The 144,179-nt window shown below is 38.2% G+C and overlaps 3 protein-coding genes, 1 long non-coding RNA gene and 1 pseudogene across 6 annotated transcripts; 2 read left to right on the top strand and 3 right to left on the bottom strand.

Moving 5' to 3' along the window:
- Nucleotides 1–14,456: 14,456 nt before the first annotated feature.
- Nucleotides 14,457–15,422, bottom strand: LOC137712191 (uncharacterized). Its single transcript, XM_068451310.1, has 2 exons — nt 15,265–15,422; nt 14,457–15,141 (listed from the first exon to the last, which is right to left on the bottom strand). The coding sequence occupies exons 1-2, from the start codon at nt 15,420–15,422 to the stop codon at nt 14,457–14,459; spliced, it is 843 nt and encodes a 280-aa protein (XP_068307411.1).
- A 59,478-nt stretch (nt 15,423–74,900) lies between these two features.
- LOC137712190 (18.1 kDa class I heat shock protein-like) lies at nt 74,901–86,360 on the bottom strand (annotated as a pseudogene).
- Nucleotides 86,361–107,525: 21,165 nt separating this feature from the next.
- LOC137712189 (uncharacterized) lies at nt 107,526–108,575 on the top strand. Its single transcript, XM_068451309.1, has 2 exons — nt 107,526–107,799; nt 107,875–108,575. The coding sequence occupies exons 1-2, from the start codon at nt 107,526–107,528 to the stop codon at nt 108,573–108,575; spliced, it is 975 nt and encodes a 324-aa protein (XP_068307410.1).
- Nucleotides 108,576–116,007: 7,432 nt separating this feature from the next.
- Nucleotides 116,008–119,956, bottom strand: LOC137713745 (uncharacterized). Of its 3 annotated transcripts, XR_011065331.1 has the most exons (7): nt 119,285–119,956; nt 118,667–118,761; nt 118,376–118,480; nt 117,326–117,443; nt 116,836–116,951; nt 116,352–116,412; nt 116,008–116,243 (listed from the first exon to the last, which is right to left on the bottom strand). It is a non-coding gene; the product is annotated as an uncharacterized lncRNA (long non-coding RNA). The 3 variants fall into 3 exon arrangements; XR_011065330.1 differs by lacking the exon at nt 116,836–116,951 and having other exon boundaries at nt 119,285–119,785; XR_011065329.1 differs by lacking the exons at nt 116,008–116,243; nt 116,352–116,412; nt 116,836–116,951; nt 117,326–117,443 and adding an exon at nt 118,072–118,205 and having other exon boundaries at nt 119,285–119,750.
- Nucleotides 119,957–136,297: 16,341 nt separating this feature from the next.
- Nucleotides 136,298–142,704, top strand: LOC137713271 (microtubule-associated protein 70-2-like). Its single transcript, XM_068452559.1, has 12 exons — nt 136,298–136,355; nt 136,442–136,727; nt 137,015–137,100; nt 139,075–139,140; nt 139,241–139,411; nt 139,656–139,826; nt 139,946–140,101; nt 140,203–140,349; nt 141,164–141,235; nt 141,331–141,867; nt 141,947–142,134; nt 142,338–142,704. Exons 2-12 carry the CDS (start codon nt 136,511–136,513, stop codon nt 142,354–142,356), a joined length of 1,830 nt encoding a protein of 609 aa, XP_068308660.1. The 5' UTR covers nt 136,298–136,355; nt 136,442–136,510; the 3' UTR covers nt 142,357–142,704.
- The last annotated feature ends 1,475 nt before the right edge of the window (nt 142,705–144,179 follow it).

The raw sequence follows: 144,179 nt of genomic DNA, 5'->3' as shown, positions 1-144,179 counted from the left end.
CTTACAAACTTTTTTTCAATATCATCAAAACATAAAATTTTCAATTTCTACAACTTTTACGTTACGATGTTCCATATTTTGTAGAACTAGATACCATAACACGAAAACATTTGGTAAAAATAGTTTCAACGAATTTGTTTTCCCCTTTCATTAAGTATAATGCAAATTTCTATGAATAAAAACTCAACCTCACAATTTACAACTCTACAAACTATTAAACAATACTGAAAATATAAAAAAGTTTACATAATATCTCCCAATCCTCTGATTCTTGAACCACTCAGAAATACTCAATCTTGGCCACTCAGATACGCTTTGATTCTTGCCTACACAGAAATCTTGCCCACTCAGAGACGCTCTAATTCTTGACCAAGCAGAAATGTTGTGAGTCTTGGCCAATCAAATACGCCTCTGATTCTACCTAAGCTTCACAAACAGGGCTGAGCCTTTTTTCTTAAACGGCCCAGCCTTGCTCTTTAGGGTGTTTTGCCCATTACGATAGTATCTTTTCCATGTTCTTCCACATGCAAAACATCCAAGTAACTTTTGGTCACCACCGTCTTCGACCGTGTTCACCTCCGTCTTTGACTGTGTTCACCACTGCCTTCAACATTATAGTGGTATCTTCTCTATGTTCTTGCATATTATGGTGGTATCATCTTCATGAACTCTCTAGATCACTAACCATAACAGACATGCGTTTGCTAATAAGGCTTTTTTTAAAACTTGTGTTGAGGGTTTAGGATGGGAGAAGAATCAGGAGATGGTAGAGGAAAATGAATGTGTGAAATATGGATGAGAAAAATGAAGGGAGGCAAGGACTTATAAATTGCAACTAAAGGTTTAACCGATGAACAACTCCATCAGGTAAACCTAGACACGCGTCGGCTAATATTTTGGTCGGTGGACATTTTTGACATGTGGCAAATGAAGTTTGACCACCACGGGAAAAGTTTCTTGAAAAATACCTCCGTCGGGTAAATTTATTTATCACAACAAGATACATCTCCACCGGCTAAATCATTTCCTGTTTGGTGCCAAATTTTTTATCTGACGAATGCTCTCATTGCCTACAAACTGTGTTCGTCGTGTAAGACCTTTTAGTCAACCAATGTTGTTGACTTATTTTGCCTTACCACTGACAATGTCTGTCGTGTAAGTGAAGGTCGCTCGACGAAATTTTGTCCGTCGCCTAAAAATTCGTAGGGCAACCTCAAATTTCTGATAATGTATCCAATTGGCTCTCTAACACCATATTCCAATATATTTAGACTCTACACATAGCCTTAGTGTTCAACGATCGCTTACAACTTCGACACAAAATCTTACGATCTCTTGGTTTTAAACATATCTGATAGACTGAGTGCATATTCCATTATTCCCGTGATGCTAGAACTTCAATTACTCAGATCTTGAACCTACACATTACTGATTTCAGAGATTTGGATGACATACAAGCCCAAACAAGTGCATTTCATTCTCATCCTCTCTGATTTACAAGCCCAAGCAAGTGCATTTGATTCTCCTCCTTTTTGGGTCAATTTTATCAATTCAAAAGTAGAATAAAAGTGAAAAATGAAATGATCACTTGTTAGTTTTTTCATTATCAGCTCATAATTTGATGGTGTTTCATGTGAATGAGGATTTTAGCGTGTGTAAATCTTACATCCTTGTTAGTTCCATGTTGAAAGACTTATTTGACAGAAACTTGTATCAAGGATAGGATGTTATCACAACTACATGCCATTAAAGTGACATTAATTTGCAATCTCAAGTATAAACATAAATATTATATTTGTAGACCAGTGGGAGAATGTTTGATTTATTCCAATTTAAATCAACCTTAAATGGTCTACAATATATAATAGGAATGTAATTTTGGAGATTAATATAGATACTGTGATTTGATCTCCTAAAGATATCAATCTTATATTAGGTGTCTTGTAATACAAGTAAGATTGACAAAGTCCTTGATTTTATGTGATTATGATACCTAACTGATAGTCTAAAAAAGTGGGATTTGGGATTCCTTTATGGACAAAACCTTAATGCCTTAGCCAGTATAAATACTAAGGTCCCTGCAAACCCTAGATACACAGCAAACGCTTCCCATAAAGTAGTTGTATCCGGCTAGGTGCATTGTAGAAGACTTTGGTGTTGCCACATCCTACATCATCTTCGCTTGGTATCCAATGGCTATTACTTCACGATCAGGTCAGCCCACTCCTTGTTTGTGTTTTAATTATACAACGAAATAAAGTTTACAGGACAGATTATGCATGTTAATTACCTCAACAATGCAAATATATGAGCAGATAACTTCATTGGAGAAGAGTGAATAAGAGCTTTCTAACAACATAAAGAGAGATAGCAAAAAACATATACGAGCGTTACTTCAAAAAGAGGTGATTTAAATAACAGTAAGGCATTTTGTGTTCTCTTTAACGAGAAAAAGTCAAAGTGAAAGAGAATTGGATGCAGTGCTTACGAACCCCAAATTCTCAAAGGACAGTAAATGGTTCGAGCCGTCCTCACTCCCTCATGGCATCATGTTATTTTATGGTACGCACGTTACAATTAGAATTGGTTACTCTTTTTATTATTGTCTAAAGATATCTCTAAAAAAATTATTCATTTTGACATAATTTAATCATGCAAATTGAATGATTTTGTTTTAAAATATCTTCAAATAAAGCACAGAAGCTGCAGAGTAGATTCAATACATCAAATTAACAACGCAGAAGTCAGAATTTTACATATCTCAATAACATTCACCACGTAGGTGCATTATACTTTATAATTGTTCTAGTAAGTAATCAAGAGGCCTTTATATTCAAGTAGGTACTTAATTTAGTCTGCATAAATAATTTACCTACTATATTTATATGTGAAATACAGGTAAAATAAATTATATATACTAAAACTTAGTTTTGGATTGGCACTGTTGATCTATAGTGTGCGGGCGGAAATGCCCTTGGCTTCTTCTCTGTTCCCCATTCTCTTGCCTCGTTGGTATAGCGAAATGACAGTTTTGTCCATCTTGACAATGCGTCTATTATCATTGAAGCCTCTGCTTCGACAGCATCTTCTCGATTTTTCTTTCGGTTTCCACTTCTCTCTCTCTCACAAAAATCTCTGCTTATGTCCCTTTTGAACAAGCCCTCCTTCGCTCTCAATTTCCTCCCCCTCATCGATCATCTAAAACCAATGATACTCAGAGTTCCCCATCATCGAATTCCATTCGAAAACCTTCTGGAGCTACTTCTCCTCATAAAACAGCCATCGTGCTCCAGATCTTTCCAGTTGAAATTCCTCTCCTTCACCCTTTGCATGTTGAATTTCACATCAACATTGGATTCGAATTTTCTGACGATTCCGACGACGCCCACCATTAAGGTTAGTCGAAAACTAAAAGGATTCATATCTTACTGCTTATGCTTCTTCTTTTTCCACTATTTGAGAATCAGTTGACTTAGATCAGTAGCTTTTACTCCGACAGATGTCTCCCAACCAGGTGTAAAAATAGAGACACATCTGTTTGGGATCTTATCAATATGCAGTTCCTTCTTTATTTTTTGTGGGTATTCTTGTAAATATCCTGAGAACGAAAACAAATAATTTTTTTTAATTACCATAGCACATGTATAGCGCATTAAGATAATCAAAATTGAAACTCATAATCTGACCAAAATTTAAAAACCGTGCAATGAAGATTTCAAAGGAAGAAGTTAAAAAAACTAAAATTGACTTAGAAATACTAAATACAAACTCATATATACATCCTCAAAGCTGCAGCATAGCACATCAAATTCATCACCTAAAAGATAAACCGTAAAAAAAAAACCTAAAAACTGAAAAGGTAAATTTAGATTGAGATTACCCAAAGTTACTCAAACCTTTGAACTTTGGAGCCTAATAGAATCGTCTTGACCCTATAACAAAAAGGAGAGAGAAAGAATAAGAAAATTGAAATAAAAAGCACGAAGATTTCACAGAAGATGGATGTGAATGGTTGGCAAAAGCCTTTTGAGTCAAGAATCTCACCAAATTAATTCAAACAACATCACATGTGAAGAAGGCAAAGCAAAATGATGGGGAGAATAAGATTCGGCCACATAATCGGAGGAGATGGGGAGTACATATAATAATATTGTAGCCAAAACAGAAAAAATGGGAATGTACATGGGAATTGGGAAGTTACTGCTTGGTAGTGGGAGAACTTCATAGTTTTTTTTTTAAACTGATACAACCTCTACCCTTTTTCTCCCACGTTCTTTCTTATTTTATGTTTTTATAAATAATTATGTTATATATTAATATCTCCTCCTAAAATGGAGGAGATACGTTCATGTTCCTTTCTTTTTTTTTCTTTTTTCCAATAAAACAAATTTTAATAATCGGAGGAGATGGGGAGTACATATAATAATATTGTAGCCAAAACAGAAAAAATGGGAATGTACATGGGAATTGGGAAGTTACTGCTTGGTAGTGGGAGAACTTCATAGTTTTTTTTTTAAACTGATACAACCTCTACCCTTTTTCTCCCACGTTCTTTCTTATTTTATGTTTTTATAAATAATTATGTTATATATTAATATCTCCTCCTAAAATGGAGGAGATACGTTCATGTTCCTTTCTTTTTTTTTTCTTTTTTCCAATAAAACAAATTTTAATTCTCCGTTTAATATATCTGTTTGGACCCGATTTTACACTATCGGCCCGAGTAATCTAGGTTGTTGAATGAGCAAAATTCTGGACCGTCGGATGACTAAGAATATTAAGAGGCCATGATTTTGTACGCACTCAGCCCAAATACTTTAAGTCGTTGGATGAAGGAGGACATAATTGATATTACCATTTTATTAGGAATTTATTAAAATGAGAATTATCTTACAGTTGCGACGTGAGGGTCAAATAAATGAAAGAAGTAACAATTGTACAAGGACTCCATGTGGTTACGCATTGTGCAGCTTGGTTGGTTCACATCCTGATCAACATGGAAAAGTGCTACTTATCAGAATCTAAAGATAAAACAGCATGCAGAAATGGGAGATGTGATCTGGTTGAATTTTTTGATAATGCATGGTTTGCATTTAATTGGAAAGAAAGATGGGATAAAACAAGTAAATATTGATGTAATTAAATTGCAAGTTGCGTTGCATGCATGGATGCTTCTGAGCAAAAATAAAGGAGATGCCGCACTCTTCAGTTTGCTAGCAATGGCATATTCCTGTTTAAGTTGGAATAATCATGATGATGATCTGGTGAGTTGGTGATAGGATATGGCACGTGGTGCATGGAAATTTGAAGTTAACAACAACTCGAAATACGAGCCTTATCAAGTGGCTAGTGTATCTAGTTTGAATATCAAGATGATGGCAAGGGATTTCGTGATAATTATCTCAGGAAAAGTGTTATGCTTTCGACTGGAATTACACGGGTTGGCTACTAAACACACAGACACTATAAATGCAAGAGGTCGTGCAACATGAAAAGCTCTCTCCAATCCAACACATAAATTGCCCTGTTCAAACCTCTCAAACATCTTGAGATTTTTTTATTTTTTTTTTCCGCCAACAGACTTTCAGTTTGGATAAACAGCACTGTGAAGGCAACTGGTGACATCTTTAGTTTGGATAAACAGCACTGTTACCGTAGAATCAGCCGTTCCTGGAGCACTTTCAGTTTCGATAAACAGCACTGCGTCGAGGCCAACTGGATATATATCCAAGTCTCGGTCTAGAAGGATTTTCAAATCCTTATTGGCAGAGGTCATCTCATTAGCCATCTCGACGAAGTGAGGTGTTACAGCTTACTACATTCAGTACATTGAAAGCCAAATTTGATATTGAACTTCACAGGACTAGCAGCCTTGTCTTCAGGCTCTAGAACTCGAAGGCCGAGGTGTGTTCCTTCCTCAGCCGCAGTCGCAAGATCAAGAAGTCAGCAGCGTTCTCAATGCAACGTCAACACATTTTACTCATTGGCCGAGCTCGGCCGACAAGTTGGCACGCCCCGCATACAATTAAAGGATGTAGTTAGCTTATTAATTACTCGGCATGCGCGCCACGTAGGCTTGGTAGTTTTTAAGGTCAACAATATCTCTCTTAAAATGAAGGGCCATTACGTTGTTTTTGTTTCATATAAATTTCTTAGATATAATTTTGCCCTGAAATTTCCGGCTTTATTATATTTTCATTTGGCGTTCTATCGATTTGGCTTGGCTTTACTCCAATAGCATTCTATGTGCAGCAGCGCATAGGCTCTTTAATTTTCTTTCCTTTCTCCACAAATCAAAGGCTTCCAACGTTTCATACAAGTTCCTAATATTTATGAAGTTTTAACTTCATTTTCTCTAAAAAAAAGTTCATTTTATTTAATATAATTTTGTTAGATATTAATATCTCCTCCTAAAATGGAGGAGATACATTCATGTTCTTTTTTTTTTTTTCCTTTTTTTTTCTTCCAATGAAACAATTTTAATTCTGTGTTTAATTCTTTCCTTTCTCCATGAATCAAAGGCCTTCAACTTTTCATGCAAATTCCTAATATTTATGAAGTTTTAACTTCATTTTCTCTCAAAAAATTCATTTCTTATTTTCTTTAATATAATTTTGTTACATATTAATATCTCCTCCTAAAATGGACGAGATACGTTCATGTTCTTTTTTTTTTTTTTCCTCCAATAAAACAAATTTTAATTCTCTGTTCAATATCTCTCTCCTAAAATGACACACCCCGACCGAGATTAGGGCGTGCTGGCCGTCACACGAATGTGACGTAGCCATGTGCACGTGCGGAAGCTAATAGAACAGTAATATATAAAAATACGAATAATTAAAAACTAGCATACAAAGTACTAAACAAGTGCTAGCATAGTGAGATACAAATTCAGAGCAAGACTACAGCAGTCCAAAAGAAAAGTTGAGACAAAAGTACACCCGAAGGTGACCCTACGCTGGTGAGTATCTGTCAGAAAAACCGGAAGAACCCTCTGGGAGACCACCGAAACTACTAAGCAACTAGAACCTGCAGGGGCGCAAAACAAAAGCGTTAGTGGGCAAAAACAAATCTTTCTAAAACCATTTAGCAAAATACTTTCTAACCCCTCTCCGTAAAACCTGTATACTTCCCAGAAAAATAAACATATATACGTATGTATAGATATGCCAAACATGCTCAAGGGTATGCCAATCATGCTCAATAATATGCCATGTCGGAACCTCATAATGAAATGCAAGTGCTCAGGTATAAATCACATCAATAGCATAACATCTGGCAGCCGGAGTCACCTAACGTGACCTGTACGGCTGCATATAGAGCTCAAATCTCAACTCAATAACTGAACCTGCCCACGAGTCAGAACCACCTATAGTGGTCTGTACGACAGGCCTGGGTGTAATACATATGTACGCTCTAGTGCTACGATCACGTGAAGACTGTGCGAATAATCGCGGGTCACCTACGAGTCGGAACCACCTAAAGTGGTCTGTACGACAGGACTGTGCACCTAACTTGGATCCAAGCTGAGCGTGTGGTGCGGGAGGTGAACATCACGTGAAGGACTGTGCCCTACTCTGGGTGGGAGCACTGACACCGGGGGTGCAGGTTATGAGCTCTCTAAGCATCTCAATCCACTACTGAATATAAACATGTATACCACTTACCTGGCACTTACCTGTGCGTCCACAGCACCAAATATGCATAATTATATGTATGCCACTACTAATGAATGCAATGATGCATAAACGATAATAATATGGTGCATGGCATAAGTCAAATAATCCTTTTTAATCAATTTCTGGGAATATAATTGTATATAGGTATATACGGAAAACAAAAGCCCACTCACTGGTATGTGGAAGGGTCGTAGCCCCCCTGCCTCGAGTGACCACGCTCGTCCTCGGGGTACGTGTCACCTATATGCGAAACAACTATAAAAACATTAACTTTAAAGCACAAAACCAACTTCTCGTAATAACTTCTCATACATTGCTCAAAATGGACAAATGAATATACCAACATGCTCTACTCAACCTCAGGATCACAACCATATTTTTAGAAAAAATTTCCTCCGCCGCACGCGCCGGCCACGCGCAGGCACGTGCGGTGCACACGGACGGCGTCAACTGACGCCGTTAGGAATATTCCGTTATTTCTAACGAATTCCGTCAACGGCGTCAGGAATATTCCGTCAACTCTAACGGAATATTCCGTCACCTTCTCTGTTCAATCTCCGGTGCCGTCACCGGCGCCGGAAAACTGGGAAACCTGCAACTCGAGTGTTCTCACTCGTTTCTCAGCCGTTTTTCGTGATTTTTAAACCAAAATGAAGCCCTAGACTAGTAGAACACATCCATACAAGTTTTGAGGGCTAAAACTCACGGGATCATACCTGTGCAAACTATCCAAAACCGGCCAACTTCGAACAGAACGATGTATTTCTCACCTGAAAATGGTATGGTTGCATTCGCACGAGCTTCACGAGTTCAACTATGCCCTTGGTTTCCTCGATCTGCAAAGGTTTGAGGAGTTGTGTGTGTGTCCGTACGTATTAAGGTGAACGGGAAGGGAGAGGGAGATGAGAGATAGAGACAGAGAAAGGGCAGAGAGAGATAGTGAGTGTGAATGTGTGTGTGTGTGGCCCAGCACATGCCACAACACACAAAACAACCAATAATGTCAAAGAAACGAACTAGGGGTAAAGTTGACAATTCACACGTGCGTTTCGATATTTCCGGGACAGGATGTCACAACCTACCCACCTTAATAGAATTTCGTCTCGAAATTCAAAATAACCAAGCAGCAACCCCTAGTGGTCAAAGAACAATCTAGGATACAAATCCCTCATCCGATCTTCTGTCTCCCATGTAGCTTCCTCGACTGAATGATTCCTCCACAAAACTTTCACTAAGTTCACTGTCTTATTCCTCAGAACCTTCTCTTTCCAATCGATGATCGTTACCGGTTCCTCGTCATACGTCAAATCTGGATTAATCTCTAACGGTTGAGGAGGTATCACATGAGATGGATCAGCAACATAATGTCGGAGCATAGACACGTGAAAAACGTTATGCACTCTAGCTAACTCCGAAGGCAACTTCAACCTGTAAGCTACCTCACCAACTCGTTCTGTGACCATGTATGGTCCGATGTACCTGGGGCTCAACTTCCCATTCTTTCCAAACCGCACAACACCTCTCCATGGTGAAAGCTTCAGAAATACCCAGTCTCCGACCTCATACACTCTGTCCGTAGCATGCTGATCCGCTAAACTCTTCTGCCTGTCCTGAGCTGCTTTCACGTTAGACTTAATTACCTGAACATTCTGAGTAGTCTCCTCAACAATCTCTGGACCCACTAAAACTCTCTCACCAACCTCTGACCAACACAATGGTGTGCGACAAGCTGTACCATACAATGCCTCAAATGGCGCCATGCCGATGCTCGAATGGAAATTGTTGTTGTAGGCAAATTCCATCAAATCTAACCGCCGGTGCCAAGCATCACCAAACTGCAACACCGAAGCTCGTAACATATCCTCCAAAGTCTGAATAGTTCTCTCTGACTGTCCGTCTGTCTGTGGATGATACACCGTACTGTAAAGTAGTCTCGTGCCCAAAGCTTCCTGAAAAGCCACCCAGAACTTCGATGTAAATCGTGGATCACGATCCGAGACAATACTCATTGGGACACCATGATACTTCACAACCTTCAAGATAAACAACTCCGCTAAACGGCTCAAAGAATACTTCTCTCTCACTGGAATAAAATGTGCTGATTTAGTGAGCCGATCAACGATCACCCAAATGCCGTCAAAGCCATTTTGTGTATGCGGCAACTTGTACACAAAATCCATAGTAATATTTTCCCATTTCCACTCTGGAACGGGAAGCGGCTGCAACAACCCAAACGGCTTCTTCCTTTTTGCTTTAACCTGCTGACAAACAGCACACCTGCTCACATACTCGGCTATCTCCCTCTTCATACCCGGCCAATAATAAAATGGTCGAATGGTATGATACATTTTAGTAGTTCCTGGATGCATGGCGTAAGTCGAGATATGTGCTTCATCGAGAATTTCTTTCTTCAAATCCACAATATTAGGCACGAACATCCTACCCTCTTGCATCAACATGTCATCCGAATCACGAACTCTGAGGTATCGCCTCCTTCCTTGATCTCGAGCTTGAATTAGTTCTTGAGTCTCCTGGTCAGCTACCTGAGCCTCAAGCACCCGATCAACAAGTATCGGCCTAACTTGGAAATTAGCAAGTAACGCCACTTCTCGATCTTCTGCTTCTAACCTCACTCCCGTAGCACGCAAGTCCACCAAAAGAGGAATACGACTAGCGTACAACGCATTAATACGGCCCTATGACTTCCTGCTAAGTGGATCAGCCACTACGTTTGCACGACCAGGATGATAATCAATCGTGCAATCGTAATCGCTGAGCAACTCCAACCACCTCCGTTAACGAAGATTAAGTTCCTTCTGAGTAAAGAGATATTGGAGACTCTTGTGATCTGTAAAGATCCTACATTTCTCCCCGTAAAGGTAGTGTCTCCACAACTTCAACGCAAAGATAATAGCAGCCAACTCCAAATCATGTGTAGGGTAATTCAACTCATGGGGTTTCAACTGCCGCGAAGCATAAGCAATCACCCTACCATGCTGCATCAACACACATCCCAGACCATTCAAGGAAGCATCGCTATAAACCTCGAAATCACCACTATCGTCTGGGAGTGCCAAAACAGGTGCATGAGTGAGACAATGCTTCAACTACTGGAAACTCTATTCACACCTATCATCCCACTCAAATTTAACATCCTTCCTCGTTAATCTTGTCAGTGGCAAGGCAATCATCGAAAAATCCTTAACGAATCTCCGATAATACCCCGCCAAACCAAGGAAACTTCTCACCTCGGTGACGGTTCGCGGTTGCTCCCAACTCTCCACAGCTGCGACCTTCTGAGGGTCTACCAAAATACCCTGAGCAGAAATGATGTGCCCCAAGAACGCAACTTGATCTAACCAGAACTGGCACTTGCTAAACTTAGCATATAATTGGTGTTCCCTCAACCTCTTCAACACCAAAGTAAGATGTCGAACATGCTCTGCCTTCGACTTAGAATACACCAGAATATCGTCGATGAAGACAATAACAAATCTATCCAAGTAAGGTTGGAACACCCGATTCATTAAATCCATGAAGGCGGCTGGTGCATTCGTCAACCCAAATGGCATAACCAGAAACTCGTAATGACCATAACGAGTCCTGAACGCCGTCTTAGGGACATCATCCCTACTGATCTTCAGCTGATAGTACCCAGACCTCAAGTCTATCTTAGAGAACACACAAGCACCTCTCAGCTGGTCAAACAAATCATCGATACGAGGCAATGGATAACGGTTTTTAATCATCACCCGATTCAATTGCCTGTAGTCGATACACAGCCTCAAAGTTCCATCCTTCTTCCTCACAAACAAAACTGGAACGCCCCAAGGCGAAGTACTAAGTTGAATGAATCCCTTATCCATTAACTCCTGCAACTGAACTTTCAATTCCCTTAACTCCGCGGGAGCCATATGATAAGGAGTTAAAGAAATAGGATTAGTACCTGGAAGCAACTCAATAGTGAACTCCACGTCTCGATCTAGGGGTAGACCAGGTAAATCCTCGGGGAAAACATCAGGAAAGTGTCTGACCACTCTCACGTCCTCAACTCTGTTAGGAACAGCCTCATCTAGCACCACATGAGCTAGATACCCCTGACAACCCTTAGACAACAACTTTTTCGCTCGCAACGCCGAAATAACGTCGTGTCTCACCCCACTCTGCTCACCCACAAAAGTAACCACAGGTAGTCCAGGTCGGTGAAACGTAACTACTTTCCCGTAACAATCGATGTTGGCATGATAGAAATGTAACCAATCCGTGCCCAGAATCACATCAAAGTCAACAATATCTAACGGGATAAGATCGGCTGACAAAGCAACACCCTCTACAATCACTGGACATCCTGGGTACACACAATCTACGACATGTCTCTCTCCTCTAGGCATAGCGAACTCTAAATCGTACCCTAGAGGTGTGGGGCGAGGTTGCGTCACTTGAGCAAATGTATGAGAAATCACGGAATGTGTAGCTCCACAATCAATTAAGACTCTAGCAAAACAACCAAGAATGTTTAACGTACCCATAATCAAGTCTGGGTTGTTATGAGCGTCCTGCAGGGAAATATTGTGAAGACGCCCCTGGCCCTGCTGACGTCCACCGCAGCCTCTGCTCGCCTGAACACCGCGTCCCTAAGCACCACGCCCCTGACTGGGCTGACCCGACTGTCTCGAAGACCCTGCACTGCTAGTGGCAATCTCACCCTGCTGATACTGTCCTCCCTGATACCACTGAGAGCCACCTACTGGAGCTGGAGGATACGGCATATAGCCGCCCGAATACTGAGGATAGCCACCCTGGGAATAGGGATCCTGGGGATACTGATACTGCCCCGGAGCATAAGGGACAGCATCACCCTGATAGTGGTAAGCACCACCTCGACCAGTCTGGCCGTAGCTAGTCGGACCCTGGATCTGCTGGAGCGGTGCAGGTGGTGGCATAAAAGTCTTGAAGGGAAATCTATGAGATTCATGTGGGATTTCTAGTGACTAGCATGCATATACAATTCAAAATTTATATACGAAAGCAACGGAAGCATGTCATACATTTTATCAAAGCTATAGTCATGCAAATCCCCTTCAAGATGCATAGGTTTATATAAGATGCATCAAAACAAAATTTAGAAGAAGAACAAACTAGAGGTTTAGTTTTATACCTCTTGATCTAGATCTTAGACCAAGGATGGACCACCTTCAAGCTCTTTGCTCCTCAAACTCCTTGAGCCTAGCCTCCCTCCTTGCTTCCTCCACTTTGTAAAGTAAGTGCTCCTAGGTTCTCTTCAAGTTTCCAAAGATATGAAAACCTCTAAAGATCCTCACCCACTTTGTAATGAGAAAGATGAAGGAATAACCAAAAGGGTGTATAGATGATTAGTTAAATCACCCCCTTGGTGGCCGACCCTTTGTGTTCAAGAGAGAGAGCTTTTCTTTTCTCTTTTGTTGTTTTTAGAACACATAAAACCCTAATGAACTTTGTGTTATAAAGTTCCTTTTATAGACAAAAGAAACAAGTCAACATTTTGACCTATCTCTCCCTTGGTGGCCGGCCATATGTGTTTGGTTTGGGCTTTGGGCTTTTAATTATTTCAAGTCATCCAATGCTTGAATAAAAGCCCAATGGGTTTTGGCCCAATGGGCCTAATTAAACCCGAACGTTTCTTTAAGCCCAAAACGATCTTTATCGCTTTTATGATTTCTTTAGACTTTCTAAATTAATCAAAACACTTAATTAATCCAATTAATTATTTCCTTCATCCATTAGTTACTCACTACAAGAGTGTATTGGTGAACAATCTTTTAGGTTCTAATTAGCAAGGCAGTGAGGTGATTGGCACCAATCCAATTGATTATCCAATCACTTAGTGAATTAAAACTTACTTTTAATTCACCTTCCTTTTGATGACTACATTTAATCATCTAGAAGAACTCACAAGCCATGAGTGACATCTAACCATATATCATGGCTACCCAAGCTAATGTAAAAGTTATTCGGAGAACCTATTCAGTTGGAATTACAATGTAATTCGATCATTCTCTAAAACAATACTCTCAATCACATTACTAGGGTATGGATTTATAATGTCAAACCCCTAATGTGATTATTCCTTCTTATATGATTCATTTGAGACGTATAGGAACGCTTTCCTTTATTACGCTCGATACTTCGGCCGAAGATTCCCGAATCATATCTTAGAGTATTCATCCTCTCTTATCGAGGATTAGAGATTCCTTGTTGCGCATTCACTTGCCTTCATGGCTAAGTGGCTTAACCCCAACGATGCCTTAGACACTCGCGAACGGAATGACTTTAACATAATCAAAGATTAAGTACTTAACCACAAGACAACGACGATGCCTCAGGTCAAAGGATTACTTACATTATTCCAACCATTAGAGTTACTTGCTTGACATGTGAGTAGACCTCCATGCAAGTACTCTTGTTCGATTGTGTTCAGTGAACTCATTCCCTTAATGAGCACCTACATACTTGTCTTAGTGTCACTACACGAATGGGATGAGACTTTCCATCCTTCCAATTGAAGTGGACATAGTATGTACCGGTCTATGGATTGTCAGTATCCCTCCGACAATCCTATGACCAGAAACCTTTTTGGACATGATGGTTATGAGAAGAAGGTCTCTGTAATCTAACATCATTAGGTTACTTCTTCCATCGATCCATTGTCCATGGATTCACTATTTAGGACATATTTCGTTTATTGAGATAGTCCTAATTAGTATCTTTGCCTTCCGATGTAAAAGAATCATCTATACATCAATTCATTGTCCTGAAAGGTTTCTTCCAAAGATTGACTTTCAGGGCATATTTCCAACAAGTCTGCTGCGGTTTCTGCGGCTGACCCTGGGGACAATTCCCAGCTCTATGTCCCACCTGTCCACACGTGAAGCACCCACTGCTGCCACGCCTACACTCGCCGAAATGCTGATTGTTACACCTGCGGCAAACAGGGGCTCTGCCTCGACCACCATCGCCCTGCCTCTGGCCTCTAGCACCACCAGAAAATCTACCTCCACGACCCTGCCCAGTGGCACTGAAACCACCACTAGAAGAACTCGAACTAGCACCACCCCTCTTGAAGTTCTGAGTCTGACGGGGCCTGAGCGACGCTTGACCCTTACCCTTATCATCTTTCTTCTGATTGCCGTCCTTCTCTTCATCGCTGTCGCTCGACATATTCTCTAAGTCCTTAATCCTCAACAAAATCTCGTAGAAATCCTGGTAGGACTCGCAGTGTGTAGTAGTCGCCATAGAACGCCACCTCTTCCTGGTGCCCAAACGGAAACGACGGAGCATCTCCGCTGGATTACCAGCAACATCAGGATGGTAGCGGGACAGATCAGTAAACTTGCGGTAGTACTCATTAGCCGACATCTTCCGCTGTTTCAGCTTAGTGAACTCCTGCTTCTTCCGATCAATGTACTCAGGGGGCACATACCTCCTCTTGAACAAATCCGTAAAAACATTCCAATCAGTCCTCTAAGCTGGAGTCAACCTACGAAGCTCCTGCTCCCACCAGGCAGCAGACTCCGTATCCAGAAACCATGAGGTCGTCTCGACCCACCTCTCCATAGGAAGGTTCCCCTGATTATGCAACACACGGAAAGTCTTTTCAATGTGTTCTAACCACCGCTCTGCGCCCTCGTGGCCCTCACTACCTTTGAACTTATCCAACTTCAGATTGTACATAGTCTCCAGAGGAGTCCTCTGGGGAGGGCGCATCACAGACTGAAGGGCTGTAGCAATAACTTCCACCAACTGAGCAACATCGGGGAAGCTAGACTCAGAAGAACGACGTGGTTCCCGACGAGGCGGCATATTTCTGACAGAAGACACCAAAACCATTAGAATACTCACAAGGACACAGGACTGCCAAACCTAAGCTCTGATACCAATTTGTCACATCCCGGCCCGGGGTGGATCACTTCCCGGGCCCGTTCCACCACCGTAGCACGATATTGTCCGATTTGGGCTTACCATTCCCTCACGGTTTTGTTTTTGGGAACTCACGAGCAACTTCCCAGTGGGTCACCCATCATGGGATTGCTCTAGCCCCCTTCTCGCTTAACTTTGGAGTTCCTACGGAACCCGAAGCCAGTGAGCTCCCAAAAGGCCTCGTGCTAGGTAGGGATTGGAATATACATTTAAGGATCACTCCCCTGGGCGATGTGGGATGTCACAATGTTGTGACATCCCTCCCGGAAATATCGAAACGCACGTGTGAATTGTCAACTTTACCCCTAGTTCGTTTCTTTGACATTATTGGTTGTTTTGTGTGTTGTGGCATGTGCTGGGCCACACACACACACATTCACACTCACTGTCTCTCTCTGCCCTTTCTCTGTCTCTGTCTCTCATCTCCCTCTCCCTTCCCGTTCACCTTAATACGTACGGACACACACACAACTCCTCAAACCTTTGCAGATCGAGGAAACCAAGGGCACAGTTGAACTCGTGAAGCTCGTGCGAGTGCAACCATACCATTTTCAGGTGAGAAATACATCGTTTTCACGTCGATTCGACAATGGCAGTTTTGTGTACTGTTCATGCAAACATTAATCTAGCATGTTTTTGGAATTTTGAAGCTCGTAGGTGTCTTAGTGAGGTCCCAAGGAGCCTCGGAGTGCTTCGTTGGACGAATTTGGACGTCGGGATCGTTCTGTTCGAAGTTGGCCGGTTTTGGATAGTTTGCACAGGTATGATCCCGTGAGTTTTAGCCCTCAAAACTTGTATGGATGTGTTCTACTAGTCTAGGGCTTCATTTTGGTTTAAAAATCACGAAAAACGGCTGAGAAACGAGTGAGAAAACTCGAGTTGTAGGTTTTCCTGTTTTCCGGCACCGGCGACGGCACCGGAGATTGAACGGAGAAGGTGACGGAATATTCCGTCAAAGTTGACGGAATATTCCTGACGCCGTTGACGGAATCCGTTAGAAATAACGGAATATTCCTAACGGCGTCAGTTGACGCCGTCCGTGTGCACCGCACGTGCCTGCGTATGTGGCCGTGCCTTGGCCGGCGCGTGGGGGCGCGTGCGGCGGAGGAACAATTTTCTAAAAATATGGTTGTGATCCTGAGGTTGAGTAGAGCATGTTGGTATATTCATTTGTCCATTTTGAGCAATGTATGAGAAGTTATTACGAGAAGTTGGTTTTGTGCTTTAAAGTTAATGTTTTTATAGTTGTTTCGCATATAGGTGACACGTACCCCGAGGACGAGCATGGTCACTCGAGGCAGGGGGGGCTACGACCCTTCCACATACCAGTGAGTGGACTTTTGTTTTCCGTATATATCTATATACAATTATATTCCCAGAAATTGATTAAAAAGGATTATTTGACTTATGCCATGCACCATATTATTATCGTTTATGCATCATTGCATTCATTAGTAGTGGCATACATATAATTATGCATATTTGGTGCTGTGGATGCACAGGTAAATGCCAGGTAAGTGGTATACATGTTTATATTCAGTAGTGGATTGAGATGCTTAGAGAGCTCATAACCTGCACCCCCGGTGTTAGTGCTCCCGCCCAGAGTAGGGCACAGCCCTTCACGTGATGTTCACCTCCCGCACCACACGCTCAGCTTGGATCCAAGTTAGGTGCACAGTCCTGTCGTACAGACCACTTTAGGTGGTTCCGACTTGTAGGTGACCCGCGATTATTCGCACAGTCTTCACGTGATCGTAGCACTAAAGCGTACATATGTATTACACCGAGGCCTGTCGTACAGACCACTATAGGTGGTTCCGACTCGTGGGCAGGTTTAGTTATTGAGTTGAGATTTGAGCTCTATATGCAGCCGTACAGGTCACGTTAGGTGACTCCGGCTGCCAGATGTTATGCTATTGATGTGATTTATACCTGAGCACTTGCATTTCATTATGAGGTTCCGACATGGCATATTATTGAGCATGATTGGCATACCCTTGAGCATGTTTGGCATATCTATACATACGTATATATGTTTATTTTTCTGGGAAGTATACAGGTTTTACGGAGAGGGGTTAGAAAGTATTTTGCTAAATGGTTTTAGAAAGATTTGTTTTTGCCCACTCACGCTTTTGTTTTGCGCCCCTCCAGGTTCTAGTTGCTTAGCAGTTTCGGTGGTCTCCCAGAGGGTTCTTCCGGTTTTTCTGACAGATACTCACCAGCGTAGGGTCACCTTCGGGTGTACTTTTGTCGCAACTTTTCTTTTGGACTGCTGTAGTCTTGCTCTGAATTTGTATCTCACTATGCTAGCACTTGTTTAGTACTTTGTATGCTAGTTTTTAATTATTCGTATTTTTATATATTACTGTTCTATTAGCTTCCGCACGTGCACATGGCTATGTCACATTCGTGTGACGGTCAGCACGCCCTGATCTCGGTCGGGGTGTGTCAGTTTGGTATCAGAGCCAATCCCTGGCCGGAAATGTGCCGACAAGGACGTCGGGCCCCTAAGGGGGGTGGAATGTGACATCCCACATCGCCCAGGGGAGTGATCCTTAAATGTATATTCCAATCCCTACCTAGCACGAGGCCTTTTGGGAGCTCACTGGCTTCGGGTTCCGTAGGAATTCCGAAGTTAAGCGAGAAGGGGGCTAGAGCAATCCCATGATAGGTGACCCACTGGGAAGTTGCTCGTGAGTTCCCAAAAACAAAACCGTGAGGGAATGGTAAGCCCAAATCGGACAATATCGTGCTACGGTGTTGGAACGGGTCCGGAAAGTGATCCGCCCCGGGCCGGGATGTGACATAAAATGGAGAGCAATTACGTTGTTCTTATTTAATATAAATTTCTTAGATATTTTTTTAATATAATTTTGTTAGATTAATATTTCCTCTTAAAATGGAGGAGAAGTTATTCCGTTCTTTTTGTTTTAATTTGTTTTAATTTGTTTAATTTGTTTTAGTTGCCTTTATCATTTATCTCTCTCTCCTCTCCATAACTGCTAATTTTTAGAGGATAATTTTCTTGATTTTTTTATATTTTAATTACCCTGTTTTGGGGCTCTCATTCCATACACACACACACACACGCATAAATGACGAAATCGAAAACCCTATCCCTCAATTGCTCCACAATAATACGATCGTCTGCAAGCTAAAACTTTAAACAAAAAGCTAAAAGTTGATCATAAAAGAAATTAGAAATTTAAAACTTAAAGAAGTTGAGGGAGAATATTTATGGAAGGATATATTGGCAGTTCAATTTGAAGAAACTGCTTTATTTTGAACGTGTTGTGGTTTATCCAGTATCCACATTCTAATTTTTTTTGAGGGGTTCAGCACGTTCCCTGTTTTTTTTTTTTTTTTTTTTTTCAATAAAACAAATTTTAAGTTTCGGTTTTTTTTTAACAATATTGCTATAGATATTGGTCCCTTTCTCTCCGAAAATGGATGAGGAGTGGAGTTGGTCACGTCCCCTTTTTTATATCTTTTTTGTTTCTAATAAAATGAAATATAAATTTCTGTTTCTGACAGAATTACCCTTGGGGTTTTTATATGTACTTTTTCGCTCAGTTTTGAATTTTTTTGTTTAGGGGGCTTTTTATTCCAAAATTTTTTGGTGAAACTTTGAGACACCAAACTCTCCTTCTAGCTTTCTAATATTAAAGTCGGAGGAGATGGGGAGTACATATAATAATATTGTAGCCAAAACAGAGAAAATCGAAATGTGCATGGGAACTGGGAAGGTACTGCTTGGTAGTGGGAGAACTTCACCGTTTTTTTTAAACTGACAACAACCTCTACCCTTTTTCTCCCACTTTGTTTCTTTATATATATATTTGTATAATTTTGTTAGATATTAATATCTCCTCCTAAAATGGAGGAGATACGTTCATGTTCTTGTTTTTTTTTCCCTTTTTTCTTTTTCCCTTTTTTCCAATAAAACAAATGTTAATTCTTTGTTTAATATATCTCTCTTAAAATGGAGTGTAATTCTCACATCCCGGCCCGGGGCGGATCACTTCCCTGGCCCGCTTCACCACAGTAGCACGATATTGTCCGCTTTGGGCTTACCATTCCCTCACGGTTTTGTTTTTGGGAACTCACGAGCAACTTCCCAGTGGGTCACCCATCATGGGATTGCTCTAGCCCCCCTCTCGCTTAACTTCGGAGTTCCCATGGAACCCGAAGCCAGTGAGCTCCCAAAAAGCCTCGTGCTAGGTAGGGATGGGAATATACATTTAAGGATCACTCCCCTAGGCAATGTGGGATGTCATAGCAATTACATTGTTTTTGTTTGATATAAATTTCTTAGATATTTTTTTAATATATTTTTGCCCTGAAATTTCTGGCTTTATTATATTTTCATTTGGCGTTCTATCGATTTGGCATGGCTTTACTCCAATAGCATTCTATCTGCAGCAGTGAATAGTCTCCTTAATTTTCTTTCCTTTCTCCACGAATCAAAGGCTTTCAACGTAGTTCAGGGAGAATATTGATGGAATGATATATTGGCAATTCAGTTTGAAGAAACTGCTTTATTTTGAACGCGTTGCAGTTTATCCAGATTCCACTTCTAATTTATTTTGAGGGGTTCAGCACGTTGCTTTTTTTTTTTTCTTTTTTCAATAAAACAAATTTTAAGTTTTGTTTTTTTTTAACAATATTTCTATGAGATATTAGTCCCTCTCTCTCTCTCTCTGAAAATGGAGGAGTGGAGTTGGTCACGTCCTCTTTTTTATCTCCTTTTTTCTAATAAAATGAAATATGAATTTCTGTTTCTGACATAATTACCCTTGGCGTTTTTATATGTATTTTTTCCCTCAGTTTTGATTTTTTTTTGTTTGGGGGGCTTTTTAGTCCAAAACTTTTTGGTGAAGCCTTAAGACACCAAACTCTCCTTCTGCCTTTCTAATATTGAAGATTAAAGATATATAGATTATTGAGTGAAAACTGATTTGCATCAAAAGTAGTGGAATTTGTCTCTTCCACGTTTGTATTTCCATAAGGTACAATATTACTGTTTTATCCCTATTTTATTGGTTAGTTGTTAATTATTTTTTCTATCAAAGTCAGGACATAATTGAAATATTGAAAGCTTCACCTATTTGAGCTTCTCACTTTATATATATAGAAGATATATAAATATATAGGCCATTTAAGGAAAGACATCCCCATTTTATTCAAAAAAATGGAATTAGATGTGGGACCCATCCCACATTGAACTTCAATGATCTGAACCTTCTAGTTTGTAAGATAATGATATAAGCTTATCTTAGCTTTTATTGATATTCACAAGGTTGATTGAGGATCAGAAGGATACAGGTAAATAGCCTATTTGCGAAGGACGCTCTGCTTACCTGCGAGTGGACCCCTTCGAAAAACTAAAATGTTTTTATGATACATACATGCTTATATATGCTAAATATGTGGATGCATATTACTATGTTAGTCTTGGATGATACTTGTGAAGATATTGAGAATATCTTTAGATCATTTGTGGTCTATTTTCACCGCATAGTCATTATGTGATGAGTTGTATAGCTATCTTCGGCCATAGATTTGTTTGTAGGTTATATTTGTTCCAGTGGATGCTAGGGTTGATGATTATTACTGGTATTGAGTTGAACTAGTTGATGCTAGTATATTTCCTGCTTGTTATACTTATGTTAATGGATGTTAGCATGATTGATTGACTGATAACTCATATATTTCATACATTTATACCATCCATTCCTAGTTCCTTTGTGATATTTTTGAGTTAAACTAGTTGCATTTACCCTCCTTTGTGTTAGTGTGCAGCTAATCGTATTTTGGAGCTTAGTTGAGGATAAATAAGGCAAAATGGTGCTAAAAGTGGAGAATTGAATAAGGATGCTGATGTAGACAAAGAATTAACAGTGGAAACTGAATATGGTGATGAATATGGCTCTTTATAAGACCCATAACAACAAAAAATGTGGGAATTAAATGCCCAATTACTGGGATGTATTGGCAATCTGTAACAGCCTCTTTAACGTTATAAAACTGAGAGTTTTAGCCACTTTTACAAAAGCTTCCCCTTGTGGATGCCCATAGCTCTTTCTCTCTTCTCTTTCTTTAGCCTTTCTACCAGAAACAAAACACTATTTCCCTTCACAATCCGCTGCCACCGAAGAAACCACGCAACCGCACTGTTCTTGGAGAAGTTCAACATCAAAATTGCTTCAAGGGGGTTTCTTCTATGAACTTTAATTTCACTCATGTTGTTCTTGATATTTATATATTTTGTAATCATGTTGTGTGATTAAGTTCATAACTAGGGAATTCGATGTAGCCTTGCAAACCTACTCTATGTTATTAAGTTAAAGTATGCAATTCATCAATCTGTTTTCTTGTTTCATTCACTAATTTTATAGTTCAATTTGTTTCTTTATCTTAATGTTTGATCACCATTAGGGCTACTTACAAATTATTTGATCAAGGTTATAGTACACATCATGCTTAATCTTGGTAGACATGTTGATGCGAGAATTATACGCACACAAATTAAACCCTCTTTTTGTCAAATTGTAGTAAGTATGTAAGTAGGGATCATTCTTAACCGGGGATTAGGAGGGATTGCAAATCACTTGGAAACTGACTCTAAAACGTAAAATAAAGTTTAAAACACTAAACTAGACTCAAAGAATGCGAAACTAAACGCTTAAAACACTAAAACAAACCAAAAGACTCAAACATCACCCAAAACACTCAAAACTGCCTTAAAAACACTTTCTGGGCAGTTTTGAGCACTTTGGTGAATTTGGACGAATTTGTGTAATAAATTGAATCAAAACACTTTAAAACATAAACTAAACAGATTCTAAGCACTAAAGAACAAGAAAGTAAAGGGGGGGTTTTGATTTGACGAAAATTGAAATAACGAAACAAGTTAATAAACTAGGCAGAATGTAAATATGAATTTGTGATAGAATTGAATGGATGGATGCTAGCCAAGGGGTTCATCTCCACACATGTTATACTTGCATATAAAACAATTTCCAATTGCTTTTCAATAAACCATGAATTCTCAACGCCCCAGATTAACCGTGAATTGCACTAATTAACCCTCAGATTTTCCTAACGTTATTGAATTGGATGATTGCATACGACAACCCAAAGCATTCCCCACAAGTTCCCTATATGAACTGCATAATAGAGATACAAGCAAGAATCATTAAGTTCTTTGAAAACCATAAGCATTGATGAAGCACTCGTTACTATGAACTGCATGAAACTTATGCCAAAAATTTACTTAACACAATTGAGATCATCAACTTTTACTACTTGTGAATATCAGTTTGTAACGATTAGGTGAAACTCACTTATATTCTAGCGTCATATTCATGCATGAAAATTAAGCGTGCACTCTCAATAAACATACATAAATAAGTGTAATTCACATAGATAAGTAAATTGAATTCACAACTTATGAAACGCAATTAGAAGTAATCAAATCATATTGCAAGCATAAACATGTATTTCGAATCCCCCCCTAGCCAAGGGGGTTTTAGTTCCTCATACGTACAAAACAAAGAGAATTGAAATTAAACATTGAAATCAAAGGAAAAGAAACACCTAAACATTCCAACAACTCAAACTTGAATTGTATGAACGTTTAGGCCCTCTTCTCTTCCTCTTTGTTGCTGCACAAGGTCTAAGGTGAGTTTTGGGGATTATGGATGATGTAGAATGATAGGTTTTATGTATGAATGGATGGGGAGTGGTGGAATGGCTGAATGGATTGATGGGGAAGGCACGTCACAAAGTGGATTGTGTGAATGGTGTGTGTATGAATGGATGAATTTCTGAATGGATTCCCCCCTTGTGGCTGCAATGGATGTTTATTTATAGGTGGATAAATGATTAAAAGAGGGAATATGACAGCTAGGAAGGTGGTGGAAAGCTGGAAATGCAAAGGGGAATGCATGTGGCTGCAAGGTGTGAATGATTATGGGTGCATGTGGCTGAAATAATTAAAGAGTGAGGGGATGCACGGCTCAAAGGGATGTTTGGTGCTGGAAATGAATGTGAAAGCATGTGAATTAAAGCTAGGGTGAATGATGATGAATGCATGTGGATTAAAGAGTGAATGGTGGCTGCAATAATGAAATGGAATGCTGGAAATGGGATGGGAGTGTGCACGGCAAGGGAGAATGAATATGTGGCTGCATGTTTGAATGATTAAAGGGTGCATGTGGGTGAATTGGTGGTGCAATGATGAAATAATGAAGGGAATGCATGTGCAAAACAGCTAGGAAAAGTTGTGGAAAGCTGGAAATGGGATGGGAGTGTGCACAGCAAGGGAGAATGATTGAATGTGCATGTGGTTTGGCTGAAATGAAAGGGAATGCACGGCAAAAGGAGTGGAATGACAGCTAGGTTATGATGATGAATGCATGTGGATTAGGTTGGAAATGCAAGGGAATGTGCTGAAATGATAGAATGGGGCTGCAAGGTTAAAGGGTTAGGGTTTAAGTGCATAGAATGGGCCTAAAATAGGGTGGTTTGCATGGCAATGGAAGGGGAGAAGGGATAAGCCACGGCAAGGTTATGTAATTGGGCTAGGGCCATTGTTTTGTGTCCTAAAGTGTCTCAATTTCGTCCAACACCTTGCCTCCAAACATAAGCTATCCATCCTTAGCCCAAAAATGCTCCAAAAGGCTCCAAAATGCACTTCTTTGCTCCTTAAGCCCTTAGAACCTGAAAACACACAAAAGAAGCATAAAGGACTAAAATAACTAAAGAAACATAACGTAAATGCACGAGAACAAGCCATTTAAGTCGCATGAATATGCTCCTATCACATGTGAATGAATGAAGAAACTACTATGCATACATCCTGCCATGTGATTTCTTTGGTTCTTTGAAGTTTTCTTGTTCTTAATGGATTCTTAATTGGTAATCTAAGTTGAACATCACAGGTTGCAGATTAGGAGTACTTGATCACAACCACATATCAAATGGATGATCATAAATAAGTAAAATGAACCCTAGTTGTAGATTGGTGAGTTGAATGTGTTTTGACTTAATTTTCATGGAATTGGCTTGTAATGGTAAAATCGGTATCCCTAGTTCATTTCCCATCATTTCTAAATCATTCTATTATTCATATTTACATTATCTTGCATTTTAAGTTACTTTAATTTTCAAATCAAAATTCAAACACAATTTGTTAGTTTCATTGTTTAGTTAGGGTTCACATAAAGCTAGTAATTTGTAGGGGTCTAATTAGTCCCAGTGGTTCGACACCTTTACTTGTGCCATTATACTATCCATATATTTACACTTGAAAGGAACACAACATTGACAGAAGGTATGATTTCTGGACTTGACATGATGGTTTTTCTTTGACATTGATGAATGAGACTTCACTATTACGGTAGTACTATATTATATAGTTTTTTGCTATATATGTTTTCTAAACAAGGGTTATAATGTTTAAATGATGATTTTATAATTGTGATAAAACTGGTCCACTCACTTTTTGTTTTGTTTGTCTATTTTGTAAGTCTCAATTTGTAGATCATCAGATGAAGAACTTCAACAATCCACACCATTTATTTTGTAAGTCTCAATTAGTAGATCATCGTTACAAAAATTCAATTCAATCGAAACCATTTGCCTATTCAATTATCATGATGAAATTTAAATGTCTTTCTTAGAACAAGTGTTCGTCAATTTCTTTGAACTCAATTAGATGTCTCAAATACTTTCTATTTGGCTAATATTTTGCAAGGATGATATATGAGGTGCAACTTGAAATTCGATGTGGTGTGGGCCCCACAACTAGTCACCATTTTTATGAAACAATGGGGATCCCTTCATTAAGCCTTATATATATGTATATTGTGATTCCAATCCATAATCATGATGCAAATTTCTTCGTCCTTAATCTTGGACAAAATTGCACCGACAAAACAAATTACACCTTTGGTCAAGGCCAAGAGTCTCACGTGCCCACGATGAATTTGGGGGGGAAGGGGGGTAGGGTGAGGGAGAGCTTTGGCCGAAGAACCTCCGGTGCCAAAGTTAGAATTTTGAGAGAAAAGTGTTTGGGGAATTTTTGAGTGTTTAGCAAGAGTCAAGACCTAGGTTTTTAGAGGAAATGAGGTTGAATATATAGTGCATGGCCAGCCCCCTTTGGGAGAGAAGGTGACCGGCCTCTTGGGAGTTTTTTTAGTGTAATTGGTAGTTTAATTGACAATGAATAGATTAATTAGGTAATAAATCTATTAATTGACCAATTAACATAATTTTAAATGGAATGTTTTAGGGGTTACCTTGTGGAGAAGATATGATGAGGATGGATGAAATAGGTTTGAAAATAAATACCTATTTGGGCATTTTTGACTTGATTGAAGAATGATTATCCACTGCTCACGTGTAGGAATTCCGGTGTGCTTTGAGGGTAATTTTGTTATTTTCACTCAACAATCCACGTCTCACCTCTTGATTATTTTTGGCTCCACAAATGCCTCTACACCTGTTGGGCTGCTTGCAGAAAAAGGCAATAGGTGTAGAGATTTTCTTGCTTTAGGAAACTTAAGACTCCTTCCCTTTTTTTATTTTTTATATTTTTATGTTGATTCCCTCTTTAATAGGAAATTAGATCCTTCTAGGAAAGGGAAATAAATTTCTCTCAAAGCCTATATAAGTCCACCTTAAGTGGGTTATTAAATCAACTTTGGAGAGCGATTTATTCTACCCTACAAGAGAGAGAGAACTTAAAGGATATTTGTTCCCCTCCTCTAGCAATCTTCTACATCTTGCCCGTGCAAAGGATCGTCTTTCGTTGCTTTCTTCATCTGCTCTATGCCGCACTGAGGTAAGAAAAAATTAATTTTCCTTGTCTTTTTCTTGGATAGTGTTGTCGTGGGACAACCATCGAAATGGTGCAGCACATCAGCTGGCAGTGGCTAGGAGTCGGCTTGGCATGGGGCGAGGATGTGTTGTGGCAGGGACCACTGCTTGGGCTGCTCGGCTTAGCTAGAGCCAAGGGCAGCTTACGTGGCTGGGGCCGCGGATTGAGGCGCTGGGGTAATGATGCGGGAATTATACGCACACAAATTAAACCCTCTTTTTGTCAAATTGTAGTATGTAAGTAGGGATCGTTCTTAACCAGGGATTAGGAGGGATTGCAAATCACTTGGAAACTGACTCAAAAACGTAAAATAAAGTTTAAAACACTAAACTAGACTCAAAGAATGCAAAACTAAATGCTTGAAACAATAAAACAAACCAAAAGACTCAAACATCACCCAAAACACTCAAAACTGCCTTAAAAACACTTTTTGGGCAGTTTTGAGCACTTTGGTGAATTTGGACGAATTTGTGAAACAAATTGAATCAAAACACTTATAAACACAAACTAATACACTTTCTAACTAAATTGGACATTAAAGTAAAGGGGGATTTAGGATTTGACGAAAATTGAAATAACGAAACAAGTTAATAAACTAGACAGAATGTAAATATGAAATTGATGAAATGGAATGAATGGATGATAGAATAGCTAAGGGGTTCATCTCCATACATGTTACACTTGCATAATAAAATGATTTCCAATTGCATTTCAATAAACCATGAATTCTCAACGCTCCAAGTTATTTAGGTCCGCTTAAATTAACTTTCAAATCTTCCTAACGTTATTGAATTGGATGATTGCATACGACAACCCAAAACATTCGTTCCAAGTCCCCTACATGATTGCATAATAGAGATACAAGCAAGAATCATTACGCTCTATGAAAATTATAAGTGTTGACGAGGCATTCGTTACTATGGAATACACATGAAACTTATGCCAAGAACTCGTTTAACGCGATTGTTTATAAGCAACCTCCACTACTTGTAAATATAAGTTCGTAACTATTAGGTGAAACTCACTTATATTCTAGCGTCATATTCATGCATGAAAATTAAGCGTGCACTCTCAATAAACAAACATAAATAAGTTATCAATCAAACAGTTAAACGAATTGAATCCACAACTTATGAAACGCAATTAGAAGTAATCAAATCAAAATGCAAGCATAAACATATATTTCGAATCCCCCCCTAGCCAAGGGGGTTTAGTTTCTCATACTTTTGAAATCAAAGAAACACCTAAACATTCCAACAACTCAAACTTGAATTGTATGAACGTTTAGGCACTCTTCTCTTCCATTCCTCATACGTACAAAACAAAGAGAATTGAATTTAAACATTGAAATCAAAGAAACACCTAAACATTCCAACAACTCAAACTTGAATTGTATGAACGTTTAGGCACTCTTCTCTTCCTCGTTGTTGTAGTACAAGGTCTAAGGTGAGTTTTTGGGGATTATGGATGCAATGGATTGATGGCTGAAATATGGATGGAATGGATGGAATTATGGTGTGATGGGCACGGCCCCAAGGGACCAATTTCTGTGGTGTTTTCGAATATGGGAGAGTCTGTGAATTGTGGCTGCAATGGATGCTTATTTATAGGTGAAGAAGAGGGAACATGACAGCTAGGAGGTGGGTGGAAATCTGAAATGGTGATGGGAGATGCATGTGGCTGATTTATGCATGTGATTAAAGGGTGGGAGTGCATGTGTTTTGACAGAAATGAAAGGGATAATGCACGGCTTTGATGTTTTCTGGTGGTTGTGAGGTGGAAAGCTGGAATTTCAAAGGGGAATGCATGTGATTAAAGGGTGGAATGAATGGAATGCAATCTGAAATGGGAGATGGAATGGGATGCACGGCAATGATGGTGTTTGTGTGAATGATGGCAGATTGTGTGGATGAATGATTAGTGTCTTGTAAGGGTGGAAATGCATGTGGAGTGCATGGTTGTGTTGGTTGAATTAAAGAATGGGAATACAATCTGAAATACATGTGAATTATGTTGGAAAGAAGGGGAAGTCACGGCAAAGGAAAGTGAATGTAGATGGGTGCATGTGTTGGTGGTTTTTCATGTGAATTAAAACTAGAGTGATGATGATGAATGCATGTGCAAAGGAAGTGGATTTTCTGCAAATGCAAGGTGAATGTGCATGGCTGAAAATGCATGTGAAAGCATGTGAATTAAATGGATGTGGGTGGAAATGCATGTGAATGCATGTGTTGATGAATGAGATTGTGGAGATGCACGGCACATGTGTAGGAATGATTATGGATGCATGTGTTGAATGATTTCTTGGTGAGGGATGTGGAGTGGCTGGAATGATGAAAGAATAAAGGGTGCATGTGGGTTAATTAATTAAGTGTTTGATATGATAAGTGAATGATATGATAAGTGTATGATATGATAAGTGGTGAATGATATGTGGTGAATGATAAGTGGTGAATGATATGTGGTGAATGATATGTGGAAGTGTTTAAGTGTTTAAAATAGGAAACAAAGCCCTTCCTTGCCATGCAAGGAAGGGAGACACAAGGAAACACACGACATTGTCCTAAGGTTACAAGGAATGTTGTTTTTGTGTTCTAAAATGCGTAGGAGTCTTCAATGATAACTAGACATGAGGTCTTTTAGGATTTAACTTTCCTACTTCAAGTCTTCAATTTCGTCCATCCTCTTGGCTCCAAGCATATGAAATCCATTCCAATCTCTAATTTGCTCCAAAAGGCATCCTTTTGCATACTTTGCCCTTAGAACCTGAAAACACACAAAAGAAGCATAAAGGACTAAAATAACTAAAGAAACATAACGTAAATGCACGAGAACAAGCCATTTAAGTCGCATGAATATGCTCCTATCAGGTAAGTGCTAGGTAAGTCGTATTGCTTATGTCCTTTGGGTTCTTGGACCTGACAGGGGCTAAGTCGGTGATTGAGAGATATGTGGAGGTCACAGACTTCATGGGTTACTGGAATGCTGGGCATATAGGCCTCCTGCCTATTGGTTTGAGAGAAAAAATGAGAAAAAGCCAATATGGGTTGTTTTCCCCTATTGAGTACCGTGAATAGCATTGGCTGCTTAGTTCTTTTCGCTGGGAGAAATGTGGGTTACTCCTGAGAGAAAAGGTAAAGACGATCAAGGCGGATACTTTGACTTGTTTGATCATTGTTGTGGAGTTTACTATGAACAAAGATGGAAAGAAGAGACATTCCCCTTCTGCTCAAGAGATGCTGGTTAAGAAAAAACTGAAGACTTCCTCCCCTGCTCATGAGGGTCTGCCTGCAGTCGAGAGGCCTGTGATTGACATGACTTCTTCCAATGGGAAGAAAAATGTGATTGCTAAATCTGAGCCTGTGGCGCCTGCTATGTCAAGAATGGTTAATTTGATTGCTGATAGTATTGCTCAGTGTAGAGGTCTTATCATGCCCCAAGTGCCGAAGTTTGTGCCAAGATGTCCGTTGGGAGCTAAGTTTGGTTCTCATGCAAAAATACTTGCTATTATGAAGAGCGATAAGGTGGACTATGCTGCTAAAGTGACGTTAAGGCCCACTCCCTCTGCTGCTGAGATTGATTCTCCTGCTGGGAAGAAGGAGACTGCTCGCGTGGGCAGCTGTGAGAAATCCATTAAGACTGCTTCTGGGAAGGCTGCTGAGATCTATGTGCTCTTGAAACCATCTCTGCTTTGAAGACATGGATACTTATGCCAAGTTTGTTGATGGCGTTAAAAAGGTTTATTTACCCAAGTTCCTTTGCAAAGCATACGACCCAATATAGAAGGACTGTTTTGCTTGCTATAATGTAGATATAGCAAGACTGCCAAGGAGTAGAGGATCAAGAGGTTGGATTCTGAGCTCATTGCTTTGAAAGGGTCTAATATTTATGCCCCCACTTTTCTGCAGCTTGAGACCGTTCGCTAAGAAATCATTGACTTGAAGACTAGGCTTGATGCAATCCAAGTTAAGTATGAAAGTGCAAAGAAGGAGATTGGATGTTACATACCTCAGATTCAAGTTCTTGAGTTTGCAATTTCTAAGCTTCATTTCGCTACTTATGTAAAGGATGAAGAGTTGATTGTTGCTTATAATCAAGTGATCCACTTCAAAATAATCGTCGATAGGCTTGAACCCCAATTGTTGGAACTTTAAGGTGTACTGAAGATCAACGAAAGTCTAAAAAAGGAAGTGGATCAGCTGCAGTGCATCCGTATTGGTTTGCTCGAGGATAATGAGCAGCTGAAGGGTGAGAAAGATGGGCTTGAGGTTTCAAGACCTTCTCTATTTCTTCGGAAAACTTGTTTACTTTTACTTTTGAGGCTTCCATTGGTGAAGTAGTTGAAGACATTGGTGCCCAGGCTAAGCAGCTGGGGGTGAAGCACTGGATGAAGCCGCTCTAAGAGCATCGCAGCTGCTGAAGGTGTGGCGATCGAGTAGTCATGGAATGTCCAAGCTGCTGAAGTGCCTATGTAGCTGTAGGTGTTGGTGTAGAACTTTGCAAAGTTGTTAGCCAAGGGTTGGCAACCGAATGCCTTACTTACAGAAGCAGACAAGTCTGTGTAACCACGAGGTTGTTACCCTTAGCTTTTTCCAATTCCGTAGGTTGCGTAGCAAGTATCACAACATTTTAGGACTTGGTGTAAGTTATTCTGTGCTTGGCAAAGGTGAAGCTTATCGACCACGTATCATGTCGGCAATGGATAAAGCTTCGTATCTGCACGCTAGCTTGTTTAACATTTCTTAAGAATGTGCAGTTGTATAAGTCTAGTGTGGCTTTACTGCTCGAAGGGCAAGCAGTAAGCAGTCTTTTGGAAACTGTAGGCTAACTTAGTGCACTCGGTAGCAACTTTAGGGTTCCAGGGCAGCTGTCCATCGTATGTACTGCGTAATGTGCCCTCTCCAACTCTAGGAGAATTAGTTTACCCTCTCGCACTGGAGAGCATGGTCGGTCCCTCGGGGGGAACAATTCCTGCGATGAGTCCATAATAAGGGCGAGGTCTTCTTTTAAAGTGGAGGAGTGATCAGTTGTTGTAAGCATGCAGCCGAGCCAAGTTGTGATTACTTCTGAATTCCCCATTGAAAAACAAGTGAAACGAATGAGAACTTAGCTATAAGGTAAGAATTGCATAACAACTGGATAGTCCTCGGCTTATGAGGTGAAGCCTATCGAGCTGTTTGATTCTTCGGGCTTTGATGTAGTGGGAGGTCACACATGGTACTTCTTCAGATTGTAGGCACTCCACTACTTTTTGATTTTTTGTCGTTTCATGGTGGCAAGGGTGTAAGTACTTTTGCCGCCTACTCTGTTGATCTTGTACGGACCTTCCTAGATGAGATCCATCTTTTTTGGAGCCTTCTCTGTGGGCAGTGATAAAGCCTTCTCTGGAACTGTCGGATCTTGGCCCTTTTGTTGTAGCTGGAGAGGAGCTGCGATACGGGTGATGGTTTGCTCGTGCTTCTTCTATGCCAGATCTAAGCTTGTGGCCATCTTTTTACTGTTCTGCTCAATGCTTGGTAGTAGAGCGATGTTACTTAGCTTGATGACATTGAGATGAATGATTGCTTCTGAGCCAGATGCCAAAGAGAAATGATGTCACATCCCGGCTCGGGGCGGATCACTTCCTGGGCCTGCTCCACCACCGTAGCACGATATTGTCCGCTTTGAGCTTACCATTCCCTAACGGTTTTGTTTTTGGGAACTCACGAGCAACTTCCCAGTGGGTCACCAATCATGGGATTGCTCTAGCCCCCTTCTCACTTAACTTCGGAGTTCTTACGGAACCCGAAACCAGTGAGCTCCCAAAAGGCATCGTGCTAAGTAGAGATGTGAATATACATTTAAGGATCACTCCCCTAGGCGATGTGGGATGTTACAATTGAAGGAAGATCTGTGAAAAACAAGTTCATTTGAGCAACATCAACAACATGCAATTAACAATTAAAAGGCGGAATCATGTTTATATGCACTCAAAAACAAAACTTAACCCATGAACTTCAAAGCCTAGTAGATAGGTGAACCAAGACTCAACTCAAAATAAAGTGAGTTGAGAAATCAGTACCTTTGTGGATTCCTCTTTGCATAAGCAAAGGCTAATCACCCAAAGAGAGGGCCTTCATTCCTTGCATCTTAGATCCATGGATTTGGATGGATGAAAAGGTTTCTCCAAGTTCCCAAAATTGAGAACCTCTAGGTCTCCACACCAAGGCATATTGTAGAAGAAATGAGTGACCTAGAGGAAGTAAGATTGCTAGATGTTTTCCTCTAGGGTGGCCGGCCTCTTTGAGAGCAAAGGGAGGTTTTGTTCTCATCTTTACTCCTAAGAAAACCCTAAGGATGAAATGGCTATAAAGATGTCTTTATACCACCTCACAATGGAGTGGCAAACTTGCAATTAAGCCAAGTTCACTACCCTCCTCTAAATGGCCGGCCATATGGGATTTATTGGGCTATTTGGGCCTTTGTGAATCATTATTCATTAAGTTGTCATACAACTTAAGTCAATGGACTTGACGTTCGAAGCCCATTGGGCCTTAAGGTCCAAAACTATCCCGAGGTCTTTAACGAACTTATTCGTTCGATTAATTAACATATTAATTAATCATTGCCATAAATAATTAAACCATTTAATTATTCTTACTCATCTCCGTTGAATCTTCAATCTCTACCTTACACGGTGTACGATCCATTAGGTTCCTTTTAGCGAGGCAGTGGGCGATTCAAACTCTTTCAAATTGATTGTGAATTGAAACTTACTTTCAATTCTCCCGTTAGTGATAATACACTTTTAGGGCTTCCACAAACCATGGTTGACGCCTAGCAGCATGTCATGGTTACCCAAGCTAATCAGAAGAGTTGGAGAACCTATTCAGTTTTAGGATTACAAATGCAATACGGTCTTTCTCTAATACAATACTCTTGACCACATTGTTTGGTTTGATAGTTTATTCATGTCTACTATCCAATGTGAATCTTGTGCTTATATGATTACCTTGAATGTGATCTGGAACGCATTCCAACATCTCATTCATACTCTGGCCAGAGATTCTAAATCATATCATAGAGTATTCTCCCTCAAACAGTTTGAAGGTTAGAGATCCCTTGTTGCGCATTCACTTGCCTCCATGGCTAAGTGGCTTAACCCCAACGATGCCGTGGACACCCTCCTGATGGAGTGACTTTGACATAATCAAAGATTAAGGACCTAACCACAAGACAACTGTGATGCCTCAGGTCAAAAGACTAATTTGCATTATCCCAACCATGAGTTCTCATGTGATATGAATATGAGAACTCTTTGTTGATCGTGTTCAGTGAACTCATTCTCTATTGAGCACCTACGTACTTGTCTTGATGTCACACACACCAATGACTCGAGACTAGTCACTCTCCTTGAGAGAAGATGATAGGAGCATATTCATGCGACTTAAATGGCTTGTTCTCGTGCATTTACGTTATGCTTCTTTAGTTATTTTAGTCCTTTAAGCTATTTTCGTGTGTTTGTAGGTCCAAAGGGCTAAAGGAGCAAAAAGCTGCATTTTGGAGACTTTTGGAGCACTTTTGGGCTAAGGATGGATAGCTTATGCTTGGCGCCAAAATGTTGGACGAAATTGAAGACCTAATTGAAGACCAAAGTGTTGGAACCTTGTTCCCTTTAGTTTTAGGACACTTAAACATTTCCAATTCTCTTATGCCGTGCATCTCCACCTTTCTCCCAAAACCATACACATGCATTCATTATTCATTCCCTCACATGCTCCCATTACTTATCATCACCACATATCACTTATCATAACCACATATCACTTATCATAACCACTTATCACTTATCATAACCATACACTTATCACTTATCATCATCACATATCATATCACTTATCATAACCACTTATCATCATCACATATCATATCACCTATCTTAAACACTTCCACATATCATTCACCACTTATCATTCATAACTTATCATTCACCACTTATCATATCATTCACCACTTATCATTCATCAACATATGCATTCACATGTTTTCACAACCTAATTCACATGCACATTCATCCACTCAATGCCGTGAGTCCCATCCCATTTCCAGCTTTTCCTTTGCATTCCCCCTTTAATCAACACATGCATTCACTCACCACAAACAAGTCACATGCATTCAAACAAACATAATCATTCCATCACATGCACATTCACCTTGCATTTGCAGAAAATCCACTTCATTGCACATGCATCTTCAACAAACAAGCCACATGCATTCATATTTCCCCTTTGTGCCGTGGCTCCTCCTCCAGATTTCCAGCATTCCTTTCACATGCATCTTGGCAGATTTCACATGCACATTCACCCTAATCATTCACATAGCTTTAATTCATATGCATTTCAGATTGCATTCCCATTCTTTAATTCAACCAACACAACCATGCACTCCACATGCATTTCCACCCTTACAAGACCCTAATCATTCATCCACACAATCTGCCATCATTCACACAAACACCATCATTGCCGTGGCTTACATGCACTCCCATCCTTTACCATTTCAGCCACATGCATTCATACAAAGCTTTAATCCACATGCATTTCCACCTAGCTTTCCATCTCACAACCACCAGAAATCAACCAAAACCGTGCATTCCCTTTCATTTCTGTCAAAGCACATGCATTTCCACCCTTTAATCACATGCATAAATCAGCCACATGCATCTCCCATCACCATTCCAGATTTCCACCACCCTTCTAGCTATCATGTTCCCCCCATTTCACCTATAAATAACCCTTCATTGCAGCCACAAGGGGGGGATCCATTCACCACAGAAATAAGGCCTTTGTGCCAGAAATTCATCCATTCCAAACACTCTTCCATAAACTCATCCATTGCAGAAATGTAGACATCAAACCACCCTTGTGCCGTGCCTTCCCTATTAATCCAAACACCACTCCCCAAACCATTCACACCATCAAACTATCCTTAGACCTTGTGCTACAACAACGAGGAAGAGAAGAGTGCCTAAACGTTCATACAATTCAAGTTTGAGTTGTTGGAATGTTTAGGTGTTTCTTTGATTTCAATGTTTAAATTCAATTCTCTTTGTTTTGTACGTATGAGGAATGGAAGAGAAGAGTGCCTAAACGTTCATACAATTCAAGTTTGAGTTGTTGGAATGTTTAGGTGTTTCTTTGATTTCAAAGTTATGAGGAAATTCGAAATATATGTTTATGCTTACATTTTGATTTGATTACTTCTAATTGCGTTTCATAAGTTGTGATTCAATTTGTTTAACCGTTTGATTGATAACTTATTTATGTATGTTTATTGAGAGTGCACGCTTAATTTTCATGCATGAATATGACGCTAGAATATAAGTGAGTTTCACCTAATAGTTACGAACTTATATTCACAAGTAGTGGAGGTTGCTTATAAACAATCGCGTTAAATGAATTCTTGGCATAAGTTTCATGCAATCATAGTAACGAATGCCTCGTCAACACTTATAATTTTCATAGAGCGTAATGATTCTTGCTTGTACCTCTTCTATGCATTCATGTTGAGGACTTGTGGGGAATGTTTTGAATTGTCGCATGCATCATCCAATTCAATAACGTTAGGAAGATTTGAAGGTTAATTAGTGCATCACGGTTAACTTGGGGTGTTGAGAATTAATGGTTTATTGAAATGCAATTGGAAATCATTTTATTATGCAAGTGTAACATGTGTGGAGAAGAACCTTCTAGCTAGCATTCATCCATTCATTTTCTATCACATTCATCTTTACTATCTGTTTTTACTTACAATCTGTTCTTTTAGTTTAAATTCTTCAAAACCAATCCCCCATTTATTTTAAAGTGTTAGATTAGTTAGAAATATTTTTAGTTTGTGTTTATAAGTGTTTTGATTCATTTTGTTAAACAAATTCGTCCAAATTTGTGTTTGTGCTCAAATCTGCCCAGAAAGTGGTTTTTAGGCAGATTTGAGTGTGTTTGTGTTGTTTTGAGTCTTTTGGTTTGTTTGAGTGTTTTAAAGTTTAGTTTTGCATTCTTTGAGTCTAGTATAGTGTTTCATATTGTTATTTTCCGTTTGAATCAAGCCATAATCTTAAATTCGTCCAACATTGGGTTTAAGGTCAGAAACTGCCTAGTTAGTGTTTTTAGGCAGTTTTGAGTCTTTTGAACTTGTTTTGAGTCCTTTGAGTCTTTGTGAACGTTTTTAACTTTGTTTTTACATTTTTTTGAGTCAAATCCAAGTGATTAACAATCCCTCCTAATCCCCGGTCCAGAACGATCCCTACTTATACATATACTACAATTTGACGAAAAGAGGGTTTAATTTGTGTGCGTATAAATCACGCATCAGAAGACATAGCACGTACTGATCTTAACGGACTGTCAATGCCCAATTGACAATCCTATGATCAGGAACGTTTAGGATGTGTCAACGAAAGAATGGTCTCATGAATCTAACTTCTTTAGATCGCATTCTTCCAATCACATATTCCTTGGACTTATCGTTTAAGCATATAACATTTATACGAGACGGCTCAAACAATAATGTTTGCCCTTAATATTAAACTATATTAGTTTAACATGTGAAATGTCCATAAAGTATCATCACATGATTGGTTTTAGGGCACATTTCCAACAATCTCCCACTTGCACTAGAGCCAATCAGCTTAGTCATCAGTGATGATACCTCTTCTGTAATTCATTTCATAAATGGCTGAGTAGTAGGCCTAAACAATGGATATCTATATGTTATCCATAGAAGCGACCTTGAGAATAACGACGTCACCATTATACATGATTCTCAATCATGTGGTTCAGTCTCTCATTTGAGTTCGGACCTTGATGAAACCTTGATTCCCTGGCTTGAGCTATCGCCCCATTAGTGTCATACACTTTCTGGTTGGAACCGAATGGAGAGTTCATAAATGAACTTTCCCATCCAAACAACAATGTTGTAAGCTTCTATATGGCAATACATTTTGCATACATGATGGAACACATTAAAGTCATTACTTTTAACGTTTCCACCCAAATATCTCTTTAGTCATAATAAAGAGATATCTCATTATCACTTCATTCATAATGAAAAGATATTCTATGATGGATTAGATTCATAATCTAATACATTTACGCTTCCATTACGTTACTCTAATTCTTCCTCATTCTTGAGGAATCCATCCTTAGTATTTCTTAAATACCTAAGGATTCACTTGACAGTTGCCATGGTTCTGATCCTGGGCTTGCACTGATATCATCTTGTACCGTTCTAGGTACAACTTATATCAATGTTTTCATACAATATGAAACACATAAATCACCTTTCTGCGTATGCATAAAGGATTCTATTTACGCATTATTTCTTTGGGAGTCAAAGGGTACATTCCCTTTGAGAAGAACAACTTCCTAGTCTCACTAGAATTGTCATTCTAATTGAAGTTTATCATCATATGAGAAACTTCCTAGCATCTCTTGTCTATTTTAGGGATTGATATAATCCAATTATATCTTGAAATATATCATTATAGATTTCCATCCCATAGACTATATCTCCCATATACATTCTATCATTATAGAATGTTTAAAGTCATAACTTTAACGATGAAGAATTCCTTTCATTTTCAAAATTAATATATATCATGTATATATATTCAAATTTAGGAATATGATTAACTCCCACTAATCTTTTGTAAACCTAGTAAACAAAAGATTCATTTACATCTTTATGAGAAATCAAACGATTTGATCCTTTTTCTCATAAGATGCTTATAGCTCCCACTAAGTGTAGTCATAAGGATTTTCATTCTTATTTCTTTCGAATTAAGAGGTGTAACTCTATGACATAGTCATAAAGTTCAAACCATTCAACTGAGACGATTTATAAATCCTTCTCGACTACCTTGGAGCTTGTGGTGTAGGAACTAGGTTGTTATATTTGTTGATCATATCAAACAAATATTGCTTATTAGCACACAACCCCAAATCTTAACATGTTTAAGATTTGTCTTTCTTTCCAACTACATCTTATGGAGTTATGAAAATTTTGGAAGATCTTCTAATTGACAATCATATTGTTTTAGAAGTATATATATCCTATATATGGGTAATAGATAACATCCAACGAACTAAATTTTATTCAAGTTCGTTCTTCTCCTAATGGAGAAATTCATTATCTTATGATGCTATTTTCCTTGATATCTTTCAAGGAAACTCATCTAAAGTGTTATCTTTCCTTGGATCAAATCTAAGGAGGTAAATACTTTAGACGTCTTACTCATCTACTTACATTTCTTGAATTCTTTGAAACCTTTTGCAAAGTATTCGGACTTGTGTTTATTCAAAATAAACTATAGTCCAACCGAGAGTGATCTTCGGTGAATGTCATACAGCATGAGTAGTATTATGTTGTGGACAAGTGCCACTAATATCTAAGTGAATTAACCTCAACAACTTTGTGATTCTTTCTTCTTTCCAAAAGAATAAAGATTCGAACATTTCGCCTCTATACAATTTTAACAAGAAGGTATTGGATCCGGATCTAACGATCCAAAGCATCCATCTATGACCAACTCGTAACTTATGTTTTAGAGGTATCACAACTCAGTTGGGATTAGTCACTACCTTGCAACCTTTTGGGTTTTAAGCATCATCGTATTCTAAACAGTTAAACTACCACATCATCTCTACTATAGAGACAACCAATTAAATTACAATAATCCAATTATTGATTAATAAAGAACAATGTTTTGTCAAACAAAACATTTATCCATCTCTACTATAGTGACGGATTTAAGTTCCTTAAAATTGGAATGTAAAGACAATCTTTAGTATTTTCCAATTTCTTTGGTAGTTCATATGAGGAAGTAAGTACAATCCGCTTTCGCAGAGATCTATATTTTATTCACTTTCCGAATGTGAAGTACTTTCTCTTCTCTCATTAATCTTCTACTTTTTATTAGCACACTTTTACAACAATTGTAAAACATAGTTGCTAATATAGAATCATGTATTCAAGTAGAAGAACCAACTGTTTTGAATTATTCAAGAACATTTTACAACACCTTCGAAAGGTGTGTTCTTGACACTTGCAAGACATTTCTTGCAAATACCCCTTCCAATGTCCATCCTTTCATAAAGAAAGTTTGTTCCCTTGGAGTTATTTTGCCTTCTTCATTTGACTTCCCTTTTGACTACAATAGTCATGGTCCCTAAACTCCCACTATCTCTCTTGAAACTTATTTCAAATGTGTTATACACATCAAACGATTTGGAGAGCATGCGGTTATTGTTCACTATATAGTTTACAATAAACTTAGTGAACCATTAGGATAGGGACACAAAGGTGAAGTCCTTGCCTAGTTTCCGTCTCGTTAAGTGTTTTGACACTTCAACATTCAATGATTCAAAATCATCATAAGTCCATGTTGATGGACTATTTTTGTCAACCAACCATTATGTTCTCAACATAATTACAAACTTTCAAGAGTTGTTCAAGGCAACTCTCATTTCTTCATACAACAATTTGAAAGTGAAGAATCATGGCACATAAAGTGTCCATGCCCTTGTGCTTACTTCTCAAGTTCCTTGTTCGTGTAACAAAGAGACAAGCACTAGAGTTTGCATTGTCCTCTTCATGGTAGACTTATCTAACATGTTCTTCCATTGATACATTATCAATAGGAAGATTGTGAGGATGAGACTACTTAGGCACTTTTACAATCCATTCAAGAGAATCTATGGGATTGTGGTACCAAGTTCGGAAACTAAAGCGTTCGGTTTTTCTTTGTCAAGTTTTGGATAGCGTTTGCAAATATATTGGTAAACAAATACATAACGAATATAAATTGATTGATTTTAAGCTATTTGATCCGGGTCTTTAAATCAAAATAGCACCACCCACTATTTTTAGCAAATTCCATATCCCTCATCGGAATTCGAGAGTTTTGTTGAACTCTTAGCGGGGTATGGGAGACTCACTATTACCAAGCCCACCTCACGATGATACGATATCGGTTAGCAAAAATAATGATGAGAGAATAACACTTTACTCATTTACAACTCTTGTAATTACCCATCTAGTTTGGCCTCTAGAGAATGTGGCCTCACGATGATACGATATCGGCACCATTGCACTTAGTTAAGTTATTCCCACCATGCTTAGTTCATGAAGGGGTTCAAGAATAGCCTCACAATGATATGATATCGGCCATCCTCGTTGCCTACACTTACCTCATCATATGTTTATGGACTCCTCCTGAGTGTAAGCATGCACTTTGTACTCCCCCATGATAGGGTGAAGCCGGTGTACAAGTCACAAACGATTGGAGCCCACCACGGTGGAAGGCCACGAAGAGATATTCAAAGCATCTCTCGCTTATCAACTTAATAATGGTTTGTTGAGGGTTTTAGGTCTCATCACATATAAACATACATTTTAATCCAATTAAAACATTTTGGTCCTATTACAACTATTGGTCCATATGATTGATTTAGTAGTATATAATACTCCCACTATGCTTTTAAAACGGTTTTTAAAGCAAGACTATATGGTACTACTAACATAAGATTTGCATTCATTGATGGACTATATAGTTGCCTTAGGGCCTTAGGATGACTATGAACCTTTGATTCGATTCAACACGAGCCTAGTGTTGAATCTCGGTCTAGGGATGGTGATTGATTTTAGTTACGCGTTTAATCACATTAAGGCGTGTTGTCTTATTGGGCGTTGGACCCAACTACTCCAATTTCATGCATATCGAATAAAACAAGAAAGGAGTACTTCAAAGTAAATAAGAGCTTATGCTCTTTTACAACAATTGATCAAATCAAATTACTTTAAAGTAAAGAAGAGCTTATGCTCTTTTACAACAACTGATCATATCAAATTACAACCAAAATTTAATCTACTCATTCCCATGGTTCAAACAAATTTGAAACGGCCATTCACATAGCTCAATTATCGTAGGCTTAGGTTCATAATCACCCTTTCTTTAATTAATTAACGCTTTAACTAATTAAACTTGAATGCAACATTTTCATTTGGTTTTTGTATCCATAGAATTGATTTAAATGGAGCTAAATGAAATGAAAATCCAATTCTCATTTAAAGAGACAAAACAATTTTTGTTCTCATTTTGTTTTGGGCCAAAAACAATGACCACAACAATTTGGGTCACTATGTTAAAACAAAAACTTTTGGGGTCACTTTGTAAAAACACAAAAGTCCACTACTTCATGTAATTACAACTAGAACCCAAAAAATTTCCAAAAAGCTAAAACTTCATTAAAGGAGCAAAACAATTTGTCCTTTTAGTGATTTTGGACCTTTACGTAAAAAATGTAAACTTTTGGGTCAAACTACAAATACACAAAAGTATCAAAACTTTATGTAATTGCATAAAAGCCCCACAAGGACCCTAATTGAGTAGGGTGGCCGGCCATTGAAGCAAAGTATTAAAAAAAAAATTTCAAAGTTTTTGTAAGTGGGGTGGGTGAAATGGAATAAATCATTACACACCTACCCACTAAAATTTCTTTAATTTTTCAAAACAAATATCTAAGATATTTAAACATAAGAAATATTTCAAAACAAAAACTTTATGAAATAAATCAAAACTTTGAATCAAAACACCAAACCTTTTGTTCTTGGCAAGAACATATCAAGAACAATGAAGAACATCCATGAAAACCCATAAGAGCTCCATGAACATTCTTCACCCAAAAACATACCAAAACCACTCAAACTTTAGGGAAATAACATACAACCATACTAGGGTACATAGGGGTTCCAAAAGTCACTTTAAAACACTTTTCACAAGTCAAACAAGAACCCAAAAATCCACCCTTTGGATTTGGCCGAATTTCCCCAAAAAACATGGCACCAAAATTTAGCTCCAAAATTCATGCTCATATGAACTACATCTACAACATTTGAGATGGCAAATTTTCTAACAAAATTTACATTCAAAGAAGCAAGAATAAAGCTTGTAACAATTACAACATTCAAATCACAAACTATGAACTACAAAACCCAAAAGGATTCACCAACTACTAGACTTAGGCTCTTGATACCACTTGAAGGAAGATTTGTGAAAAACAAGTTCATTTGAGCAACATCAACAACATGCAATTAACAATTAAAAGGCGGAATCATGTTTATATGCACTCAAAAACAAAACTTAACCCATGAACTTCAAAGCCTAGTAGATAGGTGAACCAAGACTCAACTCAAAATAAAGTGAGTTGAGAAATCAATACCTTTGTAGATTCCTCTTTGCATAAGCAAAGGCTAATCACCCAAAGAGAGGGCCTTCATTCCTTGCATCTTAGATCCATGGATTTGGATGGATGAAAAGGTTTCTCCAAGTTCCCAAAATTGAGAACCTCTAAGTCTCCACACCAAGGCATATTGTAGAAGAAATGAGTGACCTAGAGGAAGTAAGATTGCTAGATGTTTTCCTCTAGGGTGGCCGGCCTCTTTGAGAGCAAAGGGAGGTTTTGTTCTCATCTTTACTCCTAAGAAAACCCTAAGGATGAAATGGCTATAAAGATGTCTTTATACCACCTCACAATGGAGTGGCAAACTTGCAATTAAGCCAAGTTCACTACCCTCCTCTAAATGGCCGGCCATATGGGATTTATTGGGCTATTTGGGCCTTTGTGAATCATTATTCATTAAGTTGTCATACAACTTAAGTCAATGGACTTGACGTTCGAAGCCCATTGGGCCTTAAGGTCCAAAACTATCCCGAGGTCTTTACCGAACTTATTCGTTCGATTAATTAACATATTAATTAATCCTTGCCATAAATAATTAAACCATTTAATTATTCTTACTCATCTCCATTGAATCTTCAATCTCTACCTTACACGGTGTACGATCCATTAGGTTCCTTTTAGCGAGGCAGTGGGCGATTCAAACTCTTTTAAATCAATTGTGAATTGAAACTTACTTTCAATTCTCCCGTTAGTGATAATACACTTTTAGGGCTTCCACAAACCATGGTTGACGCCTAGCAGCATGTCATGGTTACCCAAGCTAATCAGAAGAGGTGGAGAACCTATTCAGTTTTAGGATTACAAATGCAATACGGTCTTTCTCTAATATAATACTCTTGACCACATTGTTTGGTTTGATAGTTTATTCATGTCTACTATCCAATGTGAATCTTGTGCTTATATGATTACCTTGAATGTGATCTGGAACGCATTCCAACATCTCATTCATACTCTGGCCAGAGATTCTAAATCATATCATAGAGTATTCTCCCTCAAACAGTTTGAAGGTTAGAGATCCCTTGTTGCGCATTCACTTGCCTCCATGGCTAAGTGGCTTAACCCCAACGATGCCGTGGACACCCTCCTGATGGAGGGACTTTGACATAATCAAAGATTAAGGACCTAACCACAAGACAACTGTGATGCCTCAGGTCAAAAGACTAATTTGCATTATCCCAACCATGAGTTCTCATGTGATATGAATATGAGAACTCTTCGTTGATCGTGTTCAGTGAACTCATTCTCTATTGAGCACCTATGTACTTGTCTTGATGTCACACACACCAATGACTCGAGACTAGTCACTCTCCCTGAGAGAAGACATAGCACGTACTGATCTTAACGGACTGTCAATGCCCAATTGACAATCCTATGATCAGGAACGTTTAGGATGTGTCAACGAAAGAATGGTCTCATGAATTCAACTTCTTTAGATCGCATTCTTCCAATCACATATTCCTTGGACTTATCGTTTAAGCATATAACATTTATACGAGACGGCTCAAACAATAATGTTTGCCCTTAATATTAAACTATATTAGTTTAACATGTGAAATGTCCATAAAGTATCATCACATGATTGGTTTTAGGGCACATTTCCAACAACAATCCACCCCCCTTAAGGGCCCGACGTCCTCGTCGGCACACACGCGACCAGGGTTAGGCTCTGATACCAATTGTCACATCCCGGCCCAGGGCGGATCACTTCCCGGGCCCGCTCCACCACCGTAGCACGATATTGTCCGCTTTGTGCTTACCATTCCCTCACGGTTTTGTTTTTGGGAACTCACGAGCAACTTCCCAGTGGGTCACCCATCATGGGATTGCTCTAGCCCCCTTCTTGCTTAACTTCGGAGTTCCTACACAACCCGAAGCCAGTGAGCTCCCAAAAGGCCTCGTGCTAAGTAGAGATGTGAATATACATTTAAGGATCACTCCCTTAGGCGATGTGGGATGTTACAAAGGAGTCTCACCGGTTGCTCGTCTTTTGATGGTGCGATATGCCCATAGACATCTGAGGAGTTTGTCTGGCCATTTTCCCTTATTGTTGGTGAGGGATTTCTTGAGGCAGTAGAGGATCATCTTATTGGATGCTTCGACAAATGATGGGCTGAGGGATGCCAAATCGGCAAACGATGGGCGGGGGAGGCAGGCTTCAGCCAAAGAACCTCCGATGCTAAAGTTGGAATTTTGAGAGAAAAGTGTTTGGGGAATTTTTGAGTGTTTAGAAAGAGTCAAGACCTAGGTTTTTAAAGGAAATGAGGTTGAATATATCGTGCATGGCCGGCCCCCTTTGGGAGAGAAGGTGACCGGCCTCTTGGGAGTTTTTTGGGTGTAATTGGTAGTTTAATTGACAATTAATAGATTAATTAGGTAATAAATCTATTAATTGACCAATTAACATAATTTTAAATGGAATGTTTTGGGGGTTACCTTGTGGAGAAGATATGATGAGGATGGATGAAATAGGTTTGAAAATAAATACCTATTTTGGCATTTTTGACTTGATTGATGAATGATCGTCCACTGCTCGCGGTGTGTCTTGAGGGTAATTTTGTCATTTTAACCCAACAATCCACGGGTCGCCTCTTGATTATTTTTGGTTCCACAATAATTAAAAAGGTTAAACGATGTATAATACAAGGTAAGAAAAACAGGGTGGAAAATGTGTGGAAAACTAATGCAAATAATACGGGAAATTAGTATTATGGGATAGCCAATAAAATCTAATGTAATTTATCCTTTTTTCAAATAAAAAGAGACTATTTTATGAGAAAGTAGATTATCTATTGATTCTACAAAAGCCTTCAAATAGATTATTAAGAAATGGCCTCCACAATAGAGATAGTGGCGCCATCTAGATTAAGAGCACAAGCACAGACCGGTTGCCCCTGCTCATTCCTTAGAACAAAAGCAGCAAGCCCTTTCACCAAACAGACCAAAGCGTCAAAGTTTAATTTAATTACTAGGAGGAGAAGGATGTGATTTAATGAGTTGCGGGGTACTGATTCCATCCAAGAATTCTTTTCACAATTAACCTCGAAGTAGGACAATTGTACAATTGCTGCAATCAATATACGCTAAGCAAGGGTAGGATTTGTGCCTCCTAAACACCTTATTATTTCTATCATTCCAAATTTGCTAGCAATTAATAAGAGTTTAACTTGAGTCATTAAAGCCATTGACCTCATATGAGTTTAAAGTTTCCATCTAATCTATAACATTGTTAAATTCCATCCAATCTATAGTAGATTACAATCCAGGAAAAAAGACAATACGAGGTAAGAAAAATAGGGTGAAATATATGTGGAAAACCGATGCAAATAACACGAAAAATAAGTATTATAGGATAGCCAATAAAATCTGATGAAATTTCTCATTTTCCAATAAAAAGAGACTATTTTATAGTAAAGTAGATTATCTATTGATTTTACAGAAGCCCTCAAATAGATTATTAAAATGCAGTTGGATCCACTCTGGACGTTATTGTCCGAAGTCTAGGGATCAAGAATTTCGAGGCACACAAATTGAATATGACAATTCTCATTAACTTATTTCGTTGACTCGTCTCACACAAACCAACGATTTTAATTTCATTTCTAAAGAAATCTGTGGTCTAGATTACTTGATCCTTAAGCTCTGGACACTAAGGTCTGGAGCGGATCCAATCCTTATTAAAACTAAAAATGCTTAAACAATTTCTTCTTCCATAAATGTAAACTCCTACATTCTATTTAAAATTTACTGAGCACAGTAAATTCCTATTAAACCGAAAATGCATAAACGATTTCTTCTTGCATAAATTGACTCCTACATTCTATTTAAATTTTACAAAGCACAATAAATTCCGACAAAAATCCAATCATTTTCATCTTTGTTAGTAGTATTTATCTCGAATAGCTGAACTTCTTTTGTAGGAAAATCAGATTGTGGCTGCAACCAAGCTTGGCAAGAGAGAGGGGAATGGCAGTTTGCCCTGGCAACTGTCAGAAGGGAAGGGGTGAATGTGCGGGAAGGAGAAGAGAAGGGAGAAAGGGGAAGAATGTTTTCAAAAAACATAAAACCTTGGATGGAAACGACGTCGCACTCAAAGGAGTAGCATTTCAGCCACGGGTCTCTGAACAAAAGGGAACATCTTCCATGCCCAGCGTTATGGGCTCCGGTTCCCTTCGGCCATTTTGACCAATAAAGTCAGCCTTTTCTTCGCTTTTTTTGGTTTTTTTTTTAATGTTTTGCTGGTCCCTCTCCCCGTTCCAAACCCATTTTCACAATTCTACCCCCAAACTTCAACCAAACCTCTCCGCCAACTTCCCCCGCTATGAGTTTGCCACCACCGACGCCGTCATGGCATAAAAAACCTTCCTGATCCGTCCCTGCACTGACGCCGTCATGGCATAAAAACCCTTCCTGATCCGTCCCTGATTACATGCCTCCTCGGTTGCACGGGCCTAAAGGGCTTGCCGTTTGTGGTTTCTCAGCATGTGAATTTTGCTATCCAAAACCTGAAAGTTCCTCTTACTAATTAACAGAGCCTGACGGTAAATGTAACAAGGGGTGTAAATGTTATCTTTTGGTATGTGGAGTGTGCAAATTGTTACTTTTTAAACTATGGGGTGCAGCAAAGATACCCCACAGTTGATGGGTGCAAAAGTGTAACCTACTCTTTAGAAAAAATCCAATCTTGCTTTCAAAGTTTTGAGTTATGTTAATCCCTACTGTTATTGATTATTAATTGTAATCTTTTTGTTTTTGAAGATATAGAAAAGCTTTCACATTAGGGAAGTAAGACAAAATGGGTGGAAAATGCATAGAAAACCGATGCAAATAACATGGGAAATTAGTATTATAGGATAGACAATAAAATCTGATATAATTTCTCTTTTTACAATTAAAAGAGACTATTTTATGATAAAGTAGATTATCTACTGATTGTACAAAAGTCCTCAAGTAGATTATTAAAACGGAGTTGGATCCACGCCGAATGTTAGCGTCCAAAGCCTAGGGATTAAACAATTCGGGTCACACAAATTAAATCTGACTGTTCAAATTAATTCATTTCGCTGACCCACCTCACACAAATCAACGATTCTGATTTAATTTCCACACAAATGTGTGGCCCGGATTACTTGATCCCAAAACTCCGGACACTAAGGTATGGAACGGATCCAATCCCTATTAAAAATAAAAAAGCTTAAACGATTTCTTCTTCCATAAATGGAAGCTCCTACATTCTATTTAAAATTTACTGAGCACAATAAATTCCTTTTAAAACTAAAAATGCTTAAATGATTTCTTCTTCCATAAATTGAAACTCCGACATTCTATTTAAAATTTACTAAGCGCAACAAATTCCGGCAAAAATCCAATCATTTTCATCTTCGTTAGTAGGATTTACCTCCAATACATGAACTTCCTTTGTAGGTAAATCAGGTTGTGACTGCAACCAAGCTTGGCGAGAGAGAGGGGGGGGAGAGCAGTTTGCCCTGGCAGCTGCCAGAAGGGAAGGGGTGGATGTGCAGGAAGGAAAATACAAGGGAGAAAGTGGAAGAAAGTTTTCGAAAAACAGAAGTTTTCATAAAACATAAAATCTTGGATTGAAACGACGTTGCACTCAAAGGGCCAGCATTGCGGCCACGGGTCTCTGAACAAAAGGGCCCATCTTCCATGCCCAGCGTTATGGGCTGCAGCTCCTTTGGGCCATTTTGACCCATGAAGGCAGCCTTTCTGCATGTTTTGCTGGTCCGTCTCCCCTTTTCCCCGAAAATTCCTCTTTCTAACCCCATTTTCACAATTTCTTGACCAAACTTCAACCAAAGCTCTCCGCCAACTTCCCCCGCTAGGAGTTTGCCCCTACCAAGGTCGTCTTGGCATGAAAAACCTTCCTAATCCGTCCCAGATTACATGCCTCCTTGGTCCCACAGGCCTAAAGGGCTTGCTGTTTATGGTTGGTGTGTGAATTTTGCTATCCAAAACCTGAAAGTTCCTCTCTCTAATTAAGAGAGGTTGCAAAGTGTTATCTTTTGGTATCTGGAGGGTGCAAATTGTTACTTTTTAAACTAAGGGGTGCAACGGCAACCTGAAAGATACCTCACAGTTGATGGGTGCAAAAGTGTAATTTGCTCTTTAGAAAATCCACTCTTGCTTTCAAGGTTTTGAGTTCTGCTAATCCCTCTCGTTATCAATTATTAATTGTAATCTTTTTTTTAAGATATGATAAGTTTTCACATTAATCTTGAAACCTTCACAATTTGATTTTAATATCGTCAGAGCGCGAATTCTCCTACTACGTAATTAAATACCTAAATTATATACCAACATTCAATATAAATCCAATGCATACACAGTCCAAAAAGTCATGCTACGATTGGGTTTTTTTATTTTTTATTTTTTATTTTTAATTAAGAAAGAGATTTATTAAAACTTGAAACCTCGAATGCAACCGTTTCTCATACATTCAAATTTAAAAGGCTATACAGCCGAAATAGGCAAACAATACTCCCAGATATGTGGGTTCACTACGGCAAGGCTACAATTGGCTTTTTATTTCTTTTTCTTTTTTTTTTCTTTTTTAATTATCAAGAAAGAGATTTATTAAAATTTGAAACCTTGAATGCAACCGTTTCCCATACAAACAAATTTAAAGGGCTCTATAGCCGAAATAGGTAAGCAATACTCCCAGAAATATGGGTTCGCTATGGCAAGGCCAAAGTGAGCTAGAGCTTCAGCCACAAGGTTTGGTTCCTTGAAGATATTGTTCCACCTTATGCAAAGCAAATCAGAGGTCAACCATCTAATATCATCCACAATTGGCTTAACGTGCCAAAGAGTATGCCAAGCACCTTGCACCACCTTAATCATTGGCCTGGAGTCCCTTTCTACCATTAGGTTCTTAAAACCTTTGCATCTGGCGTACAACAGACCTTCCTTTAAAGCAATGGCCTTAAATTCGAATATTACATTCGTAGTTCTCAAACTAGGACTCTCGTGAATGTAATTCGAACATTACATTCAAAGTTCTCAAACTAGGACCCTCGAGGATTATAATTGACGGGAGTTTGACTCCTATATATAGAAATCAAGTTTCCTGAGTTTGATTCCTAGCTAAAATGGTGTGAGTTTAATCGTTGCAAGAGCCATACATTATAGGAATCAAACTTGTGAGACGCATATGTTGCACTCAAGTATTAGATTGTTGAGATTGTTACATTTTTTCAGTAATTATAATTTCACATTGAAAATCAGCTAAGAGGAGAGTGAATTTTGGTAAATTGATTAACTTGGTTCTTATGATTATTTCTAGGTACTTCTTGGGGACATGGGTATTGGGAAAACAAGTTTGGTACTGCAATTTGGGGGAGGAAAATTTTTGGAGTACCAGGTTTCACTTTGGATCAAATTTTAATTTGTTTGTACACGAATGTATAATACTAGATTGTTTGTTCTCCACAACAAAGATAGTGCCGCCATCTAGATTAAGCACACTAGCACAGATCGGTTGCCCCTCCACATCCTTAGAACAAAAGCAACAACTCCATTCTCCAAATTGACCAAACCATCAAAGTTTAATTTAATAAAACTAGGCGGAGATGGATGCCATTTAATGAGTTGCGGGGTACTGGTTCCACACCAAGATTCTGTTTACAATTAACCTTGAAGTAGGACAATCGTACATTTGTTGCAATCAATATGCTCCGAGCAGGGGTAGGATTTGTGCCGCTAAACACCTTATTATATCTATCATTCCAAATTTACCAGCAATTAAGAAGAGCTTTACTTAAGTCACTAAAACCATTGACCTCAGATGTGTTTAAAGTTTCTATCCAATCTATAACATTGTTAAATTCCATCCAATCTATAGTAAATTACAATCTACGATAAAAACTGTGACAACCCGTTTCTAATTTTACAACTAACACACCCCGACCCGGAATGTCCACTAGGACCCCGAATCAAGGCGTGCTGGTCGACACCTGAAAGGTGACGAAGCCATAAAGTGTGATATTGTATAAAATGTGAATAAATTAAAATCTAAAAGTGCCTAAGTACACGAGTGCGCGGTGAGCGGGTCTGGACACATTTCACGCGTGATACAGAGCATAGGTATAGTACAGTAAGGTAAGATAATGATTATACCATCCTAAGAAGACATATGTATTGAAAAGTGCCACGAATCCTCGTCGATACGGAACTCTGCTGCTAGAACCTGGAGGGGTGCAAAAATAGAAAATGTGAGTGAGTGAAACAAAACTTTTTAAACCAATTTCAATTACCAAAGGCAGTAGCCCCTCACTGTAACACCTGTATAATTTCCCAGAAATAATAGGTGTGACTATAACTCAAAACCATAACCAAAATAACAGTCTCACAGTTATGCCGTGTCAAATATCTCAGCAAGAATAAGTAACCCAGGTGAAATAAATCAATATGAAATGGTATGTCAACCGGATCCACCTATTATGGCCTGTACGGTTGAACCAATAGCTTATCAACATGTTAGCCAAAGTCACCTCACGTGACCTGTACGGCTGAATCAATAGCTCATCAATCGATGCTAGCACATAAGTCAAAGTCACCTATAGTGACATGTACGACTTATCCATATCTCATCAATCAATGCTAGCACATAAGTCGGAGTCACCTATAGTGACCTTTACAACTGAATCAATAGCTCATCAAATATCTCTGCACACGAGTCAGAACCACCTCTAGTGGTCTGTACAATAGGAGTGGGTGTAAATAAGTACGCTCAAGTGCTACGATCACGTGAAGACTGTGCGAATAATCGCGGGTCACCTACGAGTCGGAACCACTTATAGTGGTCTTTACGACAGGCCTGTGCACTTACCTTAGATTCAAGGTGAGCGTAAGGTGCGGGAGGTGAACATCACATGAAGGACTGTGCCTTGGCCACGGGCGGGAACACTAACACCGGGGTGCAGGTTTATGAACTATAACTGCATCTATATAACATGTACGACTCATGGGCAACCTGTACGACAGTGTTGGAGTTGCCTATCATTGCACTATATGACAAGGTCGGAGTTGCCTAAAGTATAAATATAGCCATGTCATAACCCCATCATTTCAAATAAAATGTAATCATAACCATGCATCTCACATTTCACAACATATACTCACCTGAACTTACCTGTGCATTCTGCGTTCACCTTCGCACTTCAAAGCATTCACATTAATTATGTGCTGGTAATATACATATGGATATGCCATGATGCAATCTAAAACTTACCCATACCATAGCATTTTCAAGTATAAATAAATATATATAATATGGCGTAAAATGCACAATCTATAACACTTTACTCCCGAACTATTTATTTTCGGGAATAATTATCGGTGATAAGCCCAACTAGATAATTTAATAAACCATCATTACTTATGTTTCCTTACTTCATTCCCTTGATTCCTCACACATTGATTTATGACCAACATCTAACCACCAAATCATGAGGTTAAATCTCACCCTTTCCACCAATGTCCCTCATATTGTTCAATTCCCCAAACAAGGCTATTGTCTCAATTATTATATTGCTGCATCTAACGTCTTGTTAGACTGCCTACGTACCCTAAACAGGGATTAAGCCATTCGTAGTTCACATATCCAAAATTGAAACCAAATATGAATATATTCATTTAATTCAACATGTACTACAATCATATTAATATTCAAACCACAACAGCTAGGTTTCAAAAGCATAATTAAAATAACGAAATTCACATAAAAACACAATGTCGGCTCCCTGGCCGTGCTTCGCCGCACAACTGCCGCAGGTGGCGGTCAGTCGCCCTGGCTCGCCGGAAAACTTAACTATTTCTAAAAATTCTCAAAAATTATAGGAATGAAGATCTCAATGAGTAAGGCAACTTTCATACCTGTGACCAAGGGCAATTTGGTCAGGAAAAGTCCCAATTTTGCTAAAACCCGTCGGAAACCCTATATGTGGGTGTGCTCAATTTGACCTCCAAAGTCACTCCAACACCTCAAACATTGCTTGGGCTTTGCTCCTGGGGTTGAGGGGAGCCTAAAGGTGGTGGTAATTGGTTGAGCTAGCTTCAAGATTTGCGGATTACCGCTGTACACCCACACGGACCACCGTCCGTTTTTCCTCCAAAATACCACCAAATTCTTTCTACTTTTGGGTGGAAATGGAAGAGGGAGGTCTAGGATGGTGTTTCTAGGTAGTGGTTCAACGCAATTCACCGGAAATTGGCCAGAAAATGAACGAATTTGGCCTTGATGCTTGGCCGGGTTGAGCGGGTCAAGGAGGAGACCCGATTTCCCCTCCTTCTCACCTTCCCTCCTTTCCTTCCTTTTCCCATTTCTAATTTGTTCCCCTTCTTCCTCTCTCCTCCCTTGATTCGTCCCACCTCTCTTCTCTCTCCGGTTCCCTCTTCATTTCCTTTTCCTCGTTGCCATTAGGTAGCCCCCCTTTTCCCCCCTCTTTTTTCCAACCACCCTTAATAATAAATATAATCATAATAATAATATGAAATGGAATAATAAATAACAATTCTTACCAACATACTTTTGAAATACAGTAAGGTAATAGTTCATACGCGTCATGAACTAGCGATCAACGAAAATCAATACCCTCACCACTAAGGTATTCTCGTAAATTCACATTTTAAAATTTATAAAATCATAAAATTAGGGACGAGTTGTCACAAAAACAATACGAGTTAAGAAAAATAGGTGGAAAATGTGTGGAAAGACGATGCAAATAACACGGGAAATTAGTATTATAGGATAGCCAACAAAATCTGATGCAAATGCTCTCTTTCTAATAAATAAAAAAGGCTATTTTACGATAAAGTAGATTATCTATTGATTAGTTTTGGCTGCTTTGAACTTGACAGCGTTGATTAGTTTTAGCTGGGATGCTTTACAATCCTCTTCTATGTGGGGTTAATTTGCTCGTCAACGTTTTCGTCTTGTACCTTATAAAAAACAAGATATCTATTTATGGTATTTTGTGTGGCACAGGTTAGCTTGTGATTTGCCTATTCTAAATAATAATAGCCATTGGGTTATTAGTGATGAGAAGTCAATTTCTTTTCGGTTCGACAAATGGTGGATAACCTGATTATTGGCCTTCATTGTCTTTGTTTATTTCACCTACAGTTCTTCCTTGGGTTTCAAATGTTATTGAAGCTCAAAGTTGGTTTTTGCCAGATTAATTTGTAAATTTATTCTCTTCTATAGTGCAACAAATTCTACATTATTAATTTGTAAATTTATTCTCTTCTATAGTGCAACAAATTCTACATTTACCTTTGCCTTTATATGTAGAGAATGAAAACTTAATCTGGGAGACTTATTTAATGGGATATTTTCCTTTTCTTCTGGCTATCATCTTATTCGACGAAAACATAATGATTGTGCTTGGGCTAAGTTATTTGGCGACATTTTTTACCACCTTGGCTGTCTATTTTGGCTTGGCGGCTTCTTCATGATAAACTTCCTACCGAAGGTGCACTTCAATGACATGGTATTTCTTTGGCATCCATTTGTTTTTTATGTCATAATTTTGAGGAATCTACTGTTCATCTTGTCTTCGATTGTCGGATATCTAGGCAACTTTTGAGGTGGTTAGCATGTAAATTTGGTACCTCGTTGTCTTTTTCAGATTCTTTGGTTTTTTTTTTCAGATGCCTTCATATGTAAGCCCAACAATTGCACAATCTCTAGATTTTTGTAGGTCTTTCTACTATTTTGGCTATTTGGAAAGCTTGAAATAAGTTTATTTCTTAGGATCACCCAATCTATTTTCGTTGTCTTTGCATGTCTATCAATTCTAGGATCATGATAGGAGCATATTTATGCGACTTTGTTAGCTTATTTCTTTGCATTTACTTAGTTAGTTTCTATTTATTATAGTGATTTAAGTTATTTTCGTGTGTTTGTATGTCCAATTGGCAAAGGTGATTAAAAAAAAAGGGGAAAATGGAGCAATTTGGAGCAGTTTTGGACTTGGATTGGATATCATGTGTATGGAGCATAATGGATGGGCCTTTTTGGTGACAAATGATGCTAAAAATGTGCTACAAATTTGGAATAATTAAATTAAGGCTTGGAAGACAAGTAATCAACTGAAAACAAGGAGATCTTATCCAACCTTATCCTATCTCATCCAGTCTTATCTTATCTTATCCCATATTATCTAAACATTATCCTATTTAATCCAACATTATCTAAACTCATCTCCAGCTACAAAAGGAGTCCTTATCCTATTCTAAATCCTTCCCATCTGAATTTAGAAGTCCTTATCATGTTTTAACAATGCATATCTGATTCTAGAAGTCCTGAAATCATGCAAACAATTTAACTCCTTTTCTCCTAGAATTGTGCCGTGCCCTATCCTTGTCCTCCAAGGATTGGTGCCGTGAGTTTGCATATATATAAATTACATTGTGCCGCAACTTGGAGGGGGATTTTTCAAAGAGAAAGTTTTAGAGAGAAAATACACCAGTGTGCACAGGTTTTTGAGAATTTTAGAGACTTGTGTTGTGCTTGGAAGGAAGGAAGGAGAGAAGGAGTTTAGAGCTGTGCTGCATCCAAGGATTATGCAATCTACCATTGGATTGCTGAAGCGTCTTGGGTTCTTTCTATCCTTAGTTTTAGTTTCGATGTTTATTTTAGATTGCTTTTCAACTATGACAAACATGTGTAACTAAATTTCTTTTTAACTAGAGGTGAATTTGAAGCCATGGACATATGTTTTATATGAATTGATTTCCTCCAGTTATTGTTTCAAAAAGCATGAATGTGATTTACTTATTTGTTTTATAAAGAACTTATTCTTGTATGTTTATTAAGGAGGCCTACTTAGTATGCATGCAGGGATTTGATGCTAGGATATAAGGGAATTTCACATAATCGTTATGAACTTATATTCATAAGTAGTAAAGGTCACTAGTCATGATTGCGTTAAGTAAATTCCTAGCAGGAGTATCATACTTTTAATAGTTATGAATGCCTTGTCAATGCTTATGATTTTCATAGAACTTAATGATCTTTGATTTGTATCTCTATCATGTTGTTCATATAGGGAACTTGATAAGAATAATTTGATTGCGTCGCTGAGTCCAATTCAATGAACTTAGGAAAATCTGAGAGTTAATTTGTGCAGTGCACAGTTAATTTGGAGCATTGTCATTCGTGGTTTATAGGAATAGTAACTGGAAATCGATTTGTATGCATATGTTTCATGTGTGGAGAATAATCCTTTAGATAGCCTTTCACCCAATTTTCGTACCAAACTTAATGTGTTTCTTCAATTTACTTGTTTTAAGTCAAAATTCGTCCAAAAGCCTCCCCCCCCCCCTTATTGTTTTGTGTCAGCTTAGCCTAGTTTTCAGTTTTTAAGTCTAATTTGTATTGATTAGCATCACTTCTAATCCTTAGCCTATAACGATCTCTACTTGCTCATACTACAACTATCTAATAAGGGTTTAATTTGTGTGTTAATTTCTACCACATCAGATCATTCATGGTGGGAAGTGTATTCTTGGTTATTTTCAAGGTTTTGACACTTGTACCATTTCTTCTTGGTGATGTGGTAGAAACTAACACACAAATTAAACCCTATAAATTATGCAATCGTAGTATGAGTAAGTAGGGATCATTCTATTCCGAGGATTAGAAAGGATGCTAATCAACACAAATTAAACTTATAAAAATGAAAACTAAGTTAAACTAACAACAAAACAATGACTGGGGGGATTTTGGACGAATTTAATTAAAACAAAAGTAAAGTGCAGGAAGTAAATTAAGTTGTGAATGAAATATAGATGAAATGATAGCTAATGGATTCTTCTCTACACATGAAACATATGCATACAAATTGATTTCCAGCTATTCTTCCTACAAACCATGAATGACAATGCCCCAAATTAACTGTGAATGACACTAATTAACTCTCAGATTTTCCTAAGTTCATTGAATTGGACTTAGCGACTCAGCCAAATTATTCTTCTCAAGTTCCCTAACTATGAAAAGCATGATAGAGATACATCTTGAAGATCATTAAGTTCTGTGAAAATCGTAAGCATTGACAAAGTATTCGTAACTATGAAAAGCATGATACTCCTGCCAAGAATTTACTTAACTCAATCATAACTAGTGACTTTTACTACTTATACATATAAGTTCATAATGATTAGGTGAAATTCCCTTATATACTAGCTTCAAATCCATGCATGCAAACTAGGTATGCATCCTTAATAAACATACATGAATAAGTTCTCTATAAAGCAGATAAGTAAATCACATTCATGTTTTACGAAACAATAATTGGATATAATCAATTTATATAAAACATATAATCATGGCTTCGAATTCACCTCTAGCTAAAAAGAAACTTAGTTACGTATGTTATTCATAACTGAAAAGCAATCTAAAATAAACATTAAAACTTAAAACAAAGATAGAAAGAACTCTGAAAATTCCAACAACTTCAATGGATGAATGGTAGGCATGGCACACTCTAAATGGCTGGAGGAATTTCATATATATATAGGAGGGAACGGCCGAATCCAAGGAGGACAAGGTTTAGGCATTTTGAATTATTTTAGGACTCTCAGAATCAGGTGGAGAGTGTTGGTTGATTAGGATTCCTCCTTGCAGCTGGAGATAAGATAAGATTGGATGAGATAACATAGGATAAGATAGGATAAGATAGCGTTCCTCTCCAACTAGAATTCCTCTTTCTTGTGTAATTCCTTATCTTCCCAGCCTCAACTTTAATTTCTCCAAAGTTTAGCACATGTCTAACACCATTTGAACACCAAAAATGTCCAGCCCATATGCTATCCACGCATGTTATCCAATCCAAGTCCAAAACTGCTCCAAATTGCTCCATTTGGCTTTTTATTGTCATCTTTGCCAACTAGACCTAGAATAATATGAAAATAACTTAAATTATCAAATTAAATGGAAATTAACTAAGTAAATGCAAAGAAATATGATAACAAAGTCACATAAATATGCTTCAATCACTTGGGGAATCCAACAAATCCCTCGCAAGGCGCCACCAATTCTTTTTGCTTGGTCTTCTCCTTGGTTTCTTTGAATTAAACTTGATACAGACGGTTTTTCTAAAGGAAAACCTAGTCATGCTGCTTATGGAGGAGTTTTCAAGGATTACTATGGTTAATTTCTTGGTGTTTTTTACCAAGGGATTGGTCATCGCAACTCTTTCTTTGCAGAATTATCAACAATCATTAATTGTGTAAAGTTTGCATATTAGGGGGTTGCCATTGCTTTGGTTGGAAAGTGACTCTTTTAATGTTATTTATGCTCTCCAATCGATTGATTTTGATCCTCCTTATCCGCAATGGTATATTTGTTTGGACCACATTCGGAAGATGACTTTCCATTCCTTTCACATACATCGCAAAGAAAATACTATTACGGACAATTTTGTTAACATAGGCCTGTTTTCTCCAACTTAGGTATGGCTTGATTCCAAATAATTCATATATTTCATGCATTTATACCATCCATTTCTAGTCTTGCATTTTACCTTATTTTGTGTTAGTGTGCAGGTACATGTACTTTAGGATCAATTTGAGGGCAAAAGAAGTGAAAACATGCCCTTTTTGGAGCTGATCCTTATTCAAACGTGGAGAGTAGTTTAATGGCTTGTTTGGGAGCCCAAGTAAAGTTGTTACTTGTTTTGAAGTCCAAATAAAGAATCTAAGACAAATTTGGCTTGTTAGAAGATCAGGAACATAATGGAAATGGAATTGAGATATCTAGCCTGATTTGGAGGTGCAAAACAAGGGCAAAACGTGCAAAATAATGGCTAAGTTGTTGGGATCATTTTGGAACATTTTCCAACCTTTTTAACACCATAACAACTTACCTTTTAGCCACTTTTACATGCCCTTTTTATTGTAGGCGAATTACACATTTTTTATTATCTATTTTTCCTCTCTTTTTGATTCACTCTTAAAAAAACCCTAGTCGTTCCATACACTTTCACTATTCCTCAAGACTCATCGCAGAAGGCTATTCTTAGAGAAGTTCTACATCAGAATTGCTTCAAGGGTGTCGTCGGATGAATTTATTTTCACTCATGTTGTGTATTTTCGTTTTAATTTCTGTGAACATGATGTGTAACTAAGTTCATAGCTAGGGATTTCGATGTAGCTTTGCAAAATTGATCCATCTTTTTAAGTTAAAGTATTCAGTTCATCAATCTGCTTCTTGTTTCATTCACTGAATCTATTGTTAAATTTGTTTGTTGATTTTAATGTTTGATCACCATTAGGGTTAACTATAGATCATTTAATCAAAATTATGGTAAACACCATGCTTAATCTTGGTAGACATATGAATGAATGAAGAGGATGCTATGCAAACATCCTACCATGTATTTTCTTTGGTTTCTTAATGTTTTCTTGCATGCTAAAGACTCTTAATTAGGAACTGAAGTTGAACATCCTAATTAGGTTCTAGATTAGGAGAATTTGATCAAAACCACACATCATATGGCTGATCATATATTTGTAAAACGAACTTAGGAAACAGGTTGGTAGTTGAATACGGGATAACTTTATAAACAAGGAATTGGTTTTGTAATGGTGAATTCGAATCCCTGGCCTCATCTCCATTGCTTCTACATCAATATATTATTCACTGCTACATTCTTGCATTTTAATTTAATTATGTTTACAGCACAAAAATTAGTCTCAATTGGCTACTTTCATTCTTTAGTCAAGGTGCTTTCAAAGTTAGTAATTTATAGAGGTCCAATCAGTCCCTGTGGTTCGACATCCTTACTTGTGCCATTATAATAACCATATTTTTGCACTAAGAAAGAACACAACAAAATTATGACACCGTTACCGGGGATTGATTTCAGTCCGCTATAATTGCTTGTTTTTGTTTAAAACCCTATCTATTTTCATTTAAAGTTTAGATTCCTAAAATCAGTTTTTTTTTTTTTTTTCTCAGGTAGATTATGTATCCAAATGGGTTGAAGCAATAGCTACATGAACTAATGATCACAAGGTTGTTTTGAATTTTCTCAAGGATCTGATTTTTGGTAGGTTTAGAATTCTGAGGGCAATCATTAGCGATGGTGGCAGCCACTTCTGCAACAAACCTTTCGAGGCATTGATGAAGAAGTACAACATCACACATAAGGTGGCAACTCCATATCATCCTCAAACCTCGAGCCATGTGGAGATCAGCAATAAGGAAATAAAGAACATTTTGATGAAGACCGTCAACCCTGCAAGGAAGGATTGGTCACTTAGGTTGAATGATGCACCTTGGGCTTATTGAACAGCATACAAGACCCCAATTGGAATGAGCCCTTATTGACTTGTGTTCAGAAAGGCATTTCATTAGCCAATGGAGCTTGACACCATGTATATTAGGCCATAAAAAGTTCAATTTTGATCTCAATGAAGCTGGTGTAGCAAGGAAACTCCAACTTAATGAGTTGAAGAGCTCAGAAATGAAGCACATGAGAATGCTAAGATTTACAAAGAACAAACCAAGCTCTATCATGACAAAGCTATTCTCCAAAAAGAGTTTCAACCAGGTATGAAAGTGCTTTTGTATGACTCACGTTTGCGACTTTTTCCAGGTAAATTGAAGTCTAGATGGGTTGGACCTTTCAAAGTGCTTCAAATATTTCCTCATGGAGCTGTGGAGATGGAGAACATCAAGAATGGCACCTATTTTAAGATCAATAGGCAACGTTTAAATGTCGTAGAGGAGCAGGCCTATCAAGTTGTAGATTCTCTCGAGTTTACGACAACTTAGACACACTGCCATATCTTGCCTAGACATTAAATAAAGCACTTGCTAGGAGATAACCTAGCTAGGTTTTTGTTCTTTCCTTTTATTTATGTCTTTTAGTTTTATTTTATTTCATTCCACACGCTCTGCCTATCTGCATTACATGCATTCCATTCATTTTTAAGCATTGAGGTCAATACTTAGTTTAGGTTTGGGGGTAAGGGATTGAAAATTTTTGTTTGTTTTTAGTCTTGGTTAAGTTTGCTTTTGCTTGCTAATGTGAATGTATATGACGGCTATGGTCACAAACAAAACTACAATGTTGTCATGAAAACGTTTCGTATCTTATTTTATTTAAAAAAGTTGTTACTCTTGGAATTATGATGGTTAAAGTACCATGCTCAAATTCTGGAAGAAGAATAGTGGAGACTACCCTAGTGAGTTATTTTGAGCCTATTTGCTTCTTTGAGAGGGGTTAAAGTGTTTCTGCTCCTATCTTTTTCTTTTAATTTCACTTTAAATGATCTCATTATTTCTGTTTGATTGAATGCTAAGAATTATTCTCTTTTGCAGATACCATGTGTTTGGTATCACTCATGAATGAACTCAATGAGATGATGTTAGGTTATGCATGTTTTAACCACCAAAAGGCTAAATTCCTTACCTTTATGTGTGTGCCCTTACCCCGTTTTGAAGCCAAACACTTTTAGCCTTTTTCTTTTCTCACCACTATATTTCCCTACCCTTTCATCTCAATCAGAGATACTTAGCCCATTACAACCATACCCTATAGTTTGGGGAATACCAAAGTGATGAAGACAAAGATAATGATTGAGCTCTACATCAAGAAAATGGTGTGTACCAAGGTAACATGTGCTAGAATTACAAAATAAAAGAAGTTCCAAAATAAAAAGAGAGATAGAAAGAAAAAAAAAACAGTTGATCAAAGAAAATGCAATTTCCAAATCCTTTCACTATTACACATGGGTCATGGACGCCAAGAACAAACAACTACGGTCAATTAAAGAGAGGAGCTTGCTGGTTTCACGAGGAAGACACTTTGGTATGTTCCAAGCTTTAGTATTTCCTATCCATTTTTTTTTTCATAGCCCCTCGCTTAAGCCTTACATTACAATCGTGTGAAAGACCTAGCTAATCTTTGAGGATGTATTCATGGGTGATGGTAAGTATTTGTGTTATCCATATTCTTAGTGTTCGATTCATTTCATGAGATATGTTCAGAAATTGTGCTTTTATTTCATATTTCATATGTGAGAATTTTGTTGGAAATATGCCCTGAAAGTCAATCTTTGGAAGAAACCTTTCAGGACAATGAACTGATGTATAGATGATTCTTATACATTAGAAGGCAAAGATACTAATTAGGACTATCTCAATAAACGAAATATGTCCTAAATAGTGAACCCATGGACAATGGATCGATGGAAGAAGTAACCTAATGATGTTAGATTACAGAGACCTTCTCATAACCATCATGTCCAAAAAGGTTCCTGGTCATAGGATTGTCGGAGGGATACTGACAATCCATAGACCGGTACATACTATGTCCGCTTCAATTAGAAGGATGGAAAGTCTCATCCCATTCGTGTAGTGACACTAAGACAAGTATGTAGGTGCTCATTAAGGGAATGAGTTCACTGAACACAATCGAACGAGAGTACTTGCATGGAGGTCTACTCACATGTCAAGCAAGTAACTCTAATGGTTGGAATAATGTAAGTAATCCTTTGACTTGAGGCATCGTCATTGTCTTGTGGTTAAGTACTTAATCTTTGATTATGTTAAAGTCATTCCGTTCGCGAGTGTCCAAGGCATCGTTGGGGTTAAGCCACTTAGTCATGAAGGCAAGTGAATGCGCAACAAGGAATCTCTAATCCTCGATAAGAGAGGATGAATACTCTAAGATATGATTCGGGAATCTTCGGCCGAAGTATCGAGCGTAATAAAGGAAAGCGTTCCTATATGTCTCAAATGAATCATATAAGAAGGAATAATCACATTAGGGGTTTGACATTATAAATCCATACCCTAGTAATGTGATTGAGAGTATTGTTTTAGAGAAGGATCAAATTACATTGTAATTCCAACTGAATAGGTTCTCCGAATAACTTCTACATTAGCTTGGGTAGCCATGATATATGGTTAGATGTCACTCATAGCTTGTGAGTTCTTCTAGATGATTAAATGTAGTCATCAAAAGGAAGGTGAATTAAAAGTAAGTTTTAATTCACTAAGTCATTGGATAATCAATTGGATTGGTGCCAATCACCTCACTGCCTTGCTAATTAGAACCAAAAAGATTGTTCACCAATACACTCTTGTAGTGAGTAACTAATGGATGAAGGAAATAATTAATTGGATTAATTAAGTGTTTTGATTAATTTAGAAAGTCTAAAGAAATCATAAAAGCGATGAAGATCGTTTTGGGCTTAAAGAAACGTTCGGGTTTAATTAGGCCCATTGGGCCAAAACCCATTGGGCTTTTATTCAAGCATTGGATGACTTGAAATAATTAAAAGCCCAAAGCCCAAACCAAACACATATGGCCGGCCATCAAGGGAGAGATAGGTTAAAATGTTGACTTGTTTCTTTTGTCTATAAAAGGAACTTTATAACACAAAGTTCATTAGGGGTTTTATGTGTTCTAAAACAACAAAAGAGAAAAGAAAAGCTCTCTCTCTTGAACACAAAGGGCCGGCCACCAAGGGGGTGATTTAACTAATCATCTATACACCCTTTTGTTTATTCCTTCATCTTTCTCATTACAAAGTGGGTGAGGATCTTTAGAGGTTTTCATATCTTTGGAAACTTGAAGAGAACCTAGGAGCACTTACTTTACAAAGTGGAGGAAGCAAGGAGGGAGGCTAGGCTCAAGGAGTTTGAGGAGCAAAGATCTTGAAGGTGGTTCATCCTTGGTCTAAGATCTAGATCAAGAGGTATAAAACTAAACCTCTAGTTTGTTCTTCTTCTAAATTTTGTTTTGATGCATCTTATATAAACCTATGCATCTTGAAGGGGATTTGCATGACTATAGCTTTGATAAAATGTATGACATGCTTCCGTTGCTTTCGTATATAAATTTTGAATTGTATATGCATGCTAGTCACTAGAAATCCCACATGAATCTCATAGATTTCCCTTCAAGTGGTATCAAGAGCCAAAGGTTTATGTATGATGTGTCCTTTTAGATTTTATGCATATGGGTTTTAATTTTATGTATGTCATATTATTGCTTCATTCAAAATATGTTTATCTTTTGTTTTTTTTTTTCAAAGTGTTGAAAAATTGTAAATCAAAAGTTGAAAAGGATATGCAAGAAAAGTGTTTTTGATGCATGAATGAAGTTTGAGTTTAAACTGTTTTTCATTCAAAATATGTTTATCTTTTTTCTTTTCAAATGTTGAAAAAGGTGTATCAATAGTTGAGAAAGATATGTATGCAAAAATGTTTTGGATGCATGAATGAAAAGAGGGTTTAGAAACAAAAATTTTGGGGTTTTATTCCTTAAAGGGGGTTCGGCTAAATGGGGATTTTTTTGTTAGTGTTTGTGTTTTGTTTTGAACCTCACACACACACTTTGAAGCTAGAAAGTAGTGATCTTGTCACTTTTGTTTTTTGGGTTTGAAAAAACACCAAGAACATACAAATCTTGAAAATATGTTCATGGTTTTGTTCTTGGTGTTCATGGTTTAGTTTTTGGTGAAAATGGTTTTACATGCATTGTTTTGTGGTTATGGATGATGTACATACCATCCATAGCCTACACCAAAATTTAAATTAATACCTAGACTTGTCTAGATATATATTTCCATCACCCTTTTCCCTAAAGTCCTTTAAGCAAAACTAAGTGACAAACAAGATATATTTTTCTTCTACTTTATGTTGGTTCAATGCAAAATTGGGTGAGATATCCCATCCCTTAAAATGTGGCCGGCCACCCTTAGTGGATTTCCCACTTGTGGGGTTTTTTGTAATTTAAAAAGTTGTTTTTACTTTTGAGTATTTACGGTTTAACCCCTAACTTTTTCATATTTGCATTTAGGCCCTTACTATTTGTTAAAGTTAAAATGTTTGATTTTAATTGTTTGAACTCAACATAATATTATGCCCATATGCACTAAATCTAATTGTTTATATGTTGCATTCCATTTGATTATTTAATATGATTAAGTAGTTAGAAAATGGGTGACTATGGACTTATGCCTTAAACGATAATTGAGCTATGAGATAAGGCGCTAAAATCAAATTGTTTGAACCTTGGGAATGTGTTTTAATTACTGTTTCAATTGGACCTTGTCACGTTTCGACATTAATCTATCTCTCCCTCTTAGTATGTGTAATTTGTAGGAATTTGTACAAATCGGTTTGTAATTCTTATTACTTCTTAATCTCTTTTAGTTAGTTGATTCCCTCTAGTGCTAGACTAGAGTTTCTTTAACTATTGGTAAGGAGACATAACTAAAAGAGGGTTTTGACATGAGATTCAAGATTAAATGGGTCCAACACCCTAATAAGCAGTGAATGATTGTCTTTCATTTCTAATGGCTCAATGAAAATGTTTTAATTGGATTGAAAAGCACGTAATTAAAATGACACAACCTCCCCGAGATCTTATTCAACAATGTTGGCTCGTTGTTGCAATAACCCAATAAGTCCATGGTCATCCAAGAGCCTAAGATAACTATAAAGTCCAATTTCAAAGGATTGCAAAAACCGTAGTAGTAGTAGTTACTTCCAATATTTGAAAAATTCGTTTTTTTTTATATTGATTTGTTTTTTCTCAAAACAAATAGTGGGAGTATCATACGCTACTAAACTATAATGATTTCAATTAGTAGTTATATATATCTCCAATATTTTGAAAAATGTTTTGATATTGATTTGTTTTATGAAAACGAATAGTGGGGATATCATATGCTATTAATTTCATTAACTTTGGACTAGTAGTTGTAATAGGACAATTTATTTGAATATGTTTAAATAAATAAAATTGATGAGACCTTAAAATCCCTCAACCAACAAAGAATATTAAGTTGATAAACGAGAGATGTTTTGAACATTTCTTCGTAGGCCTTCCACCGTGGTGGGCTCCAATCGTTTGTGACTCATGCACCGGCTTCACCCTATAATGGGGAAGTACAAAGTATGTGCTTACATCCAGGAGGAGTCCATAAACATATGATGAGGTGAGTGTAGACAACAAGTATGACCAACATGATATAATTCTGAGGTTGTGCTTGAACCTCTACATAAACTAAGCATGGTGGGAATAACTTAACTAAGTGCATTGGTGCCAACATGATATAATTCTGAGGCATTCATTCTCTAGAGGCCAAACTAGATGGGTAATTACAAGAGTTGTAAATGACTAAAGTGTTATTCTCTCACCATTATTTTTGCTAACCAACATGATATAATTCTGAGGTGGGCTTGGTAATGGTGAGTCTCCCATACCCCGCTAAGAGTTCAACATAACTCTCGGATTCTATTGAGGGATATGGAATTTGCCAAAAATGGTGGGTGGTGTCATTCGGTTTAAAGACCCGAATCGTGTGACTTAATCAACAATCAAACTAATTTATTTTATTGTTTATGTATTTAGATATGGTTGGAAGCACGTTCGCGAAAATACTCGACAAACATTGCCTAGAAGGGCCTAATTTCCCAACCTGGTATCGTAATGTCAAGATTCTCCTAACATTGGAGAAGATTATTTACGTACTTGACAAGCCTCCTCCTGACATACCTCTTGGCCCTGAGGCCACAGAGGATGAACGTGCTAAGTATGACAAGCACGTTGAGGATGATACACAAGCCAAGTGCTATCTGTTGGCTTCCATGAATGAGGAGCTACAGAGACAGCACGAGGGCATGGACAGTGCATTTTCCATAATACTCCATCTTACGGAGTTATATGGTGAAGGGATGCGCAACCGTCGCTTTAACACTGTTTGTGAACTTGTGAAGACCAAGATGGTCAAAGGGGCTCCAGTGCATCAACATGTACTGAAGATGATAGGATTCATAGAACAACTGGAGAACCTAGGTACTCCACTTGACGGGGAATTGGCCCAGGACTTTATATTGGCTTCTCTTCCTGATTCATTTTCGCAGTTCGTAATGAACTACAACATGAATAAGATGGATCATACTCTCTCTGAGTTACTAAATATGTTAGTAACTGTTGAGAAGACTATGAAAGAGAACGTTGTAGGGACTGTTGCAGTAGCCTACAACAAGCCATCCTCTTCCAATCCTAAGCCGTATGGCAAAGGAAAGAGGAAGGAGATAAAGTCTCCCACTCCTAAGCCGAAAGGAGGAGTGAAGAAAAAGAAAAAGGCAATGGAGCCCAAGGGGACTTGCCACCACTGTGGAAAGGAGGGGCATTGGAGGAGGAATTGCAGGTTTTACCTTGCAACTCTTAAGGACAAACCAAAAGGTATGGTTTATGTTCTTATCTTCAATTCTAAATGTTAGATCTTCTAAATATTTATATTTGATATAAAAGGCTAATCACTTGTATAATTGTATATAGGTGGAGAAGCCAAGTAGAAGAGGAACAAGCAAAGGAAAAGTGGAGAAGGGTTCGATCACCATGTTTTTGCTTACTACTTCGGAAGTTTGTTAGGCATTTAAAGATTGTCTTTAAACTCTCTTATTTTGTTAAGAACTTATTATGTGGCTTCATATGATGGATGATCACTAATATTGCCTAAATGTATGAAGGTATTTTAATTAGTCTCTAAAAGTATAGAGCTAATGTCTTTTGTATTAAATATTATGAATGTTTGAATTATCATATTAATGTAATGTGAAGAATGCCTTCTAATATATTATTTCCTTAAAGTAGTGTTATGAATTGAATATTGTCTTGTTGTATCCTAGTTGAGATACAAGATTTATATCACATTATAATGATATAAGTAATAAGAAAAACGTTTCTTATATGGTTATCACTTAAACCACAATAATCAAGGTCACTCTTGATTCAATTAGTAGTTTTGAACAACTAATTGGGCATTCTTAAAATTGTTTTAAAATGTTAAGTGTGTTAGTGATTAAAACCAAGAAAGAAGTGTCTAAATCTATAAAAAGTTAAAAGATTTTAATCACTTAATAACAAGGCATCAACTTAATGAAGGTTGAAACAAATGAGCTTGAAAGGTTTTAAAGCTACTACACAATGTCCTCTACCCGTATATTCCACGTTTATACATTTTTGAATGTATGAAATTATTTCTCATTAAAGTCATGAGAAATAGTGGGAGGTGTAAAAATGGCTATAAACTTGAATATGATTGGTTTATAGTTGTCTAAATAATAATAGTATTTGACTATTATTAAGAGTTTGTAATTTTAATTGTTAAAAGACTCAAGCTCTTCAAAACGTTAAATTCTATGTTGTGTAACATTCTAAAGAATAGTCTTTGAATGTTGGTTTCGTTAACCTAGCATAAAATGGTTATATGTTGGAAGTTGTCCATTGATAGAGATTTTACCACACATGCAAATGGGTTAAAAACTCCTATATTACTTGCAAGAATGACAAGGTTGTTGTAGTATAAGCGGTTCTCGCAAGGTCGTTCTCCACAGGGATTATTAAATAATTCGAAACAAACTAAATTTCAATTAATTACTGTAAAGCAGAAAGTTGAGATGATTGGTTTTATAACTTACCTAAATTAAAACGAATTTAATTAATAAAAATAAACTAATATGCAATATTAAAGATGAAAGGAAAATAAAACTGTTTTGGAAAAATCAAATTAAGAAAACACTAGAGTTCCACCATCACCTTGCAATCCTATGTATTTTTATCAATTACTTATGATCTACACATGCCATTTTGAAGGTTAGGTTTTTCTAATTTATATTCTACTTGGAACCTCCAACATAGAACGTATATCTAACATGCAACCCGTCCGGACGTTCGGATTAAATCTGAACATGAGAGACTCATTATGCTTTATAAAAACCCTTTGAAAAACCATGCAACCCTTAAGACGTGGTGTTCATCTTAAGTGAAATTACAATCATTAATCACAAGAAGCCAGCATCAATTTCAGGGAACCTTCCGACCAAAATTGCATCAAACTACTTTTCTAAAGATCATAATGGTGATCAGGCATCAAGACAATTAGATAGTTTTAATCACGGTGATCAATAATTCAAAGTATGCATGCAATCAATCATAAGCAATTAAATAAAAATCACATATTCATGCTAAGGCTTACGGCTTCACCCTAGCAAAAGGAATTAGTTACGCATATTCATAATTGAAATCATAGAACATATTATTAAGAATAAAAGGAATGAAAACACCTTAAAGTAGAAAATCTCTAAGAACCCTAACCAAGTTCTCTGTCTCCCAAAAGTTGCATAAAAGAAAAACTCCAAGATTTAGAACGGCTGAGCCTTTTAATATCTCACTAAAAGCTAAAACACAAACCCTAACCCTAAGGTATTTTATTCCCACTAAGAAACTAAATAATAATAAAATAAAATAGAAAATAAAGCCTAATTAAACTAGGAAAAACTGCACAGAAACTGTTCAGCCCCGTTTTAGCCTCAAATCTTCTTCAAATCCGGCCCAAGATAGCTTGTTTTAAAGATAATAACATTCTGAACACATCTCCAGAAGGCCACAAACCCATCCGAGGTCATCTTGGGCTCCAAAAATGCAATTCAAGCCCGAAATGTCACTATTCCAGCACTGCACATTGCTCCTTTATTTTATTGCCAGAAAATCATCGCTTGGTAGAAAAATCTGATATTTTGACACGATCAAGCTAAGTGACTCACGAACGTCCTCCAATTGGAATTACTCCAAAATTCGTCCATTTGACCATGTTTTGCTCCAGAGGAAGTCGAAAATCCTATATTGGAAATATAATTCAAAGTATCAAAATTCTTCCAAATTATTAACCAAAATATACTAAGAATAGGGTTAAATATATAATATAAAAGATACTCATCATCCATCATTCTCTTTTATGAGAACAAGCTAATAACAAAGCATATGGACAAGTTGATGAAACAAAAGGGAATAGTTTCAAAATGAGTCACAACATATAGTTTAACAACAAGACAATCCAAATTCGTCACCTCATGGTTCAAATCATAAAATTTAATTTAAGAAAGCATTTTCCTATATGATAGAAAATCATTTTCATATCCCTTATAATGAATGTGTCATAAAATCACAAAAGGGACACATGTATGGACTTGTGAGTAGATATCCAAAAGTGAAAAACCATGGGTTATCACTTTAAGATATTACTATATCCCAGGATTAGAACCAAAGCAACTGATAGAGTATTATTGCCTTTAAGAAAGGAACATCAGAGTGGGACTTTGGAAGCGTGCATTCACTTAGGTTACGAACCAAAGTGAAAATAACCCATTTTAACAAATGGAACTTCATAATGGATGAAGTACTAATCATATGAATGTATTGTTAGTATCGTACTACAATGGTCTCAAGGTTGGAGCAAAGTTTGTATAAAGTATACAAATGAAATATATAATGATATATTGTTTTAGAAACTGCTTCAAAAGGTATTTTGAATGGAAAGGGTTCTTTTAGAACCAATGATTGAATCCAAACCATAAGGTCGTTAGTAGCATACTACGACGTAATGGGGTGATAGCTCAAGCCATGGAATCAAGGTCTCATCAAAGTATTCGAACACAAGAAAGAGACATCATCAAATGTTTTGGAAACATTTTATAAGTAAATCCTTTTTTAAATAAAAGGATTAATACATAACCAAGTTAACCTACGAGCATAAGCTCACTCAACTAGCATGTATGAGATACACTGGTGATTGACTTTAGTGCAAGTGGGAGATTGTTGGAAATATGCCCTGAAAGTCAATCTTTGGAAGAAACCTTTCAGGACAATGAACTGATGTATAGATGATTCTTATATATCAGAAGGCAAAGATACTAATTAGGACTATCTCAATAAACGAAATATGTCCTAAATAGTGAACCCATGGACAATGGATCGATGGAAGAAGTAACCTAATGATGTTAGATTACAGAGACCTTCTTCTCATAACCATCATGTCCAAAAAGGTTCCTGGTCATAGGATTGTCGGAGGGATACTGACAATCCATAGACCGGTACATACTATGTCCGCTTCAATTGGAAGGATGGAAAGTCTCATCCCATTCGTGTAGTGACACTAAGACAAGTATGTAGGTGCTCATTAAGGGAATGAGTTCACTGAACACAATCGAACGAGAGTACTTGCATGGAGGTCTACTCACATGTCAAGCAAGTAACTCTAATGGTTGGAATAATGTAAGTAATCCTTTGACCTGAGGCATCGTCGTTGTCTTGTGGTTAAGTACTTAATATTTGATTATGTTAAAGTCATTCCGTTCGCGAGTGTCCAAGGCATCGTTGGGGTTAAGCCACTTAGCCATGAAGGCAAGTGAATGCGCAACAAGGAATCTCTAATCCTCGATAAGAGAGGATGAATACTCTAAGATATGATTCGGGAATCTTCGGCCGAAGTATCGAGCGTAATAAAGGAAAGCGTTCCTATACGTCTCAAATGAATCATATAAGAAGGAATAATCACATTAGGGGTTTGACATTATAAATCCATACCCTAGTAATGTGATTGAGAGTATTGTTTTAGAGAAGGATCAAATTACATTGTAATTCCAACTGAATAGGTTCTCCGAATAACTTCTACATTAGCTTGGGTAGCCATGATATATGGTTAGATGTCACTCATGGCTTGTGAATTCTTCTAGATGATTAAATGTAGTCATCAAAAGGAAGGTGAATTAAAAGTAAGTTTTAATTCACTAAGTCATTGGATAATCAATTGGATTGGTGCCAATCACCTCACTGCCTTGCTAATTAGAACCTAAAAGATTGTTCACCAATACACTCTTGTAGTGAGTAACTAATGGATGAAGGAAATAATTAATTGGATTAATTAAGTGTTTTGATTAATTTAGAAAGTCTAAAGAAATCATAAAAGCGATAAAGATCGTTTTGGGCTTAAAGAAACGTTCGGGTTTAATTAGGCCCATTGGGCCAAAAACCATTGGGCTTTTATTCAAGCATTGGATGACATGAAATAATTAAAAGCCCAAAGCCCAAACCAAACACATATGGCCGGCCATCAAGGGAGAGATAGGTTAAAATGTTGACTTGTTTCTTTTGTCTATAAAAGGAACTTTATAACACAAAGTTCATTAGGGGTTTTATGTGTTCTAAAACAACAAAAGAGAAAAGAAAAGCTCTCTCTCTTGAACACAAAGGGCCGGCCACCAAGGGGGTGATTTAACTAATCATCTATACACCCTTTTGGTTATTCCTTCATCTTTCTCAATACAAAGTGGGTGAGGATCTTTAGAGGTTTTCATATCTTTGGAAACTTGAAGAGAACCTAGGAGCACTTACTTTACAAAGTGGAGGAAGCAAGGAGGGAGGCTAGGCTCAAGGAGTTTGAGGAGCAAAGATCTTGAAGGTGGTCCATCCTTGGTCTAAGATCTAGATCAAGAGGTATAAAACTAAACCTCTAGTTTGTTCTTCTTCTAAATTTTGTTTTGATGCATCTTATATAAACCTATGCATCTTGAAGGGGATTTGCATGACTATAGCTTTGATAAAATGTATGACATGCTTCCGTTGCTTTCGTATATAAATTTTGAATTGTATATGCATGCTAGTCACTAGAAATCCCACATGAATCTCATAGATTTCCCTTCAAATTTTGATTCCCTTTTACATAATTTCACCCATATATGTTTGTGGAGAGACTACACTTTAGGATCTGAGTGAAAATTTAAGTGATATCTGTGAGGAATAGAGTTGAGGCGAATTCTATCTTTAGCATTTGAGTATGGTGTCTTTGAAGTCCTGAGTCATGGAGTAATATTCTTACACTTTACACATGATACGATTATTTGAAGTGGCAAACTTTTGGTTTGAATGTATGACTAAGCTTTCATTGGTTCTTATTAGTTTGTTTCAATTATACTTTAACCAATTTGTTTGCAGAGTCTGTAGCTGTTTGTGGGCGTCAGCACTGTAAACCCTCAAGAGACATAACTCCTCTGACTAGGGACACCTTGAGGTTTAAAGGCTTGTTGCACATGCTCAATGCAATCGTTTAGCCAACGAAAGTGGTATAGTTAAATTTTATTGTTTTTGTGTGTTTTTAGTTATAGTTTTGTTTGAGGACTAGCAAAAACCAGGTTTGGGGGTATTTGATAACTTATATATTTTTATACCATCCATTTCTAGTCTCTTTGTGATGTTTTTGAGTTAAACTGGTTGCATTTTACCCTATTTTGTGTTAATGTGCAGTTACATGTACTTTAGGATCAATTTGAGGGCAAAAGAAGTGAAAACATGCCCTTTTTGGAGCTGATCCTTATTCGAACGTGGAGAGAAGTTTAGTGGCATGTTTAGGAGCCCAAGTAAAGTTGTTACTAGTTTTGAAGTCCAAATAAAGAATCCAATATGAATCTGGCTTGTTAGAAGATCAGGAACAGAATGGGAAAGGAATTGAGATATCTAGCCTGATTTGGAGGTGCCAAATAAGGCAAAAAAGTGCAAAATAAAGGCTAAGTTGTTAGGATCACTTTGGAATATCTTCTAGCCTTTTTTACACCATAAAAACTTGCCTTTTAGCCATTTTTACATGCCCTTTTTATTCTAGGCGAATTACACAATTCTGATTATCTATTTTTCCTCTTTTTATTCACTCTTTAAAAAACCCTAGCCATTCCATACACTTTCACCACTACTGAAGACTCATCGAAGGCTGTTTTTGAAGAAGTTCTACATCATAATTGCTTCAAGGGTTTCCTCTCCTGAATTTATTTTCACTCATGTTGTATATTTTCGCTTTAATTTCTATGAACATGATGTGTAACTAAGTTCATAACTAGGGATTTTGATGTAGCCTTGCAAAATTGATCCATGTTTTTAAGTTACAGTAATTAGTTCATCAATATGCTTCTTGTTTCATTCACTGAATTTATTGTTAAATTTGTTTGTTGATTTTAATGTTTGATCATCATTTGGGTTAACTACAGATCATTTAATCAAGATTATAGTAAACATCATGCTTAATCTTGGTAGACATGTGAATGAATGAAGAGAATGCTATGCAAACATCCTTCCATGTATTTTCTTTGGTTCTTTAACATTTTCTTGCGTGCTAAAGACTCTTAATTAGGAACTGAAGTTGAACATCCCAATTAGGTTGCAGATTATGAGCATTTGATCAAAACCACACATCATATAGTTGATCATATATATGTAAAACAAACTCAAGAAACATGTTGGTAGTTGAATACGACATAACTTTATAAACATGGAATTGGTTTTGTAACGGTGAATTCGAATCTCTGGCCTCATCTCCATTGCTTCTACAGCAATATATTATTCGTTGCTACATTTGCATTTTAATTTAATTAAGTTTACAGCACAAAAACTACTCTCAATTGGTTACTTTCATTCTTTAGTTAGGGTTCTTTCAAAGTTAGTAATTTATAGAGGTCCAATCAGTTCATGTGGTTCGACACCCTTACTCGTGCCATTATACTAACCATATTTTTCACTAATAAGGAACACAACAATTGCCTCCATTGGCAGCTCCTGCTACTTTATTTTCAGACTAAACTGGTTGTCTTGGCTATCGCTTCTCAAATGAATTTGCATATCGGCATACAGGTTTGGCGCACTTTCTTGTGTTTTTTTTTTTCTTCACCTTGTGATGTTGCTTAATTTGTTTTGCAGATTTAAACTTTTGCATTTGGCTTTATATTCATGTCCCTCACTCTTTTCCTTGTGTCCTTATTGTTTTTCCTTCTAGAAGGGTAAGGTTTATGTGTCCACTCTTCTTTTTTCATGTATTTTTTTATATCCTTTTTCTTTTAATATGAGGGGTAAGTTCATCTCTTTACTACCTAGGCATAACTTTTTTTTTCTGTTATCAATGAAATTACCCTTGTACCTCGAGGTTTTCTATAAAAAAAAATGAAGCGATTATCAAACTGTTACTTGTGTTAATTTGCGTCCTTATTTTCTATTGGTGACACGTCACTTTCTTTATTACGTAATCTAATAACATAATTTACCTACCATTACTCTCTCAAATCACTTGAAAATTTTATTATTTTAAAACATGTAAATCGAAATTAGTATCAAATTAACTTCGCCCAAGTCACTATTTACAGACAATTATACAAAATCACTCTCTTTTTTGCACTCGATTTCATAATCTTATTCCTAAGTAGCAACATTCACAATCTTATTATTTCATAATTAATTAACCATCGATTTCAATGGCTTTGATGTTGGGCTTCTTTAACTCCACCTTCGGAACACACCCAGAACTCCATCCTCCATGACAACCTTAATTTGATCAACCTTTACATTCTCTGAAAGCTGAAACCTCCAGAAAAACTTGTCGCTGCTCCTCTCCACTTTGTGCCACTTGTTTTTTTTGTCCTCCTTTTCCACGTTCCTCTCTCTGCTTATCTGAAGCACCTTGTTGTCTTCCACCTCCACCTTCACCCCATCCTTCTTCAACCCCGGAATGTCCGCCTTGAATACATGGGCTTCCAGGGTCTCATTCCTATCGACCCTCACAAACAGTGGTGGAGCCACCTTTAGAATAGGGTAGGCTCAAGCCCATCCTCAAATAATTTTTTTCCTAACAACCTCTACTAACATTAATTAATTTTATAATACCACTATCGATTTGAATTTGCAATTCTATCGGCCCAATTAACTTCAATCCAACAAATACAAAGCCTTCAATGCAAACTATTATTTTCGTTAATTTCTCATTTCCCTCTATTATATCATTTATGAAATCAAGGAGAGAAAAATATTTCCTTTTTCCAAATTAGCACAAAAAACCTTCAAACACTCTCATGTCTTAATGTTTTTAGAAAAATGTTTTCTTGGTAGCTATAGAAAATGAATGCATGGTCAGTCACCTTTAAATTTGATATCAAGAATAAATAATAAAGAATAAATGGATGAGCTTTTAATAATGTTTCAACTTTTGATATAGTTGACCATTTATAATAAAGAATAAATGCATGGTCACTCACTTTTAAATTTAATACCAAGACGACCGAAAGTATGAGATAGTTTCTACATGTATTATGTCCATTTTGATCTAAAGTGCGTTCCTTCTAAAATGAATTTCTGGCTCCACCACTGTTCACAAAAGCCGAATTTTCCTGAGAAAGTTCAAGGAATGCGGAGAGTGATGAGGAGGAAGGGAATGGGAAATACTTGAAAGGCTTCAACAGATTAAAGGAGAACGGGTCGAAGATGCTGCTGCCTCGTCGAGAGTTGGGGATGTGTGACACTTTGAAATAAACTTGAGGTTTTGTTTGGATGCCGGGAAAAGTTTTGGGAATCAAATTTGAGTGGATAGGGGGAGCTATTGCTTTGCTTCACTGGTTGGTGGAGGGAGTGGGTTAGTGGCCTGTTTATAAGGAGTCCAAGAGTTTTCAGGAAAAATCTAGGCACTGGAAAACTAGAAAGGGCACGAAAACAAGCAGCACAAGGAAGACGATACAGAAGTTGCTAGAAACTTCCTGGAAGAAAATGAATTGGGCTTGGACAAAAAAGAAAATAGAAATTGGGATAGAATAGAGGATGGAATTGGGCTAAACTAGCTTTTCTGCTTTGCTTCGGAAAAGTTCTTTTTTTTTTGTTTTATGTTTTATTTTTATTCCAATTAGGCGTAAAGAGTTCAATTTATTTTTCACATTTGTACTTGATATTTCTAAGCTAGAACTTTGATCAACCATTGGTAATTGGCCAGGTATAAGATCGATTTTTCCAATCTTATGGCGTACAAAAAAAAAACCTTTATTTCAATCTTATGGCGTATGGAGCTTCATTGTTGGGGCTATATGAAAGATTTTTCTTTTTAGGTTGAAATCTTTTATGTATTATTTTGCACACATCATATTACCTAAGTGTTGCTATGTAATTTGTTTGTTTGGGCTCTAGCCTCTAACTCCTTTTTATTTTTAGATAAATTATCTTGTGAGATGCTAAATGTTATCGATATTTACTAAATATTGTTAATAGGATGCCAATATTATCATTTATTTATTTTTTTGGTAAAAATCAATATTATCATTTATTGATAGGTCATTATAGTGTTGTATAAGTACAGATTATTGTGCTAGAAAGTTCAAGAGAAACTCACACAAACGTTTCCAGCCTTAATCCTCAAGTCTTTACCAGAAATTTCTTCTATTCGGTATAAGTACGCAACCAAATCCACTCATTTTCCAATCACACAAGCGCTTAAAAAAAATAAAATAAATAAAAAATAAATAAAAAAAAAAGTTATGTAACAGTTAGTTATCAAACTTTCTCAGCATCCAAACAAACCTCATCAGTTTTTCATCCCCTATTCCCGACGAGGAAGCAGCAGTTGTTGAGAATTAAGCTGCTCACAAGCTTTGATTCAACCTGCAGATAGTGAACCTGCAGATAAACTTGAAGAATTGAAGAAGAAATGAAAGTTTCCAAATATATTTGTAACCATTGTTGTTGAATGTGTAACGGCTAGTTTGGTTTCTATTTCAGGCAATTTAGCACAACTGTTTTATTCCCTTTAATGGAGTTGTACTGTGCTGCTGGATCTTTCCCAAGTGGAAAGACCGCAGCCTTCGATGACCTAAATGGCGATGGATGAGTCCCTGAAAAATAGGGCTTCATCTATGCACCAAAATTGCGAGGGTTTTGTATAAAAATGTACTTGAATCCCTAAATGAATACACAGTAGCTTTTACTCTTCCCTTTTACCTTCTTTATGCTTTACAACTTTTCAAGCTTAAAGCTTTAAACTTTTCTATAAAAGCAACCTTTAAAACCATATGCCTAGTACCATTTCAACATGGTAACAGAGCTCTGAGGTCTGCGTTATTGTGAGTGATTTTGTTCTTCGAAAACCAACCCATAAAGCTTAAAGGTGGTTCCCTTATCAAGTTTTTTCCTTTTTTCTTGCTATTATTGCTTGAGAAGATGGTAGGATCAAGTTCATCAGATGGAGATTTAAAAACAATACAGTTTAATGGCACCAACTACTATTTTTGGGCTGTTAGAATGAAAACCATTTTCATAGCACACAGTCTGTGGGATGTGGTGGAACTAGACATCCATGAGCAGTTGATTCTCAGAGAAGAAAACTCCGAAGTCCACAACATCAAATGAAGGAAGAGCTTTTAATTCAATATTTCTATGAAAGACTACTTCCACTTGAGAGACAAATGCTTGATGCTTCAGCAAAAGGTGCTTTAGTTGACAAAACATCAGTGGCTGCAAAGATCTTAATAGTGAATCAAGCCTTGAATGCACAACAATACGAAGGAGTTGGACAAAGAGAACCTACACAGCAGAATTAAGTTAATGAGGTAAGTGCTATTTCAGAACTTCTAACTCAAATGACTAATCTCTCTACTCTTATATCACAGGTTGTTGAAGGATCCAAAGCGCAAAGTGTAGCTGCATGTGGCGTGTGCTTAATGCAAGGACATCCTACTGATCAATGTCCTCAATTAATAGAGAATGGGGGATGGGAATCAAGGCCAAAATCAACCAAGGAGTGACCCGTTCTCTAATGCCTACAATCCGAGCTGGACAGATCATCCAAATATGAGGTGGAGGGAACCTCAACAAACTCATCAACAAGGAGGATATAGACAGCCACCTCCAGAGCTCTATCAAAGGCCAGTTGCACCACCACAGCAACCCCAACAATCTTCCCAACCAAATTCAGGTTCGTCAATGGATAATGATAAAATTCTTCAAGCACTAACTTCTTTGACTCAGGGTTTACAAAATCAAGTCAAAGACATAGGCAAAGTGAAGAATCAAATTAGGCAAATGGCTGAATTCATGGGAAAATTTAGAGAACAAGGCAAACTTCCTAGTTTAACCATTATTAATCCAAAGAGAGGTTTTGAAACTGCTAAGGCTATTACCTTGAGAAGTGGTAAAAAGATTGGAACCAATCCAAAAACGTCCAAACAAAACCAAAAAGAGGACAAACAGCTGATGCCCGAAGAAGAAGAGGTGGACAAGGCCATGGCAAGAGAAGAACAATCCTTGCCGCATCCTTCTAAAGCTCTTATGCCACCCAATTTAGGTAAGGTCGATTCAAATTCAATTCCTTCTAACCCTATTCCACCAAATGTGCCTTTCCCTCACAAGTTTATGCAATCTAAGAAAGAAGAGAATGAAAAGACATCTTAGAAACCTTTAGGAAGGTACAAGTCAATATCCCACTTCTTGATGCAATAAAGGAAGTTCCAAAGTATGCTAATTTTTTGAAAGAGCTTTGTACAACAAGGAGACGGATCTTAGACAAGGAAGTGGTACGGGTAAGTGAGAATGTTTCTGCAGTTTTGCAAAGAAAACTACCACCTAAATGTAAAGATCTAGGTAGTTTCACAATCCCTTATGTTATTAGTAATACCAAGTTTGAACATGCTATGTTAGATTTAGGTGCTTCCATTAATGTCATGCCTTACTCTATCTATGCATCTATGAATCTAGGAGAGCTTAAAAACAATGGTGTTATTATTCAATTAGCATATCGTTCTAATGCATGTCCGAAATGAGTTTTGGAAGATGTTTTGGTGCAGGTTAACCACTTGATCTTTGCAGTAGATTTTTATGTGCTTGAGATGGAAGATTCGGCCCATTCTATACCATTGCCAATCTTACTGGGAAGACCTTTCATGAAAACGGTCCGAACCAAGATAGATGTGTTCAAAGGGACGTTAACAATGGAATTTGATGGCGATGTCATTGACTTTAATATTTCTAAAGCTATAAGGTATCCTATTGATGATCATTCTTGTTTTTCTGTTGATGTATTTGATTCTTTTGTGTAGGAATATATTGAATTCTTAAATAGGGATGCACTTGAAACAACCATTGACAAAGGAATTGAACCCAAAACCAATATGGCCAAGCCTAATCATGCAAAAATTGTCGAAATGGTGGCTACCCTTGAGTCTCTACCACAACATATTGGTGAGCCTCCAATCTAATTCCAATTTTCGTTTCTACTAACAAATTGTTACCTTCAGTGATTCAGGCACCCCCTATTGAGCTTAAACCATTACCGAATCATTTGAAGTATGTTTTCTTGGGAGACAAAGAGACTTTGCCAGTCATAGTCTCTTCAACACTCACAGCATTAGAGGAGAAAACTGGTTAGGGTTCTGAAAGAGTACAAAACAGCCATTGGATGAACTTTGGCTGACATTTGGGGAATAAATCTTACAACCTGCATGCATCGCATACTTCTAGAGGAAGGGGCTAAACCAACTCGAGAGGCTCAACGTCGACTCAACCCTCCAATGATGGAAGTTGTGAAAAAGGAGATCATCAAGCTTCTTGATTGTGGAGTTATTTATCCAATTTCGAATAGTCGTTTGGTTTCACCGGTTCAAGTAGTACCAAAGAAATCTGGAGTCACTGTGGTAAAGAATGCAGAGAATGAACTTGTGCCTACTTGTATCCAAACAAGTTGGAGAGTTTGCATTGACTATAGGAAGCTCAACGCCACCACAAGGAAATACCATTTTCCTCTACCATTCATTGATAAAATGCTTGAAAGGTTAGCTGGTCATTCTTTTTATTGCTTTCTTGATGGTTATTCGGGATATAATCAAATTGTTATAGCTCCAGATGATCAAGAAAGACTATTACTTGTCCATTTGGTACTTTTGCTTATCATCAAATGCCATTTGGTTTATGTAATGCATCAGCCATTTTCCAAAGATGCATGGTAAGTATGTTTTCAGATTTTGTTGAGAAGATTATTGAAGTTTTCATGGATGATTTTAGTGTCTTTGGTGACTCTTTTGATGATTGTTTAACTAATCTCACTTTGATATTGAAACGTTGCATCGAAACTAACCTTGTTCTAAATTGGGAAAAATGTCACTTCATGGTAAAACAAGGCATAGTTTTAGGTCATATAGTTTCAGAAAAGGGAATTGAAGTTGATAAATCTAAAATAAATCTTGTACGCTACTTACCCTCTCCCACTTCGGTGAGAGAGGTTCATTTTTTTCTTGGACATGCAGGATTCAATAGACGGTTTATCAAAGATTTCAACACCCTGTGTCGACTTCTACAAAAGGATGTGCCGTTTGTTTTTTATGAGCATTGTGAGAAGGCATTCAATCACCTCAAAGAGATGTTAACTTCAGCCCCTATCATTGTCCTACCAGATTGGAGTCTTCCATTTGACCTTGTGTGTGACGCTTAAGATTATGCTTTAAGAGCTGTGCTGGGACAAAGAAAGGACAAGAAGCCGTATGTCATCTACTACACCTCTCTGACCTTGAATGATGCTCAATTCAATTATTCCACTACTAAAAAAGAACTCCTTACTGTTATGTTTGCTTTAGATAAGTTTCGTTCTTATTTACTTGGAACTAAAGTTATAAGTTACTTTGACCACGCAACTTTGAAGTACTTACTTACGAAGAAGAAGCCAAACCAAGGCTTATTCGTTGGATGCTTCTTCTCCAAGAGTTTGACGTGGAAATCCGAGACAAAAAAAAGAAGCGAGAATATCGTAGCTGACCATTTGAGTCATTTGGTACATGAAGAAGACCCTCTACCTATTCCATAGGCATTCCCAGATGAATAACTGCTCACCATTAAGGTAAGTGAGCCATGGTATGCTGATATTGTGAATTATATTGTGTCTAAACAAGTTCCAAACACCATAAACAGGTACCAACGTGATAAACTTAAAAAAGAAGCACGTTTTTATGTGTGGGATAACCCTTATTTGTGGAAATATTGCCCTGATCAAATTATTCGTATGTGTGTGCATGATTCTGAATTCAATTCAATTTTAACTTTCTGTCACACTTATGCTTGTGGAGGTCATTTTGGTACTCCAAGAACAGCACTTAAAGTTCTAGAATGTGGATTTTATTGGCCTATTACATTTAAGGATGCTAGAATTTTTTTCATGACTTGTGATCGTTGTCAAAAAACAGGCAATATAGGCTCAAGAAATCAAATGCCATAAACTTCTATATTTTCTGTGGAGATTTTTTATGTTTGGGGCATTGACTTCATGGGTCCTTTTCCTTCCTCTCATGGTTTCAATTATATTTTACTTGTTATAGATTATGTTTCAAAATGGGTGGAAGCAAAAGCCACCCATACTAATGATTCCAAATTGGTTGTAGATTTTATCAAAACTAACATATTTGCAAAGGTTGGAATGTCACAAGTACTTATAAGTGATGGGGGTTCTCACTTTTGTAATCGGACCATAGAGGCACTGCTCAAGAAGTATAATGTCACACATAAGGTTTCGACACCTTATCATCCCCATACAAGTGGACAAACCGAAGTTTCTAACTGGGAAATCAAGCAAATCTTAGAGAAGATAGTTAGACCAACTCGAAAGGATTGGAGCTTGCATTTGAATGATACATTGTGGGCATAGCAAATCTTGGAAAAGACAGTTAGACCAACTCGAAAGGATTGGAGCTTGCGTTTGAATGATACATTGTGGGCATATCGTACTGCCTACAAAACACCAATTGGAATGTCTCCTTTTTGGCTCATTTATAGGAAACCATGTCATCTTCCAGTTGAATTGGAGCACCGTGCACATTGGGCAGTCAAGATTTTCAACATGAACATTGATGCTGCTGGCCTTCATAGGAAGTTACAATTGAATGAGCTTGAGGAAATTCAGAATGAGGCATATGAAAACGCTCATATTTTCAAGGAGAAAACAAAGGCTTTCCATGATAAGATGATCCATGGTAAAACATTTTCTGTTGGGCAAAAAGTGTTGCTTTTCAACTCCCGCCTTCGACTGTTTCCAGGTAAGTTGCACTCGAAATAGATTGGTCATTTCGTTATTACTAATGTTTTTCCCTATGGTGTAGTCCAAATTCAAAGTTTAAAGACGGGGAATGAATTCAGAGTGAATGGACACCGTTTGAAGCCTTACTATGAGTGTTTTGAGGAGCATGTTGTGGAGGATGTACCCCTCCATGTCGTTGGTCCTAGTAAAGCCTAAATGGAGGTATCGTCCAGCTAGAAGACGTTAAAGCAAGCACTTCTTGGGAGGCAACCTATGTATTCAAACAAAGGGACATTGGAATTTTCAACTCCTGCAACCAGATTTGCTCTCTTTTACCATTCTCTTTATTGTTTTTACTTTGCTATGATTATCTTGTTTGCTAGTTACCTTTTGTTGCTTTCTTGTTTAAGTTTGTTTTTGAAACATTGAGGACAATGTTAGGTTTAAGTGTGGGGGTAAACAGATTGTTTTTCATGACTTATTTTCGAATTTCACCAATTATCACTACTAATATTGTGATTCATTGTTTTTAAGTGTTTTATTGTATGTCATATAACAAAAATTTGAAAAGAAAAAAATCGAAAATTTTTGAGAAAATTACCAAAAAGAGTCGTTTTTGTTGCTTGTTTGTGTCTTAGGTTACCTTCGAACACAATGATGAGGATTTGGTTTTTAATTGCATGACTGTTAAAAAAAAAGTTACAAACATGGGTGGAAGTTTGATATGCTCTTTGGTTAATACTTACTGGTAGTTGTCATTTACGAATTCACATGTAATCACAAAGAAAAAAATAAGTTTTTGTAACATGCTTGAAGGAAGAAACTCAAACTAACGCTACAACCCTATGAGACTTGAGCCTATTCTTTGTTTGGAGAGTTATTAATCTGTGATATTCTTGTCTTCTAAAGTTGTTGCATGTTCTCATTATTTCTTTGCTTGGTTGCTACTTAGAATGCTTTTTCATCATTTTAGTTCCAAATACTAGAACTCATGCATGTTTCATTCAAAGCATAAAATTGATTGCATAACAAATAACAAGATGAAGTTGTTTAGTTACCACCATAGCCAACCTTTGAGTCTTATTTAGCGTATTTTCTTTGTTAGCTTGCATTATCCCTACCTAGCCTAGTATTGGAATATTCATACCCTTGTTCTTAAAGAATAGTGGAGCATGACTTATTGGGAATTCCTTTTGATCTACGATTTGCAGAAAAACAGGTGTGGGGGAAGAATTTGTTCTAAGTGTTGATTTCATTACTTTGCTTACTATCACTTTAAGAACCTTTGTTTATCCTTAACCTTTCTTTGTTAGCCAATACCTTAGCCCCATTACGACCCTCGGACTTTTATCTTGATTGTTATGTGTTTCAATTTGTGGAGTTTGAAATTGGTATGAGCATATGGAATCCCTGGTTCTTGGTTCTAAGTAGTGGTATTCCATTCATGAGATCATATACATGTTTGTATTAATAATTCCAGAAAGTGCCTTCTTTGTTATAACATATGTGAGTGCTAGTCTACATGTTTACATCAATCTTCTCACACATATTTAGTATAGGGAGTGTAGTTAGAAAATCTGTGTGAAAATAGAGAGTATATCCGGTGAGGAATTGAGTGAATTCTCTAAGGCATCTTACTACTTTCAAATGTTGTTTTAATTGATTAAATGCGAGCTAGTGATTGATTACCGCGGTTAAGTATAAGTTCGAGAGTAAGGATGGCTAAAATCTATGTGAGTAGTGATTTTTAACATGTCATGTTTCATTGGAAATCCCTGAGGCAATTGTTGGAAGGTTTAGGTTTTGTTTTGTCTTTTTGGTTTTGCTCAGGGACTAGCAAAAGCTAAGTCTGGGGGAATTTGATAGGAGCATATTTATGCAACTTTGTTATCTTGTTTCTTTGCATTTACTTCATTAATTTCCATTTATTTTGGTAGTTTATGTTATTTTCGTATTATTATAGGTCCAGTTGGTAAAGATGACAATAAATAGTCAAATGGAGCATGTTGGAGCAGTTTTGGACTTGGATTGGATAGCATGCATTGATAGCATATGGGCTGGACGTTTTTGGTGTTTAAATGGTGTTAGACATGTGCTAAACTTTGGAGAAATTAAAGTTGAGGCTTGGAGGACAATGAATTGCACAAAAAAAAGGAATCCTAGTGGGAGGAGCATTATCTTATCCTATCTTATCCAATTTTACCTTATCTTTTCCAGATTCATCTTATCTTATCCTATCTTATCCAAACCTTATTCTATTTTATCTTATCTCCACCTGCAAGGAGGAATCCTTATCACATTCCAACAATTCCTATCTGATTTTTGGGAGTCCTAAATTAATTCAAATAACATAATCATTTTCCTCCTAGGATTCAGATGTGCCTGTACCCTATATATATGATATTCATGCGTCAGAATTGGAGGAGGGAAAAGTGTGCTGCAACCTGCAATCATTCATTGAAGTTACTGGAGTTTTGTGGGTTCTTTCGATTTTAATGTCTATTTTAGATTGCTTCTCCGTTATGATGAACATGCGTAACTAAATTTCTTTTTAGCTAGAGGTGAATTCGAAACCATGAATATATGTTTTATATAAGTTGATTACATCCAGTTATTGTTTCATAAAACATGAATGCGATTTACTTATCTGCTTTATAGAGAACTTATTCTTGTATGTTTATTAAGGGTGCACACTTAGTTTGCATGCAGGGATTTGATGCTAGAATATAAGGGAATTTCACTTAATCGTTATGAACTTATATTTGTGAGTCTAGCTTAATCGTCCAAAAACCCCCCTCAGTTCTTATTCTGTGTTAGTCTAGCTTAGTTTTCAGTTTTTAAGTTTAATTTGTGTTGATTAGCATCCCTCCTAATCCCTGGCCTAGAACGATCCCTACTTGCTCATACTACAATCGTCTAAATTATAGGGTTTAATTTGTGTGCTAGTTTTTAACATACCATAGCGACTGGTCTATAAATTTAAGGTTAGGGCACGAACAAAAGAAGTGAAGGTAGAGAAAAACGAAATAAGCAAGTTTTTAAATTTTATAGTAAAATTGATAAACGACTAGCAAAGACTGAAGGAGTTCAAGCAAAGAAAAAAATGAGAAGGAAAACAAAGAAAATCCTAAAGGCTATTCCTCAGCAACTTGGACACTCAATGGCTACTTGGTTGCCACACCTTCAGCAGCAGCAACATTCTCAACAGTGGTACCATCTGGCGCTTCACCCTCTGCTGCTCCAACCTGAGCATCAATTTCTCGACTATTTCACCAATGGAAACCTCAAAAATAAAGGCGAGCAAGTCTTCTAGAGAAATGGATAAGGTATTCAAGTCTTTACCAGCAAACTTAAAGTCAGATGGCCTCTAAAAAAAGATGGTCTACATAACCCAGCTTATAGAAATCGGCTTGACTCTGAGTAAGCGAAATCTCAAACCTAGCCTTCTCACCTTTCAACTACTTATTTTTCTCGACCAGACCAGCATGGACCCGCTGCAGCTCCTCCACTTCCTTCTTTAACTGTTGTTGATCATCAAAACACCGTGGAGTTTCAACACTTGAGGTCGGGCATATCAACAACCTTTTTGAAATGGATCACTTGGTTGTAAGTAGCAATCAATTCTTCATCCTTTGTATAAGCAACAGAGCGGAGCCTAGAGAAGGCACACTTAAGGTCTTAAATCTGAGGTATGTAACACCCGATCTCTTTCTCTGCACCTTTATACTTAACTTAGATCACGTCAAGTCTAGTCTTAAAATCCATGATCTTCTAGTAAGCGGTCTCAAGCTGCAGAAAAGTGGGGGCAGAGATATTAAACCCTTTTAAAGCGGCAAGCTCATATTCCAACCTTTTGACTTTCTCGGTCAAGGAGTAAGCTTCAGCTGCCATAGTCCTTGCCACCTCATTGGCAGCCTTGGTGTTCTCTTAATCAACGAGCATAGACTCGGCTGCTAGAATTATCGTTTTCCGCATCATAGCCAGCAAAGTAGTCTTCTTGTACTCGATCGTATGCTTTGCAAAGAAACTTGGGCCAACAACCCATTTGACGTCATCAACAAACTTGGCACACACATCCATGTCTTTAAGAAAATTTGGTCTCAAGAGCGCACAAATCCTAGCAGCTTCCCCAAAAACATACTTAGTGGATTTCTCACAACTACCCACATAAGCAGTCTCATTCTTCTCAACAAGTGAATCAGTCCCACCAACTAAGGGAAAGGGTTTTGGCGCCACCCTGGCAGCAGAGTCCACCTTATCACTCTTCATACCGTAAATCTTTCTGAAGGTGAACTAGACTTAGCCCTCAACGGACGTTTGGGCACAAATTTCAACACTGAAGGCACGGTCTTTTACGCTGAGCAATCCTGTCAGCAATTGAACTAGCCACCTTCGGAATGGCAGGTGTCACTAGCACAGATCTAGTAGCCTTCTTTTTCTCACCCTTAGAGGAAGTCAAGTCAATCATGAGCTTAGGGCAGCCAATGAACCTTCGCGAGCAGTGGAAGAAGTCTTTGGCTTTTTCTTGGCCGACATCTCCTGAGCAGTGGGGAACATCTCTTCTTTCCACCTTTATGCACGGCTGGCTCAACTATAGTGATCGGACAAGCCAACTGATGCGAGATTTACTTGACACTCAAATTAAACCCTCGTTTGACAATTGTAGTAGAATGGATAAGTGAGGGATCGTTCTAGACCGGGGATTAGGAGGGCTTGCTAAAACCTTCTAAATTGACTTAAAAACATAAAAACTAAATCAAAATACTCTTAACAAGACTACTATGACTCAGAATGGCTTTGAAAAACTCAAATTGTCTAAAACAATCAAATTGACTCAAATAGAAGCTAGAACTTGATTTAGACGAATTTGCAAGTGTTTATGACTCCAAAAGCTTAAAGATACAAAAATAAAACAAATACGAATGATTAAGACTCAACGAAATATGGGGGAAATGTGTTTGGACGATATTAAATTAAAAAGACAGAATATAATTAAAGGCAAAATGTAAATATGAATGTGATGAAAATATGGATGATGGAATAGCCAAGGGGTTCTTCTCCACACATGTTACACTTGCATACAAAATTGATTCTCAGTTGGTCTTTCGATAAGTTGTGAAACTCAATGCTCCAAGTTAATTAGATCCGCTTAGATTAACTTTCAGATTTCCCTAAATTCGTTGGATTGAATGGAATACGCATTACAACCAAATTATTCTTAATCAAAGTCCCTAACTATGGAATACGCATGACAGAGACATTCAACAAAGATCATTAAGTTCAACGGAAATCATAAACATCGACGAGGCATTCGTTACTATGGAATACGCATGAAACTTATGCCAAGAATTCGTTTAACGCGATTGTTTATAAGCAACCTCCACTACTTGTGAATATAAGTTCATAACGATTAGGTGAAATTCACTTATATTCTAGCGTCATATTTATGCATGAAAATTAAGCTTGCAATCTCAATGAACATACATAAATAAGTTATCAATCAAATAGTTAAACGAATTGAATCCACAACTTATGAAATTCCAACCAAACGTAATCAATTCAAATTGCAAATATAAACATAGTTTCGAATCACCCCCTAGCTAAAGGGGGTTTAGTTCCTCATAACTTTGAAATCAAAGAAACACCTAAACATTCCAACAACTCAAACTTGAATTGTATGAACGTTTAGGCACTCTTATCTTCCATTCTCATACGTACAAAACAAAGAGAATTAAATTTAAACTTTGAAATCAAAGAAACACCTAAACATTCCAACAACTCAAACTTGAATTGTATGAACGTTTAAGCACTCTTTTCTTCCTCGTTGTTGTAGCACAAGGTCTAAGTGAGCTTTGGGGATTATGTGAAGTGTTTTGGAGGGATGGGAAGTGGTTGGATAGTGGCTGCAATGGAGGAGAAAAACTGCACAGAAATGGAAGGGGATTTGCGGCACAAGGGTTGTGTTTGTGTTGTGTGAAGTGTATGAAATGAGATGTGAATTGAATGGGGAGTGAATGAATGACAAATGAATGAAGTGTGTGTGGTTTATATAGGGAGAGAGTGGGTGAGAATGTGGCTGCAAAGCATTTGAAAAATAGCTAGGAAAGTGGGTGGAAAGCTGGAATTGCACAAGGGGAATGCTGGAAATGCAATGGATCCCACGGCATTGAAGGTTTTGGTGCATGTGTTTGGTGAAATTGTTTGTTGGAAAAAGCTTTGTGAATTAGGTGGATTGTAGGTGGGTTATGATGATGAAAGCATGTGGAATTGCAAGGAAGAAAGGTGCAGAAAATGGAAGGGAAAGGCACGGCAACAATGGAAGTGTTTGGTAATGTATGCAATGATGAAGAGTGAATAAAAAATGCATGTAGGGTTAGCTAGGTTGGCTTTGTTTGAGTGCATGTGTTTGGTGGGAACAAAGGGGGAAGCACGGCATGTGTGTGAATGTGATGGCTAAGGTGAATTATATGTGGAATAAAGATGGAGAAGGTGGTGTAATGATGCATGGTTGTAGTTTAAGGTGTTGAATATGGATTTGCATGGCCTTTGAAGTGATTGTGGGTTTTGGAAGGAAATGCATGGCCTTGGGGTTGGTTTAAGAGAGAATGGGCTAGGCCCTTTGTTTTATGTCCAAAGTGAAAATAAGGCCTTCAAATTCGTCCAAACTTTGGCTCCATGGATAAGCTATCCAATTCATGCCCAAAAATGCTCCAAAAAGCCTCAAAATGCACTTTCTTGCTCCCCAAGCCCTTAGAACCTGAAAACACACAAAAGAAGCATAAAGAACTAAAATAACTAAAGAAACATAACGTAAATGTACGAGAACAAGCCATTTAAGTCGCATGAATATGCTCCTATCAAATACCCCCACACTTATCTTTTGCTAGTCCTCGAGCAAAACAAAACAACAAAAGAACACGAAACTAGACAAAACGAACAAAACACAACCTACACCTTCCAACAATTGTCTAATGGACTTCCAATGCACATGACAAGTTAAAAATCATTAGTCCCATAGATTTTTGTCATCTTCACACTTAAGTACATTCTTACTCATAGTCACCACATATTATTTCACAAATAAGCATTTAAAACCAAGTTTTGAATGTAGTAACATGCCTTAGAGAATTTGCTCAAATACTTACAAGATATGCACTCGTTTTTCACACAGATTTTCTGACTACACACCCTAAACTAGTTATATGTGAGAAGATTGATGTAAACATAAAAACGAACACTCACATATATGTATTTCAAAGGAAGCAATTTCTGGAGTTAATAAGCATGTTTAGATATGATCTCATGAATGGAATGCTACTACTTAGATGCGAGAACCAGTGACACCATAAGCTCATACCAAGTTCAAACTCCACAATTGAAATACATAACACTCAAGATTGAAGTCACGGGTTATAATGGGGTTTGGGGTGTTTAACAAAGAAGGAGTATGGAAAACAAAGGTTCTTTAAGCAATAGTGAGCAAGTAATGAATTAGACATTTAGAATTCCCTTTAGAACGCAAAAATCAACTTTGAACACCCAAGGGGGAATCACACAAAACTTAGGGCCATATTCAACTTTTTTTTTTTTTTTTTTTTTTTTTTTGGACCCTTTCTTCAACCATCAACGCTTGTGAGTTCATTCTTACTTATTTTCACTTTTTTTTTTTTTCTTCTTCTTTTTCTTTTGAATCTCAAAACATATATATAAACTTAAGAACAAACTTTTACTCCCCCACACTCATTTTCTTGCATAATGTAACTCAAAAGGAATTTATTTTCCGTCATGCTTACCATGCTTCAAGAACAAGGGTACAGATGGTCCTAATCTAGGCTAGGTAAGGGGTGATGTGGTTAGCAAAGAAAATAGGCTAAACGAGGCTCAACGGGGTTAAGACTTACAATATATACGAAATATAGGAAGTAAGGCTATTTGGCTATGATGGCAACTACACAACTTCATCTTGATATATGTTATGTAATTCAATGTCATGCTTTGAATGAAACGGATATAAGTTCTAGCATTTAGTTCTATCATGATACAATTGCATTCTAAGTAGCAACCGAGCAAGGAATAATGAGATCATGCAACAACTTTAGAAAACAAAGAATCACAGAAAATAACTCTCCAAAGAAAGTAATGGCTCGAGTCTCACAGGGTTGTAGCGTTTGTTTGAGTTCCTTCTTTCAAGCATGTTACAAAAACGAATTTTTCTTTTATGATTGCATGTGAAGTCATACATTATAACCATAACCAAGCATATACTAAGAGTAAATCAAACTTTTCTCCATGTTAATAACTCTTTTTAACAGTCATGCAATTAGAAACCAAATCTTTATCATTGTGTTGGAAGGTGACCTACGATACAAAAACACAAAAATGACTCAAAACACTCTTTTTAGGTTTTTTAAAACATGTTTTTCAAATTTTTATGTGATTTTCGGAGTTATAAATAAAAAAAACAAAACATACTAAAACACTTTAAAACAACTTAAAAACACCTTAAAACAGTAAGGAACAACATTTGAAGTTATGGGTGATAAAATCCCACGAATTTGCATTAACAACATTAGTTACCCCCCCCACACTTAAATCAAACATTGTCCTCAATGTTTTAAGCATAGATTCACACAAAACATAAGTAAACACACAAACAACAACTAAACATACTAAACATGGCAGAATGTAATTAACAAAGAGAAGAGTTTAGGGACGCAAATCTGGTTATGGAGTGTAAATTCCCTCTTCTCTTTGTTGATTGCATTGAGGCTTGATCTTGATGATTCCACAGGCTTACTCTCGAACTGGTTTCCGCCCATCAATGATTTTCCTTTGTGCTACTGGGCTGGAGGATTCTTTTGGTCTTCCCCGAAGGTCTGAGCTTACCCCTTTGGTCTGTTTCTTTGTTCAATCTTTCCAATTCGTAATGAAAAGGGTTGGAGGATAACTCAGCCTATGTTTGTCTCCACATGCTTCAATGTATCATTTGCACTTGCCTTACTCGCTCCCCTTTGCAGAAGTGGTCCCTTCTCTGGAAGTGTATCAACCGTTGAAGATGACTACTCGAGAGCAACGCTAGGTAAGCAATCAGGAATAGATCCCAGACAGTTGGCTCCAGATCGGAAGACTGACTCCAAGTGCCGGCTGATTGCTTCTTTTACTTTGCCATGCGAGTAAGAACAAGGACAAAGAAAAAGACAGGGAAAGAACATGATATGAGATACTTTTGCTTTTGACCTTGATGATATGAGATACCTTTGCTTTTGAAGAAGCGGTGAATGAATCAGCACATGTATTTGTTGTGCTGTTTCCTCCTGGGTCATATGTACTCCAGGCATCTGGTATCATTTTTGGGGAAGAAGAAAGAATTGAGTATTTCGAAAGGCTTTGCTGGGAGTGCGCCCTCAGAGGTGAGGGAGAGTTGGGCATTCTCTTCAGGTTTGCCTTGCCATAAAAGACGAAGGTCGACATATATAGAGAAAATATCAAGTGGTGGTACTGTGTTTTTACCCTTGTCGACAAATGTCTCTTCGATATCTGAACGACGCCTCTTCGATTTCTGAGCAGGCGCCCCTTTGCTTTCTGAACGACGCCCCTTTGCTTTCTGAACGACACGTAGTAGTGCGGATGCGGCTCCTTTTGACAAAGCTGCACGCGTTTTCTGAAAAGCAGAGAAAGCGTCGCCAAACTTTGCGCTTGTCGGCTAAAGAGGTGTAGTTGCGATGATGGCCTCCACGTGTTTTCAGCTTTGTCAGATATCTTTTGACAAAGTTGAACGCGTCTTCTGAAAAGCCGAGAAAGCGTCGCCAAACTTACGCCGAAAAATCTGGCTCTTTGAATCGGTGGACGCGTCGCCTTGGCTTTTTATAGAGCTATCAATCACCCCAACACACACACTCTGAAGAATTCCCATTCTTGAAAATCGACTCCGGCCCTTTGAAATTTAACTCCATCCCATCTCTTTGAACACTTTTGAAAAATGGCAAACTCATCGAACCTTAGCTTGGAATTGAGCCTTAGCAGTGATACGGGCGCGCCGCGTCAAGGTAACGTATGACGCCCTTCTTTCTTTTCTTCTAACGGTCCTCTCACAGGTGAAGACTCCGTGATGCAGGACGCCACAACAGCTACAATAGTAGCTAGGAACCTCTTCACTCCGAAAGATAGTAGGCTGCTGTCAGGACGGTCCGATGAGTTGGCCGTTCAAGAGTCCCTCGCACTTAGTGTTCAGTGTGCGAGTTCTGTGTCCAACATGGCCAACGCCTGCTTGCCCGCTCTCGTCAGGTGGAATCATTGATGGCAGAGGTGGAAAGTCTCAAGCAGGAGATCCAGCAGCTGAAGTATGAGAATAGAAGTTTGCACGTGCTTGCAAACAACTATTCGACGGGCATGAAGAGGAAACTTGATGAGCTGCAAGAGTTTGAAGGTCGGATTCACAGTGACCGTCAAAGGTTTTCGTCTTTCCTCCAGAGGCACCTTTTTCCTGGCTCATCCAGCGCTTGTCCAAGTATTGAGGCCTGGAATGCTCTATCTTCGATGCCTCCCGCTCCGATGCCTTCTGCTCCTACGCCTTCCGCTCCGATGCCTTCTGTTCCTACGCCTTCCGCTTCAAGAGTAAAGCCACGTAGTGGGGCTTCAAGCAAACAACCTTTGTGAAGCACCATCTTTCTTTGTTTAGCAGTGCCTATCAATAAATCAAACATTTTCTCAATGTTACAATCATAGACTCAAACAATTAATAAACAAACAAACAATAACAACTAAACAACCTAACAAGGCAGAAACGAAATAACAACAAAGAGAAGAGTTTTTTTTTTTTTTTTTTTTTTTTTTTAGGAATCTGGATTTGGAGTGCTTTCTAAGTCTTCCTTTGTTGAATGCATGGGTTGCCTCCCAAGTAGCGCTTTCTTTTACGTCTTGCAGCCGGACGGTACCTCCGTTTAAGCTTGACTAGGTTCCACGGCATGGAGGGGTACCTCCTCCACGACATGCTCCTCAAACATCTCGTAATAGGGCTTCAATCGATGCCCATTCACTTTGAATTCTTGCTGCGTCCTTGAACTTTTGATTTGCACTGCACCATGAGGGAAAACATTAGTAACAACAAACGGGCCAATCCATTCAGAACGCAACTTACCAGGAAACAAACGTAGGCGAGAGTTGAAAAGTAACACTTTCTGCCCAACTGTGAAGGTCTTGGTTCGAATCATTTTATCATGGAATGCTTTGGTCTTGGCTTTGTACATCCGGGCATTCTCATAGGCTTCATTCCGAATCTCCTCAAGTTCATTCAATTGGAGCTTCCTATGAACTCCCGATGCATCTATGTCCATGTTGAAAGTCTTCACGGCCCAATGTGCCTTGTGCTCTAACTCTACGGGCAAATGACATGGCTTACCATAGACGAGCCAAAAAGGTGACATCCCAATGGGTGTTTTGTATGCCGTACGATATGCCCACAGTGCATCATCTAAGCGTAAGCTCCAATCCCTCCTTGTTGGTCCAACGGTCTTCTCCAAAATTTGTTTGATTTCTCGGTTAGACACCTCGGCTTGGCCATTTGTTTGAGGATGGTAAGGTGTGGAGACCTTATGGTTGACATGGTACTTTCTTAGCAACGCCTCAATGGTCCGATTGCAAAAGTGAGACCCTCCATCACTTATGATTACTCTCGGCATTCCAAACCTAGCAAAAATGTTAGTTTTCACGAAATCTGCAACCACCTTAGAATCGTTAGTACGGGTGGCTTTTGCTTCCACCCATTTAGAAACATAATCAACGGCTAGCAAGATATAAGTGAAACCATAAGATGGAGGGAAAGGGCCCATGAAATCAATGCCCCAAACATCAAAAATTTCAACATTAAAGACAGGGGTTTGCGGCATTTGGTCCTTGGTACCTATGTTACCCATTCGTTGGCAACGATCACAAGACATACAAAAGGTTCTAGCATCCCTAAATATAGTCGGCCAATAAAAACCACACTCTAGAACCTTGAGGGCAGTGCGTTGTGTGCCAAAATGACCACCACATGCATATGTGTGACAAAAGCTTAGAATTAAGTGAAATTCAGAATCATGCACACATCTACGTACAATTTGATCTGAGCAATACTTCCACAAATAAGGGTCATCCCAAACATAGAAACGTGCATCATTTTTAAGCTTATCACGTTGGTGCTTGTTTAGTTCATTTGGAATTTGTTTAGCCACCAAGTAATTCACTAAATCTGCATACCATGGTTCACTTACCTCAATGGATAGCAGCTGCTCATCGGGAAAAGTTTCAGGGATAGGTACGGCATGTTCATGCTCCTCGTGGATAATTCGGCTTAAATGGTCAGCCACTACATTCTCGCTTCCTTTCTTATCCCGGATTTCAATATCAAATTCTTGAAGAAGAAGAATCCAACGGATAAGCCTCGGCTTTGCTTCCTTTTTCGTGAGCAAGTACCTCAAAGCTGCATGATCAGAATAAACGATTACTTTAGTACCAATTAAATATGAACGGAATTTATCTAAAGCAAAAACCACAGCTAGAAGTTCTTTTTCCGTCATGGAGTAGTTCAATTGGGCATCATTGAGAGTCCGAGAGGCATAGTATATGACATGCGACCGCTTGTCTCTTCTTTGTCCTAGAACAGCTCCTAATGCATAGTCGGATGCATCGCACATGAGCTCGAACGGAAGGCTCCAATCTGGAGGTACAATAATGGGGGCCGAGACTAGCTTCTCCTTGAGTTGGTTAAATGCCGAATTACACTCTTCATCAAACTTGAATGGCACATCTTTTTGAAGCAATCGGCAAAGAGGGTTGGACATCTTGGAGAAGTCCTTGATAAAACGCCTATAGAACCCTGCATGGCCAAGAAACGAACGTACCTCTCTAACCGAAGTAGGAGAGGGTAAGTGACGTACAAGGTCTATTTTCGATTTATCTACTTCAATTCCTTTTTCTGAAACAATATGTCCTAAAACTATACCTTGTTTCACCATAAAGTGACATTTCTCCCAATTCAAGACAAGGTTAGTTTCAACACATCGTTTCAAAATTAAGGTCAGATTATCCAAGCAATTATCAAATGAACTCCCAAATACACTGAAATCATCCATGAAAACCTCAATGATCTTTTCAACAAAATCGGAAAATATACTTACCATACACCTTTGGAAAGTGGCCGGTGCGTTGCATAAGCCAAATGGCATGCGACGATAAGCAAATGTTCCAAAGGGACATGTGAATGTGGTCTTCTCTTGATCATCCGGGGCTATCACAATTTGGTTATATCCAGAGTATCCATTAAGAAAACAGTAAAAAGCATGACCGGCTAACCTTTCGAGCATCTGGTCGATGAATGGCAAAGGAAAGTGATCTTTCCTAGTCATGGCATTTAGCTTCCGGTAATCGATACATACCCGCCATCCAGTCTGAATGCGTGTAGGCACGAGCTCATTCTCATCATTCTTGATAACAGTTACTCCGGACTTCTTGGGAACGACTTGAACTGGAGAGACCCAACGGCTATCGGAGATAGGGTAGATCACTCCGCAATCCAAAAGCTTGATTATTTCCTTCTTCACCACTTCCATCATCGGAGGGTTGAGACGGCGTTGAGCCTCTCGAGTTGGTTTAGCCCCCTCCTCAAGAAGTATACGGTGCATGCATGTGGTAGGGCTTATTCCTTTAATGTCGGCCAAAGTCCACCCTATGGCCGTTTTGTGCTCTCGCAGCACCCTCACAAGCTTCTCCTCCTCCATTGCCGTGAGACTTGATGAAATGATGACGGGCAATGTTTCGCCTTTTCCCAAAAACACATACTTCAAATGGTCCGGCAACGGCTTAAGTTCAAGCGATGGTGCCTGAACAACAGAAGGTAGCATCTTAGTGGAAACTGAATTTGAAAGTGATAGTGGAACCTTACCATATTGTTGTGGCAATGACTCAAGGGCTGCCACAACCTCAATTATTTCTTCACTAGAACTCATTGCAAAGAATTCCTCCTCCTTGCCGTGGCCTTGCATTGGCCCAAATCCTTCATTTTTGCGCTCTATGGCCTTAGTGATGGTTGTTTCCTGGGCGTCCTCGTTCAATTCTTCAAGGTATACCTGCGCCAAAGAATCGATAACATCAATGGAAAAACAAGAATGGTCATCAACGGGATATCTCATAGTTTCAGAAATATTAAAATCAATCACTTCCCCATCGAATTCCATTGTCAAGGTGCCTTTGTATACATCAATCTTCGTTCGGGCCGTCTTCATGAATGGCCTACCAAGGAGAATCGGCAAAGATGTAGAATGGGCTGAATCCTCCATGTCTAGGACGTAGAAATCAGCCGGAAAAATTAAATGGTTCACCTGCACAAGCACATCCTCCAAAACTCCTTTTGGATACGCGTTAGAACGATCAGCCAATTGTATAATTACACCATCTTGTTTTAATTCACCCAAATTCATAGACGCATAAAAAGAATAAGGCATGACATTTATGGATGCACCTAAATCAAGCATGGCATGTTCAAAACGATTATGTCCAATTACACAAGGAATCGTGAAACTACCGGGGTCTTTGCACTTGGTAGGCAGTTTACGTTGCAAAACAGCGGACACATTCTCGCTTACCTTCACTACCTCTTTGTTTGCCCTTCTTTTCTTTGTATTGCATAGGTCCTTGAGGAATTTAGCATACTTTGGAACCTGTTTGATTGCATCGAGAAGCGGTATGTTCACTTGCACTTTCCGGAACGTTTCAAGAATGTCCTTCTCGCTTTCTTCCTTTTTTTCTTGCATGAACCTGCGAGGAAAAGGTACATTGGGCAGATTAGGACGTGAAGTACATGAATTTGAACTTAAATTACCTGATTTGGCCGAGTTAGGGTGATCTGCCTCAGGTTGTGTCGTCTCTTCATCTACTTTCTGGGCAGATTTGGGATTGTTTGGCACGGTCCCAACTTCTTTTCCACCCCTTAGGGTGATGGCCTTGGCGGATTCGAATCCTCCCTTTGGATTGACTGTGGTTGAGCTAGGAAGCTTTCCTTGCTCTCTAATCTGTCCAAGGAACTCAGAAATCTGCCCTATTTGTTTCTTCATATCCGTCATCTCCTTCTCGTTATTTGCTATCCGGTTGTTTTGATTTTGCAACCCCTGCGAAATAGAGGTTAGTAATTGCATAGCTTGATCACTTTCCAAGGACGTACCTGAATGAGATGATGCCGAAGGTTGTTGGGGTGCATACGGCTTGGAATAAAAACCAGGGGGGTTTGGCCTAAATCTTCCTTGTTGGGCAGCTTGTTGTGGCTCCCTCCATTTGAAGTTTGGATGGTCCCTCCATCCGGCATTGTAAGTGTTCGAGTATGGGTTGTTTTGATTTTGTCCTTGGAAACCAATTGCATTGGCAGATTCCCACCCACCATTCTCGATTAGTTGAGGGCACTTGTCAGATGGATGCCCTTGAATTGAGCACACGCCACAAACTTGGTGTTCTTGTGCTTTTGGACCAATCACAACCTGAGAAACAAGAGAAGTAAGATTAGCAAGTTGTGATTGAATTTCAGAAATAGCACTCACCTCATTTACACTTTGTTGCCGTGCGGCTTCCCTTTGGCCCACTCCTTCATATTGTTGAGCGTTGAGCGCTCGGTTGGCTATGAGAATCTTGGCATCCCTTGGTGTTTTGTCCACCAATGCTCCTCCCGCTGATGCATCAACCATTTGACGTTCGATAGGAAGGAGGCCCTCATAGAAATATTGAAGGAGAAGTTCCTCCTTCATTTGATGTTGAGAAAATGAAGCTACAAGGCCCTTGAAGCGCTCATAATAAGCCGGGAATGTCTCACCATGATTTTGTTGAATACCACTAATTTTCTTCCGTAGGAGAATCATTCTCGAAGTAGGGAAGAATTTCTCCAAGAAAGCACGCTTCATACTCTCCCACGAAGTCACAGTTCCCGGGGCTAGTTCGTAAAGCCAATCTTTGGCCTTGTCCATAAGTGAAAATGGAAAGGCCTTCATCTTCAATATACTCCCATCCACATTGATGGGGGTCATGCTCGAACAAACCACCTCGAACTCCTTCAAGTGTTTGTTGGGGTCTTCCATAAACAAGCCATGGAACTTCGGAATATGGTGTAACAAACTGGATTTGAGTTCAAATTCCTCAGTCTTCCCCTCTGCAGCCGTGGGGTATTGGATACAAAGAGGCAATGCATTATCCAAACCCGAGGCCGAAAGCTCCTTGATGGTTCTATTATCTGCTGCCATGGCTTGTTCTTCTTCAAAAATCTGATCCGTGGGCTTTTCTTCTACACCTACTTCGTCTTCTTCAAGCCCAGGTTGTGGTGGAGGTTGTGGTGGCTCTTGTTGACTCCTCGTTCTCCTCAAAGTGCGTTCAAAATCACCGTCAAAGTCGGAGATGTTCTCTATAATAGGCCGAGAGCTACGAGTCATACACAGTACCTAAAAAACAAGGAAACAAACAAACTAAGAATCTGAAATAAGAATGCACGAAAAACAAAATATAAAAATAAAGACAAAGGATTAGCAAAGTTGCTAATCCCCGGCAACGGCGCCAAAATTTGATGCGAGATTTACTTGACACTCAAATTAAACCCTCGTTTGACAATTGTAGTAGAATGGATAAGTGAGGGATCGTTCTAGACCGGGGATTAGGAGGGCTTGCTAAAACCTTCTAAATTGACTTAAAAACATAAAAACTAAATCAAAATACTCTTAACAAGACTACTATGACTCAGAATGGCTTTGAAAAACTCAAATTGTCTAAAACAATCAAATTGACTCAAATAGAAGCTAGAACTTGATTTAGACGAATTTGCAAGTGTTTATGACTCCAAAAGCTTAAAGATACAAAAATAAAACAAATACGAATGATTAAGACTCAACGAAATATGGGGGAAATGTGTTTGGACAATATTAAATTAAAAAGACAGAATATAATTAAAGGCAAAATGTAAATATGAATGTGATGAAAATATGGATGATGGAATAGCCAAGGGGTTCTTCTCCACACATGTTACACTTGCATACAAAATTGATTCTCAGTTGGTCTTTCGATAAGTTGTGAAACTCAATGCTCCAAGTTAATTAGATCCGCTTAGATTAACTTTCAGATTTCCCTAAATTCGTTGGATTGAATGGAATACGCATTACAACCAAATTATTCTTAATCAAAGTCCCTAACTATGGAATACGCATGATAGAGACATTCAACAAAGATCATTAAGTTCAACGGAAATCATAAACATCGACGAGGCATTCGTTACTATGGAATACGCATGAAACTTATGCCAAGAATTCGTTTAACGCGATTGTTTATAAGCAACCTCCACTACTTGTGAATATAAGTTCATAACGATTAGGTGAAATTCACTTATATTCTAGCGTCATATTTATGCATGAAAATTAAGCTTGCAATCTCAATGAACATACATAAATAAGTTATCAATCAAACAGTTAAACGAATTGAATCCACAACTTATGAAATTCCAACCAAACGTAATCAATTCAAATTGCAAATATAAACATAGTTTCGAATCACCCCCTAGCTAAAGGGGGTTTAGTTCCTCATAACTTTGAAATCAAAGAAACACCTAAACATTCCAACAACTCAAACTTGAATTGTATGAACGTTTAGGCACTCTTATCTTCCATTCTCATACGTACAAAACAAAGAGAATTAAATTTAAACTTTGAAATCAAAGAAACACCTAAACATTCCAACAACTCAAACTTGAATTGTATGAACGTTTAAGCACTATTTTCTTCCTCGTTGTTGTAGCACAAGGTCTAAGTGAGCTTTGGGGATTATGTGAAGTGTTTTGGAGGGATAGGAAGTGGTTGGATAGTGGCTGCAATGGAGGAGAAAAACTGCACAGAAATGGAAGGGGATTTGCGGCACAAGGGTTGTGTTTGTGTTGTGTGAAGTGTATGAAATGAGATGTGAATTGAATGGGGAGTGAATGAATGAAAAATGAATGAAGTGTGTGTGGTTTATATAGGGAGAGAGTGGGTGAGAATGTGGCTGCAAAGCATTTGAAAAATAGCTAGGAAAGTGGGTGGAAAGCTGGAATTGCACAAGGGGAATGCTGGAAATGCAATGGATCCCACGGCATTGAAGGTTTTGGTGCATGTGTTTGGTGAAATTGTTTGTTGGAAAAAGCTTTGTGAATTAGGTGGATTGTAGGTGGGTTATGATGATGAAAGCATGTGGAATTGCAAGGAATAAAGGTGCAGAAAATGGAAGGGAAGGGCACGACAACAATGGAAGTGTTTGGTGATGTATGCAATGATGAAGAGTGAATAAAAAATGCATGTAGGGTTAGCTAGGTTGGCTTTGTTTGAGTGCATGTGTTTGGTGGGAACAAAGGGGGAAGCACGGCATGTGTGTGAATGTGATGGCTAAGGTGAATTATATGTGGAATAAAGATGGAGAAGGTGGTGTAATGATGCATGGTTGTAGTTTAAGGTGTTGAATATGGATTTGCATGGCCTTTGAAGTGATTGTGGGTTTTGGAAGGAAATGCATGGCCTTGGGGTTGGTTTAAGAGAGAATGGGCTAGGCCCTTTGTTTTATGTCCAAAGTGAAAATAAGGCCTTCAAATTCGTCCAAACTTTGGCTCCATGGATAAGCTATCCAATTCATGCCCAAAAATGCTCCAAAAAGCCTCAAAATGCACTTTCTTGCTCCCTAAGCCCTTAGAACCTGAAAACACACAAAAGAAGCATAAAGAACTAAAATAACTAAAGAAACATAACGTAAATGTACGAGAACAAGCCATTTAAGTCGCATGAATATGCTCCTATCACCAACGCCTAAGCCTTAATTCCCTTTATCTCCTCTCTTGAGGGCGACCCACCTTTCTCTCAGTGATGGAGACTAAGCAGCCAGGGTAACTCACGGTACTCAGAAAAGATACCTAGTGCAATATGCACCTTCTTTATGTCTAGAGAAATCTTAGGAGTTGAGCCGAATTCCAAATCTACAAAAGTAACGGAAGATAATTAGTAAATCAAATAGCAACTTAGCACAAGTACAAAGCAGCTGAGAAATTAAGTAGTCTACTTACCGGAGATGAAAATCGTCGGAACACGCAGCTCGGGGAAGGAATCAAACTCCCACTCTCTACTTATGTCAAAAGTTTATTTGGCCCAATCATGATCTCCATTGCTTGAATGATCAAATAGCCTATGGCGGGATCACAGCTACCTAACTTCCTCGATGTGGCCTATGTCAAAAAAGTACCATAATTCATTGACGATCAAATCTAAGTCAAAAAATTAGCTTAGATTGTAAAACCCCACCATCACACGAACTGCATTCGGGGAACATTGAGCAGGGGCACACTTCATAAAGCAAAGCACTTCTTGGAAGAATTGAGGCATGGGGAAGGTAAATCCCAACACAAAGTAATAGGGGTGAAATTTGATGGCTTTCCGAGCCCTACTACATGGTTCACAGCCGCTACCTTCCTGGACATGCTTCACGCACACCCCCGACGGAATGACATGCCTATACGCCTCAAGAAAGTCTCTAAACGAGTCATTGGAGCTAATTTTGAAGTGAGTAGCCTTAAAGTAGCCCACCTTGCTCAAGGACCCACCTTGATGATACAACAGCGGTACACCATCATCACCCTTATGGCTTGAAAAAGACATGCTCGAAGAAATTCTACAACGACAAAAGGAAAATTTATTAGACAGTTGCACACAAAAAAAATGGTGCGCCAGGCCCCTCGGCCCAAGATAGTAATAAGAAGGCAAATGCCTCTTAGCTCATTCAAGCAGGTTAAACAATCGGCCTCCATTTCTTCCTCTTATATAGCCACGGGCCCAAGCCCAGCATTCAAAAAAAAACAAAATTCAAGACCCAAGCTGTAAAAGCCCAATAACAGTGGCAGGCCCCACAGCTAGGCCTGATCCATTCTCGGTCCGCAGACCTCATGACCCAAGTCAACTGGAAAGGGGGTTAGCACCCCTGTGCCTCTCTCTCTCTCTCTCTCTCTCTCTCTCACTTCTTCGCATAGGCTAAGGCCCAAATCCAACTCACCAGTCTAGCCCGCGCCAGGCCCAACTCAGCGCTTCTGCGCTTCCATCAGCTCAGCCCGAGGCAAGCCACCCCTAGCCCAACTAGCCACCACCGCGCCAAACAACCCCGCATGCCGTGGACTTCTCCAACCAACTTTCACATATCCTCAACCCCCGTCAAGCCAAATTTCAAGCCCCGAAGCTCCCAAAAATTATGAAGACAAGGAAAAATTAATTTTTCTTACCTTGGTGCGGCGTGAACACGAAGAAAGCAATGAAAGACAGTTCTTTGCATGGGCAAGTATAGAAGATTGCTAGGGGATGGGGAACAAATATCCTCTAGCTTTCTCTCTCTTGTAGGGTAGAATAAATTGCTCTCTAAAGTTGATTTAATAATCTACTTAAGGTAGACGTAAATAGATTTTAGAAGTAATTTATTTCCCTTTCCTAGAAGGACCTAATTTCCAATTAAAAAAGGGAATCTACGTCAAAACAGGAAATAATCCTATGTTTCCTAAAGCAAGAAGATTTCTACAAATGCTGCCCTTTCCAGCAAGCAAACAAACAGGAGTGGGGGCATTTGTAGCCAAAAATAATCAAGAAAAATATGGAGGCGACACATGGATTTTTGGGTAAAAAGACGAAGTTACCCTTGAAACACACCGGAACACCCACGCGCAGCAGTGGGCAATAACGGCTCAACCAAGGTCAAAGGTGATCAAAATAGGTATTTATTCAAAACCTATTTCATCAATCCTCATCAAATCCTCCCTACAAGGTAATCCCCAATTATTCTTTCAAATTAGGATTGATTACCAAAATTAATTGATTAATTTCCTAATTAATTGATTAATTTTCTCATTAATTTCCTAATTGATTGCAAGATATTATTTTGGTATAATATCTTGCAATTAGAACCACAAAACCACCATAAGAGGCAGGATCCCTTTTCTCCAAATAAGGCCAACCATACCCCTATATATAGCCACTCATTTTCTCTAAAACCTAAGTCCAACTCTCTTCTAAAATTCTCCAAATTTCTCTAAACACATTCTCTCTCAAATTCTAACTTTGGCATTGGAGGTTCTTTGGCCAAAGCCTCCCTCCCCACCCCCAATTCAACATAGGCACGTGAGGCTCTTCGCCTTGACCTAAGGTGTTACTTGTTTTGCAGGTGCATTTTTGTCCAAGAAGAAGAAGGTAGAAATTTACATCCACAATTGTGTCAATCTATGTTAATGACATAGTGTAAACTGGCAGTAGTGAGATAATGCTCGGTGAATTCAAAAGGGAAATGATGTTGAGTTATGAAATGACAAACCTAGGACTACTTCATCACTTCTTGGGAATGGGAGTTTTACAAAACTGACAAAGGTGTGTTCATTCACCAAAGTAAGTATGCTAAATTCCTCTTGTGAAGTTTGGTCTTGAGGACTGCAAACCAATGGCCATTCATCTACCCACAGGTGAAAAGTTGAAGAAGGTAGATGGAAGTGAATTGGCTGATGATGGGTTTATACAAAAAGATTTTAGGTGGTCTACTATACTTGATAGCAAATAGACCTAATTTCATGTATTCAGCCAGCTTGTTATCTAGGTTCATGAATGGTCCTACAAAGAAGCATTTAGGTGTAGCCAAAAGAATCTTGAGATATGTGCAAGGAACATTGAATTATGGCATTGAGTATATGAAAGATAAAGCTGCCATTCTTGTTAGATTTTGTGATGCAGACTGGGCAAGTAGTGAGGATGATATCAAAAGCAACTCTAGCTATGCATTTAGTTTTGGAAGTGGTGTGTTTTCATAGGCCTCGGTGAAGCAAAACACGGTTGCATTATTAACTGCAGAAGCTGAGTATGTTTCAGTAGTAGAAGCAACAGCTTAATCCATTTGGTTGAGATTTATCACTTGATGACTTTAGAGAAATGCAAGTTGATTCAATTCCATTGTTTTGTGATAACATGTCGGCTATATCCATGGTTAAAAATTCTATGTTCCATAAGAGGAGAAGACACATAAATAGGAAGGGTAAGGGAAGCATTGCAAAAATGTATGATTGATGTGAGATTCTGCATAAGTGAAGAACAACTTGCAGACATATTTACTAAGGCATTGCCTACAGACATAATCAATTTCTTAAGACTGAAGCTAGGAGGGAAGCCAGTAAGCAGCTTAGGAGAAACTGTTGAGAACTAAACTGCTCAAAAGCTTAGATTCAACCTACAGATGATGAACATGATGATGCAATGTAAAGCAAGCACACAAATTAAAACCCTCTTTTGACAATTGTTGTATGTGTATAAGTAGGGATCGTTCTAAATCAGGGATTAGGAGGGATTGCTAATCTAAACTAAACTGCTAAAAACATAAAAACTAGACTCTAAAACTCTAACTAAGGTTATATGACTCAAACAAGCTTAAAAGACTCAAAACAGCTTCAAACAATTAAATTGACTCAAACTAGACACTAGGAATGACTTTGAACGAAAATTGATTTGATTATGACTCAAGACACTCAAAAACATAAAATAACACAAATTCTAACCTAATTGACACTTAAAACAAAAGGGGATTTTGGTTTTGACGAATTTGAACCAAAACAAGACAGAAACTAAACTAGACAAAGTTTGGTACGAATTTGGATTTCTAGATGGTTTGTGGGCTTAGCTAGAGGTTCCTTATCCACACATAACTTATATGAACATGAATCGATTTCCAGTTACTTTTTTGTTGAATTATAAACGACAATGCTCCAGATTAATCGTGTCAATCACTAATTAACCCTCAGATTTTCCTTTAGTTATTAGATTGGATTACATCATTCGACAACCCAAAGCATTCTTCAAAAGTTCCCTTCTGACATCATAATAGAGATACAATCAAAGATCATTACGTTATGTGAAAATCATAAGCATTGACAAAGCATTCGTAACTATGACATCATGATACTCATGCCAGGAATTTAACTTAACGCGATCGTGACTAGAAACCTTCACTACTTGTGAATATAAGTTCCTAACGATTATGTGAAATTCCCTTATATTCTAGCATCAAATTCATGCATGCAAACTAAGTGTGCACCCTTAATCGACATACAAGAATAAGTTCTGAATAAAATGTAGACATTGAAATTTCGGTGAAATGAATGTTGACCAATAATTAAAGTTTCAACGCTCACATGTCACATAAATTTTACATGTAGCGTGTGACTCAACGAAAAATCGAAATAAATCCAAAAAATCATCAAATAGGACACGTGTCAATACCTGGCAGAAATGATTTATTTCATCTGATTATTTAAATCCAAAAATCAAGTTTTGGAATTCTATAAATAAGAAGGCAAGGCATTCATGAATGAGAGGAATTGATATCACACCAAAACCTTGAAGCTTTGAAACTCTAAAGCTCTCAAGCAAATTCCGAAGGATCAAGAAAGCTCTCTTCGTTATTCGTCAAATCCTCCTTCAAGATCAAGCCCCCGACAGCCCTTGAAGTACTATCACTAACTCAAGATCAAGCCCCAACGGCCCTTGAAGAAAGTGTTCATCGTTCATCATCCATTCATCCCAAGATCAAGCCCCAACGACCCCTTGGATGATCAACATCAACAAATCCACACATGCAATCGTTCTTCAAGATCAAGCCCAAAAGCCCTTGAAGAAATCCGCACAACCATTCTTTAAGATCAAGCCCCGACGGCCTTTGAAGAAAGTGTTCATCGTTCATTATCCATTCATCCCAAGATCAAGCCCCAATGGCCCTTTGGATCAACAACATCAACAAATCCACACATCCAACCGTTCTTCAAGATCAAGCCCAAAAGCCCTCGAAGATCCGATCATCCATTAACCTTCAAGATCAAGCCCGACGGCCCTTGAAGAAATCTGCACAACCATTATTCAAAGATCAGGCCCCGCCGACCCTTGAAGAAGCTTCCACCTGTTCATCCTAAGATCAAGCCCCAACGGCCCTTTAGATCAACAACTTCAAGATCAAGCCCAAAAGCCCTCAACGATTTGTTCATCCATGTTCTTCAAGATCAAGCCCCGACAGCCCTTGAAGAAACTTCCAACTGTTCATCCAAGATCAAGCCTCGACAACCCTTGGATCAACAACACGTCAACAAACCAACATCTTATGGAAATCGAATCAAATGACCAAATTACAAAGAGATTGTAACCCCAAAATCATTAATACAAAATATTACTTTGTACACGTGTTCTTGTCTTGTTCGTCGTCAGGAATTTCCATGTTTACAAATTTGGCACGCCCAGTGGGATAATATCTACCTCTCATCTCTTTCTCCGTTCAAGAAAACCAAAGCACACATCCAAAGCCAATAGCATCAAGCAAAGGACAAGTCGTTCTTGCAACCACCAAGGGAAGAAGCCTGAGCACTTCCGCCACAAATGGAGCATCCACTGGCGCCACAACCACTCCTCAACATGCCGCTTCAAAGTTGATACCGCTAAGCAAGCAAAAGGAGCATCAAAGGCACGAGTCGGTCATCAACCTGACCTTACTGGGGGCACCAAAGCATGCTGCTGAGGTGCACAAGATGACATCCCAAAATGGCCAATGGGGTTCTTCGTCAGCACCCTAGATGTCTAAAGGAAAATCGTGTCTATTGGTTGCACAAGTTATGACCATCGGCGTCACCTCTGTTGAAGAACAAATGGTTCAAATGAGTGAAGCAAGTGCAAAGCTCACAAGGACTGTGGAGGAAAAAGACATGCAAATCACTGTACTCATCAATCAACTAGAGATGCAGGATGACGAAAAACCCAACCTACAGGTTAATCCACTAAAGAGAGAAGCCAATGAAGAAAATGAGCCTTCGGTAGAGAAAGTCAAAGAAGAGCAGGAGCCAGACTAAGTGGCAACACTCATAAGATCTCTTTCTATACATCAACTGCAGGAGATGATCACCGACACCATCAAGGCACAGTACGAAGGGAGCTCACACACCTCCATGTTGTACTCAAAACCCTACTCTAAGAAATTGACACCTTGAAGATGCCTAGGGGTTATCAGCCGCAAAAATTCATGCAGTTTGATGGGAAGGGAAACCCAAAGCAACATGTCACCCATTTCATTGAAACTTGCAACAATGCTGGGATGGAGGGAGACTACCTCGTCAAACAGTTTGTGCGCTCGCTGAAAGGTAACGCCTTTTATTGGTACACTGACCTCGAGCTCGAGTTTATGAATAGTTGGGATCAGCTAGAAAAAGAATTTCTCAACCACTTCTACAGTACTCACCGCACTATAAGCATGCTGGAGCTAACCAGTACGAAATAGTGGAAGGATGAACCTGTCGTTGACTACATCAATAGATGGCGTTCATTAAGTCTGGATTACAAAGATCTGCTTTTTGAAACCTCCGCCATTAAGATATGCATTCAAGGCATGCAGTGGGGACTACACTGCATCATTCAAGGCATCAAACCACGAACTTTTGAGGAGTTAGCCACCCACGCCCATGATATGGAGTTAAGCATCGCCCATCATAGGAAGATAGAACCGATCGCCGACTACCAGAACAATAATGTTTTGGGGCCAAAGGTGGATAAGGTTGCGTGGAAACCCACCAAGGAAGCAATGACGGTAAACATAACTCCAGTCAAAATCTCTACACAAGGCAAGGCAATTCAAACCGAAGCTTTTCGTGATCAAGAGATACGTAGACGCACTTTGAAGGAGCTTGAGAAGAAGACTTATCCATTCCCCGACTCTAATGTGGTTGCCATGTTGAAAGACTTGCTTGACAAGAAACTGATCAACCTACCTGAGTGTAGACGGTTGAAAGAGATGAATCGTACTAATAGTCCAAGGTACTGTAAATTCCATCACTTCATCAGTCATTCGACGGAAAAGTGCTTCATGCTGAAAGATCTCATCATGAAGCTAGCTCAGAAAAGAATCGTCGAGCTAGATCTTGACGATGTGGTGAAGTCAAACTATACCACTGTCACTTCTGGTTCTTTCGACTCAAAATCATCACCTCAACCGTTGGGGGCATGCTCCAAAACCATGTCAGTCAAGTCAAGTGAAGTTGAAGGATGAACTCATGTCACTCAAAAGAAAATGCACAAGAAGCATACGTCTCCTCCACAAGTTCACTAATCGGAAAGGGGGCAAATGAGCTCTCGTCAACGTCCAAAGCTACATGAAAGTGTTAAGGATGATGAAATTGTGACATGAAGATCGTCCGTTGCCATCATGATGTGCAATTTCTTCCCCAAAGACTTCTTCAATCACTCAGTCAAAACTCTTTGCTATGAAGATTGCAAGGAATGCCTCTCCAAGATCGTTTGACAATTTCACAAAGCTCTTTGTTCGCATGAACCTAAAAGGCGACAACAAATGCTCATTGTCTGCATAAGCTGAAACTGCAAGTGGCACCAAAAGCTCATTGCATGCATGAGCTAAAACTGCAAACGGCACCAAAACTCCTTGCTCGCGTGAGCGTAAAAGGTGACAACAAACGTTCTTGGCCCGCAAGAGCATAAACTGTGTACGGTAAAATCATCATCAAAACCATCACTTATTTGAACTACATCATGACTTGATCCCTCCTCAACCAAGGGTATGTAGGCAACTTGAAACTTCAAAACTTCAAGTACAGTCACATCATCAACAAAAACACAAACACTTTGAAGATTAAAGAGCATATTCAAAATATGAATGCTTTATTCTTTAAGGGAAAGATTTGGTTACAAAGTCTCATTTCAAAAAAACAAAAAAAAAATGAACAACATAACGACAGACAGTGCAATAGTGTACAGCGAACAAAAGCAACGGCGGTGCAGCAAGCAACAGCAAAGTCAATGTGCACGGCAATGTCACCATCGAGGAAAGTTGTGACCAAAAGGCACTACACAACATAAACTCGCTGCAGTCTTTTGCACAACCCTACACGGTAAAAGTGACGCACTGGAACAAGCTCCAAGCAGCAACGGCAAAGAGCCCATGGCAAGCAGCAAGGTCAATGTGCACGGCAACGTCACCATCGAGGAAAGTTGTGACCAAAAGGCATTACACAACATAAACTCACTGCAGTCTTTTGCACAACCCCACACAGTAAAAGTGACGTACTGGAACAAGCTCCAAGCAGCAAGGTCAATGTGCACGGCAACATCACCACTAAGGAAAGTTGTGACCAAAAGGCACTACACAGCATAAACTTGTTGCAATCTTTTGCACAACCCCACACGATAAAAGTGACGCACTGGAACAAGCTCCAAGCAGCAGCGGCAAATAGCCCATGACAAGCGGCAAAAAGCACGGCAACGTCACCACCGAGGAAAGTTATGACCAAAAGGCACTACGCAACATAAACTCGCAGCAGTCTTTTGCACAACCCCACACGGTAAAAGTGACGTACTGCAACAAGCTCCAAGCAGCAGCAAGAGGCACGGCAACGTCACCACCGAAGAAAGTTATGACCAAAAGGCACTACACAGCATAAACTTGCTGCAGTCTTTTGCACAACCCCACACGGTAAAAGTGACATACTGTAACAAGCTCCAAGCACCAAGACTCACAGCGACGGCAGTAAGGACAATGTGCACGACAAGATAGAGATATATGTAGAAGATGTACAATTCCTCATACATTTGGTCTTTCTTATATAGGAAAATGAAGATGCAAAATGACAAATAAAAAACATCCACTCATTTCACCTACAACATCTACTTACTTCACCTACAATCTCCACTCATTTCACCTACATCATCCACTTACTTCATCTTCACCTACATCATCCACTTATTTCATCTACAATCTCCACTCATTTCACCTACATCATCTACTTACTTCACCTACAACCTCCACTCATTTCACCTCCAACATCCACTTACTTCACCTACAACCCCCACTTATTTCACCTACAACATCCACTTACTTCACCTACAATCCCCACTCATTTCACCTACATCATCCACTTACTTCACCTACAACATCCACTACATAGTGGCCATTCATTTACCATCCATTCACCATCCATTTTCACAACAAATCTAGAATTTACATAACCAAAAAAATAAATAAATAAATAAAGAAAAAAAAATGTACACTGAGTCAAATAAAAGCTCATTTACTGATATCTCTAAAAAAAAAATTACAGAAATGTGGATGTACATGAGTTAAAAAACAAAAATAATAATAATAATAAATAAAAATAATAGTAAAATAATAATAAATAAATAAAAGAGCCTTCATTGATCAAGTGGATCCTCATTACTCGGCGAAACTCCAGGAAGAAAAGGGACCGGAGGTTGATTGTTTGGAGCTTCAACACTTAGTAAGACTCCAAAGGTTGAAGGCAATAGGTGCCTCTGGAGTAAAGCCACAAACATCTGATGGTCACTCTGAATCCGACTTTCGGATTCCTGAAGCTGGTCAAGCTTTCTCTTCATGCTCGTTGAGTAACCATTGGCAAGTATGTGCAACTTTCTATTCTCATCCTGGAGCCCTCTAATCTCTTGCTTAAGGCTCGCCACCTTAGCCATCAAGGATTCAACCTAGCGAGTTCGAGCAAGAAGGCGTTGGCCCATGTTCGATACAGAGCTCGCACACTAAACACTGAAAGCCAAAGAGTCTTGAATAGCCAGCTCATCAGACTGCTTGGAAATGATCATGTTATCTTTTGGGGTGAGAAGATTTCTACCGACCACCGTGGCGGTTATGTCATTCTTCTTCACAGAGTCCCCAACTGTTAGACGACCACTAGGGGATAAGAAGGATGGGTGTTATATGTTGTCTTGAGAAGACGTGTTAGCGTCTTCCTCAACATTCAAATCAAGACAACAGTCAGATGGGCAAGCCATTTGCAGGAATGATGAAGGAAGAAGAGGTCGTGTAAATCGAGTTCTTAGAAATACAAAAGGAGGGAAATTCCTACAGGTAGCAACTCTCTAAGTGTGTTTTTGGAACATGATTAATGCCTCTATAAAAATAAAAAATAAAAAAAAATAAAAAAGCCAATAGGGCTTGTTCAAAAATCGAGAAGACAGCATGGTCGTTCAGAAATCAAAGAGGCACCTCTCCAAAAGCCAGGCCACTTATTCAGAAATCGATGAGGCAATAAGGCTACTTGTTCAGAGATCGAAGAGGCACCACTCTCCGAATTTCAAAATACCAGCTTTTCCGGATTTGTCATCACCTTCCACACACAACCTCAGCTTTGTAGAAATCACGGGCAACTTTGTCAAAGATTTCTAACAAAGTTGAAAACACATAAATCTTACTATTTCGATTACCTAACGATTGCCAACGTAAAGGACTAGCGCCACTACTGGCTGTTGGGAAATTCCTATATATGTCGACCTTCGTCCTCCACAGCAAGGCAGACCTGCAAAAAAATGCCCAACCCTTCCTCACCTCTGAGAGTACACTCCCAGCAGAGCCTCTCGAAATGCTCATTTTTCTTCCTCTCTGGGAATACCCTTGCAAACAAATGACACCAAAGCAAAAGTATCACATATCATCAGGGTTAAAAGCAAAAGTATCTCATATCATGCTTTTTCCCTGTCTTTTTCTTTGCCCTTGCTCTTACCTATAGGACAAGGGGAAAGAGAGTAATCAGTTAGAACTTGAAATCAAACTTCCGACTTGGAACTGATTGCCTGGAACCTTTGCATGATTGCTTACCTTGCATTGCTCTTGAGTACTCATTGTTGTTGAGAAGTAATGTTCTGAAGCACCATTTAAATGCAAAGGTTGCACTCAACTCCTACATCAGGAACAAATACGGCAAGAGATTGAAGCATAAGGATGAATGATGAGCTAGAACATATCACTATAGCACGACGCCCTTCCCTGCAGAATGGCATAATCCAGATGGAGAAGTTTAAGTCAAAACCAAGCTCGGCATCGTTGCTCTAATCAAAGAGCTCGAAAAGCTTCAACAACATTTCGCTGGCATCATCGCCGAAGAGCAAAACCTTGCTGTGAAACGCTGTCAAATCGCCACCACTTCTTCGAAAGCAAGAGTATCTCATATCATGCTTTTTCCCTATCATTTTCTTTATCCTTGTTCTTACATGCAAGATAAAGAGAAAGAGAGCAATCATTCGGAACTTGAAGTCAAACTTCCAGTCAGGAACCGACTGCCTGAAACCCTTCCCTGATTGCTTACCTAGCATCGCTCTGCTGGGGAAATAGACAAGGCAGCAGAAAACACCACATCTGCCTGGAGAACAAATGAGGCAAGCAAAAATGATTCATTGAAACATGTGGAGACAAGCACAACAAAACACGTGCCGATTCATCTCCTAACCCTTTTCAATATAAATTGGAAATATTGAACAAAGAAACAGGCCATCACCTCCACCTCATGCTTGCCTGCCATGTGTCCGAATCGTGAGACTGCTCGTGGTCCAATTCCATTCAAGAACAAACCTTGATGGCCCTTGAAGAAATCACAAGTCCTGTTCAAGATCAAATTTCCATCACCCTTGAATCAAGTTCAGCTCCAGATAAAAGGAGTAAATTCAAACATTTGGTGCAACTCTAAAAGAAGAAACCCCTGGCCCAGTTCAAGAATGAGCCTGTGGAAAGTCAACGATTGGAGGAAACCAGAAAATCCTCCAACCCCGTTCAAGATCAAAGCTGTGGAAAGTCAACAAGCGCAAAGATCTACCACGTGAAGCTCCTTGTGGTCCAATTTCATTCAAGATCAAGCCTCGACGGCCCTTGAAGAAATTTCAAACAAAGTTCAAGAACAAGCCTCAACGGCCATTGAAGAAAATTTTCAGCCCAATTCAAGATCAAGCTTCGAAAGCCCTTGAAAAAATTTCTAGTCCATTTCAAGATCAAGCCTTGACGGCCCTTGGATCGACATCTACATTAAGGGACTTCAAAATGCATCTCCTACACGTGACAAGCACATGTATGCGACGCGCCTTGAAGTGGGGGCATTTGTAGACATTGAAATTTCGGTGAAATGAGTGTTGACTAATAATTAAAATTTTAACACTCACGTGTCACATAAATTTTACATGTAGCGTGTGACTCAACGAAAAATCGAAATAAATCCAAAAAGTCATCAAATAGGACACGTGTCAATACATGGAAGAAATGATTTATTTCATCTGATTATTTAAATCCAAAAATCAAGTTTTGGAATTCTTGAAGAAAATGTTCATCGTTCATCATCTGTTCATCCCAAGATCAAGCCCCAACGGCCCTTTGGATCAACAACATCAACAAATCCACACATCCAAATGTTCTTCAAGATCAAGCCCAAAAGCCCTTGAAGATCCCCTCATCCATCAACCTTCAAGATCAAGCCCAAAAGCCCTTGAAGAAGTCCGCACAACCATTCTTCAAGATCAACCCCCAACGGCCCTTGAAGAAAGTGTTCATTGTTCATCATTCGTTCATCCCAAGATCAAGCCCCAATGGCCCTTGAAGAAAGTGTTCGTCGTTCATCATTCGTTCATCCTAAGATCAAGCCCCAATGGCCCTTTGGATCAACAACATCAACAAATCCACACATCCAACCGTTCTTCAAGATCAAGCCCAAAAGCCCTTGAAGATCCGCTCATCCATCAACCTTCAAGATCAAGCCCAATGGCCCTTGAAGAAATCTACACAACCATTATTCAAAGATCAGGCCCCGACGGCCCTTGAAGAAGTTCCCACCTGTTCAACCTAAGATCAAGCCTCAACGGCCCTTTGGATCAACAACTTCAAGATCAAGCCTAAAAGCCCTCGACGATCTGTTCATCCCTGTTCTTCAAGATCAAACCCTGACGGCCCTTGAAGAAACTTCCCACTGTCCATCCAAGATCAAGCCTCGACAGCCCTTGGATCAACAACATGTCAACAAACCAACATCTTACGAAGATCGAATCAGATGACCAAATTACAAAGAGATTGTAACTCCAAAATCATTAATACAAAATATTACTTTGTACATGTGTTCTTGTCTCATTCGTCATCAAGAATTTCCATGTTTACATAAAACAGTTAAGCAAATTGCATTCACGAGTCACAAATTCATAACTGGATTTAATCAATTCATATTGCATATAAAATCATGGCTTCAAAGTCTCCCCTAGCTAAAACAAGTTTAGCCTCTCATGTTCACAGCAAAAGAAACAAAATTGAATTTAAACATTGAAAACAAAAGATTGTTAACACCTAAAACGCCCAGCGAATCAACTTGAATACCCTGCACGTTCAAGCTCCTCTCTCTTCTTCTCTTTGCTGCAGCACAGAGGTTAAAAGATGATTTTGGATGTGTTTCTGGGTTAGGAATGGATTTGGGTTGGTAAGGGGGTGCGGCAAAGTAAAAGGATGGTGTGTGGATGTGTGGTTGAAGGTATGAATGTATTGGAATGGTGGAGAATCAGTGTAGGGTGCGGCAGAGTAGTATGAATGTATTGGAATGGTGGAGAATCAGTGTAGGGTGCGGCAGAGTAGTGGAATCAATTAGGGATGTGTAGAGATGGTGTATGGCATGATAAATCCCCAAAGGGTGCAGCCAAGGTTTATTAAAATAGCCAAGTATCTAAAACCCTAGGGAAATAAGGTAAAGGTGCAGCAGAAATTAAATGAGAAAATGAAATAAAGTTTTATTAATGTCAAAGGATTTTTATTCTAAAACCACTAGGAAAAAGACTAAGTCAAAGTGAGAAATTAAAAGGAAAGAGAATATAGGGTGCGGCAAAGGCAAAGGGAAAGAGGAAAGGTCTTAAATTAAAAAGGGAATGTGATTTGGTGCAGAAAATAGGAAAGGGGAGGTCTCCCTTGTGTAGCAAGGAAGGAGAATGGAAGGGGAAAGGGAAATGTGGTGCGGCAAGGCTAGAATGGTGCAAGGAACCTTTAGTTTGTGTCCTAGAATGCATAGGAGACCTTCAATGTTGCTGGAACTTAGGGACATTTAGGATTAGGAAAGGTCAAACCAAAATAGGAAACCTTGGCTTAACTTTCCTACTTCAAGTAAGAATCATCTTTTGAGTAGGAATCCTTCTTTGATTAGGACTCCGAACATCTTCAAGTCTTCAATTTCGTCCATTCCTTTTGCTCCAAGCATATGCTATCCATTCCAAGCCCAATTTTGCTCCAAAAGGCTCCAAAATGCACCTTATTGCTTCATAAGGCCTATGGACCTACAAACACACGAAAATAGCTTAAAATACTAAAATAACTAAGAACTAATTAAGTAAATGCAAGGAAACAAGCTAATTAAGTCGTATAAATATGTTCCTATCACCTGCATATGAACTTGAAGAATTGAAGAAGAAATGAAAGTTTCCAAAAATAGTAGTAGCCGTTGTGGTTGAATGTGTAACAGCTAGTTTAGTTTCTACTAGCAGGACTGCCCGCTCTTTGCTGCGGGTTTTCAAATCATGAATAATATTCATAGAAAATTTAACTGAAAATGCTACAGCGATATAATCGCATTCTTAAATGTAACAATTTAAAGAACGCATGTTTTACATGAGTAACGCTCACAAAACCACACATTTACACAATTATCTCCAAATGAAAGAAAAAGCAAGAGATATGTGAATTGATCCATAAAATACGTAGTTTAATTTACATCGCTACTCATTAAGTCGACATCAAATAGAAGCTTCACATCACAATAATTAACCACAATCCTCTGTTTTTGTAAGTGCAAAATGAAAAACGGAATCAAATATTAAACCCAATATCTTCATAGTACAATGTTCAACCCAAAATCTTCACATTAGCTCAAGAACTATATTGTTTCCAGAGCTTTCCAATTTCCCAGCACGGAACGACAAACATAAAAGCATTAAAATAGCTCTAAATAAAAACAACAGGATGAACTACAAAACGATAGAGGAAAGATTAAGAGCTTACCCTCACAAAATCAAAGCTCACCAAAATGCTTACCCTAACCAGAGAATCGTAGAGAATAAATCTGCATCAACATGTAAATCATAGAAAAAAAAATTAAAATTTATAAATACCATCATTTCACTACTAATTTGAATAAATCCAGAAACAATACATTGGAATAATCTTTTAGGTCTTCCAATATTAATAGGTTAGAAATTCAGAAGATAAAACACCACAATTCATTAAATTCAAAGTTGAACAATTCATTAAATTCAGAGCTTACCCACTGCAACATCAAATGATAGAAGCAAGACTTGTGTTAAAAGTCATGTGATGTGTTCATTTACAGACACCAAGATTTTACATGCCCAAGAAAGGGAATCACTCCATTAAAAAGAGAGGAACTACTGATACTGCAGGTACATTAACCAGACCACTAATTTTAATGACAGCATATGCTCGAGTAAGCGGAAGACTAAAAGACAAAAAGAATAGGGTTATATACCCGTTTCAATGTCATTGTCAGGGGCCTCTTAAACCTGGTTCCAGAATGAGGATAGTCCAACACTCTCGTAGTGACTAATACTTATTGTGACCTTCACTCAGTTTGTGAATTAGAAGCTTGAAATACACCAAAAATTATATTAATAGCCATTCCCCTAATTTTAACTACTAACAGCGTAAAGAATTGGAAATTACAATTAAGACCAATGTTTTCCCCCTTTTTTTTCATTGCCATAAAAGGTAGAAAAACAAAGGCTTCTAAAACTCAAACCAACCATCTCATTTCTTCCCAAAAATAAACACATTTTAATCCAACATTCATAAATGCGTGGTCAAATAGGGGAGAAAATTATGTTAATTTGGGCTTCAAATTTACAAACATAACTGTTTACAATAAGCATATATAACATGATTTGGTCTGCAGTGCTTTCACCAATAGTTATAAAAAAACTAAGATTCTAAAGATATGCATGCAATAGAATGACTATTACCTCCAAGTAAGCAATTGCATGGTTGCAATCTAAGTTGCACACATCATGTTCAATCTGATAGCTTTAGTATAGCACTTGACAACATTATTTCAGGCTTTTCCTTAAATGAAGTATTTCCCTGAGAAAAGATTAGCAAACATAGAAATTGAAACAATACACATAAGTACATTGGTATCCCAGTTCTTTGCTAATAGAAAATGAAATTAAGGGGATGGAGAGACCTAATTTCAACTTTTTGAAGGAGAACACCACACTTCATTCATATCAAAGAACAGCATGATTCCAATTTCAATTTTGAACATAATAAATCACATAGCATTCATATATTACTTCAACTTCTTTCAAATTTACTTTTGTATTTAAAGATTGTATATTTTAATGAGTTTAAATTGACTATATATAAATTATACTTTTTTATATTTAAATAATAATGTACATTGTATAATTACAGTTATAGTCCATGAATACAATTAGCGGCCTTTGAATTTCTTTGCAAGAGAAGATTTACACAGAAAAGCAACTGCAAATATACAGAAGGAGGGAATTTGAGTTTTGTAGTCCCATCTACTCAGCAATTTCTTAATATAGATACAACTAAGCAGTGGGAGAGCTTTAGCTAATACTATTCAATTCCATAGGTAATTATAAAAAAATAATCACATAATTTCTCACAATAAAAATCAATGTGACTAAAAACAAATTATATGTATCAACTTTGATGATTTCCCTTATTTTCCCTCTCCTTCCCAGCAACCAAACAGGGGCAAAAATTACCAAAAACTGAAAAGATTGAAGTACCTGAGTAAGTTGGAATGCCTGGGTTGCCATAAACACTTGGTGTAAAAAAAATAAGGGTGGGCATTTTCAGAGCACCTAAACCCTTCATCCACAAACGTATGTAAAAAATCATACAAAATAATATTTTGAATGCATTAATCCGTAGAAACAAATAAGCTAAAATCAAACTTCTCTATCAGAAAGTAAAGACACGATCCAAAAATCCATTAACATAAAAAACATGTCAATGTCCATTAGCAGCAAGTTTCTCACCTGGAAGACAAATCTCTTTTTCATTCCTTGAACTGATAGAAGACCTTTCATACGATATATGTCCTCACTTCGTTTCAACAACAGTGTACCAAGCCATATGTTAGCCTGAAAAAATAAAAACGAAATCAGTAGTCTTTGTCAGGTTTTCTTTCATACATGCCTGGACAAAGACTCTGGATGCAACTGGCCCTCAAATGTGTACTTGTCTCATTCAAAGGCAACAGGTCCACATGGAAGACACTGAAGAAATTATCAAATATATTGCAAAATACGACAAAGCAGAGATCCTACCTTTTCAAGTTCTAAGTTCCCTTCACAAACTATGCTGACAGAAGAAACACCAGGATCATGAACATGATCATGGGTGTGGTGATCCTCATGATGGTCTGCACATCAGTTTCAAATGTGTGAATATCAGTTCATAAATCAAATCACAATTATAGTGGAAGATCAGAACTCTTAAAGCAAATCAAAATATTATCCAATCAAAAACCAAACTAAAGCAAAATTATGAGTAACCATGACAAAAAGCAAATAAATAAAAACCTAATTATCCCCAACTTCGAATATGTAGTTATCTATTATCCATATCCTTATATATGCAGTTTATATAATGAGACAATTATCTTCCAAAACCATTTTACAACCAATATAACTTTAGTCCTAAAAAAAAATTCTTGTATTTCCAAAAACATCCGCAAGTCCACCAATGTGTTATTTAGTTCTTCCCCTAGAACTAAAGAGGTGTTTTGTAGAGACCTAAAATACATGGAATCTCTACCCAGTAATAAAAACAGAGAACATCACATACGCAACAGAAGCCGAACACAAATCCCACATTTCACAACCAAATCATCATATTAGTTCGAAACATTAAATTCTAAGAACTAAAAATAATAATAACAGTACCTTAAACTGAATCTTGAGGTGAGAACCTCCTGCTTTGCAACCTGCAACAAACCATAGAAATTAAAACCCACGAATCCACAATCAAATAAAAAAAAAATTTCCAAGAAAAACAAAACCAAGATTGGTATACAAAAGAGCATTAGATCTATAACCTGGAAAACAAAAAGAAAAAAAAAAAGCCATACAAAAAAACCCAAAAAAAAAAAAAAAGAACGGACCTTAAGACAGAGAACAAACAGGCAGATAGAGAGATGAATGTGCAAAATGAGAGAAAAGAAAACTAATAAGGGAAATTAATATCTCTGACGATTCCCCCAAAATCTGACCTAACACACTAAAAAATTCGAAAATAATCCACTTATCTTTCGAAATCACTTATCTTTCTAAGCTGATAGAAAAAAAAAATTTTAAAAAGCACTTATCTTTCGAAATCCAGGCATGCAGCGGAAGATCTGAATAACCCGTATGGTTTTCTCTGACCATCCCCACTCTCCTACTTCTGAAATCCACGACTCATACCTCTCCCCTTTGCTCTCTTTCCATCGTCATCTCTCTCTCTATCTCTCTCTTTCTTCCGCTCTCTGTCAAAGTCTCTATCCCCCCAAAACCCTCATTCAAGGACAGCAAATGAAACTGTACACAACAACCCTCGAATTCAGTCAAAACCGAGAAGACAAAACCCACTTTCCCACTTTTGAAATCTATCACCCATACCTCTCCCCTGCGCTGTCTTCCCATCGGCATGTCTCTCTCTCTCTGTCTCTGTCTCTCTCTCTCTTGCTCTCTCTCTCTCTCTCTCTCTCTGTTTCTTCCGCTCTCTGTCAGAGGCTCAATTCCCCGAAACCATGAGTGAAGGGCAGCAAATGCAACCCTACACGGCAACCCCTAAATTTAGCCAAAACCGACAGGACATCTCTCTCTCTCTGTCTCTCTCTCTCTCTCTTTCTCTCTCTCTCTCTCTCTCTCTCTCTCTGTGTGTTTCTTTCGCTCTCTGTCAGAGCCTCAATTCCCCTAAACCATGAGTGAAGGGCAGCAAATGCAACCCTACACGGCAACCCCTAAATTTAGCCAAAACCGACAGGACAAAATTGCCCTTCCAACCTAGTCCACGTATAATGGGTTTCTTGCAAATAAGGTGAAATAAAGGGGTAATTCGTCCTAAACCCTCCGGACAAAATTACCCTTCTCAGTTCAAATAAATACCCTTCAAACCCAGCCCAAATCTCATGGTTTTATTGTAAATAAGATGAAATCAAAAGGCAAACAATTGACTGTAGCCGAATGAACAGTCAATTGCTCCTCAATTTTAGAATAGATAATTTCAGACAATTTAACACATATATCTTATGCCCTTTAATGGAGTTGTACTGTGTTGTTGGATCCTTCCCAAGTGGAAAGACCACACAGCCTTCGTTGACCTGAATAGTGATGGATGGGTGTGTGAAAAATAAGACTTCGTCTATGGACCAAAATTGCTAGGATTTTCTATATGCTCTATAACTTTTCAAGCTTAAGGCTTCAAACTTTTTTGTAAAAGCAACCTTTAAAACCATATGCCCGTTACAATTTCAACGGCAACAGCATCTTTGACCCATTCTTCCTCAATCTGTGGGACCCTTTCAAGGATTTCTCGTTCCCTTCCACCTTGTCACTCTCCCAGAATTTTCTAGGGAAAATTATGCTTTGTGAAAATCGAGTTTCGACTGAAAGGAGACCACAAAACCCACGTATTCAAGGCAGACATCCCTGGGCTGAAGAATGAGGAGGTAAAGGTGGAGGTGGAAGACGACAGGGTGCTTCAGATCAGCGGAGAGAGGAACGTAGAGAAGGAGGACAAAAACGACAAGTGGCACAGAGTGGAGAGGAGCAGCGGCAAGTTCTTGAGGAGGTTTTATGGAGAATGCAAAGGTGTTAGCACCAAGCCCTAGCAAGGCTCAAACCTAAACCTGCTTGCAAGATCAGAAAGGGCGGGAGAAGTCGAAGAGAATTCTGAACAGAATTGGTTTTGTAAATTGTATATATGCCTTACTCAAAGAAACACAAATGGTTATATAGTAACCCAGTACAACAGAAAACCTGTAAACAAACTCCCTTACAACTACAAATAGGAAAATGACCCCCAAATCTATCTCACTTATTACATTTTGGTCCCTTCTTAGTAATTGTGATCGAAGACATTCCAGATCATAACAATGCCTTCCCCTTCAGAACAACCTTGTCCTCAAGGTTAAACTACAAAATCTGGAAATCGTTTCTGAAACTCATCAAAGTCTTCCCATGTGGCATCTGCAGCGTCCTTACCCTTCCAATGCACTAGGAGTTGAACTCCAGCCACACTTCCCTTTTTATACATCCTTCTCGACAGAATTGTTGCAAGTATGTCCTGAACCAAGCCATCCTCAGACACCAAAGGCAGTTCAATCTGGGGAATAGCATTGTCTCCAACCTGTTTTTTGAGACAGCTCACATGAAACACAGGATGGATTTTGGACCCCTCAGGAAGTTTCAACTTGTATGCCACAACACCAACCTTCTCAATAACTGCATAAGGACCATAGAACCGTGGTTGTAATTTATGATAACTATGATTCACCAATGAGTGCAGTTGATAGGGCACCAACTTCAAATACACCATATCTCCAACATTAAAGTGTCTCTCAGTCCTTTTCTTATCTGCCTGCACTTTCATGCGATTTTGAGTTAGCTGCAAATTAGTCTTTAACACTGCCAGCAACCCATCTCTTTCGATCATGCATTGTTCCACAGAAGCGACTTTGGTAGAACCAACCTCATGTGGGGCAATGTAAGGTGGGGGAAAACCATACACCACTTCAAATGGAGTATACCTGGAAGAAGTATGGTATGCAGTATTAAAACACCACTCTGCCCACGGCAACCATTGAACCCATTTCCTCGGCTGACCTCCCACAAAGCACCTTAAGTAGGTCTCCAAACATCGATTCATTACCTCTGTCTGCCCATCAGTTTGCGGATGATATCCAAAACTCATGCAAAGTTTGGAACCTTGGAGTCTAAAGAGTTCCTTCCAAAAAGCACTTACAAACACTGGATCTCTATCACTCACAATGGAGTTAGGCATACCATGCAATCGGAAAACATGTTCTATGAATAGTTGAGCAACTATAGAAGCATTGTAAGGATGAGCAAGTGCAATAAAGTGGCTGTACTTTGAAAGCATGTCCACAATCACCATGATAACTGATTTTCCCTTGCAGTTAGGCAATCCAACTATAAAATCCATGCTAATATCATACCACACCCTTTGTGGCAGAGGTAAGGGTTGAAGCAATCTAGGGGGTGCAATGGTTTCAAACTTGTTTTGTTGACATATGGCACATTCAGCAATGAACTTCCTTATATCCCCTTTCATTCCCTGCCAATAAAACCCCTTCTTAATTCGTTGATAAGTTTTAGCTACCCCTTGATGACCTGCTGCTGGTGTACAATGATGCTCATCCACGAGTTTGATTCTCCACTGAGACGTTGGACTAATTACTACCCTCTTCTTGTAGCATAAAAATCCATTATCAATAGAATATTTAGCTAAAGCAGGATTGGTGGTGCCTTTAAGTTTGTACTCAGTCACCTCCTTAATTTTGTCCATAATCCAAGTATCACTCTCATTATACCTTCTCAAGTTATCCATCCATCCAAAATACGGACAAGATATGGCAATTAATTCCATACTGTCCCCTTCAACAATGTCCTGATGGTCTGGAATTCGGGATAAAGAATCTGCCACAGTATTTTCCTTCCCACTTCGATACTGAATTTCATAATCAAACCCGAGAAGCTTAGCCACCCATTTTTGTTGGAACTGAGTGTTAGTTCGCTGCCCCAAGAAATACTTCAAACTGCTATGGTCAGTTTTGATAACAAAGTGTCTCCCCTGCAAATAATTCTGCCATTTGCGTATGGCATGAACTATGGCAATAAGCTCCCTCTCATAAGTCGATAACGCCTGGTTTCTAGGCCCCAGTGCTTGACTGAAAAATGCAATAGGCCTGTGATTTTGTTGCAAGACAGCCCCTATACCATTTCCCAAAGCATCACACTCAACTACAAATGTTTGAGAAAAATCAGGAAGTGCTAAGACCTGTGGTGAAGACATAATGTTCTTGAGCTGTCTAAAAGCTTCACTAGCTGACTCATTCCAAGCAAATCCTTCTTTTTTGGTCAAATTGTACAAAGGTTGACATACCTTCCCATAACCGGGGATAAATTTGCAATAATAGCCAGTAAGCCCCAAAAATCCCCTTAACTCCTTGACATTTCTGGGTTGAGGCCACTGCTGAATGGCTTTGAGCTTTGAGGGATCTGCAGCCACCCCATCCTGAGACACTATATGGCCCAGATACTTAACACTGCTTTGACCAAAAGAGCACTTAGATTTTTTGAGGTAGAGCTGATTTTTGTGAAGCACAGTTAGTACTTCCTTCAAATGAACCAAGTGGTGCTGCCAAGAGGTGCTATAGATGAGTATATCATCAAAGAAGACAAGCACAAACTTCCTGAGGAATGGTTTAAACAGATCATTCATCACATTTTGAAATGTGGCAGGGGCATTAGTGAGCCCAAAAGGCATCACCAAGAACTCATAGTGACCTTCGTGGGTTCTAAATGCTGTCTTGCCCACATCCTCAGGTTTCATCAGAATTTGATGATATCCAGATCGCAAGTCCAGCTTAGAAAAATACTTGGAACCATGTAATTCATCCAACAAGTCATCAATAAGGGGAATTGGATACTTATCTTTAATTGTAAGTGCATTCAATTCCCTATAGTCAATGCACATTCGCCATGTGCCCTCCTTCTTCTTAACTAAAAGTACAGGGAAAGAAAAGGGGCTATGGCTAGCCCTGATAAATCCTGCATCCAAAAGCTCCTGCACAGCCTTCTCAATTTCTGTTTTTTGAAGAGGTCCATAGTGATAAGGTCGCAAGTTGGGTGGTTTAGCACCCAGAGTTAAAGGAATAGAGTGATCCAGTGACCTGGATGGTGGCAGTTTAGTAGGTAGCTCAAAAATATCCTCAAATTCATCCAACAATGCTTGTAATTCCTGCAACTGTGAAGGGTTGAAAGTACTAGTCCCCAACTGAGTAGTGTCCAGAGAATAAAGACATAAACCCAGATTAGAACTGTTAAGTTCCTTATCAACGTTATGCAATGGAAGTTCCTGGATGAATGGAACTGTTGGACGACTATGAAACAACTTAAACTTCTGAGCCCCCTTCGAAAATTCCATGGTTAAAAGTTGGAAATCCCACAGAACTGGACTCACAGAAGACAGCCATTGTACACCGAGCACTGCATCACATCCTCCCAATGGCAAAGCATAAAGGTCCACTGCACACTGGTAACCCCCCAACGACAGAGGCATATCCCTACAACACCCTGACCCTTGTACCTTGCCCCCATCTGCAATCATAACTTCGAAGGGCCTTGTAGATTGAACTGGAAATCCCCATTGTTTCAAAAGCTTGGAATCCACAAAATTGTGAGTACTCCCAGAATCCAAAAGAATCTTGACAGAATGGCCTTGCAACAGACCCTCAACCTTCATTGTTTGCAGTGTTTGGCTCGCAGTGGTACCATAAAAAGCGCATTCACTAAGTGCCATGTGATACAACTCCGAATTTTCTGGCATCTCCTCAGTAAGACACTCATCAACACCATCCAATAAATCTAACATAAGAAGTTGCTTTAATCCACATTTATGCCCCCGTGTTCACTTATCGGAACAAAACCAACACTCTCCTCGCTCTCTCTTCCTTTGAACTTCCTCAAGGGATAATCGCTTAACTGGCAGATTACTAGGGCGTAAGGGCACTGGAGGAGGAGTAGGGGCAGAGACCAACTGATGTTTCAACACAGGAGAAGGTTTAACCTGACTACTCTTAAACTCAGTAAATTTTGCATCTAGTTGGACTGCGATGGCAATTGCATCATGAACAGTAGCAGGTTTAAGCAATTTAACATCGAACCTCAGCTCTTTTTTTAAACCACCCAGGAAACAGCTCTTAAGCAACACAGGACTAATATCAGAAGTACGAGTAGCCAAACGCCTAAATTCAGAGATGTAATCCTTCAAAGTACCTGTATGGCGCAGCTTAAAAAGTGTCTCCGTTGTGTCCTCAAATTCGAGTGGTCCAAATTCCAAGCACAAAGCATGAGTGAACTCCTCCCAGGTTGGTGTAGTACGCAAACAATCGCGCCACTTAAACCACTGCAACACTTCACCATCGAAATGGAAGGAAGCAGTAAGCACGCGAGAATCAGATGGAGTGTTGTAGTAAGAAAAGACTTGCTCAGCTTTGTAGATCCAAGCAATCGGATCATCTCCATCGACAAAGCGAGGAAACTCGATGCGCTGGGTCCAGGGAGGCCGCGGCGGATGATCACCTCCAAAACGATTCGGACTCGGAGGTCGTAGATCAAATGCAGAGGCACGAGGATCAGAACAATCAGGAGCCATAGGCACAGGAGGACCACTACTGCCCGGACGAAAGTGCAGCTCACGACGGAATTGCTCGAAATAGATCTGCAATTTAGTGTCGAGAGTAGCAGCGACCGCATTGTCAATTAAGGAAGGAAGAGAAACCATGGAAGCATCGACAGAAGCTTTGAGCGACGCCATGGAAGTCTCGAGCTCAGCAACTCGGCCGTCCATCACAGAGATACGATTGGTGGTAGTAGCACGGGGCATGCGCGGAAGAGAACCAGGATCAAAGGCTGATACCAATGTTAGCACCAAGCCCTTGCAAGGCTCAAACCTAAACCTGCTTGCAAGATCAGAAAGGGCGGGAGAAGTCAAAGAGAACTCTGAACAGAATTGGTTTTGTAAATTGTATATATGCCTTACTCAAAGAAACACAAATGGTTATATAGTAACCCAGTACAACAGAAAACCTGTAAACAAACTCCCTTACAACTACAAATAGGAAAATGACCCCCAAATCTATCTCACTTATTACATTTTGGTCCCTTCTTAGTAATTGTGATCGAAGACATTCCAGATCATAACAAAAGGTCGATCAGATTAAGGCTGCCATTGAAATCTCTGGTTGAATTTCTGAATTATTTTAAAGGTTTTATCTATTATGCTATCTGCTCAGTCACGAATATGTATTAGAAATAAAAGAGTGCCAAAGTAAAATTACAAATATGTATTAGAAATAAGTAATTTGACTTTTGAGGATCGGTGACTCAGTGAGAGTAAATTGTCATCAAGGTTGATAGTAATATATCTAGAGACTTGTCCATTTTTAATGGGTTGTTTTATTAACACCCCATATGACAGCAAGGGCCGCTATAGTGATTACCAAAAAGTTTGTTTTTGAAAAATGCCGCTCTTGACATTCTTCCTTGCTCCATTTTGTGCCTAACTATGAGTTTGATTTTCTAGTAAGGGGATGAATTTTGCAGCCGAAGCTATTTTATTTGTGGTAGGCAAGGACAAAATTTCTTATGATTGGCGAATTGTGAGCGAATAAGGTAGTTTTACTTGCTCGCTTGTTAGTAGCCACTGTCATTTTGGGTTGGAACCACCATCTTTCTGAGGCGGCGTGCCTTTCTTGTGTAACAACCCTACAAACCATCATGCCGTGCGCTACGCCTATATTTCCAAATGCCGCACTATCCGCTCTAAAACAAAGGCAGGTTGCCTAGCAAGACTGATGCTCTACCTCGGACTTTCGTTCTTGGTCGAAATCTTATTTTCTGGAGCGCTGAAAGCCAGTCCCTCATTTTAACAAATAAGTAAACTACCTTCACACGGGTAAGTGTCACGTTACATCAAAAGCCCATCTCATGCTAAGGGCAAGACAACAGAATACAAACCCAAATAAAAACGTAAAATAAAGCCCAATAAAAACACAAGGGGAAATGACTTACCTCCAGCTTCTGAATACTTTTCCATTTTGTGCAACAAAATTGTATTATTACGCCACCTTTGTGAGAAACTCGTTACGTATTTGTAATCGTACTTTATTCGAACTTAATATTTGTGAGATATTAGAGTAGATAATATTGTTTATTTAAAAATAAAAATATTCACGAGATATTAGAGGAAATTAAAATGGAGATGTCTCTTAAGCAAGTATCCTAGTTAGTTCCCAAATTACTACCTTTTTAGCTCCCATCATGCCCAAAGTTATTGTTCATCAAACATAAACTGCCGCTTTGTCTTGGCAGTTATGCAGGGTTATTAAACGTAGAGGGATTTATTACACATCAAACTCATGTAATTGAAGCAAGTGTGTTTGTGTTTGGATTAAAAAAGACTACATTATTGGAACGTTGGAGATGTCAAATTTCGAACATAAAATTTAAATTTGAAAGCTTTTGTGGCATTTTGATTTTATTTTTACAAATTTTGTTATCTATCCGATATGTCAATTTTATTTTTTCAAATTTTGTTATCTATCCAATATGTCAAAATTAAACTATTTATTTATTACATTATTTACCTTTTTTAATTATAATAAGTATTTTTAAACCCAAAAATAATAATAAGAATTATAAAGAGCATTTATTGATCACTAAAAATAGATTTGAAGTTGCTATCAAATTTGGCAGCAACCACCTCTATCAATCCACATCATGCCTCATTGGAATTGCATTTTTAGATGGAAAACACTAACGCTGTCTTTTATGACTGTTCTGGTGATGTGAATTTTTTACTCCTCCCTTGGAGATACTCTTTGTCACATCCCAGCCCGGGGCGGATCACTTCCCTGGCCCGCTCTACCACCGTAGCACGATATTGTCCGCTTTGGGCTTACCATTCCCTCACGGTTTTGTTTTTGGGAACTCACGAGCAACTTCCTAGTGGGTCACCCATCATGGGATTGCTCTAACCCCCTTCTCGCTTAACTTTGGAGTTCCTACGGAACCCGAAGCTAGTGAGCTCCCAAAAGGCCTCGTGCTAGGTATGGATGAGAATATACATTTAAGGATCACTCCCCTAGGCGATGTGGGATGTCACAATCCACCCCCCTTGGGGGTCCGACGTCCTCGTCGGCACACCACAACCAGGGTTAGGCTCTAATACCAATTGTCACATCGCGGCCCGGGGCGGATCACTTCCTGAGCCTGTTCCACCACCGTAGCACGATATTGTCCGCTTTGGGCTTACCATTCCTTCACGGTTTTGTTTTTGGGAACTCACGAGCAACTTCCTAGTGGGTCGCCCATCATGGGATTGCCCTAGCCCCCTTCTTGCTTAACTTCAGAGTTCTTATGGAACCCGAAGCCAATGAGCTCCCAAAAGGCCTCGTGCTAGGAAGGGATGGGAATATACATTTAAGGATCACTCCTCTGGGCGATGTGGGATATCACACTCTTAGTTATTTATGTATATGATTTCTGGTTATATGGAGTGGGACTGAGTAATTATACACACATATGTAAAATGATGATCGTAATATTTCTGCTCACCAGACCATTTATTAATATTGAATGAGTTTGTTTGGTCTATCTGATATACAAATTTCAAAATTTAAACTCATTCAACAACAATAAATAAGAATGATGAACAAAAATGCAATCTGGAAATATTTGCTATGTATAGTAAACACATCATGAATGATAACTGAAAAAGACATTTTGTACATATGTTGAATGCTAGAAGATAACTTACAATGTTTTAAATAAATAAATAAACTTATAGTGCTTGGGATATTTGCCTACATGTGGCTCCTAATTGTTGACCCATATGAAACCGGATGTCTTTATCTTACCATTCTATTTATTATTTTCGAATGAGTTTAAATTTTAAAATTTGTATCTATCAACTACACAAATTTTAAAATTTAAACTCATTTCACGTTGATAAGTATAAGAAATCCACATACTATGAATGGAAAATCATTAGGAAGAGTATCTCTAAGATAGAAATATAACATCCACGCTCGTGTGAATTACGGATTGGTGCCTTCTTGCTTACTTCTGACTTCTCATAAATGAATAAAAAACTCAATAATCTTTTTAAACCAAATAAAATAAATAAATAATGAAAGGATAGAGGAAGGACCTAGACCTAGCATTCGTGTCGTACTTTCTGTATTCGTGTCGTTTTCGTGTCATGCCTGATATCTTAACGAGTCGTATCGTGTAACATCCGTTAAAATAAATGGGTAAAATAATCTGATCCAAAATCGACCCGATAAAATTAACAGGTAATATGACCCGACCCGTTACCCGTTAAGAAAAATATATTTTAAACCAATAAATAATTAAATGAAAAACATAATACTAAATAAAACGTATTTTTCTTTTAAGTATATTTTCGCTTACCTAAAGTCTTTAATAGTTTTTTAATTAATGTATAATTGTAAAAAATATAGAAAAAATATATATGTAACATCCCACATTGCCCAAGGGAGAGATCCTTAAATGTATATTCTCATCCCTACCTAGCACGAGGCATTTTGGGAGCTCACTGGCTTCGGGTTCCATAGGAACTCCGAAGTTAAGCGAGAAGGGGGCTAGAGCAATCCCATGATGGGTGACCCACTGGGAAGTTGCTCATGAGTTCCCAAAAACAAAACCGTGAGGGAATGGTAAGCCCAAAGCGGACAATATTGTGCTACGGTGGTGGAGTGGACCCGGGAAGTGGTTCCGCTCCGGGCCGGGATGTGACAATTTGGTATCAGAGCCTAACCCTGGTCACGTATGTGCCGACAAGGACGTCGGGCCTCTAAGGGGGGTGGATTGTGACATCCCACATCGCCCAGGGGAGTGATCCTTAAATGTATATTCTCATCCCTACCTAGCACGAGGCCTTTTGGGAGCTCACTGGCTTCGGGTTCCATGGGAACTTCGAAGTTAAGCGATTGTAACATCCCACATTGCCCAGGGGAGTGATCTTTAAATGTATATTCCCATCTCTACCTAGCACGAAACCTTTTGGGAACTCACTGGCTTCGGGTTCCGTAGGAACTCCGAAGTTAAGCGAGAAGGGGGCTAGAGCAATCCCATGATGGGTGACCCACTGGGAAGTTACTCGTGAGTTCCCAAAAACAAAACCGTGAGGGAATGGTAAGCTCAAAGCGAACAATATTGTGCTACGGTGGTGGAGCGGGCCCTGGAAAGTGATCCGTCCTGGGTCGGGATGTGACAATATAACTCGTAATGACAAGCTTTACAACTTTTATGAAGAGCTTAACTTCGAAATTTGCCACTATAATCATATAAATCATAGATCAAAATTTAACCGATGATTGTTGTTTTCATTTATGCTTCATTATTCTCAACAAATTTTGTTTTTTTAGATTTTCTTTTTTGAAAACATGATCTATTAGAGGATACAGGAAGATGAATGGTTTGGATCATTGATATTATATTCAGAGTTTTACAGTTAGTGAAAATATTGTTTGATGTTTATAAAGTTTCTACAAACTATATGACATCGACTCATATTTCAGTTAACTGTAAATATCGAAAAGTGATTTCAAAGATCTGAATCATTCATCTTCTTACATCCACCAGATGATCATGTTTTCAAAAATGAAATTTAAAAAATGAAATTCAGTAAGAAGAATAAAGCGAAATGACAATCGACGGTTAAATATAAATTTAAGGTTTATAGATTATGGTGTTGGATTTCGAAGCTGACCCCTTCACGAAAGTTGTAAAGCTTGTCACTATGAGTGATTAGGTATTTTTTTTTTTTTACATTTTTTTACACTTCTACAATAATTATTATTAATTTTGCCCTCAAATCAAAAACACTCTTCATGAGGGTTTGGAGGATTTTAAAAATCTAAACGATAATATAAGTGTAACCATTATCTACTCGTGGAGGAATAATGATGAATCATGAGTGTTTATATATTCTTTCACATTTTTCATACTTGTATGTATGTCTTCTTAGTTCTTACCTATATAAATACTATACTAGTTTATTTTAATTTTGGACAACAACATGTTAAGTAAAATTTATCCTAGTAATGATAATAAAGAACTCTCATAATAAAAATAAATAATGACTAAAACTTTTTTTTTTTCTAACTTATATAGAATAATAATACAAAACTATATAGTTAATATAGAATATATTGTATATATTAATATGGCTATTGTATTTTATAATAAATCTTTTGGTAATTAAACTTTAAAATTATCAAAATAATTTTTTTTTTAACGGTAAAAACGGGTTATCCACGTGTTACCCACGTGTATTCCCGTTATTAACGGGTTCTTAACGGATTATCCGATAATGGCCCGATTAGTTATTGTGTTGACCCGAAATCCGTTATTTTCATGTCGTTTTCATGTCGTGTCAGAAACTACCGGGTCAAAAACCCTAGCACTACAGCAATAAGCTGAACACATTTAGGAAGCATTAAACAATAAGCAATGCAATTCAATTCAGTTCAAGCATGGCAACGTGTTTATATATATATATATATATATATATATGTATATCTCTCTCTCTCTCTCTCTAAGGTCTATATATGCAAGTACAAGCTTTCTCTCTATCTCTCTCTCTCTCTCTCACAGGTCTATATATGCAAGTACAAGCTTTCTCTCACTTGGCAGTATGTGCTCGTCCCACTTGCTCTTTAGGGTACGTATACACTCACTAACTCATTTTTTGATCGGTTAATGCTAAGAAGATCAACTATTTAAATTAAATTTTATAAATTATATGGCATGATTGTTGATGATTAGATTATTACTCAAGTATTGATTAACGTGCTTATTTCCTATTGGTGACACATCACATGATTTGTAAATTTGGTTTAAAAAATTAGTCTACCTAGCATTTCTCTGATTGATTTGGTGCTGCATCATTGCTTATGCTAGTTGTTTCCTTTCACATTTCTAGTGTCGAAGTGTTAGGATCAGTCACAAACGTAGCATGTGTATGTGCGATTGCTCCCCGTTCATATTTTTTGAATCTCATAACTAAGAATGATTAGGATCAAGTTGGAATAGGATTCTCTCCCCTCCTATTTTCATCCCCCCTCACATTTTACTTTTTGTCTCTATAAAAAAACAATATAAGATGTTGATAAGGTTTAACCGTAGTCGTTCAAATAGAAGAGAAAGGGAAGGGGAGAGAGATTTGGAGGGGAGAGAATCCTTCTCCGATCAAGCCATGCACATGTGCGACTAATCGTGTCATATTCCTTGACATGTTTGATGACACATCTCCATCACATACATACCAATAATACATTCCAAGCATCTCTTGTAAAGTGACAACATATCATGGAAAATACTTGTAGTATTAAGTATTGTATATATATTTGCAAGGGTGTGTTGATGGAAGTAGGATTTGGTAGAATCCCACCATCAAATATCATGTGTTTGTTTTGTTTATGTTACCAAATGGAGAAGCAAAGGCAGCTTTATTCTCGTTTTGTCTTTGTTTGTTACCAGTGTAGTTACCATTTCCCTTTCCCATCTACGAATTTGGGTGACTTATTTGATTCAAAATTATCATCATCTGTTACGTATTAACTACTTCTAACCAGGTGCATGTGAGCTTTGATATAAAAATAGCAGTTTCCTTTTTATTCTTGTATTACTGATAAATGCATAGACCCACACACGCACACATATATAAACACTATTCAAAACAGTAAATTTGATTTGTGACTGGTAGACCACCTTAATTTGACCGTTGCTTTTAAATAGAGTAACATATCCATTCACGCATATAAAATAAATAAGAGAGAGAGAGAGAGAGAGAGAGAGAGAGAGAGAGAGAGTTGCAAATTAACACGAGGACATGGGAACCTATATTAGGATCTAAACCACCATCGTTAAGGACTCTTTTAGGGCTATAACGGAATTTAAGAATAAATATGAACAAATATTGTCTTCAGTGGGAGACTTCTTACAGTATAATTCTTAAATTTGATGTTTATATAACCGTAAGAAAAAAGAACTAAAAACAAAACAAGGGCATTTCTAAGGTGTGCATCTTGTGTGCGGACGAGAATCTAACAGCTTTAAGCTGACAAGCTCAAGCATAGAACCGGATATTTGAGACCTAATCTATTTCATACTATTTTTTTGTTCACTAGGTGTGTTCTTCTTGGAGAGAGAGGGAGAGTTGAGGGTTTATTCACCCCTCAATGAGGGAATGAGAGGCAGAGAGGGAGTTGGTGGAGCTGGTGTAAGGAGTCAAATTGAGGTGGATTGAAGCTCTATTTTGATCGTGCCCTGGTAATCTGATACCTTTTATTTTTCTGGTTCATTGGGTGTTCTTTTGTTAGATAAAGAATGAGAGCTCAAGATTGTCTTCGCAGGAAAGAGAGGCAGAGAAAGGGAGTTCGTGAATAGTGTGAGTGCTCGATTTTAGGTGGATTGAAACTTAGTTTGGATTGAAGTTGACAATGATTGTAACATCCCACATCGCCCAGGGGAGCGATCCTTAAATGTATATTCCCATCCCTACTTAGCACGAGGCCTTTTGGGAGCTTACTGGCTTCGGGTTCCGTAGGAACTCCGAAGTTAAGCGAGAGGGGGCTAGAGCAATCCCATGATGGGTGACCCACTGGGAAGTTGCTCGTGAGTTCCCAAAAACAAAACCGTGAGGGAATGGTAAGCCCAAAGCGGACAATATCGTGCTACGGTGGTGGAGCGGGCCCGGGAAGTGATCCGCCCCGGGCCGGGATGTGACAATGATGGTTTGTCCACAAGCTCTGAAGAAATCCAGATTGTGATGCTCAAGTTTATGCCATCAGTTTATCTAAATCCCACGTCTACGAAGACGTGTGAAGAAACCGTGGTCATAGCGTTGTTGCCATCTCATTCATGTTTCAAGAAATTTAGAGCTTTTGCATTCATTTCTTCCACAAAGTCTAACTTAAGCATCTGAAGGTTTTTGGCTCACAACACACTGATATGGCAAGGTTTTACTTATATTGTTATTTCTTAACTTCAAGTTGCAACAATACTAGAGTAATTATACGTTTGTGTGAAATTCGTTTCCCGTTGCGGATATGAAAAAATAATATCGATTGTTCTTTTATGCAAAAAAAGAAGGATTTAAGTTGACTGAATTATTGCCACTTAGTACTATAATCTAGTGATATTCTTCTTCACTTGTAAGTGAGAGGTCTTAGGTTCGGTTCTCACCAAAGGCAAACTTAAACCATATTATTGCTAGCCCATTATGAGACTAAGCCATCCTCAACCCCCCCTCCCTCTCTTAGTATAAATAGTATTGTTTGTTAAAAAAAAAGTTGACTAAATTATTGGAACAAGAAAAAGAGCTTTTATCACAAATGATCCCTTAAATTGACCCATACATCAAGATGGTCCCTTAAATGAAAAATCGATCAATGCAGTTCCTGAAAAGGGTAAATTGTCATTTGACACCCTGAAGTATTAGACTTGCTGAAATTGACCCCCTGAACTATAATTAACCCACTAAATTATTTGAATAAGTCAATTAACCCCTTGTCCTTAGATTTTGTCCACTATTCTGTCAAATTCAACGGCAAAATAGTCTTTTTATTATCAATTCTTACATGTTACTTATAACCACCAATAAAATTATGACATGTTGACATGTGAAATGGTCTGTTGCAAACGTTTGGTTTCTTTATGTTTCTTATTATGCTATAAGTTTTTGAATTATTCTGTATCCACGTGTCATTATTTAATTGGTGGTTATAACTGACAGGTAAGAATTGATGATAAAAATATTAATTTGCCCTTGAATTTGATGGAATAGTGGACGGAATCTACGATAAGGGATTAATTGGCTGATTTTAAACAGTTCAGGGGGTTAATTTACCAAAAAAAATAGTTCAGGGGGTCAATTTCAACTAGGGTATTAGTTTAGGGGGTCAAACCGTAGTTTACCCTCCTGAAAATAAGTGTTGCAAATGAATATGGTCATTCCATTACAATTCTGTAAAAAAAATTGTTATACATTGATGTAACACATAAATGAGTCCCACAAGATATTACGGGTTTTTATCACAAATGGTCTATGAAATTAAAAAATCGATCAATGTAGTCCTAGAAATAAGTGTCACAAATAAATATGATCGTTTCGTCATAATTTTATCAAAAATTTTGTTATGTGCTGATGTGGGTTTAATAATTAATTAAAAAAGTTGTCAAAATCCTTTTTGTACGATGGAATTACCTCAAGGCTGAGCTCGCCATTTTCCGCATCACCAACATCACTGGGGGAGCACCCAACAAGCTCTCCAAGATTAAGGATGTGTGGCTGTCAATTGCCTAATGTTAATAGTAATGTCACAGAATTCATTGCTAATCCAAGCCATCACCAAAGGTGGTCTCGATTGGTCTAATTCGGTGAAAGGTATAAAGATGGGTGTGTTGACAATTTTTTTTTTTAGAGAATAGACAACAAATGTTACCAAAGAAGGACATAGAGAAGTATGGGTTGGGATCGATGTGATTGTGGGACTGGGTTTCTGGGTTGACAACTTTTTTAATTAATTATTAAACATGTTTCTAGCTTATTTTTAATTTAATTAGACTTGCAAGACTCATTTATGTTCACATCTGTACATAAAAGAATATTTGACAGAATTGTAACAGAAAGACCACGTTGATTTGAGTATTTGAGACACTTATTTCTAGGATTACATTGATCGATTTTCAATTTCAAATGCCATCTTGATGGTGGAGATCAATTTTAAGGACCATTTGTGATAAGAAAATGATTATGGAGCCCATTATGTGCCACATTAACACATAACATAATTTTTGACATAATTGTGGCAGAATGACCACATTGATTTGAGACACCCATTTTTAGGAACTACATTGATCGATTTTTAATTTTAAGAGTCATCTTAATAGTGTAGGTCAATTTCAAAGACTATTTGTGAAATTAAAATATTAAAAAAAAAAAAAAAAAACAAATTCGGATGCAGTTCACAACCCTACACAGCGCCACACTCTATCAACTCTCTCTATTGCATTTAAACCCCGCCTAAACCCCATCTTAGATCCTTAATCCCCTCTCTCTCTCTCTCTCTCTCTTTCTCTCTCTGTCTCTCTCTCTCCTTCTCTCCTTCTCTCCTTCCTGACTTACTGACACTGCAAGGTATCATCCCTAATTCCCTATAGAGGAATAGAATAGAATAGAAGAAAAGAGTAGTAAATTAAAACTCTCTCTCTCTCTCTGTGCAGCTTTCTGTTCCTGTAATTTAGGGCGTCGTATGAGCCTGGCACCACCAGATCTTTTCTTCCCCAATTTCAATGGCCAGCACTACTACTCACATTAGCAACGGCGAACACGAACCGCCGACGAAGCCCCCCGCATTCACCTCCTCCGCTTCCTTCAGGGCTCGCAAGAAGACCAATTATTCCGCCGGAATCTCCCGTGCCGCCTCCGATGTCGATGACATCGTCACTCTCATGCACGGCTCCGATCCAGTCCGTGTTGAGCTCAACCGCCTCGAAAATGACCTCCGAGGTATGCATCTCTTCTCTCCATTTTCCCGGAAAATTTGAACTCAGCATTTTTTTCATCTCATCGAATTCAAATTCGTTTCATCTTTTGGATAAATGAATGGATTTCTTCCGTGCTAAATTTCGAAGTTTGCATTTGCTAGCTAAGGAGAAAGGATAAATCAAATTTAATTATATTCCTAAAAATACATTTCTTGATTTTAATTAAATTTCCTTTCATGTAGTATATAATAATTGATTAAATTCTGTATCAAAAACAAAAACTGATGGAATGGAAGTGGAATTACACAGATAAAGACAGGGAGTTGGGAGATGCTGTGGCGGAAATTAAGTCTTTAAGAAATTCAGAGCGCCTTAAAGAAAAGGCGGTTGAAGAGGTACTCTATTTATTTTGTGCTCCCACTTATCAGTAATTTCATCGCATTTTTCTTCTTTCGTCATTAGCGATCGGATTCTTTGTTTTTTTTTTTTTTTTTTTTTTTTTTTTTAATTTTATTTTATACCAGTTTGCATAATCAAAGAAAGGAATATTACTGTTGCTTAGTGGTATATTCAACACATACTAGAATATATGAATGAGACAGATTTTCAGACAACTAACTCGTTCGTAAGTTGTTTCTTCTAAGTTCTTACTAACAATGTTTGTAGTTTGTACATGTTCTGTTGATGAAACGGTAATTTTGGACTTAATCAATCTATGCTTAAGAGATTATGAAGGAATGGGAGACCATAAAAGTATTGTTATATAAAAACTGTATTCTAGTTCTTTTTAACTAGTGCAAATTATTTAGTATGTGTATGTCGTTTGTGTTAAGTGGGACTTCATTCTGACCGACTGGTTCTGAGTCTGGTTACTGTAATTGTGCAATGTTGTTCGATATCCATAAACATGAATATGTGTGTAAGTTGGATTTCTGTGCAAAAAATATGAGATGTGATAGTCTTCGATGCTAATCTTAAGTCTATTTATGGTTAAAAGTTGAAATCTTCAGTCTGCAATTTTATCTAGCGTTTATTGGTTTTTACCTTTGTCAACTTTTCTGGAAGTATTGCTGTTTGACTAATGTTATTTTTCTGTTCTAACATTGTGTTATCTGCCATTTAGTACTACGGTCTAGTGGTATTCCTCTTCACTTGCAAGTGAGATATCTTAAGTTCGATTCTTGCCAAAGGAGAATTTGAACCACATTATTGCTAACCTATTATGAGACTATTAGCCCACTCCCCCAACCCCTTAGTATAGATAATATCGTTTGTTCAAAAAAAAAAAAAAAAAAAAAAAACATTGTGTTATCTAGAACTTTCAAGGTAATGTGTACTTAACATTGTGGATGGATGTTTTTGAGCCTCTAATGTTTGTCTTTTGATGTAACTTTCGTTTGTTGCAACTTATCTATGCTTTATTTCTTTAAATGGTGATCATGACAACATATTATTCAGCCCGCTTCACTAGACAAACCTGTGGATGACTAGAACACCTGCCTTTTGCTACATATACATGGCCTAAACTTTCTAGTTAAAAACCTATAGTTTTAGTTTTAGCCACAGTGATAAAAATGTGAGTATAAAAGAACCTGAAATGTAATAGGTTTAATGTATTTTCTACTGACAGTGAGTAGTTAATTTTGAAAATATCCCTGCATATCCACTTGGAGGAGATATTATTCATAAAAATTTAATAAAAGAACTCCTTTACTGCATAATCTTAGTCTTTTTGTTAATCTCAGTTTTGTTCTGTTCAATATTTATTGATGTCTTCTTCTCAATGATATGATTATAGATTACAAAACTATCAAAATTCTTCATCTTGTTAAGGAACAATTTTTTAGATGCAGACTAGAACGAACAGTGAGTGAGATGTCCACGAGAATCAGGTTACGAGAATGAAACTAATAAAAATCTAACGTAGCTACAAAGCAAAACTTAATCAGCAACTTTATCTTAAAGCTGCTTTTCAATCTAGGAAAGATATCAAGATTATTAAAAATCATGTTAAATTTTATTTGTCAATATCTTACTCTTTTCAATAACCATTGTCTGGGATTGACCAGCAAGTTTTATTTGATGCTTGATGAGATCCAGTAGTTAGCGAGGTCTTTTATCTGTCAACAATATATGGAGTCCTGAATTTTTTTAGAAGATATTTTGAGAGATCAATTAATAGTATAAGTTATTGTAGTATTTACTCTCTTTAATGATACTGAATCATGGTACGGAGAAAAGTTGAGGTTCGTTTTATGTCGATGAGAGAAAGCTTTGAGTTCTTTTTTCTTTTTCGATAAGGAGAAAATTTCAAGTTCAATTAAAAATGGGAATTTCTGATAATTTTTTTTGTTGGTTAATAATTTCAGTTGACAGATGAACTTAACAAAGTGGATGAAAAGCTTAAAGCAACTGAAGCTCTTTTGGAAAGCAAGGTAATAATTGTAGTTTCCTTTGCTGCCTGATTGTATTGTCTTCTGTAACCAACATTGAACTTTTCTGCTTGCAATATACTGAGTACACTATGATTTGCAGAATCTTGAGATTAAGAAAATAAATGATGAGAAAAAAGCAGCTTTGGCTGCGCAATTTGCAGCAGAAGCCACACTTCGAAGAGTTCACGCTGCACAGAAAGATGATGAAATGCCACCCATTGAAGCCATCATTGCTCCACTGGAGGCAGAGCTTAAGCTTGCTAGGCAGGAGGTATACTTCCGTTCTGCAATATGACCCCTTTAATTTTGTTTTAAAGACAGATAGGGTTGAATTCCTGTCAGTTTTGAGTGTCTATTTTTGCTTCCATATTTGGTTTGTACATGTGAGGTATAGAGTGTTCATTACGTATTTGGTTTCTATATTGTTAATTGATCTATTGACTCCTTTGTTTACAAGGATTAATAATTAAAACGAGCTATATTTTTTTATACTTCTGGATGTATTGTTTTTTTAGGTAACCAAGTTGCAGGATGACAACAGAGCACTTGATCGGCTTACTAAATCCAAAGAGGCTGCTCTGCTTGACACCGAGAGAACTGTTCAGATTGCTTTGGCAAAAGCATCCTTGGTTGACGATCTGCAAAACAAAAACCAAGAGCTAATGAAACAGATTGAAATATGCCAGGTTTGTATGGTGTTCAGAGTTTTCCTGCTGCATGCAATTTGTGTGATCGAGGGAATGTACCAGGGGTGTTTACTACTGTTGGACACCATTTTACATAATATGAATTTATCCATTATCAGGAGGAGAACAAGATACTTGACAAAATGCACAGACAGAAGGTAGCTGAGGTTGAGAAGCTGACACAAACTGTTCGAGAACTTGAGGAGGCTGTTTTAGCTGGTGGAGCTGCTGCCAATGCTGTGCGTGATTACCAGCGGAAAGTGCAGGAGATGAATGTAATAACCATTTCTTGGAACTCCAGTACTTGCTTATCACTTTGTAGTTGTTCTGAGTCTGTCACAAATGCAAACTTCCTCTAACATTCAAGCTTGCGTAGGAGGAGAAAAAACTATTGGAGCGGGAGGTGGCTCGTGCAAAGGTCTCTGCAAATCGGGTTGCCACTGTTGTTGCAAATGACTGGAAAGACTCCAGTGACAAACTCATGCCCGTAAAGCAATGGCTTGAAGAAAGGAAATTTTTTCAGGCATGTTATGACTTCAATACGTAACCTCATGATCTTTGCCTACAATTCCTTTAATTTACACAAATAGTCATTTGGTTTCATCATCACAAATTGCATCCTTAACCCAAGGGGTTGTCCTTATGATGGGGGGGGCTTAGGTGCTTCATGAAGCATTATCTCAAGTATGAATCCCGCCACAACCTCTTCGATATCCATCCACAAGGATTTAACAGGGTAATTGCTGCGTCATGTTGGATGAGGCAACTGCATACCTGCATAGGGATTAGCAATTAACATATGAAACATATGATTCATTACCCAAAAAGAAAAGAATGAATTGGAAATTTTTTTCATTGAATCTTTTTTAATATTCAAGTGTTAATGATCATCTTAGTATTCATGTGCATGTTAACCCAAGAGGTTTAATATATAGAACTATCACCTCATACCATAGATGACCTGCAATGATTATTGTTGACCTTTTGCTAAGATGCATGGTGATAGAGAAGCATAAATTACCAGGAAAGGGGAAAAAAAGCCAAGACTCTTTCGGGTGTATAGTTTGGGCTTCGGTTTCTTCAGATTTAAAGGATTTACCTTGTTTAGTTCTTTGGTTTAGGGGGACTTTCCCGTTGTCTTGGTTGGTTGTTTTTGTTTTCATTGTGGACTTCTTGTCCACTTGTGTATCAATCTGGATTCTGGATATATATGTGTGTGTGCACATGCTGGTATTCTAAGATGGTTTATTTTCCTTCAAAAGATGGGGAGAAAAGTGAAAACAAATAATGAACAGTTAGTTGAGATCTAAATTGACTTCCTTTTTTTGTTGTTGTAGGGAGAAATGCAACAGCTTAGAGACAAACTGGCTGTAGCTGAGCGTACTGCAAAGGCAGAAGCACAATTGAAGGTATGCTAACTATTTGAGTTTGGTCTGTGCTTACACTCTCATCTGTAATGTGTTAAATCCTTTTCATAATAGTTGATTATTTATTGATTTCTTAGGAAAAATACCAATTGAGATTTAAGGTTTTGGAGGATAAGTTAAAAGCATCTAATGGTAAATCGCGTGCGGCTCCAGATGCAAAAATCATAAGCAACAGGCCTTCAAGGCGTCAGTCTCTTGGTGGAGCTGAGAACATTTCTAAATCGTCCTCTAATGGCTATCTATCTAGGACAAAATCAAACTTACAATCTGGTTTCAACCGTTCCAACAGTGCCACTGCAATATTGAAACAAGCCACAGTTTCATCTAGATCGTTTGATGGTGGTAGTAGATTGCTAGACAGAGATAAGCTAATCCCAGGTGCAACCGGGAAAGACTGCATGCCTAACAGTGCCCATGATCAGACTTGTATGAATGAGGTAGTAGGTAGACATGAGGAGAGCTCAAATGGAACTTTGGCTGAACAGTCCAGGAGAGAACATGAGGATTATGTTTCTGGAGTACTGTATGATATGTTACAGAAAGAGGTCGTATCTTTGAGGAAAGCTTGCCATGAGAAAGATCAAACCCTCAAAGACAAGGATGATGCAATTGAGGTTAGATAGTAGGATATATCTCGTTAATTTTGCAACCACTTCCCACTTTTGTGTTTTTCTTAATTTGTTTCTGGTGTAGATGTTGGCAAAGAAGGTGGATACACTTAACAAAGCAATGGAGGTCGAGGCCAAAAAGATGCGGAGAGAAGTAGCTGCAATGGAAAAAGAAGTCTCTTCTATGCGTGTCACTAAGGAGCATGATCAGCGGACACGGCGCTTAAGTGCTCCCCGGGGGGCAGTAAATAGTTCTCATACACTTTCTTCAAGGTAAGTAGTCGTGTACAATCTATAATGGCCTAACAATGATGCAATAGTTGGTGCAGCGAGTCTGTCGTTCCTGTTCATGATCAGTTCTTGGACGGCATAAAATGAAACAAAAAATGCATGGTGCCTCAAGTTGATTGAAAACTTTTAGATACCACCAGTCGAAAAATATTAATCCACCTGACCAAAGGTTTTGCTTCTTTCAGAAATGCGCACAGGTCATAGGTACATGGCCATGACAGAATCACCACATCATGGACGCTTCTGTGATTCTTCAGCACTGCAGTCACTAGAATGTATGGTTTTGTCATGATTTTCCTCTCCCGTCTCCATCTATTTAAGTTGTCTTGGCCGCCGGGTAGGCAATTTGTAAAGAACTGACTTCAGGTTTTTCAGGTCAACCTGCCTTGTATATTTCTTTTCTACTAATATTTCCTGGAAATACCAACTTTGGAAAAAAGTTTCAAAAGAGATGAGGTTTTGTTAGAATCTTCTTTCAAGGATACTGAAGGCAACATAAAACTCGTGTATGCCTAATGCCTTCAAAAATCAGACCCAAGGGATCGGTTTACTAGAAAGTGAGCAAATGTTTGAAATTTTCAATTCGAGTTCAAACGCTCACGGATGCATTTCTTGGGGCCATGGGCTCAACTTTGACACACGCTTTCATTTGGGAGCCAAACGTATGTTTTCGCCTCGTGGTACTCTTGAATGTTTGGTGATCGTCTTCAAATGTTTGCGTGGAAGACGAATTAAGTTGGCTGATTGAGTTCTCTCTGAAGGATTTGGTAAATTAATTGGAATTTCACATTAAAGTCCTTTAGTTGTTTTTTTAGCATTAGGGTGAGGCTTGGTGCAACGGAAAGGTTGCTCTTTTATAACCAAAAAGTACGGGTTTGAGTTGTGAAAAAAAAACCTATTTGCAAAGTAAGAGTAAGCTTGCGTACGATAGATGTTCCCTTCTGACACTCACAAAACGGGGAATCTTGTTGGTTAGGAGTTGCCCTTTAGTTGTTTTTTTAACTTGAGTGATGTTCTAATATAATCTAATCAACTACTTTGGGAAATCCCTCGTTTATGAGTTGGGTAACAAGGATGGAATCTGGATCAGGAAATGATGAGGAGGAAATATTTGTTTTCTTTTCTTTATTACACTAATAATGAGGGAAACTGTTTGAACTCGGAACGCAGTGTCACACCTCAAATGCATGATCCATAAAGTATTGGAATATGACACGTGTATGCAGGTGTGAGTCATTTTAAAACTGTAAAATTTATAGCCAATGCTCTACATACCCGATTCCACAATTGATTATCATTCTCCGAATGTTGGAATTCATTCCGGTGATAAAACGTCTATCTTTTCGTTGAGGAGTGTTGATTGATGTGATATAAAATAACATACAAATTAAACCCTATAATTGTAGTATGTGTAAGTAGGGATCGTTCCACACCGGGGATTAGAAAGGATGCTAATCTACACAATTTAAACTCTAAAACACTAAACTAGACTCAAAAACAGAAAACTAGACTCTAACAACTCAAGATAAGCTAAACAGACTCAAAACACACAAACTAAGTTAAATTGACTCAAAATAGGTACTAGAAAGTGATTTGGATGAAAATTAAACTAAAAAAACTCAAAATACTAAATGGGGACAGATCCTGATGAATTTAAACTAAACTAACACAAATAAGAATTAAGGGGGTATTTGGAAGAATTTTAGACTTAAAACAAACAAACTTGCAGAAACAAAGTAAAAGGGTACGAATTTGGGTGAGTGAATGGGTGAAAGGCTAGCTAGATGGTCCTTCTCCACACATGACACTATGCAACATAAATCGATTTCCAGTTATTATTCCTTTAAACAATGAATGACAATGCCCCAAATTAATCGTGAGAAGCACAAATTAACTTTCAAATTTTCCTAAATTCATTGAATTGGACTCAGCGACGCAATCAAATTATTCTTATCAAGTTTCCTATATGAACTGCATGATAGAGATACATATCAAAGATCATTAAGTTCTATGAAAATCATAAGCAT

This window comes from Pyrus communis, chromosome 13 (genome assembly GCF_963583255.1).
Source record: "Pyrus communis chromosome 13, drPyrComm1.1, whole genome shotgun sequence".
NCBI lineage: Eukaryota > Viridiplantae > Streptophyta > Magnoliopsida > Rosales > Rosaceae > Pyrus > Pyrus communis.
Note: the sequence above shows the minus strand (reverse complement) of the source record. Positions and strands in the feature narration are given on the sequence as shown.

Bases quoted from the DNA above. Each gene is read 5' to 3' on its own strand.
- LOC137712191 (XM_068451310.1), bottom strand. From the start codon at position 15,422: ATGCGCCCTCCCCAGAGGACTCCTCTGGAGACTATGTACAATCTGAAG. The intron at 15,142-15,264 runs GTGGGTCGAGAC...TTTGTTCAAGAG, and splicing joins GGGAACCTTCCTATGGAGAG to GAGGTATGTGCCCCCTGAGT.
- LOC137712189 (XM_068451309.1), top strand. From the start codon at position 107,526: ATGCCTAGGGGTTATCAGCCGCAAAAATTCATGCAGTTTGATGGGAAG. The intron at 107,800-107,874 runs GTACGAAATAGT...TGGATTACAAAG, and splicing joins AAGCATGCTGGAGCTAACCA to ATCTGCTTTTTGAAACCTCC.
- LOC137713271 (XM_068452559.1), top strand. From the start codon at position 136,511: ATGGCCAGCACTACTACTCACATTAGCAACGGCGAACACGAACCGCCG. The intron at 139,827-139,945 runs GTTTGTATGGTG...ATCCATTATCAG, and splicing joins AACAGATTGAAATATGCCAG to GAGGAGAACAAGATACTTGA. The intron at 141,236-141,330 runs GTATGCTAACTA...TTGATTTCTTAG, and splicing joins AGGCAGAAGCACAATTGAAG to GAAAAATACCAATTGAGATT.